Source organism: Lampetra fluviatilis, chromosome 59, assembly GCF_964198595.1.
Source record: "Lampetra fluviatilis chromosome 59, kcLamFluv1.1, whole genome shotgun sequence".
NCBI lineage: Eukaryota > Metazoa > Chordata > Hyperoartia > Petromyzontiformes > Petromyzontidae > Lampetra > Lampetra fluviatilis.
The window spans coordinates 2,400,406-2,544,094 of NC_136333.1; the positions used below are offsets into that span (position 1 = coordinate 2,400,406).

The 143,689-nt window shown below is 52.9% G+C and overlaps 3 protein-coding genes, 2 long non-coding RNA genes and 1 pseudogene across 11 annotated transcripts; 1 reads left to right on the forward strand and 5 right to left on the reverse strand.

The window, feature by feature from the left end:
* Positions 1 to 2,080: 2,080 nt before the first annotated feature.
* On the reverse strand, positions 2,081 to 3,709 carry LOC144950783 (uncharacterized). Its single transcript, XR_013640403.1, has 3 exons — positions 3,643 to 3,709; positions 3,103 to 3,210; positions 2,081 to 2,129 (listed from the first exon to the last, which is right to left on the reverse strand). It is a non-coding gene; the product is annotated as an uncharacterized LOC144950783 (long non-coding RNA).
* A 1,470-nt stretch (positions 3,710 to 5,179) lies between these two features.
* Positions 5,180 to 5,887, reverse strand: LOC144950784 (uncharacterized). Its single transcript, XR_013640404.1, has 3 exons — positions 5,839 to 5,887; positions 5,398 to 5,500; positions 5,180 to 5,211 (listed from the first exon to the last, which is right to left on the reverse strand). It is a non-coding gene; the product is annotated as an uncharacterized LOC144950784 (long non-coding RNA).
* A 16,993-nt stretch (positions 5,888 to 22,880) lies between these two features.
* Positions 22,881 to 55,144, forward strand: LOC144950779 (endophilin-A3-like). 4 transcript variants are annotated; one of them, XM_078880865.1, is made up of 9 exons: positions 22,881 to 23,094; positions 33,652 to 33,720; positions 35,233 to 35,305; positions 40,754 to 40,897; positions 42,327 to 42,460; positions 45,087 to 45,245; positions 46,076 to 46,179; positions 50,317 to 50,552; positions 54,000 to 55,144. In XM_078880865.1, the coding sequence occupies exons 1-9, from the start codon at positions 23,050 to 23,052 to the stop codon at positions 54,194 to 54,196; spliced, it is 1,161 nt and encodes a 386-aa protein (XP_078736991.1). In that variant the 5' UTR covers positions 22,881 to 23,049; the 3' UTR covers positions 54,197 to 55,144. The 4 variants fall into 4 exon arrangements, with proteins under 4 accessions (XP_078736991.1, XP_078736992.1, XP_078736993.1 ...); XM_078880866.1 differs by lacking the exon at positions 22,881 to 23,094 and adding an exon at positions 23,915 to 23,966; XM_078880867.1 differs by lacking the exon at positions 22,881 to 23,094 and adding an exon at positions 24,243 to 24,831.
* Positions 55,145 to 78,998: 23,854 nt separating this feature from the next.
* Positions 78,999 to 90,074, reverse strand: GTF2A2 (general transcription factor IIA subunit 2). 2 transcript variants are annotated; one of them, XM_078880857.1, is made up of 4 exons: positions 89,765 to 90,074; positions 82,550 to 82,654; positions 81,167 to 81,287; positions 78,999 to 80,209 (listed from the first exon to the last, which is right to left on the reverse strand). In XM_078880857.1, exons 1-4 carry the CDS (start codon positions 89,834 to 89,836, stop codon positions 80,184 to 80,186), a joined length of 324 nt encoding a protein of 107 aa, XP_078736983.1. In that variant the 5' UTR covers positions 89,837 to 90,074; the 3' UTR covers positions 78,999 to 80,183. The 2 variants fall into 2 exon arrangements, with proteins under 2 accessions (XP_078736983.1, XP_078736982.1); XM_078880856.1 differs by having other exon boundaries at positions 81,161 to 81,287.
* A 7,247-nt stretch (positions 90,075 to 97,321) lies between these two features.
* BNIP2 (BCL2 interacting protein 2) lies at positions 97,322 to 121,319 on the reverse strand. 2 transcript variants are annotated; one of them, XM_078880858.1, is made up of 11 exons: positions 120,912 to 121,319; positions 111,330 to 111,554; positions 107,270 to 107,334; positions 106,406 to 106,630; positions 104,412 to 104,567; positions 103,901 to 104,003; positions 101,977 to 102,108; positions 101,174 to 101,260; positions 100,885 to 100,983; positions 99,673 to 99,711; positions 97,322 to 98,579 (listed from the first exon to the last, which is right to left on the reverse strand). In XM_078880858.1, the coding sequence occupies exons 1-11, from the start codon at positions 121,247 to 121,249 to the stop codon at positions 98,519 to 98,521; spliced, it is 1,530 nt and encodes a 509-aa protein (XP_078736984.1). In that variant the 5' UTR covers positions 121,250 to 121,319; the 3' UTR covers positions 97,322 to 98,518. The 2 variants fall into 2 exon arrangements, with proteins under 2 accessions (XP_078736984.1, XP_078736985.1); XM_078880859.1 differs by lacking the exon at positions 99,673 to 99,711.
* A 12,039-nt stretch (positions 121,320 to 133,358) lies between these two features.
* LOC144950692 (complexin-3-like) lies at positions 133,359 to 143,154 on the reverse strand (annotated as a pseudogene). Its single transcript, XR_013640393.1, has 4 exons — positions 142,939 to 143,154; positions 140,301 to 140,388; positions 137,654 to 137,806; positions 133,359 to 133,784 (listed from the first exon to the last, which is right to left on the reverse strand). The product of XR_013640393.1 is annotated as a complexin-3-like (transcript).
* Positions 143,155 to 143,689: the final 535 nt, after the last annotated feature.

The window sequence follows — 143,689 nt, forward strand, 5'->3', positions numbered from 1 at the left end:
GCGCTGTCCAACCAAGTTCCTACCTGCCCACTCCGAAGGAACGTGTTTTAAATTCATTATGAGCCCTTAAACAATCGTTCTTAGGGCACTATGCATGGAAAGGCGGAAAATAGTTTAACATCAACCGAGGGAAGAAGAGAAGTGAGAAAGACGTTTTGAAAATAACGAAAGAGAGAAAATCTAGATTTGAAGTTTTCGTGACTGCAGGGATCCATACTCTTTGGTTCTTTCGGTAAAGTCGAGATTTTGAACGTGACTTTACCGAAATAACCAAAGAGTAAAGAGAGAAAGCCATTTTAAACAGATTCGTTTCCTTAGTCGATATTTGAAGATGTGGAAGTGTCGCGGAAGTTTCTTGAGGTGCCGCAATGGCAAAGGCGTCGTCACCCCAAAGTGGCAAGCCTGGAGACCCGTGGTGACAGTGAGCATCGCACAATCCGACGATCTTAATGATCATGATGGAATAATACGACTGAAGGAGGTCACGAATGTCGGTCCATTTAAGGCCTTGAATATACGTATGAGTTTACAACGTTGGTTACCGTTGACGAAATGATACTAATATATAAACACCCAGCTCTGACATTCTGTGACTCTGTGATTAACGCAGCACGGATTGGTTGAAGTGCGTCACGTGACCGCGAACAAGCAGCCAACCAGAGGTGCGCCCCTCCCAAACATGTACGCCCCCGGATTGGTTGAAGTGCATCACGTGACCGCGAGTAAGAGACAGGTGAGTGAGAGTGAGGCAGAGCCGTGCTCTGTCCACTGCTGCCCTGAGGGACCCCCGTGCTCTCCACTGCTGCCCTGAGGGAGAGCCGCGCTATCTCCACTGCTGCCGTGAGGGAGCCAGACGCACTCTCTCCACTGCTGCCCTGAGGGAGAGCCGTGCTCTGTCCACTGCTGCCCTGAGGCAGAGCCGTGCTCAGTCTGCTGCTGCCCTGAGGGAGAGCCGCACTCTCTCCACTGCTGCCGTGAGGGAGCCAGACGCACTCTCTCCACTGCTGCCCTGAGGGAGAGCCGTGCTCTGTCCACTGCTGCCCTGAGGGAGAGCCGTGCTATCTCCACTGCTGCCCTGAGGCAGAGCCGTGCTCAGTCTGCTGCTGCCCTGAGGGAGAGCCGCACTCTCTCCACTGCTGCCCTGAGGCAGAGCCATGCTCTGTCCACTGCTGCCCTGGGGCAGAGCCACGCTCTCTCCGCTGCTGCCCTGAGGGAGAGCCGTGCTCCGTCCACTGCTGCCCTGAGGGAGTGCCGACAATACAGCCTCCTTCCCATAGGTGTGCAAAAACATCCTCAAAGTTAGTTTTTTGTGTGTGTGGAGAGACAGACATGGCAAGGAGGAATATTGTATGCTTCGTTAGATTGTATATGAACGAGCCTCATTGAATTTGTGCGAAGGAGAGAACCAATCTTTGAATCAGTTGAAGAGGACCGTCAACAGCAGCAGCAGTATCGTAATCAATCCACTGCTGGATGAAGGCCTCCGTAAGCCATCCTATGGCATAACCCTAATTGGCTGCCACTCTGTTCTGTTATTGGTCCCGGCCGGTGTTAAAGGGGCAGATCGTGAAACCAACTTGAATCACGGGACCGCCAACAGCACCCGCAACCTGACGTCAAACGGGACTCGAATTCCACGACGGTTTAGAGGTTCTGTGATATCCACTTTCTGCGGTCCGTTTTCCAACAAACATTTAAGAACCGAGTTTAATCGCTGCAGTTGGGCAGTCGAAACATGAATTTGAACTCAGGGTCTCGGCGGTGCCGGCTCAGCATCTCTGTTATTTAAAATGAATATGTTATGTTTCATATATACCAAGTGTTGTGCATTCATTGCAAAGTGTTCTGAGACTCCGCCAACCCTTGACCCCCCACCCCCCGCGTGGGACCTTGTCGATGTCGCAGAGGTTGATTCCGTAGGCGGGCGCCGAGGTGGGGCCCTCGTTCAGGAAGTTGAGGATGAAGAGGAGCAGCTGGGCCAGCTGGGCCAGGCCTTGGCTGGAGACGACCGCGCTCAGGGCCGCGAGCATGACCTCCTGCTCCTTCCGAGCCTGGTCGAGCACCTCGGCGCGGGTGAAGTGGAAGCGCAGGCAGCGCAGGCGCTCCGACAGGTGGCCCTCGTCCACGAGCTGAGGTCACACGGCCACAGAGATACACGCAGCACAACCACGGGGTCACAGAGGCACGCGGCACAACCACGGGGTCACACAGACACGCGCGGCACAACTACAGAGACACGAGCAGCACATACACAGGGACGCACACGCACGCCGCCACGAGGTCACACATACATGTAGCTCAGCACCCAGGCCTCTCAGGACCATGGGCCCCGGTGCCGTTGCACCGCCTGCGCACTCTCTGGCTACGCCACCGACTCGCCGCTTCTAAACTGGGCTCTGCGAAGAATCGCCGTGTCGCTGCGTCGATGTTTACTTCGGGTGTTGGTGGCTGGGCCTCTAGGCTTGCCCAGATGCCCGTCGATTGGTTGAGTGGCCACCCTCAGTCGTTTCCAATGGTGAGCGATAACGTCTGGCGCTGGGTGGCTTGGAGGTCAGAGACACTGAATCAGCACCAATGAAAAACTGGGTTAAAATCCAGGTTTCAATCGCCTGTCATTAAACCAGGTTCTCAAGTGTCGTGAGTTGATGGTCTCAGCCCGGTCACCAACGACTTCACAATACCCTGATCATGTGAAATTTACTTCTGCACTCAATTCTTTTGCAAATTCCAGCTCTGGACAATGATATATCTTAAGTCGACCGCCTTGCAATGAACATTCACTCTCGTACGGCGGCGGCGCTTTGGAAAGCGCTGCCCTCTGCTATCTGGACCAGAGGGTCACTTAAAGAAGGGGTCTCAGAGGTAGCTCTGTGATATCCGCTTCCCGCGAGCTGTGTTCCCTGTGACGCCACACAGGGTCACGCCGCTCTGCGCGTGTGTCATGAAAGGATACTTCCGTCTCGTGATAACGCGAAGCTGCTGGCGCAACCGAGATAAACTTGGGGGAAATTACCGAAAAACTATAAACATGCTGGTCTGTTGTTTTTGTTTAGTTTTTTTATCTGTGCAGGGAATGCGGGGTAAGGGGTGGGCGAGGGTTACCTGCAAATAGAAGAACTCCATCTTCTGCAGCGGAGCTCCGTTGCCCTGCTTATCTTGCAGCGCCTTCTTCTGCTTCTCTGTTACGCTCTGCAACTTCTCTATCAGGCCCTGCGAGAGCACAAAGCGACGCGCGCCATCATCACTCGGGCCACGCAGGCCATTACCCAGGCCACAACGCCGACACGGAAGGCCACACCAACAGATGAGGTCACACCAACAGATGAGGTCACACTAACACAACGACCACACCAGCTACACCAGTTCAGTCAGGATCGATATGTATGTTGAACTTATTTTCCACCGTACGTAGCCAACCGTGCTAATCGTAGCTGCGGCGGATGGACAACAAACTAAACACAGAAAGCAGTTCGAAAGAAATTAGTTTTCAATGTAGATTTAAAAGTGCATAGCTCTAGTGGCTTCCTAATATTCGAAGGAAGAGCGTTCCAGACGGCCAGAGATCACGACAACAAGCAGGTCAAACCGGCTCATATGATGCACCAGCAGACCACACCAACTCACCACCACCGCTCGGTTTACCTGAAAGTTTTTAATCCCGGAGAGGAAGGCCATGTCACCCGTCAGGATTGCTTTTATTAAATCGTTGTCCGACACCTTCACCGATTTTCTCAAGATTTCTGTGTGTATGGTGGTTCCAGAGCAGGGTGGGGGGGGGGATAGGGGGGTCAGGTAAGAAGACTCACTGAATCTCAACACTCGTTGTCAGTTTGAGTCTGGCAAAAACAAATTGCACTTTCTCCTACATTCTGTTAAAGCTTCATGAGGGAATCTTTGTCCTTGTATGGGAGATCATTCCATTGGGTTGAATCTTCAGATATTTGGGGATGTTTGGCCGATTACGTTCATGTTTGGTTTCACGGTGGACGAGACCGGAGCACCCAATAAAACACACATCAACTCAAACCATTTCCTGGGTAAGCTAATCTGGCATGGTGACTTACTGTAAGCTATTGTTCATGCAGCCTTACACAAGAGAGAGGGTTGTGGGGTTATGGGTCTGTGGGTGGCCGGGAGGTGGCACAGTCGTAACACTTGTGCCTCGCAGTAAAAATCGCCTGGGTTCGATTCCTATCTCAGGCAACTCTCTGTATGGAGTTTGTATTCTCTCCCCCTGTACTGCAATGGCTTTCCTCAGGGTTTTCCAGTTTCCTCCCATAGCTAAAAACCCCCCCATAAAACCAGATCCCCAGTCAGTTGAGGCGGGACCTCTTTCAGTCATTTTATTCCATCATGATCATTAAGATCCTCGGATTGTGCGTTGCTCACTGTCACCACGGGTCTCCAGGCTTCACACTTGGGGGTGACGACGCCTTTGCCATTGCGGCACCTAAAGGGACTTCCGCGACACTTACACATCTTCAAATCTCGACTAAGGAAACGAATCTTCTTAAAATGGCTTTTTCTCTTTACTCTTTGGTTCTTTTGGTAAAGTCACTTTCAAAATCTCGACTTTACCGAAATAACTAAAGAGTATGATCCCTGCAGTCACGAAATCTTCAAATCTAGATTTTCTCTCTTTAGTTATTTTCAAAACGTCTTTCTCACTTCTCTTCTTGCCTCGGTTGATGCTAAACTATTTCTGCCTTTCCATGCATAGCGATAGACTCCTCCTGAAATTTTAGCCAGCCCAGGACGATGTCGCTCGGCTGGCCTGCGAACGCCTGGGAATTCCCCATGAAGAGCTCGAGTCTTTAGCCAGGTAAAGGGACGTCTGGACCGCCCTACTCAACACGCTGCTGTCGCGACCCTCATCAGGACGAGCGTATTGATAAACGAACGAACGAAGAGATCCCCCAATGTTGAAAAATCAAACGACTACATTTGGATGACACACAGAGCAGGCGACTTCACCCCTTCCTGTTAAAACTTTGCAGGACCCTCCTGAAAACGAATCCCGATTCTCAGTGTGGCTTTTCCTGGGCAAGGCAAGCGGAAACAAATAATAATAACAGCGGCTTCTCTCACCGAGATTTTGTAATAATTGTGTGCTGAAGACGGATCCCTCACTGGGGCTTCCGGACGGAGATGGCAGTGGCGAAGATCCACTTGAGGATGGCTGGAATATGGGCACTCCCAGCGATGTCTTGGCTGCAACAACAGCAGCAGATTCCACGACACCATGAACCCGCGAGAAATTGCCCCGTGGCAATGTGAGCACGATTTGCGCGCAGAAAACCGTGACCGCGAGATCCCATGAACAGGTGACACAATGGCCTCGTCACAACGTTAACTGGTGACCTCCTGGCCCCTTGACTTCTAATCAACGGCTCTGACCTGCAAATGTCCGCAGGAGTCGGTCCTTGAGGTCGGAGTTTTCGAATTGTTTCTCGTTCGCGCTGCTCCATAGGCTCTCCTTCGTTATGTCACTAGGTACGATCTACATCAACACACACACAGCGATATATTAACACACACACCGATACATAAAACACACACACACACACCGATGCATCAACACACCATCAACGCACACCAATAAATCACTACACACACCAATATATCAACACACACAAATACATCAACACACACACACTGATGTATTAACACACAAACTCCAACACGTAAAAACGCGAACACACAAATACACATGACTGAACACCAAAGCATAACTGAATAACTGCACGAATGACGGACTAACTGCATGAATCGCCGAATAACTGAGTAATCGGATAACTGAACGGACGAGTGAATGAGCCCACACGTCGCGGGACTCACCGTCTTGCACCTCACTCGCTCCGTCGCCCCCTTCTTGTTGTACGGCTTCTTTTCCTTGAGCCATGGGGGCCTCGCGAGCGTCGGTGCCATCCCAGATATGAGGGCCGGCGGTGGCGGCGGTGGCGGCGGTGGTGGCGAGGGGTGCTGCCCGCTAGCGGAGGGCGTGTCAGGCTGCTGCACGATGACCGCGGGAACCTCGTCCTGACTGGAGGGCCCTGGCCGCTCGGAGGCCGCGATTGGGGGGCCAGGGAGACCCGTGTCCCGGGGTTCAGGGGCTGGGAAGGCCGCGATTGGGAGGCCGGGGAGACTCGTGTCCCGGGGTTCAGGGGCTGGGAAGGCCGCGATTGGGGGGCTGGGGAGACCCGTGTCCCGGGGCTCAGGGGCTGGGTGCTCATTGTGGGCCCCACCAGGTGTTTGACGAGGGCGACCTTGATTCTGGGAGGCGGAGGGGGGGGGGAGAAGTCACCAATGTCGCAATCGTTAAAACGTTCTTACGAGGAATGGAATGTTTGACAAGGCGAATACAACATGAATGAAATGTAATTTTTCACGCTTGTCAAAACTACGCGGACAAACATTGCGCTGACGATTCAAGTTTTCTGCAGCCTGAGAGGGGGGGGGGGGCGAAGAGAGCGAAACGTCTTGCCGCTCTTCTGATATGCAGTTGTGCAAGGGGCGTCGGTACCATCTCTGATCACGAGATGAGTTTCTGTCTGCTCAGCGCTCTGTTGGGATGACCACTGTGCATAACACAAACCTGTCAACCCCTTATCAGTGCCCCCTACCTTATTACAGACAAATTCAGACCTTATAGGTGACCCTGTGCCTCTTATAAAGCTCAACGTTCATCCTACAAAGTCCAATAACAAGGGAGAAAAACACACAAATAGACATTTTTTTTTGCCTGTCTGGCTGTATATGGAACTGAAAATTCAATTTCCCTGTACAAGAATACGGGTAAACCGAATGGTTTGACAGGTATGGCATAACAATACACACTCCTCACTAACAATGTGTGGCTTAAAAAAAAAAGACAGTATATAATGTGTTGAGTTTGGTTGTTATTATTTGAGGTTGTGCATCACTGCAGCAGCAGCAGCAGCGTCAATAACCAAACGATTTGCTTACAGACGCACCTTGGAATAAAACATTGTTTGACTCATTTAGACACATCCTCATATCAGGAAGCCATTGACGACGTCCATTGCTTCTACAACAACAACAAAAACCCGCGGGACCGGCTGGGCAAGGGCGGGTTTGGCGGGAGAGTTTTATTATTTTCACTTCCCTGTTGTTGCATTTTTAACAAATGTTTTATTATCACGCGGCAATGACGGCCGGGCGGTGATGTTCTTTACCAGATATGTAAACAATATTTAACAAATGCATAGCTGGAAACTCCTTATCAGTGCCCTACCTTATTACAGACCAACTCAGACCTTATTGGTCAGCCCGTGCCCCTTATACATATCAACGTTCATCCTACACAAAGTCCCATCACAAGGGAGAAACACAAACAAATAGATAAAAACTAAATTTTGCCCCGTATTGAAACGGCTGTACGCCGTATGGACTTGAAAACTCAATTTCCACCGTACAAGAATACGGAGTAAACCGCATGGGTTGTGAAGGGTGAGATAATATAAAAATAAACCCAGTCTCTTTACGACTGTCTGTGACCTCCGGGTGATTTTATGGCGAAGTTCAGGTAGGTTTCAAGATACAAACATAAGCATTGCTTAATCAAGTTCCCGTGCTGATGTGAATTCACCTTGGCGGTGAATTCACCTCAGAGTAAATGTACCTCATCTTCTTGGTTCTTTCGGTAAAGTCACGTAGAAGGGAAGTAATAAAATAATAAAAATAAAACATAATAAAACAATTCTCACGACGTTTCGGCCACAACGCAAGCAGCCGTCCTCAGGCGAAGAATGAGAACATTATCAAGCTAGGAGCTTATATAGGTGTAGCGAGGAGGAGCGCCTTAACAAAAGAATGTGCATATGAAGAGGAATTTAGCATACCAATGGACAATGCGTAGGGGGTGGGCGGAGGGGTTTCAAAGTCCCATTATGCCCATGCATTATGCAGGATCAACAGCACCACGGGGGGGCGCAAGGAACAGCGTTAATAAAGGACAGGAATGTTAGTGATATGTAGCTGCATTTACCAAACAACCACGTAGAAAACCGAAGTGAAAACTACATAAAAAAAAAAAACTAAAATATAAACTGATACTTACTATACTCTACAATAAGCTGAGTTACTAACAACAAATAATAAAATTACAATTCTACGTCGTAAGAAGTATATAATATACTTCCATCTAAACTTTATTCTCTTAGCATATACAGTACTATATACTGCCATAGATAAACCCAACATTAAATTATATACTGTATTGCTGTAAACCACCCTATACTTTATACATTTTAATATAACACTATGTATTATTCAACTCACCCTAATGTGTATCGAAATGGTTTATTACGTCCTTCCAATGATTGCTAAGCCTGAATCCATCTTCTCGGTTAAAATTGTCTCTGTGTTTGTATATGTGGATCGCCTCATGAACGAATCTCTCATGATAGCCAGATGGCTTGCAGAGAACCTCCGTCTTGGAGAAGTCAATGTCATGTGAGCCCACTGAGTTGTAACAGTGGTCTGCCACGGCTGAGGTGTTTGTCCTACCGTGTTTTAGATCAGCTTTATGTTCACGAATGCGGTCTGAGACGTGTCGTTTGGTTTCCCCAATGTAACTGCTACCACAGAGGCAACTTAGTTTGTAGACGCCAGGGTACTGTATGTCTGGAATCACATCTTTTACAGATGGTACCAGATCACGGATTTTATGTACTGTGTTGAATCGGACCTGGATCTTGTGTTTAATCAGGATTTTGGAGATCTTTTTTGTGACCCCAGCAATGTAGGGTAAGGTGATGGTCTTGAAAGGCTCCTCAACAGAAAAATACAAACTTTACCTCAGAGACATTTTTCTTTTACCCCGAAGTAAATTCACCACCGAGGAATTTTTACCTCCGAGTCAGTTCACCACAGGGAATTCACCTCGGAGAAAATTGACTTCAGATAAATTTTATCTCAGATAAACTTTACCCTCAGAGTCAATTCACCTCAGTAAAATTTACCTCGGAGTAACTTCGCCTCAAAGCAACTTTACCTCAGATACATTTTACCTCAGAGTCAATTCACCTCAGTAAAATCACGTCCGGAGTAAGTTTACTTCAGATAAACTTTACTTCGGAGAAACTTTACCTCAGAGTAATTTCACCTCAGTAAAATTTACCTCGGAGTAACTTCGCCTCAAAGCAACTTTACCTCAGATACATTTTACCTCAGAGTCAATCCACCTCAGTAAAATGACGTCCGGAGTAAGTTTACTTCAGATAAACCTTACTTCGGAGAAACTTTACCTCAGAGTAATTTCAACTCAGTAAAATTTACCTCGGAGTAACTTCGCCTCAAAGCAACTTTACCTCAAATACATTTTACCTCAGAGTCAATTCACCTCAGTAAAATCACGTCCTGAGTAAGTTTACTTCAGATAAACTTTACTTCGGAGAAATTTTACCTCAGTAAAATTTACCTCAGTAAAATCACGTCCGGAGTAAGTTTACTTCAGATAAACTTTACTTCAGAGTAATTTCACCTCAGTAAAATTTACCTCGGAGTAACTTCGCCTCAAAGTAACTTTACCTAGGAGAAACTTTACCTCAGAGTCAATTCACCTCAGTAAAATAATCTGCGGAGTAAGTTGACTTCACAGAAACTTTACCTCAGAGAAACTTTACCTCAGAATCAATTCACCTCAGACTAAAGGGTAACTTTACCTCAACATAATATCAACACAAATAACAAAAATCCCACCTCAGAGTAACTTTACCTCAGTTTCACAATGCCCACCCAAGTCCCCTAGGCATATTCGCAGATAAATATGTACACCTTGAGCACACCTGTACAGCCCATTGTTAATCCACTGCTGGATGAGGGCCTCCCCACTATGGGTAGATTGTAGTGGGGGGCTCTTTGACCATACTTCATCGCGCTGGTGTGGTGCGTGTTGGTGAAGGTGGGCGGCATAGACGCGAGGGCATAGAAAGTGCGGTACAACAATGGATTTGTAAACTTCCCGCCGCTGCCCACCACGTCGTTCTATAACCCCGCAGCAGCCTATAGCACCTGTTACGCATGGCGGTCGCCCATCCAAGCAACTATCCATGGTCAAATGCTGCTTTGCTTTCCCGACGCCATAAATTACAACCCAAGTACAGCAGTCAAGTCGGAGTGATAAGTTTCTGCTCAAAATTATCAATGAGATTGTTCATAGTCTCCTCTCTTCAAGGTCAGCAGTGGAAATTCCACATTCCTACGGCGAGGGCGAGGCATTCAAGAGGACAGCCACCGTTTGACTTCTCCCACGAAGCGTCACTCGCGATGACAGTGATAACGGCGTGGGGGAGGCCGGCATCCAGAAGTGGTTTGGCCACGGTTGATGAGGAGCACGTGCTTTCTGGGCGGGGAGAGTCTTAACTTTCCCGGGAGCGTCTTAGAATTGTAGTGACATGGCTGGATGTCACCATGCTGTGGGTGCAGTACCGGCCCTAGAGGGGCAAGGCGTGCGCTGAATATAGCGCTGGATGGCACCACGCGTTAAGTGCAGTGCCGACCCTACAGGACAGGGTGTGTGGGTGCCGACCGAAGGATAGGGTTGTGTGAGGCCATGGCAGTCTGATTGACCCAAGAGGACACGTGACCGGTTAAGTTTACAGAGGGGCCCCAAGAGGGAGCTAGGGGGGTCACGTGATTGGATCCAGATCCTTCCTGAGGTTTCTAGAAGGTGGGCGTGGCCAAGGGCGGAGCCGGCCACGCCACAGAGAATAAAAGCTGGGTCCCGGGTGGGACCAGGGTTGTTGTTCATCCTGGAAGAAACCCTTAATCTACGATCTCCGTTCAACGAGTCTCCAACACGTGGACCCGGGCCCAAGTCGTTGGTCACGGTCCGTAGTAGCAGTCACGTGGTAACTAGTGTAGTTAGCCGGGTAGTCACCATCTTAGGTTGTTATTCTGTTTAGGGGAAGTTACCCCGTGTGTTGTAACTGAATAAATGTGTTGCCTCCACAGTATACGTCTGTGGAGGCAACACATTACAGAATGATAGTTTTGAAAAGTTAAGTTTTTTTGTTTAATACCGATGATATGGTAAAAGTACGCGCGGTGACTCTACTCACGATCTCGCCGGCCAGTTGTTCCTGGGAGCGTCTTTGAATGAAAGTTTAAAAAAGATTAGTTTTAGTTTAATCCCGATGATACGGCAAAAAGTTCGCGCGGTGACACTACTCACGTTCTCGCCGGGAAGTGGTTCATAGCCGTCGCGCGTAGGGCAGGAGCACCACGAAGGGCAGCAGGAGCAGCAGTTGCCCATGACGTCCCTCGGACGAACCTCGCTCTCTCACTTCACTGCTGCATACACGGAGACAGAAACGGGGGGGGGGGGTGAATTCAGGGCCTCAGTGATGTTTTTTTCACAACAATATATTCATAAAAAAAAGATTTTGTATTTTTACTGGGTAAGACTCCCCCCCTCCCCCTCACTGAGCTGCTGTGTAAGAGCTCTTTATTGTTCAGAAGCGATCCGGCTATCGCAAATGATAGCTCAACGAAGTGGGCTTATCATCATCATCGTCACGCGGAAATTTTATAGCCGGAGCCCAAATACTTTAAACGCGTGCCCAAGTGAGCATTGATGCGGCCATTCTCATCTCCCGCCGTGCTGGTTGCAGCTCTAAACCAGTTCCGGAAAGTCCACGTTCCTATGGCGGGGGCGAGTCCATCCATTGGGCATGAAGTAGAACCTATTTTATCGACCCTCCCCGCACGATGTATGATAGGCTAAGTCAACCCCCACCCAACTAATTTGAACCATCAGGACGGCCAACCATTGAGTCTCCACCTATATACAGTAAATGTGTTAGTCCATCAGCCTGGTCCAGTGATTCTTCAACTTTCCTGCAGCGTTCCACCCCTTTGCTTCTCAATTGTTTAAGATGTTTATAATGTGAATGAAACAAAATTAAGTTGAACCTTACGTGCATGCACCTAAATTTCGATTTAAAGCTTTCGTGACTGCAGGGATTCATCTTCTTGGTTCTTTCGGTAAAGTGACGTAGAAGGGAAATAATAAAATAATAGAAATTAAACATAATAAAATTATTCTCACGACGTTTCGGCCACAACGCAAGCAGCCGTCCTCAGGTGAAGAACAGGTCTGTCGGAAAGACAGCGTCTGAATGAACACCACCAGGTCTTTCCGACAGACCTGTTCTTCACCTGAGGACGGCTGCTTGCGTTGTGGCCGAAACGTCGTGAGAATTATTTTATTATGTTTAATTTGTATTATTTAATTACTTACGTGCACCGTGCTTAATTTAGAGTTTTTTTCAATTATTTACCTTCTACAAACTGAAATCTGACCATGCCTCAAACCCCCGCAAAAGGGCATCTCGCACAACTCAGGAGGAGGAGGTGGTGATGCGTGCACCCCCCAGATTAAGAAGAAGAATCAGTGGCCCGGTAGCTTTCCACGCTGGTTTAAACCTTCCACTCGGGTCAGCGTGGAATGTCTGGGGACACCCGCTGGGCTGACGCTTCCAAGCACATTGCAACGTCGGTATGCTCACTGGGCAATAGTGTGCCGGATGTTAAATAAGTAACCACAAACCAATACTCATGTATGGTGCTGTACACACACTCATTGTGCTCCACGGCAAACACAAACACGCACACATAAGGAGTCCGTTGTTCCGGTGTAAACACGAGGGGAGAGGGAAGGATGCAATCAACTGCATGATCATTCACATCTCGTGATCGTGAAGAGGTGGCGGCGGCTTGGGAATTGATCGTGGCTGATGATTGCGTGGGGAGGCCTCCATCCAGCAGTGGAGTGACCGTGGCCGATGATTATGATGACGGTGACAATGGTGACGAATAAAAACCCCGAATCGCACGCGCACACACAGAGAGAGCCGGAGTGACCCATCGGGCAATCAATCACTGAGCGGCGTTCAGCGCGCACGCAAATTAGCAAAAATACACAGAAGAAGCATCTTTAACCACCGCGTTCATTACTTCGCAGACCACGACCACTTTCGTTCGCACAGACAGAGAGAGTGGGAGATGGAGAGAGATGAAGAGGGAGAGACTTTTTGACTTTTGAAACAACTTCTATTGCCGCCAGCAGCAACTGCACTGGAGGCGATTCCGATACGAAATACACAAAGTCACCAGCAAACAAGTGAAAACAAACGCTGTAAATCCACGCGCTGTGGCGCTAAATGCAGCGTGCACAACACTAAAGAAAAGCCACGTGGTGGTGGTGGTCATCGCGCACGCCACTTGTGACGAGTGAGCGCTTCAGAAGATGAACACGAGGGTGCCGTCCACGCTGGTCCAGAGAGAGTGGGAGATGGGGAGGTAGATGGAGAGAGAGAGAAATGGAGAGAGAGTTTCTCACCTGCAGAGCCCGACACCCAGGAGGACTTGCACGTGTGCCCGACTGCAAGGTGAATCGAGTCGCGCACCTCTCTCACTCACTCACACTTCACAGACAGGGCTGAAGTCAGCTGAGCGGCTCGTGACATCGCGTTGGGTGGAGGGGGAGGGAGGATGACGGGAGGGAGGATTGACGGGAGGGGTTCGTGAGAAGTGTGTAGGAGCGTGGGCGCAGTGGCGTAGTGTCGACATTATCAGCTCAGGGGGTGGTGACGTAATCGTCCAGGTGAGGCACCTACCGCGCGATTTGTCTCGCAAGGTCGCACCGAGAGATGATTCCATCTCGCGGCCTCCTCTTACCCCCCCCCCCCCAATGGCATCGTCAGTGCGCTCACGGCCTCGAACGTGTAACGCATGAAGTTGGTTGACGCTGTTGTTGAAAATTCACGATGTAACACGATTTTTGTCCTTGGGTAGTAAGTGTTATTTTCTAATTGCTCATGCCTCAAAAGTATAGTAAGTGGCTGTTATTATTCCTCCACAAACTTTGCTTTTGTGACCAGCACTTTACGTGAAGGAATGACACAAATGCACACCGCGTTTTCTCATTGACAATAGGTACATTAAAAAAAATCACTGTCCTGGTCACAAAAGCAAAGTTTGCGGGGAATAATAGCCGCTTTCTGTACTTTTGAGGCATAAGCAATTAGGAAATAACACTTACTACGCAGGAACATTTTTTTTTGTTACACAGTGAAGTATATCTCATTTGTAATTGTCAAAGGGGGGCCCAACTCGTAGCTTTAGCCACCAGGGGGGGAGGTGGAGGAGAGGAGTAGGGGGCACACAGAGAGTGGCCCACAAAGTCCCCTTAGCAGGATGGGGCACCGGGACATGATTTGAATCATAATTTTGGGGGAAGATGTGGACTGCCCCTGAAAACCCAGACCTGGTAGCAACAACAACATCATCATCAACGACATCCACAGCATCACGTGACGATCCTCTTCGGAGGAAGTTAAAAAGTAAAAAGCGCACCTTTTACTTTTAAGTTCCACAAAATATCGCGGAAATCCAAAAGACACGCAGCTGCGGCGAAACCGCCGCTGCTGCAGTTGTGCCGCGTACAAAAAAAACAAAAAAACCGAAATGATGAACGAAGCAAAGTGCGGACTACACCGAGCATCTTCTTGTTTCATCTTGTCGTAAAAAAATAAAAATTAACCTGTAAAAACAAAGTTTTTCAATATAAATCCTTTATATGCGTGGCATCGGTTTTATTTTTTTATTCATTTCTGTTTTTCTTGAGTAAGAGTTTCATTTTTATAGTGTGTTGACACACATCCAGAATAATTTTCTGTGTTTAGGAAAAATATATGATTGTGTTAGTGAAATTTTTTTTTTCCTAAAAAGTGGAAAATTTTGGAAAAATGTTTTCGCGAAAATTAATTTTCACGCACAACGAGTATGTGTGCAAAATGTCAGCTCGATTGGATCACGGGAAGTGGGTTAAAAAACGACCGAAAGATTTACACGGTCGTCAGCGCGCAAGCAAGCAAGTGAACATAATATAAAGGATTTAAAAAGAGAGTGGGAGAGCATCACGCGGAGCTGGTCGAAAAAAGAAAGGGAGAGAGAGAGGGGGAGAGAGAGAGACTTTTGACTTTTAAACAACTTTTATTGCCGCCAGCAGCAACAGCACTGGAGGCGATTTCGATATGAAACACACAAAGTCACCAGCAAACGAATGAAAACACACGCTACAAATCCACGCGCTGTAGCGCTAAAAGCACCGCGCACAACACTAAAGAAAAGTCACGTGGTGGTGGTTGTGGTGGTCATCGCGCACGCCACGGTGACGAGCGAGCGCTTCAGAAGGTGAACACGACGAGGGTGCCGTCCACGCTGGTACAGAGAGGGGCTTGCCCGGCTCCCCAGCGTTCGAAGAAGACGCGTTACACATCACCGACATGTATGTGGTACGCGTACTCCAGCCGGGAGGGAGAGAGAGAGAGAGGGGGGGGTACAACATTTATCTTTCTTTGTGTCACGCAAAGGAACTTTGTGAACAGCCTAAACGGTACCTGGGCGGTTCGTGATATTAAATGTAAGGGGTGGGGCTGAGAGAGAAGGGGGGGTGAAGGGGAATGATGCGTGGGAAGTTACGGGGGGAGGAGAGGGGGGGTATTTACCTGCATGCCGCGTGACTAAAGGAGTGGGTGGTGAGGGAAGGGGTGCGTGGGTAGTGGGTGGGGGGGGGTTAGGGAATTTACCTGCACGGCGCGTGACGTTTGGAGAGGGGGTGGGAAGGAGGGGGGTGGTGGGTGAGGTAAGGTGAGAAAGGAACTCACCTGCAGAGCGCGTGACACGAAAATCCACGCATCACCAACTAACCCCCGCCACACGGAAGCACAGCAGCATAGCACAACAACGTAATGCCCCTCTGCTGCCCACCCATCCATCTAGCACCCCCCCCCCCCCCACCTAGCCCCCCCCCCCCATCTTCAGCAGGAAGCCTATAACACTTAGCTTTGAAGCTGTCGTGACTGCAAGGATTCATACTCTTAGTTCTTTCGGTAAAGTCACGTAGGTAAAAAATGAAATTAAAATTAATAAAATAAAATAAAAATCACGACGTTTCGGAGGCAACACAAGTCTCCGTCATCAGGTGGGACCGTCACAGCCAGATTTGCCCAGGTGGGACCGTCACAGCCAGCAAATCTGGCTGTGACGGTCCCACCTGATGACGGAGACTTGTGTTGCCTCCGAAACGTCGTGATTTTTATTTTGTTTTATTAATTTTAATTTCATTTTTTACCTACGTGACTTTACCGAAAGAACTAAGAGTACCTATAACACCTGTTTCACACGGAGTAGTCGCACAATCCAAGCTCAATATCTTGCTCGGCTCGCGAATATCACAATTTTTATTTACATCGTAGGAGAAGGAATCCGATGAGCTAGGAAGCTCTTTTTTATTTTTACACGGACGCCCAGTAGGGGGCAACGGGGGTCAGAGCCTTTACCGCAACAACACGATACAACACACGCACGATAGGAGAGTGCAAAGTTCAGCAAGGGTGAACTAAAATCACAGACGCGCCGTTGATTCGAATCGCACATCTCGCAATCAAAGGCGGAGTTTGACTTCTATATTTGTGGAGGTGGTGGGCAGGGGTTCGCTTTCTCCCCTCACATTATGAATTTGGGGGGCAGGGTGCATATTATCAATTTTTAAATCTTACCTGTGTAATGACAGTAGAGTCAGCCTGCAGTGCGAATGGACTGGTGGCCACGGGAAGTAACGACAGGGGAGTCAGCCTGCAGTGTGAATGCACTAGTGGCCATGAGAGTTAATGACAGGGGAGTCAGCCTGCAGTGTGAATGCACTAGTGGCCACGGGAAGTAACGACAGGGGAGGCAGCCTGAAGTGCGAATGGACTGGTGGCCACGGGAGGTAACGACAGGGGAATCAGCCTGCAGTGCGAATGGACTGGTGGCCATGGGAGGTAATGACAGGGGAGTCAGTCTGCAGTGTGAATGCACTAGTGGCCACGGGAGGTAATGACAGGGGAGTCAGCCTGCACTACGAATGGACTAGTGGCCACGGGAGGTAATGACAGGGGAATCAGCCTGCAGTGCGAATGGACTGGTGGCCATGGGAGGTAATGACAGGGGAGTCAGTCTGCAGTGTGAATGCACTAGTGGCCACGGGAGGTAATGACAGGGGAGTCAGCCTGCACTACGAATGGACTAGTGGCCACGGGAGGTAATGACAGGGAAGTCAACCTGCAGTGCGAATGGACTAGTGGCCACGGAAGGTAATGACAGGGGAGTCAGCCTGCAGTGTGAATGCACTAGTGGCCATGAGAGGTAATGACAGGGGAGTCAGCCTGCAGTATGAATGCACTAGTGGCCACGGGAAGTAACGACAGGGGAGGCAGCCTGAAGTGCGAATGGACTGGTGGCCACGGGAGGTAACGACAGGGGAGTCAGCCTGCAGTGCGAATGGACTGGTGGCCATGGGAGGTAATGACATGGGAGTCAGCCTATATTGTGAATGCACTAGTGGCCACGGGAGGTAATGACAGGGGAGTCAGCCTGCAGTGCGAATGAACTAGTGGCCACGGGAGGTAATGACAGGGGAGTCAGCCTGCAGTGTGAATGCACTAGTGGCCAAGGGAGGTAATGACAGGGGAGTCAGCCTGTGGTGTGAGTGGACTCGTGGCTACGGGAATGATTGAGAATGGGAGCGTGTCCAGGTGACGGAAGAGGACGGTGGAGTCTGCTGGGGGAGCGAGTGTTCTAGAGTCGGTGAGAAGGTTCGAAAAGGGGGCGTGGCCTCGGTCCGTATGTAAAAGGGAGATGCACGGGAGACTTGGGGCTGTTGCAGTGGGGGTCTCCGCCTGTTCGAGTGAACGTGTCTCTCTACAATAAAGAAACCATCTCAAGACTAAGTGTGTCATTGCACCTGTAAATTACTGAAAATAAATTAACAAAGGTGTCCACTTCAGGCGGGGCGTTACTACCCCCCCCCCCTCCTCCCCACCATGCTCAGAATGACGCCTCCAGTACACGAGATGGATTTTGCTCCAGTCCAACTCCGCTCGCGTCACGGGCGTGGGGTGGGAGTTAACAGACTTCCGTGAAACTCAGTGCCAGTGGGGTTCATGGGGGAGCAAGGCGGCGGCGGAGGTGGTGGCTAGGGGGGTTGAGACGGGGTAAGATGTGATGAGGGGAAGTGTCGCGACTGTAGAACATGAAGTACCAGTGGCATCTACATCTGCAGAACATGAAGAACCAGTGGCATCTACATCTGCAGAACATGAAGAACCAGTGGCATCTACATCTGCAGAACGTGAAAAAACCAGTGACATCTACAATTACAGAACGTGAAGAACCAGTGGCATCTACATCTACAGAACGTGAAGAACCAGTGGCAACTACATCTACAGAACGTGAAGAACCAGTGGCATCTACATCTGCAGAACGTGAAGAACCAGTGGCATCTACATCTACAGAACGTGAAGATCCAGTGGCATCTACATCTACAGAACGTGAAGAACCAGTGTCATCTACATCTGCAGAACGTGAAGAACCAGTGGCATCTACATCTACAGAACGTGAAGAACCAGTGGCATCTACATCTGCAGAACGTGAAGAACCAGTGGCATCTACATCTGCAGAACGTGAAGAATCAGTGGCATCTACATCTGCAGAGCGTGAATAACCAGTGGCATCTACATCTGCAGAACGTGAAGGAACCAGTGGCATTTATATCTGCACAACGTGAATAACCAGTGGCATCTACATCTGCACAACGTGAATAACCAGTGGCATCTACAGAACGTGAAGAACCAGTGGCATCTACATCTGCAGAACGTAAAAAACCAGTGACATCTACATCTGCAGAATGTGAAGAACCAGTGGCATCTACATCTGCAGAGCGTGAAGAAACTGTGGCATCTACATCTCCAGAACGTGAAGAACCAGTGGCATCTACATCTACAGAACGTGAAGAACCAGTGGCATCTACATCTACAGAACGTAAAGAACCAGTGGCATCTACATCTGCAGAGCGTGAAGAACCAGTGGCATCTACATCTACAGAACGGGAAGAACCAGTGGCATCTACATCTGCAGAACGTGAAGAACCAGTGGCATCTACATCTGCAGAGCATGAAGAACCAGTAGCATCTGCATCTACAGAGCGTGAAGAACCAATGGCATCTACATCTGCAGAGCGTGAAGAACCAGTGGCATCTACATCTACAGAACAGGAAGAACCAGTGGCATCTACATCTGCAGAACGTGAAGAACCAGTGGCATCTACATCTGCAGAACGTAAAGAACCAGTGGCATCTTCATCTACAGAGCATAAAGAACCAGTGGCATCTACATCTACAGAACGGGAAGAACCAGTGGCATCTACATCTGTAGAACGTGAAGAACCAGTGGCATCTACATCTGCAGAGCGTAAATAACCAGTGGCATCAACATCTGCAGAACGTGAAGAACCAGTGGCATCTACATCTGCAGAGCGTGAATAACCAGTGTCATCTACATCTGCAGAGCGTGAAGAACCAGTGGCATCTACATCTGCAGAACGTGAAGAACCAGTGGCATCTACATCTGCAGAGCGTGAAGAACCAGTAGCATCTGCATCTACAGAGCGTAAAGAACCAGTGGCATCTACATCTGCAGAGCGTGAAGAACCAGTGGCATCTACATCTGCAGAACGGGAAGAACCAGTGGCATCTACATCTGCAGAACGTGAAGAACCAGTGGCATCTACATCTACAGAACGGGAAGAACCAGTGGCATCTACATCTGCAGAACGTGAAGAACCAGTGGCATCTACATCTGCAGAACGTAAAGAACCAGTGGCATCTACATCTACAGAGCATAAAGAACCAGTGGCATCTACATCTACAGAACGGGAAGAACCAGTGGCATCTACATCTGTAGAACGTGAAGAACCAGTGGCATCTACATCTGCAGAGCGTGAATAACCAGTGTCATCTACATCTGCAGAGCGTGAAGAACCAGTGGCATCTACATCTACAGAACATGAAGAATCAGTGGCATCCACATCTAGAGGAGACTATTCAACTTTGAAAGCCATTCCCCTTGTTTAGTGTAGATGCCGTACAACACCTTTGTAATTGTCAGGGGTAAAATTGGACGAACGACAGAATCGACTTACGAGCAGACGTCTGGAGCCTAACTCGTTCGTAAGTAGAGGAGTCCCCGTATTGTGGAGACTAAACTTTAAACTGCGATGCAATAATAGTTCAACACGAGGGCTTTCACGACCAATATCACCCATTATAGAGGTTTTTTTGGGGTTAGATCGCGTACATATGTAAATCCCGCCACCGCCCGCCACAATGACGTCACGCACCTAGGGGGGGGGGGGGGGGTCAGACATTTGTGACGATGTGTGACGAGGGGGGGGGGGTGAGAAATGTGACGTCACATCAAAATGCGCAACTTTAAATAAATATAGACAACACGTTCCACTTAATTAAATAGACTTTTTTTTAGAAATGTTTTCTCCTACAACATCAGAGTGCAGCGCCACATTAAATACGCACCACAATGACAATAGTTTAAAGCGATTTGAAGCATGTTTTATTTTTTTGGGGGGGGGGGGGGGCAGAGCTTTGTGACATAATATTTGAGGGGGGGTCTGACTTTTTGTGACGCCTTGTGACGAGGGGGGGGGTCAAACATCGTCCAAAATCGCGTGACGTCATTCATGGACGGCCCCTAAACAGAACGTGCCAATTCGCCACGAGTACAGCACACCGGTGCGTTGGAGAGGCAAGCCAGTAAATACAACTAGCTTCATCAGGCGACAACCAAATTTGTGATGTCCACCTGTTTCGTTCCTTATATAGAGGCGTAGATGTGGCGACCACGCTTCTGCGCTCTTGCGCAATGATGGAGGGGGGATTAATGAGTCAACGTATATTACCCATGTGCATTACGCGAGCACCTTTGATCTTGTCCTTCCTGTCCGTTGTGTGTATTAAAATAGCCGTGCCAACGGTAATCCCTATTGAAGTATGGTGGCCTGTATAGGCATGCATTTAAACAAAGTATTATTTGATGATTCGCTTCCACGCAGCACTAAGTCGGCAGCTATCCGAACGGTTAACATTATTTTTACTTCTTTAAATTTCTATAGATTCTCTAATTACTCTTGGCCAGTCGCAGCTAGTTTTGCACAGAAATTTAAACATTCAAAAAATCATATTCTTGGTTCTTTCGGTAAAGTCACGTAGAAGGGAAATACAAAAATAAAATAACAAAAATAAATGTTTTTATTATTATTATTTTATTATTTCCCTTCTACGTGACTTTACCGAAAGAACCAAGAATATGAATCCCTGCAGTCATGAAAGCTTTAAATCAAAATTATCAAAATCAATTGAGTGTCCTTGTTGGCACGCGTGTTCTGCTACTGCTGACAGTTGCATTTGGGATTAATATTTCTCTGATGTTCTTTTAGTCTCGTGCTGATCATTCGTCCTGTCTGCCCAACATAGCATTTGCCACAAGTGCAGTTAATCCTGTACACACCTTCTTTTGATAGTTTCGGTAATACATCTTTCGTACCAGATATAAATTTCTGTATTTTATGTACCGTGCCAAACCTTACTCGGATGTTTTGTTTTTCCAAACATCTGGCTTATTTATGAGTTATTCCCGCAATGCACACGGTATTTTGATCGTTTTAATTACTTGGGCAGTTTCAATGCTCGTGTTATTTGATTTGGGTTTGGCATTCAATGCCCTGTTGATTTCTGCATCATTGTAACCGTTCATTTGCAGCGCTTCTTCAACATGTCCCATACTAGTCCGTAAGAGGGCGCTACCACACTCACCACAAACACAACATGGCAACAACAAAGACCTCATTAACCCGATTCCCATTCGCGACGGAATCTTGACGACTATTTTTTTTAAAGATTGTGCCACATTCTGAGTCAACACCACTCGTTTCTACTACTCCCTTTGGCTGCTTACAAATCTCCACGTGATGGATCAGCCCACTTCGTTATCATTCGAATAGCTATACAGCTCAGTGTGGGGGGGGGGGGTTAGCTGGTAAAATAAAAATAAGTGAGTTAGGGGCCGTCCATAAATGACGTCACGCACCTAGGGGGCGGGGGGAGGGGTCAGACATTTGTGACGATGTGTGACGAGGAGGGGGGGGGAGAAATGTGACGTCACATCAAAATGCGCAACTTGAAATACATATAGACAACACGTTCTACTTAATTAACTCGACTTTTTTATAAATGTTTTCTCCTACAACATCAGAGTGCAGCGCCACATTAAATACGCACTACAATGACAATAGTTTAAAGCGATTTGGAGCGTGTTTTATTTTCAATAAATGACGTCACGCGATTTTGGACGATTTTAACCCCACCCCCCCAAGTCACATGGCGTCACAAAAAGTTGTAGGAGAAAACATTTATTAAAAAGTCGATTTAATTAAGTAGAACGTGTTGTCTATATTTATTTAAAGTTGCGCATTTTGATGTGACGTCACATTTCTCAACCCCCCCCCCCGCTCGTCACACATCGTTACAAATGTCTGACCCCGCCCTCCCCTCCCCTAGGTGCGTGACGTCATTTATGGACGGCCCCTCAGCCTGCCTACAAATCTCCACGTGGTGGGTTAGCCCACTTCGTTATCATTTACAATAGTCAGGTCGCTCTTGAACAATTTAAAAATAAGAGCTATACAGCTCAGTGGGGGGGGAGGGGGAAAGGCCTTATCTGCTAAAAATAAAAAATAACAGTGAGTTAGTAGAATTGGCTAGAAATCTGCGAAACCCAGAAAACCCAAATCCGATGCGAGCTTCTTTTGGGTTCAATCCCGCGAAAGCAGAGGGCGCGCGCGCGCGAGAGAGAGAGAACCGCGTGACGTCACACTTCCGTCACGTGACGCGGGGGAGGGGAGGGCAGCCCCCCCCCACCCCCGCGGAATCCCCGCCCCGCCCCCCTCCCCACTTTCTCGTGAGCACCATCACGGCCACACGCCACCACCACCATCACCTCATCATCCTCCTCCTCATCATCATCAGCATCATCAGCGCGGCCAATTAAGGAGTGGAGCCAATTAACTCGATCGTCACGGGCGATTGCAGGAACCCCCCGGGGGGTGGGGGTGGGGGGCACGTGACGATGTCTGTGGCGGGGCTGAGGAAGCAGTTCCACAAAGCGAGTCAGGTAACGGGGCTCGCCACCACCAGCACCACAACTACCACCACCAGCACAACCACCACCACTACCACCACCAGCACTACAACTACCACCACTACCACAACCACCACCAACACCACAAGCACAACTACCAACCACCACCACCAGCACAACTACCACCACTACCACCACCACAACCACCACAACTACCACCACCACAACTACCACCACCACAACTACCACCACCACAACCAACAACCACCACTACCACCACCAACAACAACCACCACCACAACTAGCACCACCACCACCACCACCAACCACTACCACCACCACCACAACTACCACCACTACCACAACCAACCACCACAACCACTACCACCACAGCTAGCACCACCACCAACAACCACCACCACAACCACCAACCACTACCACCACCAACCACTATCTTTAGACGTGACTTAACCGAAAGAACCAAATAATAATTCCTGCAGTCACGAAAGTTCTAAAATTAAGATTGAATCACTACCACCACCAACCATCACCAACAACCACTACCATAACCACCACCACCAACCACCACCACCACAACCACCACCACAACCACCACCACAGCCACTACCACCACCAACCACCACCACAACCACCACGACAACCACCACAACCATCAACAACCACCATCACAACCACTACCGCAACAACCACTACCACCACAACCGCCACCACAACTACCACCACCACCAACCACCACCACCACCATCAACAACAACCACCACCACCCTGCTCCTCCACCCTCCGTCCATACTTCACCACCGCCGCGCGCGGCGCCGCTCATCGTGGAGGGCGTTTGGTGCCAATCGACGCGACTCGCCGCTTTCATGTCACGGACGAACCACGACGTTTGTTGACACGGGGGGGGGGGGGGGGGACTGTGACGACAACAACAACAACAACACCAACAACAACAACACCACCACCACAGCGTGCATCGCCTCGTGACGGTGGTGGTGATGTTGGTGATGGTGGTGATGATGTTGGTGGTGGTGATGATGGTGCTGATGGTGATGATGGTGATAATATTGGTGGTGGTGATGATGTTGGTGATGATGATGGTGCTTATGATGATGGTGATGATGTTGGTGGTGGTGATGATGTTGGTGGTGGTGATGATGGTAATAATGTGGTGGTGATGATGGTGATGATGTTGGTGGTGGTGGTGATGATGGTGCTTATGATGATGGTGCTGATGGTGATGATGATGGTGGTGCTGATGATGATGATGGTGCTTATGATGATGGTGATGATGATGGTGCTGATGATGTTGGTTTGTGGAGGAGGCCGCGTGCCGACGTGGCGTCCGGGATAGTGGGCTCGGCCCTTGCTGATGACTGACGATCATTAACCGTGCTGCTGATGATGCTGATGATGGTGCTGCTGATGATGATGCTGGTGCTGATGATGGTGCTGATAATGATGATGCTGGTGCTGATGATGATGAAGCTGATAATGACAATGCTGCTAGTAGCTGCTGCTGATGATGATGTTGGTGCTGATGATGATGATAGAGCTGATAATGGCAATGCTGCCAGCTGCTGCTGCTGATGGTGCTGATGCTGATGATGGAGCTGATAATGGCAATGCTGCAAGCTGATGATGATGCTGATGATGATATTGGTCTGTGGGGCTCTCGTGTGACGTGGCGCCATGGAACAGAAACTGAGCTCAGCGCTTCAGAAAAGTTGATGATGATTAGCCTCGCTGATGGTGATTACGATGGTTCTGCCGATGATGCTTCTGCTGATGCTTCTGCTGATGATATTGACGTTGACGATGCTGCGTAAATGATTGCATTGGGTTCAATTCTGTTGGTGCTGTAATTATAACGGGACCGTGAGCTGGGCGCGACAGCTGATGATGCTTATGCTGATGATGATGCTGCTAATGATGCTGATGATGCTGCTGCGATGAGGGGACACACCGAGTTGGCGCGACAGCTGCTGATGATGCTGCGGATGATGATGCTGCTGATGCTGCTGATGATGCTGCTGCTGATGATGCTGCTGCTGATGCTTCTGCATCTGTGATTATAAGGGGACATGCAGACCGGGCGCGACAGCTGATGACGATGCTGCTGCTGATGCTGCTGATGCTGCTGATGCTGCTGCTGATGCTGCTGATGCTGCTGCTGATGATGTTGCTGATGCTGATGAGGCTGCTGCTGACGATACTGCTGCTGACGATGCTGCTGCTGCTGATGATGCTGCTGCTGATGATGCTGCTGATGCTTCTGCTGCTTTGATTAGGGACCCTGCAGACCGGGCGCGACAGCTGATGACGATGCTGCTCATTCTGTTGCTGATGATGATGCTGTTGCTGATGCTGCTGCTGATGGAGATAATGCCGTGATTGTAAGGCGACCCCGACAGCTGATGATGCTGATGCTGCTGATGATGATAATGCCGTGATTGTAAGGCGACCCCGACAGCTGATGATGCTGTTGCTGCTGATGCTGCTGTTGATGATACTCCCGCTGCTGCTGATGATAATGCCGTGATTGTAAGGCGACCCCGACAGCTGATGATGCTGCTGATGCTGCTGCTGATGCTGCTGCTGATGATGATAATGCCGTGATTGTAAGGCGACCCTGACAGCTGCCTGATGCTGCCCCGCCGCGGAATGAGTCGGGGAGGGGGGTCTGTGGGGAGCAGTTGTGGGGTGGGAGACGGCTCCCCGTGCCTCCTCTCCCATGCCTTGCTGCTCCCCTCACTCACTCAGGGCGTTGTTGTTGTTAAAGTTGTTATTATAGTTGTTGATGTTGTTACTCTTAGGTTTTTTCGGTAAAGTCACGTAGGTAAAAAATAATAATAGAAATAAAATAACAAATCACGACGTTTCGGAGGCAACACAAGCTTCCGTCTTCAGGTAGAATCGTCAGAGTACAATTGCTGTATCAAGTGTATCTATTATTTTAAATGATTTTGTATTATTATTTTTTTTACCTACGTGACTTTACCGAAAAAACCTAAGAGTATGAATTATTGCAGTCACGAAAGCTTCAAATCTAGAATAGTTGTTGTTGTTATAGTTGTTAAAGTTGTTGTTATAGTTGTTGATGTTGATTGTGGGGAGCGACTCGAGTTCGATTCACACTCACGGCCACCAACACCAGTGACGATTGTCTGACCCGGTCATGGGCCTCACCTAGGTCAACTCAGCGTCAAATGAGTACCCGGTGCGGTGTGTAAACATCGCCACTGGGGACACAAAGGCGGCCGGGCGTGGTGCTGGCCACCCACCCCCTCGTGTGCCGTGCCGGCCTTCATAGGTGCTCGCTAGTAGAGCTTGTCCCAACAGTCTGTCCGAGCTGTACGGGGGATCTTTGTCTTTGCTTTGTCTTTGTTGTTGTTGATACTAGTGGTGTCTGTCGGTGCTGTCGTTGGTTGTGGTGTGGGTCTTGGAGTTGGTGGTGCGGCACTGTTGGTGGGTTTCCCTGTTGGTTTTGTTGTGGTAGTGCTGTTGGTTGGAGACGTTACTATAATACTGGTAGGAACCCACTGGTTACACCAGCCCACAGGGGATTATTGTGTCCGTCCGTCGTGCAGGGAGGGGCTGGGTGGGGAGGGAGGGGCTGGGTGGGGAGGGTAGGGAGGGGATGGCTGGGGGGCTGGGTGGGGAGGGGAGGGGAGGGTGGGGCTGGGTGGGGAGGGGCTGGTCACCCCGTGGTGCCCTTATAAAACTCAACGTTTAACCTACTCACGCCGGCTTGTGCCCGCCCTCACAGTCGGCCATATTTGCGGAATACCCCACGCCGCCGTTTACCCTGGCCATTGACCGAGCAACCCAACGTTCCTACCAGCTCCCTCCGCAGGAATGTGTTTTAGCCTCTTAATTTGACCAGGAAAGCCTCACTTGAGTCTCCTCTAGCATGTACCTTGACGCAGCCTCAAATAGGAACCTGGACACAGTTCCCTAACACTAACACACCCACTAACCCTGCCCCCTAACACAGACCCTAACACAAATTTTAACCCCTAACACAGACCGTAACCCAAACACAGACCGTAACCCCTAACACACACCATAACCCCAAACACAATCCCTAACCCCCAACACACATCCTGATGCCAAACACAAACCGTAACCTTAACCACACTCACAGACCTTAACCTTAACCCATATCACAGACCCTAACCCCTAACACACACAATAACCCAAAACACAAACCCTAACTCTGAACACAGACACTAACCTCAAACACTGACCCTCTCCACCCAGCCACACCCCTCCCATTTTTGGATGCACGACGGACGGACGGCCACAATAATCCCCTGTGGGCTGGTGTAACCAGGTGGTTCCTACCAGTATCAGCTCATCTGTCGGCCAACGCGCTCTCTCTCAAGGCCACGTTTTAATGAACCAACTTTGCTGGTTTTGTTTACTCGTTAAGCTCGTGGCAGGAGTCGTCACCCCGCTGTGACCGCGCGAGACGGGGGTGGTTCGGTGGTTAATCACCGGAAGGGCGCTTGTGGGCAGCTCGCATGGTTCACAGCGGCCGTGCCAAGCACTGCTAACATTCCGAGTTCAAATCGACGTTTCAGCCACCCCCCCCCAACCGCGATGAAACCGGGTTGTCGCGTGCAACGAGTTGATGCTGTGAGCCCAGGCACCAATGGCTCGCATCGAGAGCCATAGACTCGCATAGAGACCAGAGACCCATAGACTCAGATAGACCCACATACAGTCACATACAGACCCATAGACTCACATAGATACTAGGGACCCATAGACTCACATAGACCCAAATAGAGTCACATACAGACCCATAGACTCACATAGAGACTAGGGACCCATAGACTCGCATAGAGACTCATAGACTCGCATAGAGACCCATAGACTCACATATAGACCCATAGACTCGCACAGAGACCCATAGACTCGCATAGAGATCAGAGACCCATAGACTCACATAGAGACCTATGGACTCGCATAGAGACCCATAGACTCACATAGAGACCCATAGACTCGCATAGAGACCCATAGACTCGCGTAGAGACTCACAGACTCACACAGAGACTCATAGACTCGCATAGAGACCCATATACTCACACAGAGACCCATAGACTCACACAGAGACCCATAGATTCACATAGAGACCTATGGACTCACATAGAGACCAACAGCTTAACATAGAGACCCATAGACTCACATATATACCCATAGACTCCAGATAGACCCATAGATTAGCACAGAGACCTATATACTTGCATACAGATTCATAGACTGATAGAGTGAGTTGTGAGTAATCGGGTTACGTGAGTTTAATGAGCAAAAAAAAAAATTTGCACCACACAAAGTTAGTTTTTTTCTTGGTTCGGGTAAAATTTGCATTCTTTACGAAATGTTAATAAGTCAGGTGACTGGCATGCGACCAATAATTTATTTAATCTAGCTGACGAAGTCTCGCTACGCCTGCCACGTGGCGGACCATCCCCTCCCCTACGCCAGATGATGCTGGTGATGCTGCAGCCGCCGATGCTGCAGTGTTTTATAAGCACAGTTAACGACTCAACACGCTCGTCGGTAACACTGCGCGCGCGGTCTTTAAATCATACATATATCCTAGGCGACGTTTCGGGCAATGGCCCTGCTTCACGTGTGTGCTATGAAGGGTAGGGGGGGGCATCATGGCCAAGCGTCTGAGGCGTATAGCGACGACTTCTGAGTGGTCACCAAGACGCAGCTGTAAGGGGGCTGTAGGGTAGCTTGGGGGGGAGTCGTTTGTCTGTGATGCCGTCTTCCAGAGGCCGTTCTCGAACACGCGGTGGTGCACTGCTTTCTGCGAGTGTTACACACGGGGCGAGGGGGGGGGTCACTGGGCTGGGAGGGGGCGGCTGGGGGATTGGGGGGTGGTGGGGGAGTGATCACTGGGCTGGTACCCTGTAAAGACATCAACAACATCAACAACAACATCAACAACAGGCTTATTCCCTTTCTGGCAAAAACACAAGGATGTGTTGAGATGTCCCAACACTAAGTAGGCACCTATTGCAAAGCATAATCCACACGTACTCGTGGCAAAATATACAAACAAACGTGCTCCGATTATAATATAATGTCGGCACTGTTTGGCCCACACCAGAGACGGCTGCCTTCTTCACGGCCTCGTCTCGCCACCGGTGGTCGACCAGAGAATCAGAAAGGCGATGCGATTTTCCGAGCATCAACAGCTCTGGCTTTGAGCGGCTATAGCTGCTGACCAGAGGTCGCAAACGGGGTTTGATTCCTTACCCGTACCCGGCCGCACCAGGGTCGCAAATGGGTACCCGTACCAGGCCGGGTATGGGTTCCCGTTCCCTACCCGTACCCGTACCTTACCCGAAATGAGTGACAAACGGTTACTCACCAGTGACTCACGGCCTACCCGTACCCGGCCGCACCAGGGTCGCAAACGGCTACCCGTACCCGTACCCGGCCGGGTACGGGTAGCCGGGTATCGGGTAGGGTACGGGTAGCCGGGTATCGGGTAGGGTACGGGTATCGGGTACCCGGTTGCGACCTCTGCTGCTGACCCAAACCCGAGCCCAATCCTAACCTTCATCTCGACCTGACCCGGGCACTCACCGTACCCCTAACCCCAAGCCTAACCCCGACGCTTATCCCGCATCCCACTGCCAACCCCCTCATGTTTCCATTGCAGCCCTGCCGCCCTAACCCCCGTGACCCGTGACCTTTGCCCATCGGCCGTGCCCCCTCTTGCCCCCCCCCCCTGTCCCCAGCTGCGATTGGTGGCAGCAGGGGGGGGAGGGGGGGGGTGTTTCCCTTTCGAGATGCAAATTTTTTTTTAAACAAAAATTTGTTCGTGGCCAGCGCCAGGTTCCTGCCGTTTTCTATCCGGTCAGCGCAACCTTTTGCTGCGCTTGCACAAGGAGGCCACGTTAGGGGGGGGGGCTGGTGGGGAGGGAGGGGGGCACCATCGCCTCACCCACTCCCACCACCGCCACCACAACCCACCCATACCCCCGTCGTCAAACCACAGGATTTTGCAGGAAGTCTCAAACAATAAACGCCCTGGGTCGCTCTCCCTGCTGATGCTGCTGCTGCTGCTCGCGTTGGCGTCATCGTGACCCCGACCCAGACGATGTCTTAGATTCGCTCGCTCTCAGCTCGGTTTGTTGATCATCTCCCCCCGTACCCCCCCCCCTCTTTCATCGAGAGCGCCATTGTTCAGGGAGCTCCGGGTCACTACTGCTGGCCGCGTGACTCCACAGCGGCCCCCTCTCCCCACGCGGGGAATGACCCCGCGTGGGGAGAGGGGTCTGCTGTGGAATGACCCGCGTGGCACGAGACGCACGCGCTCGCTTACTCGCTCGGGCACTCAACTCACTCACTCAGACACTCACTCACTCAGACACTCACTCAGACACTCACTCAGACACACACTCAGACACTCACTCAGACACTCACTCAGACACTCACTCAGACACTCACTCACTCAGACACTCACTCACTAGGGCTCTCAATTGCTCGGACACACACTCACTCAGACACACACTCACTCAGACACTCACTCACTTAGACACTCACTTACTCAGACACTCACTCACTAGGGCTCTCACTTGCTCGGACACACACTCACTCAGACACTCACTCACTCAGACACTCACTCACTCAGACACTCACTCACTAGGGCTCTCAATTGCTCGGACACACACTCACTCAGACACTCACTCACTCAGACACTCACTCACTCAGACACTCACTCACTCAGACACTCACTCACTCAGACACTCACTCACTAGGGCTCTCAATTGCTCGGACACACACTCACTCAGACACTCACTCACTCAGACACTCACTCACTTAGACACTCACTCACTCAGACACTCACTCACTCAGACACTCACTTACTCAGACACTCACTGACTAGGGCTCTCACTTGCTCGGACACACACTCACTCAGACACTCACTCACTCAGACACTCACTCACTCAGACACTCACTCACTCAGACACTCACTCACTCAGACACTCACTCACTAGGGCTCTCAATTGCTCGGACACACACTCACTCAGACACTCACTCACTCAGACACTCACTCACTCAGACACTCACTCACTCAGACACACACTCACTCAGATACTCACTCAGACACACACTCAGACACACACTCAGACTTTCACATACTCAGACACACACTCACTCAGACACACACTCAGACACTCACTCAGACACACTCAGACACTCACTCACTCACTCAGACACTCACTCAGACACTCACTCAGGCACTCACTCACTCAGACACACTCAGACACACACTCATTCAGACACTCACTCAGACACACACTCAGACTTTCACATACTCAGACACACACTCACTCAGACACTCACTCAGACACACACTCAGACACTCACTCAGACACTCACTCAGACACACTCAGACACTCACTCAGACACTCACTCAGACACTCACACACTCAGACACTCACTCACTCAGACACACACTCACTCAGACACTCACTCACTCAGACACTCACTCAGACACTCACATACTCAGACACACACTCACTCAGACACTCACTCAGACACTCACTCACTCAGACACTCACTCACTCAGACACTCACTCAGACACACACTCAGACACTCACTCAGACACTCACTCAGACGCACACTCAGACACACACTCATGCGACGTGTGGGAGGGGGGGGCCCTCTCGGCCTCTCTCTCCACCGATCGTTGTCCTCGTCTCTGTCGGCGCTGTGGCCCTCGTTTCCCGGGGAAACGGGGGTGGGGGCGGCAATGAATCGATGCCAGATGGAGAGGGTCTTGGCTAGCGGGAGTGTGCGCGCATCTGTTACACACGCGTGTGTGCGCTCGTGCACACCGCGTGTGTGCGCGCGCGTGCACGCGCACACGAGTCTCGGCTCAACTCGCCAGGGGCAAGACCCTGCCAGAGCCCGGGCCAATCCTCTTATGTGGTTTGCGTTGTGGCTATTGTCATCGTCACCGTGAATTATCATCGCCATCGTCATAATTTTGAATGATCGTAATTTTAATATTTGCAATTTGAATGATCGTAATTTTAATAATCGTCATTTGAATCATCGTAATTTTAATCATCGCAATTTTAATCATCATAATTTTAATCATCGTAATTTTTATCATCGCAATTTTAATCATCGTAATTTTAATCATCGCAATTTTAATCAGTGTAATTTTAATAATCGTAATTTTAATAACCGTAATTTGAATCTTCGTAATTTTAATCATCGCCTAAATTGAATAATCGTAATTATAATAATCGTAATTTTAATCATCGCAATATGAATAATCGTAATTTTAATAATCGTAATTTTAATCATCGCAATATGAATAATCGTAATTTTAATAATCGTAATTTTAATCATCGCAATATGAATAATCGTAATTTTAATCATCACAATACGCGCGGCTCCATTTGCGGTGACGGTGCAAACGTTCGCGCCGACGGGGGCTGACGATTCGGTGGTGGTGGTGGTGGCGGCGATTCGTTGTTGGTGGGGATGGCGAGGGTGGTGGCTCTGGCGGTGGTGATAACAGTGGTGGCAGAGGCGGTGGTGATTCGTCAGGGGGTGGGATGACACCGTGGGATAACACACGCATCGCCAAACCTCCCGAACAGCATAGGAGCTCGCAAACAGCACTCGCCCCAACAGTCTGTTGAAGGCTATACGGGGGACCTTTGTCTTTGTGTGAGTAGGGAACGATGGCGCAAGTTGTTAGTCGTGCACTGCGCTACGAACCCGGCGACCAAAGTTTCTCACAATGCTTCAAATCGCTTTAAGCCATCGTCATTGTAGTGCGTATTTAATGTGGCGCTGCACTCTGATGTTGTAAGGAGAAAACATGTATTAAAAAGTCTATTTAATTAAGTAGAACCTGTTGTCTATATTTATTTAAAGTTGCGCATTTTGATGTGACGTCACATTTCTCAAACCCCCCCCCCCCTCGTCACTAATGTCTGACCCCCCTCCCCAGGTGCGTGACGTCATTTATGGACGGCCCCTTAAGCCTTGAATGTGCATTTCCTATACTCGCTTAATGACCAAAATCGCTGAACGACAAGGTTTCGTGGAATCAATTACCGTCGTTAGGGGCCGTCCATAAATGACGTCACGCACCTGGGGGGGGGGGGTTGAGAAATGTGACGTCACATCAAAATGCGCAACTTTAAATAAATATAAACAACTAGTTAATTAAATAGACTTTGTAATAAATGTTTTCTCTTACAACATCAAGAGTGCAGCGCCACATTAAATACGCACTACAATGACAATAGTTTAAAGCGATTTGGAGCATGTTTTATTTTTTTTGGGGGGGGGCAGAGCTTTTTTGACGTCATATTTGAGGGGGGGGGGTCTGACTTTTTGTGACGCCGTGTGACGAAGGGGGAGAGGGGGGGGGTCAAAAATCGTCCAAAATCGCGTGACGTCATTTATGGACGGCCCCTTAAGCAGAGGGAGTACGACTGCTATGGGTTGCTTCTCGACAATCTGTTCAAGGCTACGCGGTGGCGGGGGGTCCTCTCTCTCTCTGTGCGCTGCAGTTTGTGAGCGAGAAGATGGGAGGAGCGGAGGGCACGAAGCTGGACGAGGAGTTCACCGAGATGGAGAAGGTACCTTGCCGTGAGTCGCTGCTGTCCACTCCCCCCCCCCCCCACGCGTTCCGTCCACCCCTACGCCGTCCACCCTCCACTCGTGCCATCCACCACCCCCACTCGTGTCGTCCAGCGGCGGTGGTGGTAGCGGTTGTGCCGGTGGTGGTGTCGGTGGCCAGTAGGAGGCACAGGTGGTGCATCTGCCAGTCATCTCGGTCAGTCAACCCATGGCACCTGCTGGGTCTGTCCCGTGACCTCCTCCTGCCGGCGGACGTTTTGACACTTCACGTGGCCTTCAAGTGCACATTGCCTGGCGCAAGCGCCGTGGTGACGTCACCGCCACTTAGTACCGAATGGCGGTTGTTGTTGTTGTTGGTGGTGGCCGGGTGATGGTTGCATGTACGTATGTTGGACTTATTTTGCACCGTACGTAGCCCACTGCTAATTGGAGGTGCGGGGGAAGGACAACAACCTAAACACAAAAAGTTAAAAAGAAATTAGTTTGCAATTTAGTATTGTGGTGTAATGTGTGGTAGTTTAGTGTATTGCAGTGTATAGTATAGTGTATACAGAAGTGTGCGTTGTGTAGTGTATAGTGTATTATATAGTAGTGTGTAGTGTATTATATAGTAGTGTATAGTGCGGTATGTATGTCGAACTTATTTTGCACCGTACGTAGCCAACCGCACTAATCGTAGAAGTGTGGGGGCAGGACAACAAACTAAACACAAAAAGCAGTTCGAAAGAAATTCGTTTTAAAAAACTATTTATTTTTTGAATCGCCTCTGTTGGTCCCGGCCGCGGTTAAAGGGGCGGTTCGTGAAACCGGCCTGAAGCACTGCCCGAGGGGCGTACATCCATCGTGGAGATGGAGCAGTGAAATCCTCTCCTGTGGCGGCCGCTAAGTGTATCGACTGTAGTGTCGCAGCACTGTGAGAGGTCTTTTCTCCAGCAGTGGGTTGACATCGATTTTAAGTTAAAGTAAAGTTTCAAGTCGCACCGCTGGAAACTAGTTTTTTTTGGGGGGGGCAGTGCTCGTGTCCATTCGTCTAAGGAAATTCCACATTCCTATGGCAGTGGATAGATAGAAACTTCGATCCGTGGAGACTACATGAAACTAGACTATTTCAACAAATTTTCTTAACCAGGTAAGGTCCACTGATCTGTATAGCTCTGTTTCAGAAGCGACTTGGCTATCACAAATGATAGCTCAACAAAGCGACTCATCACGTGAAAAATGTATAGCTGCCGAATATGATGAACGAACATCGATTCTAAATGTGGGGGGAAAAACCGGAGGACCCGGAGAAAATTCCACGCGACCACGGGGAGAGAGAGAGAGACACGCAAACTTCAAATATACAGCAGCAGGCGTCAGGGTCAGGATCGAACCCACGCGCTCCTGTATACCAGGCGAGGTAGTTAACATCTCGTATCCACCGCGGTGCCTCGAATGGTTGTGGCGGAGCGATGGTTTGGCATGAGACCTCGCGTCACGGATGTCGTGGTTTTGTGTGTGTGGGATTCCAGCAAGTGGATGTGCGCAACAAGGCGGTGGTGGAGCTCATCGCCAGGACGCAGGAGTACCTGCAGCCCAACCCAGGTGAGCGCGGCGAGCGTGGTGAGTGTGGTGAGTGGCGAGCATGTGGCGAATGTGGTGAGTCTGTGTCATGTGTGGGCGGCTACTGGTGCGTGCGCGTGTGTGTGTGCGTTGAACGCCAATGTGTGGTTTTGTGTGCGTATGTGGCTGTGTGCTGTGTGTGCGGGTGCGGCGAGCATGGTGATTTTGTGCAATGCATGGGCGGCTGTTGGTGCGTGTGTTCGTTCGTTCCGTTTCTCAGCCTGCTTGTCCTGGTGAGGGTCGTGGTGGCAGCATGTTGAGTAGGGCGGTCCACACCTCCCAGCGACGTAGTCCCGTCAGCGTGCCCTGGGCCGGCCCCGGAGTCTTTGCCCAGTGGGAAGTGCTGCCCGGTAGAGTTCCAGTGGGAGTCTTTCGGGGGGCATCCTTACCAGGTGCCCAAACCAACTCAACTGGCTCCTCTCAATCCGGAGGAGCAGCGGCTCGACTCTGAGGCTCTCCCGGATTATCAAGCTCCTCGCCCGATTACAGAGAGTGGTGAGCCCGGCAACACTCATTTGGAACCCTTGTACCCATGATCTCATCCTTTCGGTCGTTACCCAAAGCTCATGACCACAGGTGAGGGTGGGAATGTAGATCGACCTGACTGAGAGCTTTGTTCGAGAACTCAGCTCCCACGTCACTACCAGAGAACGGCAAAGCGCCTGCAACACTACGGAGGTCGCACCGATCTGCCGGCCGATTTCTCGCTCCCACTTACCATCACTCGCGAAAGAGACCCCAAAGAACTTAAACTCCTCCACTAAGGGCAGCTGTTCTGCCCTCACCTGGAGAGAAAAAAAATCACCATCCCCCGGGAGTGAACCATGACCTCAGATTTGGAGGTGCTCATCTTCATCCCAGCCGCTTCATACTCGGCATCAAACCGTTGAAGTGCATGCTGGAGATCACAGACTGACGAGGCAAAGAGGACAACGCCAACCCTTACTGAAAACATTCTGGGCCACGTCCCGTCGACGCCTCCTAAAACTTTTTGATTTAAAGCTTTCGTGACTGCAGGGATTCATCTTCTTGGTTCTTTCGGTAAAGTCACGTAGAAGGGAAATAATAAAGTAATAAAAATAAAACATAATAAATTACAATTCTCACGACGTTTCGGCCACAACGCAAGCAGCCGTCCTCAGGTGAAGAACAGGTCTGTCGGAAAGACAGCGTCTGAGAATTGTATTTTATTATGTTTTATTTTTATTATTTTATTATTTCCCTTCTACGTGACTTTACCGAAAGAACCAAGAAGATGCCTCCTAAAACGTCGGATGGTTTGCCAGAACATCTTTGAGGCTGCCCAATAGTCCCTCTCCATGGCCTTTCCAAACTCGTCCCATGCCCCCCCGGGGCTTTAGCTTCAGCGACTGCTGCAGCTGCCGCCCTCTTGGCAAGCCGGGAGGCCTTTTTTTCTGAGCATGGGTTTGGAAAGCCTCCTTTTTTCAACTTGTGACAGCTTCCCTCACCACCGGTGTCCACCAGCGGGTCCGAGAGTTGCCGCCATGACAGGCACCAGCTGCCGTTAGGCCACAGCTTTTCGTAGCTGCGTTCACAATCGAGGTCCCGAACATCGTCCACTCGGACTCAATGTCCACGACCTCCCCTGGAGTGCAGGAGAAGTTTTCTCGGAGGTTGAAGTTGAAATATTTCTGCGCTGGATCTTCCGCTAGACGTTCCCAGAAAGCCCACACGTTTCGCTTGGGCCTTCCACAGCTATCCGGTCGGTGCCCTAAGCGTCGGATGCAACTTTACCACCAGGTAGTGATCAGCTCTGCCCATCTCTTCACCCGCGTGTCCAGAACATACAGCCTTAGGTCCGATTACACAACTATAAAGTCAATCATTGACCTTTGTCCCAAGGTGCTCTGCTACCCAGTACCCCTTTGAGTATATTTGTGTGCGAACATTGTGTTTGTTATTGACATTCCATGACTAGCGCAGAATTCCAATAACATCTCACCGTTCAGGTTCAGATCGGGGGGGGGGGGGGCATTGCTCCCAATCACGCCTCCCCAGGTATCTCCATCGTTCCCCACGTGAACATTGAAGTCGCCCAGTAACACCGTGTAGTCGGTCGGCGGCACTCTGTCGAGCACTGCACCCACTGTCTCCAAGAAGGCCTGATAATCTGAACAGCTGTTTGATGCACAAGCACAGACAACAGTCAGAGTTTTCCTTTCGGAGACCCGAAGTCTCATCGAGGTGACCCGCTCATCCACTGGGACACACTCCAACCGACCGGCACCCAGCCGAGGGGCTTGTGAGCATCCCCACACGGGGCCTCTCACCAGGGGTTACTCCAGGATAGGAGAAGATAGACCACCCCCGACCGAGAAGTTTGATATCCAGTGTCAACGCTGTGTGTGGAGGTGACACCGACTCTATAAAGTCGGTACCTTTCCACCTCTTACACCATCTCTGGCTCCTTCCCCCCTCCCCCAGTGACGTGACATTCCACGTCCCAACAGATAGTGTCTATAGCCGTGGAGCAGGCCGTCTGAGACCATCCCTTTCCCTGCCGTACTGGCATCGCACACCCGCCCCTCTCCCTTCGTCCTGCGGATGGTGGGGCCCACACCGACCGGGTTACGTGGCGGGGTCACCCGCCTCACCGGGTGTTTGCCGGCGGACACCACTGCCAGGCTTGGCTCCAGGGGTGTGTCGCGGTATCCCTTGTCTGGGCGAGCTTCTCTGATTTTTGGATTTTTTTTATTATTCATCAGGGGCTTTTTTTTGGTACCGTTTTTTTTTGTCTGGAAGCTCCCCGCAGACCTGTTCGCCAAGGGAGACACTCTACGAAGAGTACAACACTCCAGGCGATGTAGCTCTGTGGGTCATTGGAACGCCCGCGTGTGTGTGTTGTATGGCAATGTGTGGTTTTGTGTGCGTATGTGGTTGTGTGCGGTATGCGTGGTTCTGTGGTTCTGTGTGTTTTGTGGGTTCTGTCTTTGTGAGCTGTGTGTGTGGTTCTGTGTGTGGTTCTGTGTGTGTGGTTCTGTGTGTGTGGTTCTGTGTGTGTGGTTCTTTGTGCGTGGTTCTGTGTGTTTTGTGGGTTCTGTCTTTGTGAGCTGTGTGTGTGGTTCTGTGTGTGTGGTTCTGTGTGTGTGGTTCTGTGTGCGTGGTTCTGTGTGTGTGGTTCTGTGTGTGTGGTTCTTTGTGCGTGGTTCTGTGTGTTTTGTGGGTTCTGTCTTTGTGAGCTGTGTGTGTGGTTCTGTGTGTGTGGTTCTGTGTGCGTGGTTCTTTGTGCGTGGTTCTGTGTTTTGTGGGTTCTGTCTTTGTGAGCTGTGTGTGTGTGGTTCTGTGTGTGTGGTTCTGTGTGTGTAGTTCTGTGTGTGTAGTTCTGTGTGTGTGATTCTGTCTTTGTGAGCTGTGTGTGTGGTTCTGTGTGTGTGGTTCTGTGTGCGTGATTCTTTGTGCGTGGTTCTGTGTTTTGTGGGTTCTGTCTTTGTGAGCTGTGTGCGTGGTTCTGCGTGTTTTGTGGGTTCTGTCTTTGTGAGCTGTGTGTGTGTGGTTCTGTGTGTGTGGTTCTGTGTGTGCAGTTCTGTGTGTGTAGTTCTGTGTGTGTGATTCTGTCTTTGTGAGCTGTGTGTGTGGTTCTGTGTGTGTGGTTCTGTGTGCGTGGTTCTGTGTGTGTGGTTCTGTGTGTGTGGTTCTTTGTGCGTGGTTCTGTGTGTGTGATTCTGTCTTTGTGAGCTGTGTGTGTGGTTCTGTGTGTGTGGTTCTTTGTGCGTGGTTGTGTTTTGTGGGTTGTCTTTGTGAGCTGTGTGTGTGGTTCTGTGTGTGTGGTTCTGTGTGCGTGGTTCTGTGTGTTTTTGGGTTCTGTCTTTGTGAGCTGTGTGTGTGTGGTTCTGTGTGGAGCGGTGATGTGGCGGTTAGCGCGCTGCGCTACGAACCCGGTGGCCCGAGTTCGATTCCCGCTCACGGCCACCAACACCAGTGACAATTAATTGTATGAACCGGGTCCTTGGCCTTCCCTAATACGACTCCTCAGCCTCAAATGAGTACCTGGTGTGGTGTGTAAACATCGCCACTGGGAAGACAAAGACGGCCGGGCATGGTGCTGGCCACCCACCCCCTCGTGTGCCGTGCCGGCCTTCATAGGTGCTCGCTAACAGCACTTGCCCCAAAAGTCTGTTAAGGCTACACGAGGGATCTTTGTCTTTGTGGTTCTGCGTGCGTGGTTTTGTGTAGGTATGTGGTTGTTAGATTTTAGTGGTGATTCAATTGAATGTGGGGGGGTTACCAGCCCCTCGCACCTGTCGAGAGCCACCAGGGGCCACCGTGGTGGCTGCAAGTCAGAGGTCGCAAACGGGTTTTGATTCCTTACCCGTACCCGGCCAGGTACGGGTACCCGTTCCCTACCCTACCCGAAATGAGTGACAAACGGTTACTCACCAGTGACTCACGGCCTACCCGTACCTGTACCCGGCCGCACCAGGGTCGCAAACGGCTGCCCGTACCCGGCCGGGTATCGGGTAGGGTACGGGTATCGGGTACCCGGTTGCGATCTCTGCTGCAAGTGCCATGAGGGGGAATTGCCGATTGAAATGAGCCTATTTCTAGATTTGAAGCCTTCGTGACTGCAATGATTCATATTCTTAGGTTTTTTCGTGACTTTACCGAAAAAACCTAAGAATATGAAATGAGCCTCTCCCCCGTGGCATTGCTCACCGCAGCACTACCGTCCGGCACCACCGAGGAGTTACTTGGCAGGCTTTGGTGGTACATGTTATGTCGTTTATTGTGCAAATTCGGTCACAGTTCCTATGATCACTGTTACATTGCTTTTATGGCTTTATTTTGGTGATTTCCAAAAGTTTTTTGGTTTGGCCATGTTTTGTTTGTTGTAGTACGGAGTTAGACTGATAGCCTTAATCTAAGTTGTCTTGTGGTGGTTGTTGTTGTTTGACTTGCATCCCACTGGGATTTTTGCACAGTGTTAGTGTACGGTGCTTTTTTCTGGAATTTTTGCTGTTTTTTTTCTGGATTTTCATTTTGCACATAGTCACTTAGTTACTTTAAGATGTTTTCTTGCTCATGTTTTAGTTTTTTGTTTGTTGCGGTTGCACCCGATTCAAGAGCCGAATGGCTCACAGGGCTATACCAAATAAATGAACTTGAACAGTAGGGGGGCACAGGTGGTGCATCGGCCAGTCATCTCAGCCAGTCGACCCACGGCACCCGGGTCTGTCGCTTGACCTCCAGCCAGCAGGCGTTTGCTACTTCACATGGCCTAAAAGTGCACATAGCCTGGCACAAGCGCCGTAGCGACGTCACCTTCACTTAGTGGCGTATGGCGGTTGTTGTTGTTGTATGCGGTTGTGTGCTGCTGTGTGTGGTTCTGTGTGGGCAAGCGGTTACCTGCTGCTGCTACTGCTGCTGCTGTTTGTGCCCTGCTGACGCCCCGATGGCCCCCTTCCCCCCCAGCATCTCGAGCCAAACTGGGGATGCTCAACACGATGTCCAAGATCCGCGGGCAGGTGAAGACGACCGGCTACCCCCAGCCCGAGGGCGTGCTGGGAGATGCGATGCTGCGCTTCGGCAACGAGATGGGCGATGAGTCACAATTCGGTCGGTAGCCTCACCCCCGTGCACCTTCTCGCTCGCCACCGCTCACCGTTCAACTCTCAACACTCACCTCACACCGCTCATCGCTCGCCGCTCACCGCTCAACTCTCACCACTCACCACTCACCTCTCGCCGCTCACCTCTCAACTCTCACCTCACACCGCTCACCGCTCAACTCTCACCGCTCAACTCTCACCGCTCACCTCACACCTCACACCGCTCAACTCTCAACACTCAACTCTCACCGCTAACCGCTCACCGCTCAACTCTCAACACTCAACTCTCACCACTCACCGCTCACCGCTCAACTCTCAACACTCAACACTCACCTCACACCGCTCACCGCTCACCTCACATCGCTCGCCGCTCACCGCTCAACTCTCACCACTCACCACTCACCTCTCGCCGCTCACCTCTCAACTCTCACCTCACACCGCTTACCGCTTAACTCTCACCGCTCAACTCTCACCGCTCACCTCACACCTCACACCGCTCAACTCTCAACACTCAACTCTCACCGCTCACCGCTCACCTCACACCGCTCACCGCTCAACTCTCAACACTCAACTCTCACCACTCACCGCTCACCGCTCAACTCTCAACACTCACCTCACACCGCTCACCGCTCAACTCTCACCGCTCACCTCACACCTCACACCGCTCAACTCTCAACACTCAACTCTCACCACTCACCACTCAACTCTCACCTCACACCGCTCACCACTCGCCTCTCAAGACTCACCTCACACCTCTCACTACTCACCGCTCACCACTCACCTCTCACCTCACACCGCTCACCGCTCAACTCTCACCGCTCACCTCACACCGCTCATCGCTCGCCGCTCACCGCTCAACTCTCACCACTCACCACTCACCTCTCGCCGCTCACCTCTCAACTCTCACCTCACACCGCTTACCGCTTAACTCTCACCGCTCAACTCTCACCGCTCACCTCACACCTCACACCGCTCAACTCTCAACTCTCACCGCTCACCACTCACCTCACACCGCTCACCGCTCAACTCTCAACACTCAACTCTCACCACTCACCGCTCACCGCTCAACTCTCAACACTCAACACTCACCTCACACCGCTCACCTCTCACCACTCACCTCTCACCTCACACCGCCCACCTCTCACCTCTCACCACTGACCCCTCACCACTGACCCCTCACCGCTCACCGCTCCACTCTCGCCGCTCACCTCTCACCGCTCACCTCTCACCGCTGACCTCTCACCTCTCACCGCTCACCTCACCCGTGCCCAGGGTGGTGAACGAGCCGTGTGTGCGCTGTGCCTCCCACCCCCCTCCCACCCCCCTCCCACCCCCCTCCCACCCCCCTCCCACCCCCCTCCCACCCCCCTCCCACCCCCCTCCCACCCCCCTCCCCCCGCCATCTCCTCCTTCCCCCCCCACCGCCACCGCCGCAGGCCAGGCGCTCGTGGACGTGGGCGAGTCCCTGAAGCAGCTGTCGGAGGCCAAGGATGCGCTGGACATCAGCGTCAAGCAGAACTTCATTGACCCCCTGCAGAGCCTGCAGGACAAGGAGCTCCGTGAGATCGGGGTGAGTGCCGGAGCGGGGTGGGGGCTAGCAGTGGGTGGGGGGGGGGCTAGCAGTGGGGGGGGGGGGGGCTAGCAGTGGGGGGGGCTAGCAGTTGGGGGGGGGGCTAGCAGTGGGGGGGGGGGGGGGTCAGGTAAGAAGCCTCATTGAATCTTGACTTAAAGCTTTCGTGACTGCAGGAATTCATATTCTTTGGGTCTTTCGGTAAAGCCACGTAGGTAGGTTGAGGAGACGACCGCTTGTGTTGTGATCGAAACATCGTAGTGTTTTTACACGCTTTTATTTAACTCACTCTGTCTGTTGTCGTATCCCCAAATCTTGTAACTCAATTTTAACCCACTTCCCAATGTGGTATCGATTGCAAACTTGGTATACGTATGTCATACTGGTGACAATACTATATTCTATCATTGATAATAAAAAAATATTTTTTTAAGCAATATTTTTTATATCTTATGTTTCGGCTTGGGTCTAATTGTCCACGCTCAACTCACGTTGGCTGTAAATCACCACGGTTTCTTACGTTATGGCAAGCCTCGGGGCCACTTCCTGGAGTCGTGGAGTTCTGCCATTACTCGTATGGTACATTTCATTAAAGCGTGTTTAAAAAAAGTATTTTTCAATATTACTTATTTATTATTTTCTTTCAACCTATCTCAGTGGCTTTACCGAAAGCCCCAAAGAGTCTCAAAGCCTCTTCGTCAACGATTTTGTTTTTGTGTCTTTCACGACAATATTTGGCCTGCAAAAAAATTATCCGTCAAGACGCGCAACACCTTGGTAAACGGATGATATCTTGCCATGCTGCTGCTGGCTGCTGTTGGATTTTTGTTGTTGGCAGTGGCGTTGCACCAGGTGTTAAACGTGTTATATAGGAAGGGCCATTTCCCGCCATTTCCCCCACGGAATCATCCTCCATGCAAATTCACGGGGGAGCGCGCGCACTGGACATTTTCACGATTTAGACGACGACCAGCGAAAGACGAGGGCAGAGGGAGGCCTGCGGATGAGACAAGATTGAGGTTGATGTTGTGTGACCCCGGTAGGAACTCGAGAGACCAGGACAGGAGCCTCATTGATAATTGTTTTTTTTTTTACCCTTTTATCTGGCAACAAAACTGACATCTTTTTTACAAGGAGTCATGTTTGCATATACCACAATACCTGCAGCCATAATGCAAACAAAACACATAACTCTGATAATATATGCACTGTCCTTAAAGTTGATTGATCCACACCCGAGACAGCTTTCCTTAGAGCCTAGTCTCATATGGGTTGGACCAGATGACGCCAAAAGGCGCACAACTCAAAGACAATGCACCATCAGAGTATGAGAGCTCGGGGTAAACATTTACACCATTGGAACCTGATTTGCCAGTAAAAAATATGATAATTGGTTTTTTACCCTTCTATCTGGCAGCAAGAGTGACCTGGGAGGTGCTGTCAGTAGCATGGGGCGACGATTACGACTGCTGCTGCTGCTGCGGCTGCGTAGAAAACCAATTGAGTAAATTTAAGAACTAGAATTTTGGTGTCCTGCTTTATTCCAGCTCCTGCGGAGGGCTTCTAAACGCTTCACGCCTTGCCTGTCGCCCCCCACTGATTTCCTCTTCTCCCCCCCCCTCCCCTAATGTCTGTGGGTGTGTAGACATTTATGCCTGTTAGATCAACTTTTTACCCCCATATCTCGGGATGGGGGGGGGTCCACTTTCTATAACTTTTTGATTCAGATCTTCTGAAAGGCTCTCACTGTTTAGTTGACGGACAAACGAAACGCCGGGCTTTTATAATGAGAAGATTTGGCAAATTTGGACCTCGACGCCGACGGCACGCAACGGTACCGACCCTTGCGAGCGGCGTCGCGGGAACGTCAACGTCCCTCCGTGACGGCGCGCGGCGCGCACTCGGGTCCCCGCGGTTCGTGCTCGCGCGTGCGCGCGTACCGCGGCCATTAACCAGGGCGGCCGTCCAAATTCGAAGAGCGAACCTCCGCAACGAGCGGCGAACTGCCGGGGCCCCGGTGTCGAATCACGGTCTCGGCGGAGGATGGGACAGGACCTGGGGGGCCTGGACGTTAGCCCTGGCTGGCGCCCCCCATCTTGACGTGGGTTGTGTGTACGTGTGTGTGTGTACGTACGTGTGTGTGTACGTACGTGTGTGTGTACGTGGGTCTGCCCCGTGACCTCCTGCCAGCGGGCGTTCGACAATTCACGTGGCCTCAAGGTGCACATGGCCTGGCACAAGCGTCGTGGTGACGTCACCGCCACTTAGTGGCGAATGGCGGTTGTTGTGTGTTGTGTGTACGTGTGTGTGGGGGAGCGGTGGTGGTAGCGGTTAGCGCTACGCTGCGCTAAGAACCCTGCGACCCGCGTTCGATTCCCGCTCACGACCAACACCGGTGACGATTATTTGAACCGGCCTCCTCTATGGCGACTCAGCCTCAAATGATTACCTGGTGTGTAAACATCGCCACTAGGGAGACAAAGGCAGCCAGGCGCGGCGCTTGCCACCCACCCCCCTCGTGTGCCGTACCGGCCTTCATAAGCTCTACTCGCTAACAGCACTTGCCCCAACAGTCTGTTGAGGCTATACGGGGGATCTTTGCCTTTGTGTCGCCTACCCTCCGCAGCACCACCTGAAGAAGCTGGAGGGCCGGCGCCTCGACTTTGACTACAAGAAGAAGCGGCAGGGCAAGGTGGCCGACGACGAGATCCGCCAGGCGGCCGAAAAGTTTGACGAGTCTCGCGACGTCACCGCTACAAGCATGAGCAACCTCCTGGAGAGCGAAGTACGGGGGGGGGGGGGGGGGGGCTGGGGGGGGGGGGGCAGTCGAGGCGGGGAGGGGGGAGGGTGCGAGGGCATGTGGTGGTGGCAGGGAGAGAGAGAGATCTTGCTGGAGGCTAAGATCTTTCACGATTACGGCACGTGGCCCGCATTTCGAGGCAATGTCAGAGACAGGTGGGCCCGTAGGCTCGCACGGAGATCCATGGTCTGACATAGAGACCCACAGGCTCGCACAGAGATCCATGGACCGACAGAGACCTACAGGCTCGCACAGAGATCCACAGACTCGCACAGAGACCCACAGACTCGCACAGAGACCCACTGGCTCACACAGAGATCCATGGACTTACATAGAGACCCACAGGTTCGCACAGAGATCCATGGACCAACATAGAGACCCACAGACTTGCACAGAGACCCACAGGCTCGCACAGAGACCCACAGGCTCACACAGTGATCCATGGCCTGACATAGAGAACCTCAGGCTCAAAGAGTGGGTCTTTGTGTAAGTCTTTGTGTCCCTGCGTGAGTGTGGTTCTCTGTGCAAGTCTGTGGGTCTCTACTCTTTGGTTCTTTCGGTAAAGTCACGTAGGTATAAAATAAAATAAATCACGACGTTTCGGGTGCAACACAAGCGTCCGTCATCAGGTGGGACAACCACAGCAAGAAACACTTGCTGAAGTGGGCGGGTCTCTTTGTGGGTCTCTTTGAGAGGCTCACGGCTCTCCGCGATGGGTGGAGAAGCGACGAGAGGGACGGCGCGCAGGAGGGTACGAGAGGGATGTGGGTCGCGGCGGCGAGTGGGAGCGACGCTGGCGCTGTTGTGCATCGCAGGTGGAGCAGGTGTCGCAGCTGGAGGCGCTGGTGGAGGCGCAGCTCGAGTACCACCGGCAGGTGGTGGACATCCTGGACGACCTGCAGAGCACGCTGCAGGACAGGTCAGCGCCCCCCCACCACCACCCACCCCACCCCCCCCCACCCCTCCCCCACGACGAAACGCCGACCCACACGCACGCCGTGTCGACCCACACGGTTTACCCCGTAGTCTTGTGCAGGGAAATTAAGTTTTCAGGTCCACACGGCATACGGACGTTTCAAAACGGGCAAAACATTTCTTCGTGTCTATTTGTTTGTGCTTCTCCCTTGTGATGGGACTTTGTGGAGGATGAACGTTGAGATTTATGAGGGGCACTACGGCGTGACCAATAAGGTCTGAGTTGGTCTGTAATAAGGTAGGGCACTGATAAGGGGTTCACAGATATGCGCACAAAGCAACACAATGCGCTCTCCTGCAGCCCGACATCTTTGATTCGTAATCCGCTATTTTGCGCGCACGCACGCGTGTTCGGTTCCGCGCGACAACCCGGCCAAGTGTCGTGTGTTGAAATTCGTCGGCGCGTGTCGTGAAGGGTACTGCAAGTTTTAAAGTTTTCGACTTGCAGTACCCGTCATTCGTCGGGCTGTATGTGTGTTGAACCTCTTTCGCGCCACCATACGTAGGCAACCATGCTAATCGGAGGTGCGGTCTTGAGCAGTGTTGAGTCTATGGGCATTGTTGAGTCTATGGGCAGTGTTGAGTCTATGGGCAGTGTTGAGTCTATGGGTAGTGTTGAGTCTATGGGCAGTGTTGAGTCTATGGGCAGTGTTGAGTCTATGGGCAGTGTTGAGTCTATGGGCAGTGTTGAGTCTATGGGCAGTGTTGAGTCTATGGGTAGTGTTGAGTCTATGGGCAGTGTTGAGTCTATGGGCAGTGTTGAGTCTATGGGCAGTGTTGAGTCTATGGGCAGTGTTGAGTCTATGGGTAGTGTTGAGTCTATGGGCAGTGTTGAGTCTATGGGCAGTGTTGAGTCTATGGGCAGTGTTGAGTTTATGGGCAGTGTTGAGTCTATGGGCAGTGTTGAGTCTATGGGCAGTGTTGAGTCTATGGGCAGTGTTGAGTCTATGGGTAGTGTTGAGTCTATGGGCAGTGTTGAGTCTATGGGTAGTGTTGAGTCTATGGGCAGTGTTGAGTCTATGGGCAGTGTTGAGTCTATGGGCAGTGTTGAGTCTATGGGCAGTGTTGAGTCTATGGGTAGTGTTGAGTCTATGGGCAGTGTTAGTCTTTGGGCAGTGTTAGTCTATGGGCAGTGTTGAGTCTTTGGGCAGTGTTAGTCTATGGACAGTGTTAGTCTATGGGTAGTGTTAGTCTATGGGCAGTGTGAGTCTATGGGCAGTGTTGAGTCTTTGGGCAGTGTTAGTCTATGGGCAGTGTTAGACTATGGGTAGTGTTAGTCTATGGGCAGTGTGAGTCTATGGGCAGTGTTGAGTCTATGGGCAGTGTTGAGTCTATGGGCAGTGTTAGTCTATGGGCAGTGTTGAGTCTATGGGCAGTGTTAGTCTATGGGCAGTGTTGAGTCTATGGGCAGTGTTAGTCTATGGGCAGTGTTAGTCTATGGGCAGTGTTGAGTCTTTGGGCAGTGTTGAGTCTTTGGGCAGTGTTGAGTCTATGGGCAGTGTTTGTCTATGGGCAGTGTTAGTCTATGGTCAGTGTTGAGTCTATGGGCAGTGTTGAGTCTATGGGCAGTGTTAGTCTTTGGGCAGTGTTAGTCTATGGGCAATGTTGAGTCTATGGGCAGTGTTAGTCTATGGGCAGTGTTAGTCTATGGTCAGTGTTGAGTCTATGGGCAATGTTGAGTCTATGGGCAGTGTTAGTCTTTGGGCAGTGTTAGTCTATGGGCAATGTTAGTCTATGGGCAGTGTTAGTCTATGGGTAGTTTTGGGTCTATGGGCAGTGTTAATCTATGGGCAGTGTTAGTCTATGGGCAGTGTTAATCTATGGGCAGTGTTAGTCTATGGGCAGTGTTGAGTCTATGGGCAGTGTTAATCTATGGGCAGTGTTAGTCTATGGGCAGTGTTAGTCTATGGGCAGTGTTGAGTCTATGGGCAGTGTTGAGTCCATGGGCAGTGTTAGTCTATGGGCAGTGTTGAGTCTATGGGCAGTGTTAGTATATGGGCAGTGTTGAGTATATGGGCAGTGTTGAGTCTATGGGCAGTGTTGAGTCTATGGGCAGTGTTGAGTCTATGGGCAGTGTTGAGTCTATGGGCAGTGTTGAGTCTATGGGCAGTGTTGGTCTATGGGCAGTGTTGAGTCTATGGGCAGTGTTGAGTCTATGGGCAGTGTTGAGTCTATGGGCAGTGTTGAGTCTATGGGCAGTGTTGAGTCTATGGGCAGTGTTGAGTCTATGGGCAGTGTTGAGTCTATGGGTAGTGTTGAGTCTATGGGCAGTGTTAGTCTATGGGCAGTGTTGAGTCTATGGGCAGTTTGTTTGTTAAACTTATTTGGCACCGTACGTAGCCAACTGTGCTCATCGGACCTGTATTGTCTTCCAGTTAGCGAACAAATACATTGTAAGGTCCCGCTCATCACACACGAAATATTTCTCTGAAATTAACCACAATGCCTCGCTGATCTCGCCAAGGGGCGTAAACTATCCTGACGCGAACTCTGCTCATCCTCGCAGCAGCAGCAGTGGCTATTGGCTGGGCCATCGAACAAAGGCGGTGGTCGCTTCTGCGGCCGTCTGGAACGCCCTTCCCTTCCGATATGAGGAAGCCACTCGGAGCTGCAATGCACTTTTAAATCATCATCATCTAGATCGACAAACTCATTTCTGTAGAAGTGCTTTTTGTTGTGTTTCGTGTTGTTGTCCTTTCCTTTCACACCACCGATTTAGCACGGCTGGCTACGTACGGTGCGAAAGAAGTTCAACATAGATATGTAACGACGACTTGACACACTTCTCTTTAGATGGCACTTTACTGAAGACACGGTCACTTGACATCAGGCGGAGACCAACATTGCAACAGCCCCGAGTCTCCCACGCCCCCCTTCTAGATCATTCTCGCTGACTCTGGACGCTCGCTCCACCGGCAGACTCCACCGTCCTCTTCTGTCACCTGGCCACGCTCCCTTCTTGATCATTCCCCTAGCCACCAGTCCCTTCGCACTCACTACTGACTCCCCTGTCATTGCCTCCCATAGCCACCAGTCCCTTCGCACTCACTATTGATACCCCTGTCATTCCCTCCTGTAGCCACCAGTCCATTCACACTGCAGGCTGACTCCCCTGTCATTACCCCTCGTGGCCACTAGTCCACTCGCACTGCAGACTGACTCCCCTGTCATTACCTCCCGCGGCCACTAGTCCATTCACACTGCAGGCTGACTCCCCTGTCATTACCTCCCGTGGCCCCTAATACATTCACACTGCAGGCTGACTCCCCTGTCATTACCTTTTGTGGCCACTAGTCCATTCACACTGCAGGCTGACTCCCCTGTCATTACCTCCCGTGGCCACCAGTCCACTCACACTGCAGGCTGACTCCGTTGTCATTACCTCCCATGGCCACTAGTCCATTCACACTGTAGGCCGACTCCCCTGTCATTACCTCCCATGGCCACTAGTCCATTTGCACTGCAGGCTGACTCCCCTGTCATTACCTCCCATGACCACTAGTCCACTCACAGCGCATGTAGCCTCTACTGTAATTACACATACGTACGTACAGTACACTGGCGGGGGCTGGGGGGTGGTGGGGGTATCCACGAGAGCTCCGGTCGGGTGACCGGTTCCTTAAACAAACTCACCGGGGTTTTTGGGCCGGCATTAAGCACAGGTCAATTGGATTCTACGATACGTGCACACACTCGCACACACAGACCAAGATCACAACCGCCGCTTGTGGAAGTGCTGCTAATGCGAGCACCAACTGCGGCGGCATGCACAGCGCGAACGGGGCTGGTGCAGTCGGCGCTACGCTCGGCTGCGTTTGTCTCCCCGGTGCCGGTGTTTGCTGCACGCTGCACCGGATGCTCTTGTTAAGGCTGAGCCAACCTAGAGGGAGAGGCGCAGGACCGGTTCGGGTGATAATCGCCGCCGATGTTAGCCACGGTCGGGAAATGGAACCCGTGGTTGCTGGGTTCTTGGCTGCAAACATTGGCCGGTCACCCCCCCCCACCCTTGTGCCGGGTGTGGGGAGCGGGGCGGGGTTCGTCACCATCACCCTCACTGCCCTCACCCCCCCCCCCCCGGCAGGGTGGTGTCGGCGTCAGCGCGCCCGCGCCAGCGTCGAGAGTTCAAGCTGCAGCCCGTGATGACCTTCGACGGCCCTGACGAGACCGAGGAGCCCGTGGGGACCCCCATCTACACGCCGACCGCGTTGACGGCGACGACGACGACGACCGCGGTGACGGAGGCGCCGGCGGCGGCGGCAGAGGAGGAGGAGGCGGCGCCGGCCGCCACGTCCCCGTCGCCCGGGCACAAGACGGCCGGTAGGATGACGACGATGACGGTGGGCCATCGGCACGCAGGTCGCGTGCCGCGGCTGGCATGGACGTGGTTGCTGGTGGTGGTGGTGCTGGTGGTGCTGGTGGTGGTGCTGGTGGTGGTTGCTGCTGGTGCTGGTGGTGGTTGCTGGTGGTGGTGGTGGGTACTGGTGGTGATGCTCACGCCGCTTCACCGCAAGCGGCGCCTGGGTTCGATTCCTGACTCGGGTGCAGAGTGTGAGAGTGTGAGAGTGAGATAGATAGTGAGTGAGTGGCGTTTGTGTGTTCTGCCTCTGCTCTGCAGAGTGTGAGTGAGTGAGATAGTGAGTGAGTGAGATAGTGAGTGGAGTTTGTGTGTTCACCCCTGCTCTGCAGTGAGTGAGTGAGTGAGATAGTGAGCGAGTGGAGTTTGTGTGTTCACCCCTGCTCTGCAGTGAGTGAATGAGTGAGATAGTGAGTGAGTGAGTGAGATAGTGAGTGGAGTTTGTGTGTTCTCCCCTGCTCTGCAGAGTGTGAGTGAGTGAGATAGTGAGTGAGATAGTGAGTGAGTGAGATAGTGAGTGAGGTAGTGAGTGAGATAGTGAGCGAGTGAGTGAGTGAGATATTGAGTGAGATAGTGAGATAGCGAGTGTGTGAGATAGTGAGTGAGTGGAGTTTGTGTGTTCTCCCCTGCTCTGCAGAGTGTGAGTGAGATAGTGAGTGAGATAGTGAGTGAGATAGTGAGCGAGATAGTGAGTGAGTCAGATAGTGAGTGAGTGAGATAGTGAGGTAGTGAGTGAGATAGTGAGTGAGTGGAGTTTGTGTGTTCTCCCCTGTTCTGCAGTGTGAGTGAGTGAGATAGTGAGTGAGTGAGATAGTGAGTGAGATAGTGAGCGAGATAGTGAGCGAGATAGTGAGTGAGATAGTGAGCGAGCGAGATAGTGAGCGAGCGAGATAGTGAGCGAGCGAGATAGTGAGCGAGCGAGATAGTGAGCGAGCGAGATAGTGAGCGAGCGAGATAGTGAGCGAGATAGTGAGCGAGATAGTGAGTGAGATAGTGAGTGAGTGAGTGAGCGAGTGGAGTTTGTTCTCCCCACGTTCCGCATGGGTTTCCTCCGGGTTGTCTGGTTTCCTGCCGTAGCTAAAAATGTACAATGTACAGTAACCGGTCTTGCGCAACACTTTCCCATGATGAAAATCTCCCTGCAAATTTATATAAACTATTAAACTATTTTGTATTTTACCAGGTAAGGCCCACTGAGCTCAGCAACTCATTTCCAGAAGCGGCCTGGCCAACACAAATGATAGCTCAATGAAGTGGCCTATCATCACGTGGACATTTATAGCAGCCAAACACTCTGAACGCGCGTTGATCATAAATGTGGAGGGGAAAAAACCGGAGGACCCGGAGAAAACTCCGTGGTGGAGAGAGAGAGACACGCAAATTCCAAAGATTTTAGCGTCGGGGTCAGGATCGTACCCACGGCCTCCTGCATACCAGGCGAGGTAGTTAACATCTCCTGGCCACCGTGATGATGATGAGAGAGAGACACACACAAACTCCAAATATACAGCAGCAGGCGTCAGGGTCGGGATTGAACCAACGGCCTCCTCCATACCAGGCGAGGTAGTTAACATCTCCTAGCCACCGTGATGATGATGAGAGAGAGACACACACAAACTCCAAATATACAGCAGCAGGCGTCAGGGTCGGGATTGAACCAACGGCCTCCTCCATACCAGGCGAGGTAGTTAACATCTCCTAGCCACCGTGATGATGATGAGAGCGAGACACACACAAACTCCAAATATACAGCAGCAGGCGTCAGGGTTGGGATTGAACCCACGGCCTCCTGTACACCAGGCGAGGTAGTTAACATCTCCTAGCCACCGTGATGATGAGAGAGACACGCAAACTCCAAATATACAGCAGGCGTCAGGGTCGGTATCGTACCCACGACCTCCTGTAGACCAGGTGAGGTAGTTAACATCTCCTAGCCACCGTGATGATGATGAGAGAGAGACACGCAAACTACAAATATACAGCAGCAGGCGTCAGGGTCGGGATTGAACCCACGACCTCCTGCATACCAGGCGAGGTAGTCATCTCCTAACCACCGTGATGATGATGAGAGAGACACACAAACTCCAAATATACAGCAGCAGGCGTCAGGGTCGGGATCGTACCCACGGCCTCCTGTACACCAGGCGAGGTAGTTAACATCTCCTAGCCACCGTGGCGCCCCGAATCACTCCATTTGGGATCACACATCAGCAGCAGCACCACCGCCATCACCCCACAACTACTCAAAACCAAACATTGATAGGACACCCTCCTGAAATAGAGGCCTCGGAGACTCGGTGAGGCTACCCTGGGTAAAGAAATGTAACGATGATAAAAAAAAAACAGAGATTGTAATCGATGTCATGATTGCAATTACAATCACTACTGTAATCAGTATGGCCAGCATCACCATCATAATTTTTCGTCATCTTCCGGTGTCGTTACAGAGATACTTCTGGTTTGACTTGGCCCCATACTCGCTCATGCAGCAACAATCAGAATCAGAATCTGTATTCATCCTGGAAGAATCCGATGAGCTGTAAAGCTCTTTTTCACAGATGTCCACGAAACATTTCGTGTATGTTTTCGTGTTGAGCTCTTTTTTCGCCGTACGTAGCCAGCCTTGCTAATCGGAGGTTCGGTTGGAAGGACAACTAACTTAACACAAAACAAATCACTTCTAGAGAAATTCGTTTGTCAAGCCACACGATTTCAAAGTGCAGCAACAGCTCCCGGTGGTTTCCTCATATCGCTAAGGAAGAGCGTTCCAGACGGCCGCAGAAGCGCATCTGAAAGCGCCGCGCGATGATGCGGCGACCACCGCCTTTGTTCGATGGCCCAGCCAAAAGCCGCTGCTGCTGCAAGGGTGACCACCGGAGTTGTGATCTGGGGTCTTTTCGAGTTGTAACCGAGACCTGGTAACCGGTGCACAGCTCCCAGTGGCTTCCTAATCTCGGAAGGGAGAGCGTTCCAGACGGCTGCAGACACGCGTCTGAGTGAACGATGTGTGAAAGTGAACGATGGAGTGAGTGAGAGTGATCGCTGGCGTGGGAGTGAACGATGGATTGAGAGTGAACGATGGCGTGAGTGAACAATAGAGTGAGAGTGAACGATGCAGTGAGCGTGAACGATGATTGTGAGTGAACGATGCAGTGAGAGTGAACGATGATTGTGAGTGAACGATGCAGTGAGAGTGAATGCTGGCGTGGGAGTGAACGATGAGAGTGAGGGTGAACGATGGCGTGAGTGAACGATGAGAGTGAGAGTGAACGATGAGAGTGAGTGAACGATGCAGTGAGCGTGAACAATGATTGTGAGTGAACGATGGAGTGAGAGTGAATGACGGGCAAGTCTCTCACCCCCCCCCCACGCTCTCCTGCTACCCCCCCTGCCCCCCCCCCCCCGCGTAGCCCCCCCAGAGGGGCCGTGCTGCAGGGCGCTGTACGACTTTGACGCGGAGAACGAGGGCGAGCTGGCGTTCCGCGAGGGCGACGTCGTCTCCCTCGTGTCGCAGGTGGACGACAACTGGTTCGAGGGCGCCATCGACGGGCGCCCGGGATTCTTCCCGGTCAACTACGTCGAGGTGCTGGTGCCGCTGGCGCCCTGAGGGCCGCCGTGCGGGCACCGGCAGAGGTGGTGGGGGTGGTGGCAGAGGTTGCAAACGGGTTTTGATTCCTTACCCGTACCCGGCCGCACCAGGGTCACAAACGGCTACCCGTACCCGGCCGGGTACGGGTAGCCGTTCCCTACCCGAAATGAGTGACAAACGGTGACTCACCAGTGACTCACGGACCACCCGTACCCGTACCCGGCCGCACCAGGGTCGCAAACGGGCACCTGTTACCGGCCGGGTACGGGTAGCCGGGTATCGGGTAGGGTACGGGTATCGGGTACCCGGTTGCGACCTCTGGGTGGTGGTGGTGGGGGGGGGGCTGTGGGACTGCTGCCACCGCCGGTGATTCAATTAATGAAATCGAATTTCGAGGTTCGTTTTTTCGTTCTTAAATTCATTCCCGATTATTTTCATTCCCAGCGTCGTGGCGATTGCACGGCGCCGCCAGCAGCGGCGGCGGTGGTGACGGTGGTCGTGGCGGTGGCCGCTGCCGCCGCCTTCAGGGGTCACCCGCGCGAAACCGATTGCCTCTGCGGGCGGTGCGCCACGGGTCAGAGGGGGTGGGGGGGGCGGTCCCCGTCGACGACGCTCGTGCACGAGAGTTGGTCGAGCGCGGCCGCCGTCACGTGATCCACCGCGCGCCCCAACTCCTCACGTGGTGTTGGCGGTGGTCGTGGCGGTGGCGGTGGTGCATCTCTCTGCGGGGAGCGGCAGCGTGGCGCTGCGCTACAAACCGGGCGGGCCGAGTTCGACTCCCGCTCACGGTCGGGGAGTATTACCTGAATCGGTCCTGGGCCTCCTCTAGGTCGATTCGGCCTCAAATGAGTACCCGGTGCGGTGCGTAAACATCGCCACTGGGGAGACAAAGGCGGCCGGGCGTGGTGCTTGCCACCCCTCCTCGTATGCCATGCCGGCCTTCACGGGGGATCTTTGTCTTTGGTGCGTCTCTTTGGGGGGGAATGGGGGTGGGAAACTGGGTCATGGGATAAGGGGATAGTTGATTAGGGGGCGGGAGGGGGGGGGCTAACGTCTGCGCTGGATCGCAGAACCCACCTCAGGGGGGCGGGGAACTCCCTGCTAGGGGGAGTGGGGGGGGGGGGCTGGGGGTGGGAGGGGGAGTGGGGGGGGCTGGGCGTGGGAAGGGGAAATGGGGGGGGGCTGGGAGGGGGGCTGGGAGTGGGGGGGGGCTGGGGGTGGGAGGGGGAGTGGGGTGGGGGCTGGGGACTGGGAGGGGGGGCTGGGGGCGGGAGGGGGGGCTGGGGGCGGGAGGGGGGGCTGGGGGTGCTGGGTTTGCTCCGCGTCGCGTGTGGCCCACGCCTCAGGTCGCCGTGTGGGTACGGGGAGGGCGACAACACGACGGGGGGGGCTTGTTGGGGGGGGGTTATTGGGGGGGGGGCTAACGGGAGGGGTTCTATCGAGGTCCCCCACGCTCCCCTTCTCCCCTGTGGGCCTTGGTGCCTCTCGATTGTTGGTGGGGGGGTAAGGGGGTGATTGGAGGAGGGGGGAAAGGGGGTGATTGGAGGGGGGGGTAAGGGGGTGGATTGGAGGGGGGGGGGGTAAGGGGGTGATTGGAGGAGGGGGTGAGGGGGTGATTGGAGGGGGGGGGTAAGGAGGTGATTGGAGGGGGGGGGGGGGTAAGGGGGTGATTGGAGGAGGGTGGTAAGGGAGTGATTGGAGGGGGGGGGTAAGGGGGTGATTGGAGGAGGGGGGTAAGGGGGTGATTGCAGGGGGGGGGGTGAGGGGGTGATTGGAGGAGGGGGGTAAGGGGGTGATTGGAGGAGGGGGGAAAGGGGGTGATTGGAGGGGGGGGGGTAAGGGGGTGATTGGAGGGGGGGGGGAGAGGGGGTGATTGGAGGGGGGGGGGGTAAGGGGGTGATTGGAGGAGGGGGTGAGGGGGTGATTGGAGGGGGGGGGGTAAGGAGGTGATTGGAGGGGGAGGGGGGGGTCCCCCTAGCGGTCTGCACAGTGAGCCATGAATCACAATCCCCGCGTTTCACCGGTCGAGTCAGCGAGGCCTTCGGACACTCATGGGGCCATGCGTTGGGCCAAGGTCCCTGCGCGGTTGGGGGGGGGGGGGGCGAGAGGGGTTTGCGGGGGGGGGGGGTTTGCGGGGGGGGGGGTTTGCGGGGGGGGGGGGTTGCGGGGGGGGGGGTTTGCGGGGGGGGGGCTTGGGGGAATGGGCTCCACCCCCGCCCCCCACCCCCGCGTAGGAGCTGGAACAAAAATTGACCTTTGGTTGACGCCGGCGTTCGCGACGTGGGGAGGAGGTTGGTCGCCCAGGGTGAGCACGTGACACGGCTGCGTCATTAGCAATGCAGACACACGGGGGCGCTCTCGCCCAGCCCGGGGGTGGGGGGGATGGGAGGCGAAGGGTTTGGTGGGTCGCCAAGTGATTGGCGCACCCCTCGAGTTCGTCCTCCACGCGGCGATCGTCGGCCACTCAGTACGGTTACGTGGCGTGTACACGTGGCACCTATACACACACACACGCGTGCGCTAGCAAGTAGGATTATTAGCCTATGACCGGGGTTGAACCGGGACGTGGTGTGCTCAGTGGGTGGGTGGGTGGAGGGGGGCATCAGTGCCATGTTCGCCCCCCCCACCACCATCCCCTGCAACACCCACGCGCTGTCAAGTTCTTCCTTTGTAACTTTTACGCAACAAACATCTCTCGCATTTATTACGCGCGCGTCGGCGTGTTCTTTTTTACGAACACGAAACCAAAATTATTTTGTTGTCCTCGTCGTCTTTGCTGCCGCGCGCTGTGTTCGTTGTCGCGGTGGGGGGGGGGGGGTCCCATGACCACTTTAAACGTTAGGAGTGGGGGGGGGGTATGGGAGGGGAGCGGTGGTGCAGCGGTTAGCGCGCTGCGCGACAAAACCGGCGACTCGGGTGCAATTTCCCCGCCCGCGGCCAACACCGGCGACGATTATCTGAATCAGTCCTGGGTCTCCCCTAGGTCGACTCGGCCTCAAATGAGTAACCTGGTGCGATGTGAGCATCGCCACGAGGGAGACAAAGGCGGCCGGGCGCGGTGTTTGGCCACCCTCCCCCTCGTGTGCCGTGCCGGCACCTTCATAGGTGCTCGCTAACAGCACTTGCCCCAAAAGTCTGTTAAGGCTACATGGGGGATATTTGTTGTTTGGGAGGGCGGGTGGTCACGCTAAATCACGACCTATCGAGTCAGGTCATGGGAGGGGGTGGGTTTGGTGGGGGGGGGGCTCCAGGTGTCTTGTATCGCACCCACAGAACAAGTCTCGTGTACCCGCCTTGTCGTTCTCGGGTTTGTAACGGGGGGGGGGGGGGGGGGGCGCGTGGAGACGGTTTTTACACCCCCACCTATGTTCGGTTCTGCAAAACAACGACCGTGAAGCTGACCATGAGCTGTGTTTGCGTGTCTGTATCTCACACCCCTTGCAACCACCCCACCGCTTTTCTCGAGTAGAGACTCGGACGAATCTCAACCGATACTATTCATAAAGTGTTGGGTTCGAGATGGCGTATAGGTTACCGTGTCGTCGAAAAACCCAGTCGGGTTTCGTCACGTGAACGAAGCGTCAATTGGTTTACACAGGTGTTGGAGTAGACCCACAGCATTTACAATGTGGAGTCTTGCGACGTTTCGCTGGCGATTCTGACCCGCTGAATCTTCAGGTTGATTGGTGGAATTGTCTTCCCCTTTTCTGGTCTTGAGTAAGGCGAGCTCAGTCCTTAGAGTGTTGAGGAAGGCGACGTTCGGCCTATTTATTTGTCACGAGCGTTTTGGCTTTCGTGCGGCCACGAACCGAGAGAAAACCCCAACACGCACGAGACAATAACGTCAGCGCGCTCTGCAGAGATGGACCCAAGTCCCCCCCCCCCCTCCTGACCATCTCACTTAAAATGATGGGTCACCAAGCACTCTTTTATGCCCCCACTGAGCGGTACGCATCTCCATGGTGGTGGGGGTGGCAGGGGCCGTAGTCAATGGGAATTCCACATTTCCTAATGAAATGAATAAGAACGCCACAAACACCCACTAACACTGATTTTATAGCCACGGCGTAGTTTCTCAAAATAGTTCACTGGGTCACTGGTAGTCGGGCGACTGCTATTGGCGAGTGTTACTGGTAGGAACCTCCTGGTTACACCAGCCCACAGGGGATTATTGTGTCCGTCGTGCAGGGAGGGGCTGGGTTGGGAGGGTGGGGAGGGGCTGGGTGGGGCTGGTCACCCCGTGGTGCCCTTATAAAACTCAACGTTTAACCTACTCACGCCGGCTTGTGCCTGCCCTCAGTCGTCCATATTTGCGGAATACACCACGCCGCCGTTGACCCTGGCCATTGACCGAGCAACCCAACGTTCCTACCAGCTCCCTCCGCAGGAATGTGTTATACTGGGGGATGTGGAACTATTTGACAATCGCACCAACCCAGACAGACCTGGCTTAAATTTAAGCCCAGCTTATTACAGAAACCAGGTGGTGGGTTCCGACGTTCCGGGCATCGACCCTAGACGAGCAAAGTTAGCGCTGCTTAACCGAGGAATTAAAATATTTAATCTTAATACTTTATTTTTATTTTACCAGGTATAGGCGCTCCCAAGCTATGTAGCTCTTTTACAGAAGCGACCTGGCCACATGACAGCTCAACAAAGTGGCTCGTCATGTGGACATATATAGCAGCCAAATTACTCTAAACGCGTGATGTTGATTCTAAGTAGGAGGGGGGCAAAAAAAAGGACCCGTGAGAAAAAAACCCAACGCGACCAAAAGGCACGCAAACTCCAAATATACAGCAGACGCCAGGATTGAACCCACGACCACCTGCATACCAGGCGAGGTAGTTAACATCTCCACGCCACCCCCGAGATGTTAGCCCAGAGCCGCGTTGTAACGACGGGTGGGGTGGGAGAAGTTTAAAACTTCGCCCGCGGGCAGCGTTCCCGTCCATGCGATTTTTTTTTTTTGCGCCACTACCGCGGGTTTGCAAATCCTCGCACCGCACGACGGCGCGACCTTGGCCAAGAACTCGCCCGCAGACGTCCAGAACGTGCGGTGGATTGGAGCACGCCACCTCGGGAGAACACGCACGCGAAAGAGCGGGTACGAGAGCACGTACAACCACAGCACGTACAACCACAACCTTTTTACTCCCAAAATTATTTTTTATTTGATCAATACCCACATCGGCTACGGATTGAGAATCTCACTACAACACTTCAACAAAACAATCAAACCACACCAACCCCTTTAGCGAAAACAAATCAGAGTAAAACCCCTCCCCCCCTCCCTTATTGCTGGTCGTAAAAACCAAACGCAACCCTCCCTCCTCGATGCGATTGGGGGCAGTCGCCCGGAGGGGTGGTCGAGTGGCAATGATGGAGAGGGGGGGGTCCACTTAAGGGGTACAATTACAAAGGAGATTTAACATCCGAGGGAGGGGGGGTACTTTAGGGGGATGGTCACACTGGGGACGGGGCAGAAGCTGGGGCCTAACCACGGGTGAGAGCTGGCTCGAGGGATGACATCCTTCTGCGGTCCATGTGGCCTCACGCGGACGGACTCCCTGGCTCTTGTGCATGTCCAAGTCAAACACGACGATCAAACTCGAGACCGCTCAACCGCAGAAGAATTCAGCCACTTGCCGCGATATTTTTTTTGTAACTCTTCACCTTAACAAAAAGACCCCAGGTTTGGTCTTCTACCCCCCCCCCAGCACTGCAAAATTTTAGGGGACTTAAAACTTTAAAACTTCAAAAAACGACGTTAAAAACTAATACCCACCCACCCCACCCTCGTAAATCGGAGACAAATCCACGACGCTGCTGGTGCAACAAAAAAGGTCGCCTTGCTGCGATGGGCGTCTGGTGTCAATTGGACGATCCGATTACAAGGGGGCTATAACTTCTTAACTTACAGGGGGGAAAGGGGGAGACTTAACACCCAACGGGGATCTAACAGAACTTCACGCTGGGAATAAGAGGCAGAAGATAGGGCTTCCACGGGGGGAGCTGGCTCTCATTGATGGACCTGGATCTTGTGCAGTCCATCTGATCTCATCGATGTATCTAGCCGTTGGTGCAGTCCATCCGGATCTCATCGAGGGACCTGGATCTTGTACAGTCCCCATCTGGATCTCAGCGATGGACTTCGTACAGTCCATCTGAATCTCACCGATGTACCTGGCCGTTGGTGCAGTCCATATGGATATCGTTGATGGACCTGGATCTCGTGGAGTCCACTTCAACATGACGAGCAAACTTGGAGGCCGCTCGAGCACCCCCACCTGCCGATTTACTTAACTTCAAGGGCCCAAATGTAGTCTACCAAATCCTCACAGCGCCACACAATCACAGACTTGAGAATCGTATTATAAACTTTTCAAAAACGACATTAAAAACTAAACCCACCACCCCCATCCTCGCAAATCAGATGAAAACCCAACGACGCCGCTAGTTTAAAAAAAAACGCCTCGTGATGGAATTGGGCGCATGCGCCAGGGGTCTGGTTTCAATAGGCAACCCGATTACAAGGAGGCTTTAGCTTCTTAACTTACAGGGAGGGCGAGGGGGGACGGGAGACATGACGGAATGTCACACTGGGGAGGAGGAGAGGCAGAAGATGGGGCTTCCACGGGGGGAGCTGGATCTCACCGATGGACCTGGCTTATGCAGTCCATTTAGATATCTGATGGACCTGGATCTTGGTGCAGTCCAATTCAACAAGATGAGCACACTTGAGACCGCTCGACCCCCCCCCCCCCACCTGCCGATTTAATTACTCATTCAAGGGCCCAAAGTTTATCTACCAAACCTCCACCCCACCCCGCCTCTCCACGGTTTACAGACTTGAGAATTGGATTAAAACTTATAAAATTACGTTTAAAACGAAAACCCACCACCACACCATAAAAAAAGAATCGGATAAAACCCAATGTTGGTAGTTCTTAAAAACGGGAACCCAGCCCCGCAACGCGATTGGGCTGCAAGCGACTGGGTTGTTCTTCAATGGATCATCCGATTTAAAAAAAAGGAGCCTTAACGTACAGGGAAAGGGGGGACCTAACACCCAAGGTGGATCTACGGGAATGTCACTCAAGGGGACTTCATTTCTGGGGAATGTTACGGGGGGGGGGGGGGGGAGGATACAGCAGTGCACGGTGGGGCCTGGCACTTGGATGACTGGGCCCGTCTCGAAAAAATAAAGGGGCCTATGCTCCCAAGACGGTTTTCTCCATCATCAATGACCAGATGCCACCCACCGCGTCCCCGCCCAGCTTCCTCTGGGAGTCTAGGAGATCAGCTCCAGCACCTCCTCGACGTGGGCCTGGCACACCGAGCACCGCGGGTTCTCCTGGCGCGCCAAACTGGCCGCGCAGCTGGCGCAGAACATCTCGTGGCCGCATGGCACCAGCGTGGCCGCCAGAGAGTCCTCATTGTCGTCGCAAATCTGGCACTCGCGCGCCACCCATCGGGGCAGCAGCCGCCCCACGCGGAATTCCTCCACCTCGCATTCCTCCACCGCTGCCTGCGCCTCCGCCTCCACCACATAGCGCTGCTGCATGAACGACCACGGAATGACCGACTCGAAGGTGATCCAGTGGAGCGTCGGATCGTGGCGCTGCAGCACACGAAGCCGTCGGGAGCCCTCCTGGGACCACCAAGGGTCAGACGGGCATTCGACCTGTGGGTTCCACAGTTGTTGCACAGTCAAGGTGGACTCGAAGGCCAGCTGCGGCGGGGCGACGAGGGTATTGCCCTCCATATCCTCGATCTCCTTCAGCAGCGGTTGTTTCTGCTGTTGCTGCTGCAGTGGCTGTTGCTGCATGTTCTCACCGCCGCCGCCACTGTGGTTGTCATCGTCGTCATAGGCCACTTTGTTCCTCTTGTCCAAGTAACACGTGGCCTCCACCTGGATGAGGTTCTGGGCTCGGACCACATCGTTAGTCAGGCCCATGACGAAAAACACCGGTAAGTCGTTGCGGTTCGGTGAAAGGATGTGGGTGCCGGTGAGGCGCTGGATGCGTTGCATCCTGGCGCCGCGTGACCCTACCACGTGGGCAACGGATTCGTGTGGCACCGCCACCGCCACCACCACAGTGCCGCCAGACTGCACCGCACAGGGAGAGGATGCGGCGGCCGATGGCGGCGTCGCCGCTGCCGCCGGCTCGGTCACCCAACGGATCACCTTCTCCCAGTTGGTAATGCACGCCCAATCGCCAAAATTCGCCCAGGGGCTCATTGCCGCCCAGTCAGCCACCGCCGCACTCCGCCGGGCCGCCGCCGCCCGCCTGGCAGCCGCCGCCGCCCGCCTGGCCTCCACCGCCCACGTGCTCTCCACGGCCCGCACGGACCCCATGCCCCCCACGGCCCCCATCATCTGCTGCTCGGCCCCCATTATCATCAGTATCTGCTGGACGGTCCCCATCAGTATCTGCTGGACGGTCCCCATCAGCGTCTGCTGGACGGCCCCCATCATCGTCTGCTGCTCTGCCCCCATCATCGTCTGCTGCTCAGCACCCATCATCATCTGCTGGACGGCCCCCATCATCATCTGCTGCTGCTCGGCCCCCAACATCATCTGCTGCTGCTCGTCCCCCATCTGCATTGCCCATATCTGCTGCATGGGCCCCACCTGGTCAGCCCCCATCTGCATGGCCCCCACCTGGTCAGCCCCCACCTGGTCAGCCCCCACCTGGTCAGCCCCCACCTGGTCAGCCCCCACCTGGTCAGCCCCCACCTGGTCAGCCCCCACCTGGTCAGCCCCCACCTGGTCAGCCCCCACCTGCGTGGCCCCCACCTGCGTGGCCCCCACCTGCGTGGCCCCCACCTGCGTGGCCCCCACCTGCGTGGCCCCCACCTGCGTGGCCCCCACCTGCGTGGCCCCCACCTGCGTGGCCCCCACCTGCGTGGCCCCCACCTGCGTGGCCCCCACCTGCGTGGCCCCCACCTGCGTGGCCCCCACCTGCGTGGCCCCCACCTGCGTGGCCCCCACCTGCGTGGCCCCCACCTGCGTGGCCCCCACCTGCGTGGCCCCCACCTGCGTGGCCCCCACCTGCGTGGCCCCCACCTGCGTGGCCCCCACCTGCGTGGCCCCCACCTGCGTGGCCCCCACCTGCGTGGCCCCCACCTGCGTGGCCCCCACCTGCGTGGCCCCCACCTGCGTGGCCCCCACCTGCGTGGCCCCCATCTGGCCGGCCCCCATCTGGCCGGCCCCCATCTGCATGGCCCCCATCTGCATGGCCCCCATCTGCATGGCCCCCATCTGCATGGCCCCCATCTGCATGGCCCCCATCTGGCCGGCCCCCATCTGGCTGGCCCCCATCTGCATGGCCCCCATCTGCATGGCCCCCATCTGCATGGCCCCCATCTGCATGGCCCCCATCTGCATGGCCCCCATCTGCATGGCCCCCATCTGCATGGCCCCCATCTGCATGGCCCCCATCTGCATGGCCCCCATCTGGTTGGCCCCCATCTGCATGGCTCCCATCTGGTTGGCCCCCATCTGCATGGCTCCCATCTGGTTGGCCCCCATCTGCATGGCTCCCATCTGGTTGACCCCCATCTGCATGGCCCCCATCTGGTTGACCCCCATCTGGTTGGCCCCCATCTGCATGGCCCCCACCCGCTTTGTCGCCACGGCCCCCACCCGGTTTGTCCCCACGACCCCCACCCGGTTTGTCCCCACCCAATTGGTCCCCATCTGCTCTTCCTCCATGGACACCATCTGGCCGGCCACCAACATCCGGCCGCTCTCCCTCTCGGCCCCCACCTCCCGCAAGGCCAGCACCACCATCGAGGGGCCCTCCTCTTGGCCCGCGCGGCCCCGAGCACGGCGTTCCACCACGGCCTCCATCTGGTCCCACACGGACTCCACGCCCCGGCAGCGGCCGGTCACCACGAACACAGACTCGATTCTGCTGGTCGGCGTGCCGATGTAGGTGTTGGTGCGATCGCACAGGGCCTGAATATTGATGCCTGTGAGCAGGGGGAGGGCAACCGTGGGGGGATTGTCACTACTACACCAGCAGCATCCCACCGTTACCATGACCACCACCTTGTCAGTCACCATGACAACTCACCCATCAATAACTGTGACGGTTACCCGCCCCGCCCACCATCATTACCCAACACCACGACACATCAGTCGCCAGTGACGTCACTACAGTCATTCATCGTTGGCTACACCCCCGCAGTGGCTCGTGACGACAAGCCCGCGACAACCCTCCCACTCCGCTCCTCTACATACGAAGGCATTTCATCGGCCAATGGATTAGTTTGTGCATGGGAGGCAATCGGAACACGGGGGGTGGGGGGGGCGGGTTGGAAATGCTACGCGTGCGAGGGGGAAAACACTCCATCCCGTACAGGATGGGACAGATGGAGACCGCACTTTGCTGCTGCTGTAACCGCCTTGGCCTGGCCGAGCCAGCGGGTTTGTCTCCTCCATGACGGGGTAATGGAGGAAGTCTTCTTGGTTCTTTCAATAAAGTCACGTAGAAGGGAAATAATAAAATAATAAAAATAAAACAATAAAATAAAATTCTCACGACGTTTCGGACACAACGCAAGCAGCCATCCTCAGGTGAAGAACAGGGCTGTCGGAAAGACAGCGTCCTAATGAACACCACCAAGCTTGGCAGCGTATATTTAAGCTGGGTTAGAGGAGGAGAGCGCCTTGACAAAGGACTTTACATACAGGAATTTAGCATATTTATGGAAAATGCAGATATGGGATTAGTCACTACTTGTGGAATGTGTAGGAGGTGGGGAGGTCTCAAAGTCATATTATGCTCGTGTATTATGTAGGATTAGTAGTCATAAAGGGAGGAAGTAGGATTAGCAGTAATAGAGGGTGGGAAATTTTAATAGTAAGGAGCTGCAGCAGCCAAACCAGCACGTAAAAAAATCTAAAATATAAACTACATCCAATATCATCAATATACTCTCCAATAAGCCGAGCTACTAACAGCAAGTTATACATTACACTATGTAGCAAAAAAATATAATATGCCTCCAGCTAAAGTTTTTTCTTACACCACACGGATATACCCCGTACTATACACTGCCATAGACAAACCCAACATTAAATTATACACTGCGTTACTATACACCACCCTATACCTTAGACCAGACATAGGAAAAGCACGGCCCGCGGGGCGTATACGGCCCGTTGGGCTTTTTAATCCGGCCCGCCGAACTTGTCCAAATATTATTATTAAATGTTATCTTCCACCTGTAATGCCCCCATTTCCCCATTAGATGGCACACTGTGTAATTCAACAAAACAAACAAAACTTAACTCAGAGTTCTCTCCGAATTTCACGAGTCCGTTCTAGACCCCACAGTTTTTTTTATAGAGTTTTAAGCACAGAAAACATAAATAAAGTTTGAAAAATCATTAATTATACAAACTTTTCAATAATTTCTTTCTTCACTTCGATTAAAATTTTCTTTAAAAACTTCTTCTCACCAACATTACCACTCATTACCACTTTCTCCAAAGGCAAGTTTGTAAAAGAATACATGGTACAGACAGCAGACATCTTGTGTCCGGAGATCAAAAGCAAATTTGAAAAAGTCAGCTTATCACACAGGACTGTGACTCGCCGTGTGGAACTGATTGATAAAAATATAGCCAGTCAATTAAACAAAAAGTCTGATTCCTTTGAATTATATTCACTAGCACTGGATGAAAGTACGGACGTAAAATACACTGCTCAGCTCCTCATTTTTATCCGAGGCATTGACGACAGTTTTGCGATAACAGGAGTTTTTGATCATGGAGTCCCTGAAAGGAACAATGCGGGGAGAGGACTTATATAACCAGGTATCTGCTGTCATCGAAAGAACGATGCTACCTCGGAGTAAACTTGTCAATGTTACAACGGATGGATCGCCAAATTTAACTGGAAAAAATGTTGGGCTGCTGAAAAGAATCCAGGATAAAGTGAAAGAGGGAAAACCCTGTCCAGGATCTTATTTTCCTTCACTGCATCATCCATCAGGAATCCCTGTGTAAATCTGTATTGCAGCTTAATCATGTCGTGAATCCAGTCGTAACACTTGTGAACGTTATACGAGCAAGGGGACTTCAGCACCGTCGTTTATTACGTTCCTGGAGGAAACTGATGCGGATCATCAGGACTTGCTGTACCACTCTCGTGTCCGCTGGTTAAGTTTGGGGAAAGTGTTACAATGCGTGTGGGAGCTGAAAGAGGACATCGCATTTTTGGAGTTGATGGGGAAATCTGACGAATTCCCTGAGCCAAGCGACAAGAACTGGCTTAGTGACTTTGCGTTTGCTGTGGACATATTTTCACACATAAATGAGCCGAATGTGAAACTGCAGGGGAAAGATCAGTTTGTTTACGACATGTACAAACATGTGCAAGCCTTCAAATCCAAGCTCACTTTGTTCTCCGGACAAATTGCGAACAAATCTTTCGCTCATTTCCCCACACTTGCCATGCAGGAAGAGGCACCGCGAAACGCAAAAAAATACAGCAAATCGCTTGAGGACCTGCACGGAGAATTCTGCCGTAGGTTCTCTGATTTCGAAAACATTGAACAGTCACTTCAGCTGGTGTCCTGTCCCCTGTCACAAGACCCTGAAACAGCACCACAGGAGCTGCAGTTGGAACTGATAGATCTTCAGTCTGACTCCGTCCTAAAGGAGAAGTTCAACTCTGTTAAACCGAATGACTTTTATGCTTCACTTAACAGAGCCACGTTTACAAACCTCCGGAGGACTGCACAGAAGATACTGACTTTGTTTGGCTCGACTTGTGTGAGCAGACAATCAGCGTCATGAACGCCAACAAAGCCCGTCACATATCAAAGTTAACGGAACAGCACCTGAGATCTATCCTGAGAATTGCCACAACCAAAATAACTCCAGACTTGGATGCACTGGCAAAAATGGGAGATCAACAACACTCATCTTCTTGGTTCTTTCGGTAAAGTCACGTAGAAGGGAAGTAAGACCTGTTCTCCACCTGAAGACAGCTGCTTGCGTTGTGGCCGAAACGTCGTGAGAATTATTTTGTTATGTTTTATTTTTATTACTTTATTACTTCCCTTCTACGTGACTTTACCGAAAGAACCAAGAAGATGAATCCCTGCAATCACGAAAGCTTTAAATCGAAAATCAACAACACTGTTCCCACTGAAACTGATGATCTGTTGCTGCAGCGAGGTTGGAGCCAAATCTCCATCACACAGCCTGCGTGGCTGCTCTAACCTGTTAATGTAGATAATAAAGAAGTTCAAGTGAGGTAATTGGTTTGGGCGCAGGCCTTAGATGTTTTCATGATGTTTCATCAGTCACGTTACGACATGTTTTTGTATTGTTCATGTTCGTGCAATTTGTTACATTTCCTTGCAAATAAATGCTTTGCTACCTGTTAAATGCCAAATCCTTTCATATAATGATTTTTACATGTCAATTATAGAAGTTCACACAAACACTCCATCCATCTGTTCCTGGCCCGGCCCCTCTGTCAAATTTTAGAACCCATTGTGGCCCGCGAGTGAAAAAGTTTGCCCACCCCTGCCTTAAGACTATACATTGTAATAAAAACTAAAATATAAACATCAATATACTCTCCAATAAGCTGAGCTACTAACAGCAAGTCATAAATTACACTTCTATGTCGCAAAAAATATAATATGCCTCCAGCTAAGCTTTTTTAAAATCCTTTATATTAAGTTCGCTTGCTTGCTTAGGACCGTGCAAATTTTTCGGTCGTTTTTTAACCAACTTCCCGTGATCCAATCGAGCTGATATTTTCCACAGACTCGTTGTGCGTGACAATTAATGTTCGTGAAATTTTTTTTCCAAAATTTGACACTTTTTGGGACAAAAATATAATATTTAATTACTAATTGCTTAATGGTGCAATGCAATCATCTGACCCATAGGTGGCAGCCATCTCAAGCCAGAGGACGAGTGGACTCTAGCCGCCACGCATATAAAGGATTTATAGTGAAAAACTTTGTTTTTACGGGTTATACTTATTATTGTTGATTTTTTATTATTTTATTATTTCCCTTCTACGTGACTTTACCGAAAGAACCAAGACGATGAATCCCTGCAGTCACAAAAGCTTTAAATCGAAATTTAATGGAGGAAGCTTCACAGCAACATCTTTATAGGCTCCACCAACCCCTCGCTGCTGATTTTAGTTGCAGACTACAGTAAGAACCGCTGGTCACGACCATAATTCGTTCCATAACTTTGGTCGCAACCCGATTTGGTCGTGACTCGAACCTAAGTTCCCCATTGGATTGTATGTAAATACGATTAATCCGTTCCAGACTCCTACGAACTGTATATAAATTTAGTTTTTTCAATATTTGTAAGCACAAAAATTGTAAATTATGTCATAGAATTCACAGTGTAATAGCAAACTAAATTAATCGTTCAACAAGATGATTGTTTCGTCTGATACATCACTCGGTCGATTCTGAGAGAGAATATTCGTATGAGCAATTCATGTTTCTATTGAAAGTTAACAGTAATATTTGGGTACAGTATTGTTTTTGTAAGCATTCACCGCAATATCGTATGAATGTTTACTTCACCGCATCACTTCGATTTCAATTTTCTTTAAAACCTTCTTCTCACCAACATTACCACTTGATCAGAGGCCATGGCTAATTGCAAAATCAATGCAAAAATACACAAAATACTGCCCAGAATCCACAGCGAATGAGTGCACGCTTACAAAAAATGGCGCGGAAGGGTAAATCGGCCGTGGCCATGTTTGATCGCCACCCCAGTTTGTGTTCTTGACCAAATTCAAACAATGTTTGAATTTTTTTTTAGTCGGAACCCACGGGGGGGGGGGGGGGGGGGGTGGCGGGAAGTTCTGGAAATTAATGGAGCGTTAAGTCCAGCCCGGGGTGGGGGAATTGAGAATCTCACTACAACACTTAAAAAACAAATCAAAACCACGCCAACCCCTTTAAATCAGAGTAGAACCACCTTCTTGCTGGTCGTAGAAAATCAAATACCTCTCCTCCTCGGGAGGGGGGGGGGGATAGGCCAGAGCCTCACCTCGATGTCCCATGATCTCGGCCACGTGTTCTGGGGGCACGAAGATGCGGATCTCGTACAGCCTGCCACGTGCCGGGCCCCCCACGCCCCCCGCGGCGATGTCCACCTCCTCCTCCTCCTGCCACCAAGCGGACAGCTCGCCGTGGCCAAGCGTGCTCAGCTGCCTCAGTAGACTCCGCCGGCCCCAACGCGGAGACGGAGGAGGAAAATGAGGAGGAAGATGGGGAGGAGGAAGATGGGGAGGCGGAGGAAAATGGGGAGGCGTTGGCAGTAGCGGCGGCCACTCTCGACGGGAGCTGGGCCCGCTGCCCCCTCCTCCTCCTCGTCCCGACCCCGCGACGGTGTCCTCTCCCCATGTGGCATGGACCCCCCAGGACGCAGAGCCCCGAGCCGCGGGCCCCCACCGAGGCGAGTGGCCAGAGTTGGACATGGGCGCTCCGGCATTTGCGTGCGCCCACGCGCGCGCGCACACACAGACAGACGTGGGCCACGTGCACGCAGGTAGACGAGCGTGTGTGCAGGCGAGTACGCAGATGAGTGTGTGTGTGTATCTCGTGTGTGTGTGTGTACCTGGTGTGTGTGTACCTAGTGTGTGTGTACCTAGTGTGTGTGTACCTAGTGTGTGTGTACCTGGTATGTGTATACCCCTACCTACCTACCCACCCTCCCACCCGTCTTCCCGGTCACTAAATCCCTACAAATGGCCGCGCCCACCTCTCTGGGGTGGCTTTATAGCCCCCCCCACACCCCCCCCCCACGCCCCCCCCCCACACCCCCCCCCCCACACCCCCCCCACACCCCCCCTAATGCCCCGCGCTGATTGGTCGGAGCGCACGCGCGACGTCGCGAGCCGTCATGGCGGGCACTCGAAACGAGGCGAGCCACGTGGTCGCGCGCCACGTGGTCGCGCTCCCCCAATCGACTCGAGTGGCGATAATTGGATCGATCAATTAATTAGCTATTTAGTTAAATAGTACGCCGGCACGTTTGTAGGTTGTCTCGTTAAGACAAAGATGCCCCCTTCCCCCCCCTACCCGTGGAGTCGTAACAGACGAAACTCTCTGGTTCGTTTGGTGAAGTCACGTGGGTAGAGAATAAAATAGATGACGTTTCGGGCTCAACACAAGCGTCCTTCATCAGGTGGGCAAGCACGGTCTGCTGCTGTTTGTGTTGTTGTGGTGTTGGTTGTGGTGTTGTGGTGTTGGTTGTGTTGTTTGTGTTGTGGTGTTGGGGTGTTGTGGTGTTGTTTGTATTGTGGTGTTGTATTGTTGTTTGTGTTGTGGTGTTGTATTGTTTGTGTTGCGGCATTGTATTGTTTGTGTTGTGGCGTTGTGTTGTATTGTATTGTTTGTGTTGTGGCTTTGTGTTGTGGTGTTGTATTGTTTGTGGCGTGGTGTTGTATTGTTTGTGGCGTGGTGTTGTATTGTATTGTTTGTGTTGTGGCGTGGTGTTGTATTGTTTGTGTTGTGGCGTTGTGTTGTATTGTTTGTGTTGTGGAATTGTATTGTTTGTGTTGTGGTATTGTATTGTTTGTGTTGTGGTATTGTATTGTTTGTGTTGTGGCGTGGTATTGTATTGTTTGTGTTGTGGCGTGGTGTTGTATTGTTTGTGTTGTGGCGTGGTGTTGTTTTGTTTGTGGCGTGGTGTTGTTTTGTATTGTTTGTGTTGTGGCGTGGTGTTGTTTTGTGTTGTGGCGTGGAGTTGTATTGTTTGTGTTGTATTGTGTTGTGGCGTGGTGTTGTATTGTTTGTGTTTCGGCATTGTATTGTTTGTGTTGTGGCGTGGTGTTGTATTGTTTGTGTTGTGGCGTTGTATTGTTTGTGGCGTGGTGTTGTATTGTATTGTTTGTGTTGTGATGTTGTATTGTTTGTTGCGGTATTGTATTGTTTGTGTCGTGGCGTTGTGTTGTATTGTTTGTGTTGTGGCGTTGCGTTGTATTGTATTGTTTGTGTTGTGGCGTGGTGTTGTATTGTTTGCGTTGCGTTGTTTGTGTTGCGGCGTTGTGTTGTATTGTTTGTTGTGGCGTGGTGCTGTATTGTTTGTGTTGTGGCGTGGTGCTGTATTGTTTGTGCGTTGTATTGTGTTGCGGCGTTGCGTTGTTTGTGTTGCGTTGTATTGTTTGTGTTGCGGCGTTGCGTTGTATTGTTTGCGTTGTATTGTTTGTGTTGTTGCGTTGCATTCTAGATTTGAAGCTTTTGTGACTGCAAAGATTCATACTCTTAGTTCTTTCGGTTGTGTTGGATTGGATTGTTTGTGTTGTGGCGTTGTACTGGATTGTATTGTTTGTGTTGTGGGGTTGGATTGGATTGGATTGTTTGTGTTGTGGCGTTGTGTTGGGTTGGATTGGATTGTTTGTGTTGCGGCGTTGTGTTGGATTGTTTGTGTTGCGGCGTTGTGTTGGATTGGATTGTTTGTGTTGCGGCGTTGTATTGCATTGGATTGTTTGTGTTGTGGCGTTGTGTTGTATTGGATTGGTTGTGTTGCGGCTTTGTGTTGTGTTGGATTGTTTGTGTTGCGGCGTTGTGTTGGGTTGGATTGTTTGTGTTGTGTTGGATTGGATTGTTTGTGTTGTGGCGTTGTGTTGGATTGGATTGTTTGTGTTGTGGCGTTGTGTTGGATTGTTTGTGTTGCGGCGTTGTGTTGGATTGGATTGTTTGTGTTGCGGCGTTGTGTTGGATTGGATTGTTTGTGTTGTGGCGTTGTGTTGGATTGGATTGTTTGTGTTGTGTCGTTGTGTTGGATTGGATTGCATTGTATTGTTTGCGTTGCATTGTATTATTTGTGTTGCGTTGGATTGGATTGTTTGTGTTGCGGCGTTGCGTTGTACTGCATTGGATTGTTTGTGTTATGGCGCTGTGTTGTGTTGGATTGGTTGTGTAGCGGCATTGTGTTGGATTGTTTGTGTTGCGGCGTTGTGTTGGATTGGATTGTTTGTGTTGTGGCGTGTCGTTTTGTGTTGTGTTGGTTGCGTCGCGTCTCGCAGCGTTGGTTGCGTCGCGTCTGCGTCTGTCTTGTGTCTTCTTTCTTGTGGGTAAATTTCGATTTAATGCTTTCGTGACTGCAGGGATTCATCTTCTTGGTTCTTTCGGTAAAGTCACGTAGAAGGGAAATAATAAAATAATAATTATAAAACATAATAAAATACAATTCTCACGACGTTTTGGCCACAACGCAAGCGGTCCGTCCTCCGGTGAAGAACAGGTCTGTCGGAAAGACAGCGTCTGAATGAGCACCACCAAGCTTGGCAGTGTATATTTAAGCTGGGTTGGAGGGGGAAGGGCGACTTGACAAAATAATGTGCATATCAATAGGAATTTAGCACATTTTTGGGAAATGCAGATATGGGATTAGTCACTACTTGTGGAATGCGTAGGTGGGGGGGGGGGGGTTCAAAGTCATTATGCCCGTGCATTATGTAGGATTAGCAGCATCAAAGGGAGGGAGTAAGGTTAGCAGTAATAAAGGTGTAATGCGAGCGTAAATGGGCAGATCGGATGTGACGATCCGAGAGGGAGGAGTCAGGGTCACGTGGGGGAGAAGTTATAGCGGAGAGACAGGAAGACATCAGGGGGCAGTCGAGGGAGTGAAGAGGGGAGACCACGTTGGGTGGTCGCCGTGCCTCAGCCTTGTGGCTGAGGGGCTCATGACGGCGCCAGCCAGCGGAGTGGAGGAGAGTTCGGGAATAGAGAGAGAGTGAGGCCACGCAGGGCGGAGAGTGGAGAGTGGCGAGATCACCACACGGTGAGACTCGGCACCGTCGGCCAGCGGTGACCGAGCACGGAGGAACGGGGAGCAGCGGTGGAGCTGCAGTGAGAGCAGCCGGGGGACTGCACAAGGGAACCTGTAGCGGAGCTGTATCGGAGTGGAGAAAGGCTACGGGAGCGACGGCAGCTGTCGAGCTGCCAAGCGGGGAGGCTCTGAGCGAGGGCCGTGTGGGACAAGTGTAAAGAACCCAATAAAGGACAACGGAGACAGAGACAGTGAAAGAGTAATTTATTACACTGGTGTAAGAAGTGAAACGGCATGTCAAAACAGCTCATAAGAAAGAATATTCCTGCACCATCACCTGCTACATCATCCGACGACGACGACGACCTTCCTCAGGCGGTGGACCTGCCTGCGATGGAGGAGAAGATCCATGCGGGAACGAGTACGGGTCCGGGAGTACAAGATGTCGCCGCGTCGGTGGGCCCGTCCGTGCCGGAGGACGCGGACTTACGATGGAGCCAGATGGCGGCGCAGCTGGAGACCTTGAAAATCGTGCTGGCGCAACTGTGAGCTCGTCACGCCGAGGACGGCGTCGGGGAGGCCCGGTGGTGATCCGCAGGTCTCCGCCTTGCCTGTGCTGCCAGCGCCATCTGCCACGCGGCACGAAGACGCCATCTTGGGCGTGGCAGGGGAGAAACGGCGGGAAGCCGCCATCTTGTCTTCACCGCGGCGGGAAGACGCCGCCATCTTCAACATCGCGGCGGAGAGGCGGCCTTGCGCTGCCATCTGGAGGTGCCGCGGGGTGAGCAGCCTGCTGTGAGCTGCTGTTTTACGAGGAGGAGCTGCGAGGAGAGGACGCCGACGCTGCAGCTGCTGGGGCGGGAGCTCTCCCGTCCTGGCTCGGGTGCGAGACAACGGAGCAGTCAAGTCATCGTTCGAGTTCTGCGAGGCGTCTCAAGTTACCACCCTGCCGTCCTCTGCTCGCTGCAGCCCCGGGCGAGTCGTAAACGATATGCACCCGGCCCTAACACACACCTCACCCATCTAGCGTGTGCCGGGGGGCGATTGTTCTCATGTCTCGAGCGTGCGGAGTGCGGTTCGGGCTGTGTGTATGTGTGTGTGTTGACAATGGACGCGCTATCTGCTTGTTGCTGAGTGTCAAATAGTGTGTGTGCGCTGCGGCGTGGAGTTATTATCTTGATGGCGAAGTTAATTATTAACTCGGGAGCGTCGGGTATCCTGCGCTGTACCATCTCGTGGGTTACCGTGTGCGACGGGCTTAATTGAAAAATATTTTTTTTGGTGTATTGTGCTGCAGGGTGCCGTGTGCGATGTGGTTGTTTGCAAGAGAGAGAATATTTGTGTTGTTGCTGCAAAGTTACGACAGGATTACTGGTGTGTTGGTTGCCTGCAGATCTGCTTGCTATTGTGCTTAAATGTACGCGTGTGATCGCGATATGCTGACTGCATGTGCTGTTTACACTTCTGTATGGTTACGGGGTGCGATGCATTGGTTGACTATTGGGGTTGGGATTGTTATTAATTGTGCGTACCTGTTTGGAAATTGGTAACAAATTCGAGGGGGACCCAAAAATTTGGTTGTATGGGTGTTTATGCACACGAGATTGCGTGTATATTTATAGGTAATTGCGCTTTTTGAGAGAGAGGGCGCGCGGTGAGGGCCCGCGATGAGGGTGCGCGATGACGCTGTTGTGGGTGGCTCAGATGTTAAGGGTGATGGGGCCGTAAATTGGCGCCAAGTGGCGTCGCTCATTCGGTTGATTGCATGCAGCCAGGGGTTTCTTTGCGAGTTGGTGTGTGTAAGCAATGTGTTTTGGTAAAATATTGGTTAAAATTTCCCCGATATGACTGCTGTGCGCAGCAAGCTGGGGCTGTGCGTCTATCATTGGTGGGGTTGTTACAACGTGACGGGGGATGCGTCTTGTGACCCCCAGCAAAGGGCAGCTGGGGTGCACGCACGGGGAAAACTGGCGACGTGTTCGCACGTTGGGCCGCCATTTTGCGCGCACGCGGGGTATTGCGACGATGCGCTTTGCGCAAGGGGCGCCATTTTGAGTGCGCGCGAGATATTGCGAGAACGCGCTTGGCGAAGGGGGCCGCCATTTTGAGCGCGGGGGAAAAACCTCGGTGGGGCAAATATTCCATCTGTTTATGCCTGCCATTGTTGATTGGGTGATGCACGAGTTGTGGTCACATCGGCCTATGGCTGATGGCTGACCTGACAGCCCGGAGGCGAAACCTCCGTGGTATGTCTCAAACTAATGGGCCGTGTGCTCATATGGCTCGGGGAGTCATGGTTCAGTTGTGCGGTGGCAGACTGAACCTGGTGTGCCGGGGGCTCACGGGATTTGGAGTAGAGGTTTTGTTACGTGCCAGCGAACGGGGTGACCTGGCTAGCATGGAGCAGGGATTCTCTATGCGGGTCCTCCAGCGGGAAGGGCCGCGGACTTGTTCCGCTCTGGGTTAGGACGTTATTGAATCTATAAGAGAACATTGCCCCGTGGGGGGGGTCGTTGGTGTCTGGCCTTGCCGAGGGATTAATCTTCCCTTGGCTATAAAGCGTCAGACTATAAGATGCTGGTGTGTGTCCATCGCTGATGGGATAGTAAGGGAGGAGCATGGCCGAGTTGCTGCTCATCCCCAAAATTGCACTAGCCGAGAGTATGATCAGTGGATGTTGCTGTCGTTTGACGACCACGGTGAGGGTTAGGGCGAGTTAAATGTTACCGCTGGGGAGCGTGGCTCTCTCCACGCGAGGGTGTGCGACTGGGGGCTTTGCTGAGAGTGACCGTGGGTACATGCTGTGTACGTGCGATGTCTGTGCTGGTCCTCAAGGCAGGACTGCTGGTGGGCAAGAGCAGGAAATTTGTTTTTGTTGTTGTTGTTGTCACGTGTCAATAATATTGTTGTTAAAATGTAAATACTGGGACATCCATCGCTTCTATTTGGGTATTTATGGGGGTTTTCTTAAGCGGGCCGGATTCACATCATCTCCACTACCCGGGGGCCGGGTGGCTGTCGTGTACGACATGCGGATGTGCGTTGTTGTGCTGTGCCTCAGGGGATTGGATTCTCCTTCTCGTCACAGATCTTCGGCGCCTGCCACACTGGGTGTTACCTGGTGTGCTAACTGGATGAGGACTTAAAGGAGCAATTGAGCGCCCGTTCGTCATTCCTGCTCTGCCACTTGCTCTTTGATGTTGGACTTGAGCCGAGCGGATGGAACAGCAATATGGACACGCTCTAAGACACCACATTCCTGGGTTGTGCGCGTCGGCCATTCTTGCGTGTCGGTTGCCGTTGTTGTGCATTGTGCCATTCTTATTCTTGTTGTTGTTGCGCGGAGGACAGGCCGGTGTTCTGTTCCGGTTCCTGATCCCTCCCCTTTCGTTACTTGTTGTTGTTGTTATAATCTCCGTTGTGTCTAGGGGACTCCTGATTGTGATGCCTTCGCTCGCATTATTTTGTTCTGTTTCAGCCGAGGACGGCTGCAATTTTCTGCCCCACTGCCGATACCCTACCACTAACCTAATCATTACCACTGTCTCTATCACCATCATGGACCCTACCACTACCATTAACCCTATCCTTATCACTGACCTTATCACTACCACTGACACTAGCACTGCCAACACATTCATCTGCAGAGGGAGCTGGTAGGAACGTTGGGTTGCTCGGTCAATGGCCTGCAGGGTCAACGGCGGCGTGGTGTATTCCGCAAATATGCCCGACTGTGAGGGCGGGCACAAGCCGGTGTGAGTAGGTTAAACGTTGAGTTTTATAAGGGCACCACGGGGTGACCAAGCCCCACCCCTCCCATTTTTGGATGCACGACGGACGGACAGAATAATCCCCTGTGGGCTGGTGTAACCAGGAGGTTCCTACCAGTATTAACTCTACCACGAACCCGATCACCGCCACTTACCGTATCACTCATTCTATCATTACCACCGACCCGATCACTACCGTTTATTTTTTTTGCTACGGCAGGACACTTGAGAACCCAGAGGAAACTCGTAAAGAAGAGCCCCAGGGGAGAGAGAATGCAAACTTGCGCGAAGAACATCGAACTCAAGACAGGAATCGAACCCAGGACCTATGTTGCTTCGAGGCGCCGTTGCTGCCACCGCTTTGCCAAAGAGTTGGTTCAACGCGCATCTAGTTGCCAGCAGACAATCTGACAAGGCGCAGCAAACGACATCGGCCGTGGCACCTAGATTGTCAACTGCGGTGCATGTTACGTGGAACTTCTTTCGCACCGTACGCAAAACCAACCGTGGCTAATCGGAGGTGCAGGGGAAGGACAAGAAACTAAACACAAAGCAGTTTTAAGAAAGGAGTTTGTCAATCTAAATGATTTCAAAGTGCATAGCTCCAGCTTCTTAATATTGGAAGAGCGTTCCAGACGGCCGCAGAAGCGCATCTGAGAAAGCGCGCGATGCGGTGACTGACTTTAGTCGATGGCGAGCAATGAAAAGCCGCCGCGGCGAGGTCGAATGGCTTGCGCTCCGTTTCCCATCCAGTCGGCCGTTGATGCGGGTTCCACAACGCGCCAATTCCCATCTCGGGATCTCTTCGAGTTGTAACCGAGATCTGGTAACCGGTGTAGAACTTCAGCGCGGTTGTGTACTGCAGTGTTGATCATCGGCCCAGTGCCGACTGAGAAACGCGTCTGGATTTGGTGGTTGGTGGGCAACCCTAGCGCTGGCTTGAGAAGTCGGGATTATCGGCACAAGGCACCTACCACTAGAATAACAAGGTACCCATCTTATACTGGTAGGAACCTCCTGGTTACACTAGCCCACAGGAGATCATTGTGTCCGTCCGTCGTGCAGGGAGGGGCTGGGTGGGGAGGGACTGGGTGGGGAGTGGCAGGGGTGGGGCTGGGTGGGGAGGGGCTGGTTACCCCGTGGTGCCCTTATAAAACTCAACTTTTAACCTACTCACGCCGGCTTGTGCCCGCCCTCAGTCGGGTATATTTGCGAAATACTGTACACCACACCGCCGTTGACCCTGCAGGCCATTGACCGAGCAACCCAATGTTCCTACCAGCTCCCTCTGCAGGAATGTGTTATATGTTCACCAAAGATCGCCCGTGTAGCCTTAACAGACCGTTTGGGCAAGTACTGCTAGCGAGCAGCAGCTACAAAGGCCGGCACGGCACACCAACGGGTGCGTGGTCGGCACCACGACCCGGCCACCTTAGTCTCTCGAGTGGCGATGTTTTACGACACACCACACCAGGTACTCATTTGAGGGCGAGTCGACCTAGGGAAAGGTCCAGGACCAGGTCAGATAATCGTCATCGGTGTTGCTGGCCACGGGCGGGAATTGAACTCGCTCGTTCATCGAACATGGCGACGTCCTCACGGCTGTGCGCACTGCAAGGCCACGTGAAGTGCCGAGCGCTCGCCGGCCAGGTTATTGAACAGATCCAGGTGCCATGGGACGACCGACTGAGATGAGTGGCCGATGCACCACCTGTGTACCCTACTGTGCCAACTTGCTGTGTTTTAGCCGACCGGCACTCCACTCGTTGTTGTGGCTCCTCTGCCCGCTGTTGTCGCTGGAGGGTGACTGCCTCCAAATGCCCAGTAGCAGCAGCGTCCTTTACAAGCCTCCTAAGGCCGATCTTGACACCGCTGGTACCAGTCATCGGCAGGTCCACTCAGCTCCACATCCTCCTGTACCACATCACTCCATCTCTTCTCTAGCCCGTGCCCTGCCCATTTAGCCCCCTCTAACAAAAGCTGTTTAAGGCATGCAGTGGCTGGGCATGCGGGCTACACGACTCGGCCAACACAGCCTTGCCTGGCGGAGGAGCTCGCCGATGGGACTTTACCCAAGCTTTTAAAGGATTCGTGAGCTCCTCACACAATCCAGCCTGGTTAAACCCATGATGGATCGTAGGCAGGCCAGCCACCACTGTGTCAGAAGATGTGGCGTGGCCAAATTGGATTCCCGGAACATCGTTCATCTCGGACTGTGCCGGCTGTAAAATGAAATCACCGACCACCAGCAACAATAGAAAACCAAAGAAAATCCTTTATTAAAAAAAAATTCGAAGGTTGCACCGTTGGTAACGTGCGCGGGGCTCTCTCGTCAAAACTGAGACAAATAAATTACACTGAACATAAAGAGAGACGCCAGAGGGAACAAAACAATTCAATTTAAAATGTTAACTATTTTTATGCAAAGGGTGACAGTGTGGGTGGTGGTTGTGGGGGGGGGGTGCAACTTAAGCCTGGAACAGAAAAGTTGGGGCAGGGTAGGGGCGATTTTTAAGGAGATTCACTTGATGGGGATGGGAGTCATGGGGTCTGGGAGGATTATGGGAGCTGGGAGAATGATGGCAGCTGGGAGGATGATGGGAGAGTTGTGGGGTAGTGACCGGAGAGGCACAGCATCGAACGAGGAGACGGGAGTGAATTGAGTGGATGTGCTGGAATGATTTTGCAAATTAAAATCCATTCCTCGGACTCGAGATGTACAACGTCTTCACAATGTCACGTGCCGCAACGATTGCACCGAATTATTATTTGACAGTCCGAAATCAAGGTGCCAAGAGCCAATTCTCTTTTACGGGGATATATTTATAGTCCGGGTTTCGCACCATCAGAGAGGGCGGCTTGCTGCAACCACCACCATCATCATCATCACCACCACCACGACAACAACCCTGCATCTTCAACCGTGAGTGCAGAGCGGGTGACTCGGCTGTGGTGGTGGAGGTGTTGGTGGGTCACGCAGGGTGGAAGTGGGAGAGGCGAAACACGACCAGCAGCGTAGGCGCAGAGTGGGGCCAGCAGATCACGTCCATATACGCTGGGCTGGTGGAGGGAGTGGTGGGATGGATGGTGAGGGAGTGGGTGAGTGGACGGTGTGTATTGGGTGCTGGTGGAGAGCGAGGGAGTGATTGAGTGGACGGTGTGTATCGGGTGCTGGTGGAGGGCGAGGGAGTGGTGGGATGGATGGTGAGGGAGTGGGCGAGTGGACTGCGTGTATCGGGGGCTGGTGGAGGACGAGGGAGTGGTGGGATGGATGGTGAGGGAGTGGGTGAGTGAACAGTGTGTATCAGGTGCTGGTGGAGGGAGTGGTGGGATGGATGGTGAGGGAGTGGGTGTGTATCGGAGGCTGGTGGACGGTGAGCGAGCGAGCCGCCGCTGCTCCGACGAGGCTCCACTCCGCCACCGCTCCTCCTCCTCGTCCTCCTCACTCCGCAGACGTCGAGCCCGAGGCTGTGACCAACGAGAGGAGACACAGGGGAGGGGGCCCGCATGTCACGGCGAGCACTAGCGGGGAGCGGGCCACTGAGAAAGAGAGAGAGAGAGAGGGGGAGCGCGGTGGCTCAAAGGCCGAGCGCTGCCAAGTCGGCACCGGCTGCGATTAAAAAGGGTTCTCAAGCGTCACGAATTGACTGATGGTCTCGGACGGTCACCGAACGATTCACCGAACGATTCACCGAACGATTCACCGAACGATTCACCGAACGATTCACCGAACGATTCACCGAACGATTCACCGAACGATTCACCGAACGATTCACCGACACACTCATTGTGGGCTCTCGTAGAAACCCACGCGCACTCGCAGAGCTGCGATTAGACCGGGTGCCCCCCCCCCCCACCCCTCCCCCCCCCACTCAAGTGTAGCGGAGTTGACCATCTCAGTCGGGTAACCAAAAAAACTCGCGTAAAATTTGACGTGCGTGCAGGACAGAGCGAGTGTGGCGAGGAGGGGTGGGTGTAGCGGTTAGCGCTACGCTATGAACCCGGCAAACCGGGTGCGATTTCCCCGCCCGCGTCCAACACCAGTGACGATTATCTGAACGGGTCCTGGGTCTCCCCTAGGTCCACTCAGCCTCAAATGATTACCTGGTGTGGTGTAAACATCGCCACTCGGGAGACAAAGGCAGTCGGGCGTGGTGCTTGCCGCCCACCCTCTTGTGCGCCGTGCCGGCCTTCATAGGTGCCACTCGCTAACAGCACTTGCCCCGATAGTCTGTTGAGGCTATATGGGGATCTTTGTCTTTTTGTGGCGAGTGCATGATGAAATGAGTGTGATGAGCGCTTGGTGAGGTGAGCGAGCGGCGAGCGATGAGGTGAGCGCGTGGCGAGCGGTGAGGCGAGGTGAGCGGGTGGCGAGGTGAGTGCGTGGTGAGTGTGAGCCCATGGTGTCTGGGCGCTCACTCTTGCCATCGCAGGCCACGATCTTCACTTTGTCGACCTTGACGAGGTCGGTGACTTCGCGGAACTCCACGTCGTTGAGCACGAAGGTCCACACGTTGTCACAGAACCGGTACGTGTTCAGAGAGCCCTGCACACGCGGGAAGGGGGGGGGGACACACACGGTGCCGGGGACACGGGCAGGGGCACGCAGGGAGAGATTGGCATGGGGACATTGTGGAGACACGGAGGGGGGGGGGGGTAACAAGGAAATAAATAATTAGGCAAGTAAAGACCCCAATTAAAATCAATGCGTCACACCTCCCATTAGCACGGTTGGCTACGTATGGTGCGAAAGAAGTTCAACATGCAAGTGCTGAATTGCGTGCGTAGGAATACATTTAGGAAGAGGGTACGAGTCGAGGGGGCTAAACGGCAGAGCATGGGCGAGAGAACACGTGGGCTGATGTGATACAAGATGCAGAGCTGATCAGACTGCAGAAACAACGGAAAGCGGAGGAGCGATGCTCGCAACGTCGAGCGGAGCGCTGGGCGGCTAGAAACGCAGTACAGTGGGTGGCACACGTGGCACGCATCTGCCAGTCATCTCAGTCAACACCTGGGTCTGTCCCCATGACTTCCTGCCAGCAGCGAGCCTTACACGCTTCTAGCCTGGCACAAGCTGTTGTGTCTCTGTACATTTGTGAGTGTCTGTGTATGTGTGCGTGCCTCCGTCAGTCATCTCAGTCAATCCATATCACGGAGTCTGTCCTGTGACCTGCCAGTGAGCCTTTAAAACCTCACACAACGGCCTCAAAGTGCACCGAGCCTGGCACGAGTTCCGTATTGACATCACCGCCACATAGCGGCGAAGGATGGTTGAGCGTGTGTGTGCGTGGAGCGGTAGTGTAGTGGTTAGCGCGTAGCGCTACCAACCCAACACCAGTGACGGTTTATTTGAACCGGTCCTGGGCCTCCCCTAGGTCAACTCAGCCTCAAATGAGTACCTGGTGCGGTGTGTAAACATCGCCACTTGGGAGACAAAGGCGGTCGGGCTTGGAGCTGGCCACCCACCCCCTCGTGTACCGTTCTGGCCTTCATTAGGTGCTCGCTAACAGCACTTGCCCCTACAGTCTATTGAGGCTATATTGGGGGATCTTAAGTTTTTGTTTGTGCAGGTGTGTTTGTGTACGAGTGTGCAAATCGGCCAGTTATCTCAGTCAGTCAACCCATGGCACCACCTGGGTCCGTCCCATGACCTCCTGCCAGCGGGCGTTCGACACTTCACGTGGCTTTAACGTGCAGATATAGCCTGGCACAAGCGTCGTGGCGACATCGCCGCCACTTAGGTGGCGAATGGCGGTTGTTGTGGAGTGCGAGTGTGTGAGCGCGAGCGCGCAAAGCCAGGCTTACGCGGAAGCTGATGCGGTTGCGCACGCGCTGTGCCAGCGCCGCGTTGATCGCCTTGTCGAACTGCAGCAGCACCTGCAGCGCCAGCTGAGGACTCATCTGCTGGGACTGGACACCCACACACAACCACCACCACAAACCCTCGTGAGCCACATCGCACACGCGGCGGCAATCGGCGGCGCGCTCACAAAAGGAGGGTGAGGAAGTGGCATCTTTACCAGCCCGCACGTACACATCCCCGAGGGAGGGGGGGTGCTTCAGACCTGGGCTCTATAGTAATTAATTTCGTTGTTGCGATCACTTTTTGTTTGTCATGGGACCAGAATGAAAGTAGGGAAACGAACAAGAAGAAGAGGTTTGTCCCCTTTCCGGCAATAAAAAACAGGAGTCGTTAGGATGTTCAAACACCAAATTAGAAACCTTTTGCAGGGAATCAAGTCCGCATTGACCACGCACGCTTGTGGTGAACGTGCAACAAACGCTCTGATACTGGTAGGAACCTCCTGGTTACACCAGCCCACAGGGGATTATTGTGTCCGTCCATCATGCAGTGAGGGGCTGGGTGGGGAGGGTGGGAGGGGTGGGGCTGGGTGGGGAGGGGCTGGTCACCCCGTGGTGCCCTTATAAAACTCAACGTTTAACCTACTCACGCCGGCTTGTGCCCGCCCTCACAGTCGGCCATATTTACGGAATACACCACGCCGCCGTTGACCCTGCAGGCCATTGACCGAGCAACCCAACGTTCCTACCAGCTCCCTCCGCAGGAATGTGTTTATGGTGAAAAACTACTCGTCTTGATAAATTCAAGGAGAACATGGGAGCGTACTCAGAGGAGCAAGGCGAGCACTTCCACCAAGATAGATTGGACTTTGAACGCCGCTACCAAGGACAGTGTAACGAGAACATGATGGGAGAAAACATTTGGGGGCTGATTCATGAAAGTTATTTACAGTATAATCGTCAATCTCGAAAAACTACTCCCTTCTAAATATTTCGTAGTAATTTTTTAATTACTTTAGTATAAATACATGTTAATTTTGATTCATGTGTGAACGAAAAGACACAAATTTACCCGTTTTCTCATTGAAAATAGGTAAATTTCAAATTATCACTGTCCTGGTCACAAAAGCAAAGTCTGCGGGGAATAATAGACATTTTCTATACTTAGGCATAAGCAATTAACACTTACTACCCAGGAACAACAATAGTGTTACATAGTGTAACAAACGCATTGTCTTTGAAACTGATTGGCCTACGCCAGAGATAGCCAATTATTATTGCTACTAAGTATTGTAATTACAATGACATAGGCACCGTTTGTTAGTTGATATGACCATACTTTGGTTTTAGTCGGTAAAGTCACGTAGGTAAAAATAAGATTATTTTTTTTACCTATGTAACTTTACCAAATAAAACCAAAGAGTATGGATTCTTGCAGTCACGAAAAACTTCTAATTTAGAATTGATATGACCCATTACGTCACGATGTTCATTCCGAGTCCACCATGACACGATTAAATGACATTGACCGCAGGCATTTCGGTCTTGCCTCCTGCCGGTCCCCAGAGCCGGAGACTCGGTTATTAAAAAACAACTCGCACTCGCCAACAACAACACCGCCGCCGCCTTAAAATACCAAAAGATAACGTCAGCGATCATACGGCAACATACACGGGGCTTACGTTGGGGATGCGTTCCCGAAAACGTGTGACAACAGATATCGAAACGTCCGTCGAAGCGATATTTGCAGGGGAGTAGTGGGCGATGGATAACGAGAAAGGACATCGCAGATACCGCCAGCGACGCAAGTGTGTAGCCGAGACGACGCAAATCAGGCAGCGGTGTTCATAAAGCGACGGCGCATTTGCGAAACGACATCAAGGGGGGGGGGGGGGGAAGATGTGAATTGCGTTTTTATTTTATCTACGAGGCGCTGTTGACGATGCGGGATGGATTTCTTCGCACCGTACGTAGCCACCCGCGCTAATCGGGAGGTGCCCCGCACTAAACGTAAAAATAAGTTCTAAAGAAATTAGTTCGTCAATCTCGACGACAAATTACAAGTGCAGTCCCCAGAGGCTTACTAATATCGGAAGGAAGAGCGTTCCAGACAGCCACCGGAAAGCGCCACGCGATGATTTGTTTACCATCTTGACGAGTGCGAGTTCTATGAATTGTGCACCACTGCCAAAGCAGCACATGTATTTGTTTAATTGCAAAGATACTCCGCTAAGGCCGAGCCGAGGGAGGCTTCAGGCTATCCCCCCCCTCCACCAAAATTCTTCTTTTGCCACCGAACCTTAGCCACGGTTGAGAATCGAGCCCAGGTAACGCTCACGACAATGTATACACGGCGACTAAAGTAAGACCATGTGAACAGAAAACTCCTTTTCACACCACACACACTCGCACGCATCAACCAAAATACTTTAACGGCCGGGACCTGCTGTGCCCACAGGTGCAGATTAATAGCAGCGATCAGAGATACGAGTCTGAACACCAAGCGCACAAGTCTTGCTATAACACCCTGTCCTAACCCCTGAAACCAAACCCCCCAACTCGACCAAGCGTGCCCTTTAACCATAACAGCTAAACCCTACTACCTAAACTATAACCCCAACCTATTACACCCTACTAAGCACGAAACAGCATAGCGGCAAGAAAAATTCTGCACATAGAACTGGCACTATTTGGACACGTGTGTAGGATGGACAACAAGAAAATGTAAAGTGTGTTGTCGTTCAGAAAAATGTAATGAACTGGAAAGAGAGGAAGACCTAACAGAGAATGGGCTTTACGACATCGTGCCAAAAAGATGTGGCCACTACTACTTGAGCCATATTGGCACAAGGCAGAGGGGAAAGTAGAAACAACAAATGACGAAATGTGCAGTGGACATAACCACTACGGTGGGATCGTGATGATGATGCACTACACTGTACACTACCATACACTATACACTACACTACTATTATGTGTACTACTTGAGACATATTGGCACAAGGCAGCGGGAAGTGGAAACAACAAAATACGAAACGTGCAGTGGACATCTACTGCGGTGGGATATCTGCCCATGGATCGTGATGATGCACTACACTATACTATACACTAGCATACACTATACACTAAACTACACACTACCATACACTATACTATACACTACAGAACTATGATGTGGCCAATACCACTTGAGCCATATTGGCATGGATCGTGATGATGATGATGTACTACACCGTACACTACCGTACACTACACTATACATTACCATACACTACACTATACACTACCATACACTATACTACTATACACTACAGAACTATGATGTGACCACTTTATTTGACCCATATTGGCATGGATCGTGATGATGATGCACTACACTGTACACTACCATACACTACATTATACACTACCATACACTCCACTACTATGATGTGCACCACTTGAGACATATTGGCACTACAAGGCAGCGGAAAGTGGAAACAACAAATGACGACATGTGCAGTGGACACACCGACTGCGGTGGGATATTTGCCCAGGGATCGTGAGGATGAAGCTGTAAACCCTAGGCCCAAACCCGGGCAGGGGTCGCAAACCTGCGGCTCCAGAGAAGCGTGCGGTGGCTGTTCAAGGCCCTCTGCTTCGTGACGACGACGTTATTTATCGAGCGACGCCGTCTCCGTATTTCGCCGCGGTGCATCGCGGCTGTGATCTTGAAATTATTGGAGGGGGTTGTTTTTAATTTTCTGAATGCGAACAAAAAATGTGGCTCGTCTCGTTATTTTGATCGCCAACCCTCTGCCCCACACCATAGCACGGTTTGGCTACGTAGAACGCGAAAGAAGTTCAACATACATACGTTAGCCCACCCCCAAAGTCATAATCCTAACCCACCTCAATTGCACGTGTTTACCCAAGAAAGCATCACGGAGTCTGCCGACTATTTTCCCAAGAGTCCTGCCAAGTGTTGTGCAGTCGGTGGACGACGCTTGCAATGTTACGGTACAGCGACTCATCGACTTGCAAACATTCTACTTACGAACTTTCAGAGATACGAACAAACCTGTCCATAGGTCCCGTTGCCCCGTTCGGACCGTGAAGAACCAGTGGCATCTACATCTACAGGAGATTATACAACTTTTAAGGCCGTTCCCCGTGTTTAGTGTACATGCCGTAACGTGTTTGTATTCGACAGGAGTAAACTTGGACTCATGAACAAACTAGACTTGTGAACAAAAGTCTGCAACCAGACTCGTTTGTAAGTAGAGGAGTCTCTGTAATCAATCGGATAACCCCAACCCCTCAACATAACCCTTTGAAAATTTAGCAAAGAATGCTGGTTTTTTGAGGTGGTGGGGGCGGGGCATTTTCGCCGATAAGACCCTCAGCAGTACGAGAGGCCACCATACATTTGAAACCATTGGGGGTTTGACAGCTGCACAATGATGATGGGGGGGGGGTGTTTTCACTCTTTGTTGTCGCGGGCCCACACTAAAGGCCACCCAGGGGCCGCCAGTGGCCCGCGGGCCTCGTACAATGAAGAACGCTGCGCTGTACTAAACTATATTATTATTTTATCGCTCTTCTTTTCAGAAGCGATTCTGGCCATCGCAAATGGCAGCTCAACCAAGTGGCTGTATCGTCATCACGTGGACATTGATGGCAGCAGCAGCAGCCAAATCATCTACAGCAGCGTTCTTCGCCAATTTTCAGAGGGGGGGGGGGGGCATTTTCGCCGATAGGACCTCAGAAGTGCGAGGGGCCATTGAAACCATTGGGGGTTTGACAGCAGCACGATGATGATGGGGGGGGAGGGGTGTTTTAACTATTTGTGTGTTGGGGTGGGGGGGTCACACGTCAGGGGCCGCGCTTAACGCCACCAGGGCCCCCCCGCCAGTCGCCCACTGTGGCCTCGCTCGCGACGAAGGATGCCGCTTCAACCGAACCCGGGGGGGGGGGGGTAGTAAGAAGTTCGACAACCAAAATAACCCCCCCCCACTCCCTCCTCCTCGTCAATGTTTCATGAGCCGCACTGCAACGTCAACAACGTCACGTAGCGGCAGCCCTTAAAGATCCGCATGCAGCTCCAGGACTGCAGGTTGTGCCACCCCCAACCCCCCCACGGGTCCTAACCCCATGCAGCCGCAATCCCATTCTACTCCAAGCCTTGTTAGTCCTTCGTGGAAACGGCACCGATCCCCTCCCCACCCCCACCGTCATCCTCCTCCATCAGCCGGATCGTTCAAGTAGCTGTCAACCCCTTATCAGTGCCTCCCACATTATTACAGACCAAGTCAGACCGTATCGGTCAACCCCGTGGTGCCCTTATGAATGTCAACGTTCATCCTACACAAAGTTCGATCACAAGGGAGAAACACAAACACATGGGCATTTGTTTTAACTCAATTTCTCTGCACAAGAATACGGGGTAAACCGTACGGCTTCACAGGTATGCCACAATACACTACTACTCTTTGGTTCTTTCGGTAAAGTCACGTATAAAGAGAAAATAATAAATTAAAATACTAGCATACGACGTTTCGATTGCAACACAAGCAATCATCATCAGGTTTAAATGAAATAGAAACACAAATCTAGTATACTTAGAAATGTAATGTAATACAACAGTCGGATAACATAACAGCCAACACCCTACCTGGTTGATTACGTTCTTCCTGAGAATGCTAAATTTGAGAGAGATAAAACACCGAAAATAAAACAGAAAACACACTACACTATGGGAACCTCATTTGCCAGTAAAAATATAATTGGTTTTTTACCCTTCTATCTGGCAACAAAACTGACACCTTTTTACAAGGAGTCATGTTTGCATAGACCGCAATACCTGCAGTCATAATACAAACAAAAGACATAACTCTGATAATGTGCACTGTCCTTGAAGTCGTGCGCCTTTTGGCGTCATCTGGTCCAACACCATGTGAGACTAGGCTCTAAGGAAAGCTGTCTCGGGTGTGGACCAATCAACTTCAAGGACAGTGCACATTATCAGAGTTATGTTCTTTTGTTTGTATTATGACTGCAGGTATTGCGGTCTATGCAAACATGACTCCTTGTAAAAAGGTGTCAGTTTTGTTACCAGATAGAAGGGTAAAAAAACAATTATCAGAAAACACACTATACACTACTATAAACTACTACACACCCGTCAACCACTTATCAGTGCCCTATCTTATTACAGCCCAACTCAGACCTTATTGGTTCACCCGGTGCCCCTTTTAAATCCTAACGTTCGTCCTACACAAAGTACCATCACAAGGGAGAAACACAAATAGACAAAAACAAATGATTCGTCCGTATTGAAACGGCTGTACGCCATGTAGACCTGAAACCTCGATTTCCCTGTACAAGAATATGTCCTAACGGGTTTGGATTGTGACAGCCGTGTGTTTGTATACCAACATCGGCATAGACTTTATTTTTTTTTTAAATAGACGTTCGCTTCCTTGAGCATGATTTAAAAAAAAATTTCGTAAGATCAGTTTAACATAATAAAGGTTTTTGGGTTAGATACATTCATAAATAACGCGATCTAACCCAAAAACATTTATTACTTCATAAGATCACCACACCAAGCCCCGTGTGGTCTCTAAACTCCAACCACGACGACTTGTCCATCTCAAACGGAAGGGCTCCACATGAAATACTTCAGACTGTGTGTTAGTTAACACCATGGGCATTGAATCTCCCCCCCCCCAACAGCCTAACGAGTAGCAGCATCTACAAACTCCGGCACGGCACACGAGCGGGCGGGGTGGCCAGCCCCCACGCCCGGCCGCCTTTGTCTCCCCAGCGGCGATGTCTGCTCCACACCGGGTAACTCACTTGAGGCCGAGTCGACCTAGAGGGCGAGGCTCAGAACCCACCTCGGATCGTGTCTAGCCCGGGGCGTCGGCGGCCGCGAGCGGGGCCCCCCCATCACCACCACAACTCACGACCACGACACCGTTGAAACCACCGATAATCAAACAACACAAACAACAACAGCACAAACAACAACAACACAAACAACAGCAGCGGCCACACGTCTCGAGTGTTACGCGAACTCCACTCGCCGCTCCTCGGGCCTACGTCTCCGCGCGGAGCCTCGGCCTCGCCTAGCGCCCGCCGCCGCCGCCGCTTAGGGTCCCCGCCACTCGAGCGCGCTCGGAGGGGGGGGAGGTCGCCTCTCTCTCTCTCGCACGCGGCGGACGTCGCCTTCACCTGGATGAGCTCGTCCAGGCTCTCCTGGAGGCTGTTTCCCAGCGTCGTGTTCCTGTACAGCTGGTAGGCCATGGCGGAGTTGTGGGGGTGAGGAGACGGAGCCCTCACGGGTAGGGGAGGGGTAGGAGCGAGCGGTGAGGATGAGTGGTGATGAGCGGTGAGGGTGAGCGTGAGTGGTGAGGCTACAGTGGTGGCGTGAGACCCGCGGTGAGTTGAGAGCGGTGAGTTGAGAGCGGTGAGCTGAGCGGTGGCGTAAAACCAGCGGAGCGGCTATGGCGTGAACGGAGCGCGTCTGGGAATCGCCGTCACCTTCGCCTCCTCCTTATATAGGCGGACGGCGCTACGGCGCCCGGCGAGGGACACTGGGCGAAGACAAAAAACGCGATTTTTTAAATAAAACAACTTGAAACGCGATCACATTCAGATGCGTTTCAGTTTAACCCCAACTCAGCTCTGCCCCGCCCCCCCCGCCAAAAATAAACATGCTTCTAATCGCTTTAAACTATTGTTATTGTAGTGCGTATTTAATGTGGCGCTGCACTCTGATGTTGTAGGAGAAAACATTTATTAAATTTTTTTATTAAGTAGAACGTGTCACCTATATTTATTTAAAGTTGCGCATTTTGATGTGACGTCACATTTATCAACCCCCCCCCCTAGGTGCGTGACGTCATTTATGGACGACTCATTATGATTACTGTGGCGATTCTGCCTGCAACGTGAACCCGTTGAACCCAAGTTCGATTCCCGCTCACGGCCGCCAACACGAGTGACAATTTATCGGAACTGGTCCTGGGCCACCCCTAGGTTGACTCAGACTCAAATTAGTACAGTCACCGGTGCGGTTTGTAGTAAACATCGCCACTGGGGAGACAAAGGCGGCCGAGCGTGGTCCTGGCCACCCACCCCCTCGTGTGCCGTGCCGGCCTTGATAGGTGCTCGCTAACAGCACTTGCCCCGACAGTCTGTTTAGGCTATACGGGGGATCTTTGTCTTTGGAGATTGCATGGAGGCACAGGCGGTGAATCTGTCAGTCATCTCAGTCAACCCGTGGCACCTGGGTGTCTGTCCCGTGACCTCCTGCACCTAGCCTGGCACCGTAGGAGGCACAGGCGGTGCATCTGTCAGTCATCTCAGTCAACCCGTGGCACCTGGGTGTCTGTCCCGTGACCTCCTGCACCTAGCCTGGCACCGTAGGAGGCACAGGCGGTGCATCTGTCAGTCATCTCAGTCAACCCGTGGCACCTGGGTGTCTGTCCCGTGACCTCCTGCACCTAGCCTGGCACCGTAGGAGGCACAGGCGGTGCATCTGTCAGTCATCTCAGTCAACCCGTGGCACCTGGGTGTCTGTCCCGTGACCTCCTGCACCTAGCCTGGCACCGTAGGGGGCACAGGCGGTGCATGTCAGTCATCTGTGAAAATTCCGTCAGTTCCTATGATTGCTTTTTCATTGCTTTCATGGCTTTATTTTGGTGATTTCTAAAAGTGTATTGGTTTAGCCATGTTTGTTTGTTGTAGTACAGAGTTAGACTAAGTTGTGTTATGGTTGTTGTTGTTGTTTGACTTGCATCCCACTGGGATTTTTGCACACAGCGTTGGTGTGCGGTGTTTTTTTCTGCAATATGTTGCTGTCTTTTCTTGGATTTTCTGTTTGCACTTAGTCACATATTCACTTTAAGATTTTTTTTGTTCATGTTTTTGTTTTTTGTTTGTTGCGGTTGCACCCGATTCAAGAGCCGAATGGCTCACAGGGCTATACCTAATAAATGAACTTGAACTTGAATCTCAGTCAACTCGTGGCACCTGGCCTGTCCCGTGACCTCCTGCACCTAGCCTGGCACCGTAGGAGGCACAGGCGGTGCATCCGCCAGTCATCTCAGTCAACCCGTGGCACCCGGCCTGTCCCGTGACCTCCTGCACCTAGCCTGGCACAAGCGCCGTTGTAGCGTCACCGCCGCACACACTTGCCGGCGGAACGCAATCCACCGCGTTAAACGGGGACTTGCCGTGTTCGCCTCGTCGCCCACCGCTCCCCCCGTCTCCCGAGTTTGCGTTTGTACCCACGCGCGTGCTCGTCCTATGGTGGGGAAGAGGGGGCGAGGGGGGTGATCGACGCCATGACAGGACACAGGCAGACACGCGTAGACGAAAGGCTGCAGGCAGCAAATTCGCGTTTTAATAACAGCCGCGGCTCGTCCTCCATCAGCGAACTCCAATTCTCAGCACAACCGCGCGCCCAAGCCCCCCCTCCCCCCCCCCCCGACACTTCACACCCAGAGGCAAGGTTACACGCAGAGCAGAGGTCGCAAACGGATTTTGATTCCTTACCCGTACCCGTACCCGGCCGCACCAGGTCGCAATCAGGTACCCGTACCCTACCCGATACCCGACTACCCGAACCCGACCGGGCATCGGGTAGGGTACGGGTACCCGATTGCGACCTCTGGGATGAAGCCATGTTGCAGGCGCGGGTGGGTTGATTCTAGGAACTTGAATTGTGAGAAGAGACAAGACGTTGGGAAATGAGTGACAAACGGTTACTCACCAGTGACTCACGGCCTACGCGTACCCGTACCCGGCCGCACCAGGGTCGCAAACGGGTACCCGTACCCGGCCGGGTACGGGTAGCCGGGTATCGGGTAGGGTTCGGGTACCCGATTGCGACCTCTGACGCAGAGTGCAAATCAACAACAACAACACCACCACCACCAATGTAACACTGCCTCGTGAGAGAAAACATACGACTGCGCGAATTACGGTACATTTGAACACTCACCACCCAGTCAACCACACGCCAACGTTTGCCTAACGTTGACCCAATGTTGGCCTCAACATTGGCCCCAACATTGGCCCCACGTTGACCTCACGTTGGCCCCATGTTGGCCCCAACTCCGACCCCAACATTTGGCCCAAAGTTCCACATGCTACTGGCCACCACGAGCATGGAGGGGGGAAATTAAAGAAAACCAACCGGCAGCCTTTTATTGATCAAGCGAGAAGGGATTTACCACAGCAAAGGAGATGGAAGTCACCGTCTGTCCGGCTCTCTTTTTATGGTTGTCATCCACTGCTGGATGACAGCCATGTCTTGTCGGTCACGGGGGAGGGGAGGGGTATGGGGGGGTGTCTTTGACCATACTTCACCACACCAGTCAGTACAGGCTGGCGAAGGCTTGCAAGGCCACTTAGCACCAGTTCAGAATCCACTCGCCGCTGATGATAGCCCGATATCGAACTCGGGTCAACCCTTTTGACGGGTCCATCAAATCGCCAATTTACGCGGCCCGGCTATCTGCTGAGCCACCGCTACCACCCAGGCCCAGCCCAGGGATGTACAAACAGAATCCTTAGGTTATTTCGGTAAAGTCACGTAGGTAAAGAAGTTAAAATTAAAATTAATGAAAGTAAAATAAAAAATAAAATTTAAATCACGACGTTTAGGAGGCAACACAAGCTTCTGCCTTGTGTTGCCTCCGAAACGTCGTGATTTTTATTTTTATTTAATTTTTATTTTACTTTTATTCATTTTAATTTTTTACCTACTTAACTTTACCGAAAAAACCTAAGAATATGAATCCTTGCAGTCACGAAAGCTTCAAATCTAGAATATATAAAAATACTCCGGAGGGGAAATCACGAGCGCATTGCAGACGCGGCGTGGCCGTGAGCGCTGCTACCGGCGGTGGCTATGAGATGTTGACAACCTCGCCTGGTATGCAGGAGGTCGTGAGTTCGATCTCGACCCTGACGATGCCTACTGCTGTATATTTGGAGTTTGTGTGTCTCTCATCATCACGGTGGCTAGGAGATGTTGACTACCTCGCCTGGTCTACAGGAGGTCGTGGGTTCGATCTCGACCCTGACGATGCCTACTGCTGTATATTTGGAGTTTGCGGTGTCTCTCTCTCTCATCATGATCACGGTGGCTAGGGGATGTTGACAACCTCGCCTTGTATGCAGGAGGTCGTGGGTTCGATGCCGACCCTGACGATGCCTACTGCTGTATATTTGGAGTTTGCGGTGTCTCTCTGTCCTCCCCCCCCCCACCGTGGTCACGCGGATTTTTCTCCGGGTCCTCCGGTTTTTCCCCCACCAAACATTTCGAATCAACGTCACGCGTTTAAGAGTATTGTATTTGTCTGCGGCTGCTGCTGCTGCTGTCAATTTCCACGTGATGACAATGACGACGAGAAGCCACGCTTTGTTGAGACGCCATCATTTGTGATAGCCGAGTCACTTCAGAGAAAAAAAGAAGAGCTAAATAAACAGCCCAGCGGGGCCTTCGCAAGGTCAAATAAAATTGAAATTTAAGTCTTGACTTAGAGCTTTCGTGGCTGTAGGAATACATATTCTATTGGTCCTTCGGTGTAGGGATCGAAACGTCCTGATATTTTTTCGCATTATTTTTCTATCTACGTGGCTTTACCGAAAGACCCATAGAATATTTAAATTAAAGTGTTTACATTGTAAATCGTGGGCCCCCCCCCCCCCCATTGGCCGCGCAAAATCGGGCCACCACCGCTCGCCCCCCCCCCGAGCTCCGTTCCCGCTCACGGACACCGCCAAACAGCGGTGTCGATTTGCTGAAACACCTTCTTGGGCCAACACCCCCCACCCCCCTCGGTCGACCCGGCCTCAAATGAGTGTCTGACTGTCTGGCCGGGACTCAAAGCTTTCGTGACTGCAGGAATTCATCTTCTTAGAGTCTTTCGGTAAATTCACGTAGATAGGTTCGAATAATATAACAAAATAAAATAACAAAATAAAATAACAAAATAAAATAACCAAAAAACAACGACGTTTCGACCGCAACATAAGCGATCGTGGTCAAAAACAACTTCGTAGTTTTTTGGTTATTTTCTTTTAACCCATCTACGTGAATTTACCGAAAGACCCAAATAATATGAGTGACGTCTGTTAAAAGATTGCCACCAGGGAGACAAAGGCGGCGCGCGGGCGTGATTGCTGGCCACCCACTCCGTCATATGCCGCGTGCCACTGCTCGCGAACAGCACTTGCCCCTACAGTCTAAGGCTACACGGGGGATCTTTGTCTTTGTTGTCTCCGTTGGGCCCGATTGGAAGTTAAGCGGTAAACCTATAAACTTGCACACAAACCCTACGTTTAAATAGCCACTACAGTGTCGTAATGGTTATCACACTTAACTAGTAGCTTGGATGAGTTGAGTTCAATCAATTCAAGAATCTTTAAAACAGGTGTGGAAATGAGCCCTAGTTGATTGGAGTTTTCCGACTTTTAAAGTCAATTTCACGTCGTTTTAGGATTTGTTTCCCTCTTCCCCAGTATCGATTGACACATTCACTCATCAATTCATGAACTTGTCAAAACGTCACCGCACGGACAACGGTGACGATGTCAGCTTATGCCACGTGCCCCCCATCCTCCCCCCCACACTATGGGGCAGGTTCGGGGAAAGGCGTCATGATGAAAAGCCGGGTGGCACGGCTGGAATGAGAGTGGCCGCCACGCGGGATCCGGGTGGTGTGGCCGAAACGTCGGACCTGGGTGGTGTGGTCGAAACGAGGGACCTGGGAACACGCCCTTGCCAGCCCGCATCGAGTTTAAGAGTCCTTCAGCAACCAACCAACGTTTCCCTCTCTCTCTACAATTTATTTAAAACATTTTATTTTTATTTAAGGAAAGTGCTTGAATAATAAAAGCGAACGGACGAGCTTCGCGAGACGTCGTTCCCGCAACGGCGATTCACATCCGCGGCGCGCACACACTCGGGGGTCGGGGGAGCGATTCGCGACAAAGCAAAGCAAAGTTGGCGAGCGCGACTCGAGCTCCCGGCGAAGAACGTGGAGTGGGCGGAGAGAGAGAGAGAGAGAGAGGTGGGGGCGGGGGGTCACGAGTCGCACAATGGCTCGACGTTCAAACTTCACAGCAACATCGTCGTCGTTGTTATTAAAACATCGTCATCTAAGTTGAAAGCTCATTTCTCTGACTGCCGAGTGTGTTTAGGTTGGCGTCCTTACCCCCCCCACCTCCCCACGACACTCATCCACGTCGAGTGCATCTCCGATTAGCACGGTTGGCTACGTACGGTGCAAAACAAGTTCTACACACACACACGTTCCCCGTCGTCCAGGGGGATGCACAATACCAGTACGCGCTACACGCGGACGATTAATATTTAAAATAACTTAATTTACATTCCTTTGTCAACCCATTTATTTAACGTTCGGCGACTAAAAATCGCGATGCATCTGGATAATGGAATAATTTCTAAATGTAACACGGGTGAACGTTTTATAAGACGCGGGAGGAGGAAATCAAGAGCACCCGGGGGAAAACCTACGCGTGCGAGGGGGAAACGCTAGATCCCGTACACACGGAAACGGGTGGAGTCCACGTTTTTGCTGTAACCGCCTTCGCCTGGCAAAGTCAGGGGGTGGGGGGGGGGGTACGGCTCCTCCTCAAACCCCCACCTCACAGGAAAGGAGGGAGTGTGGAACAGATGGAGATTAGTCCACACACTCTGCCATAACCTCCCGGCAGAGCCAGGTGGCACGGCTCCCTCTCGACGCCCACCCACGGCGGAGTAAGGGAGTTTCACAACAACATCGGTGTGCGTGTGGTGATCCACCGACACATTTCGCCGATGCCTCCACAACAGTGCTTGACTACCCGAGGCCACGTGCAGAGTGGCCACCGCCGCCACCACCGGCAGGCTAAAATTAATGTTAAGGTGCTATAGGGATGATGAAGGTGATGATGATGATGGTCAGAGTGACTCTTGTCTGTGCAGAGTGCAATCGTCTCCCGCCCCCCAATCACGATGCAGACCTCTCACTCCCTCCCTCCCCACTCCCCCCCCTCGGTGAAAATCCTCGGCCGCAAGTCCCCAAATCGACCACAAAGGGGCCGGGGGGGGGGGGGGCTCAATATCCACCGTCGGTCGCGGGCCCCGTTTGCCAATCCACTGCTGGATGAGCGGCCTCTGCCCAGCCCGTGCCGCCGCCGCCGGCCGGTTCCTGGAGCAGAACTTCGCCACGCTGCTCAGCGCGGTTCGCTCCAAGTTCCCCGCGACGCGGCACAACGGTATGTGGCTGCGGCCGCGCTGCCGAAACCGCTGACGACGGGAGCCTCCCCCCCCCCCCCTTTCGCTGCCCAAGGGCCATCGTCCAGGCTCACGGCCGGCGAGATCGCCATCACCCCCCCCCCCCCCCCCGGTGCACTTTCGTTGCGAGGGTTTCAAGGGAGTCCAACCGCCGCCACTTGCCGATGACCAGAAACGAACCCCACGCGGCGAGACTTGGCCTCCGCCGCGGGAATGTGGAATTTCCACCGCTAGCCGCCGGGCGAGGGGCTGTGATCAGGAGGGGGAGTGCTGCCCCCCCCGCCGCCGCCCCCGCCGCAGCGTTGACCTTCTGACCTTTGTGCTTTAACCCCCCCGACTGGGTTCAGTGGGGGGGGGGGAAGGGGTCATGGTTTTGGTCAAACGCACAGACGCCCCGAACCCTGCGGATCTCCCTACCCAAAGCCGCCCCCACCCCCTCCCCCACCCCCCCGAAAATCTGCCCCCCACCCCAACCCCACAGACAGCGTGGGAACCAGTGGTAAACCTGCTGACACACGCACACGCGCGCACACGCGCTCACACTCGCCGTGCGATTATTGCCGAGGGTGCGGACCCCCTGACCCCTGACCCCCCCCCCCCACGTGATTGTCTTACGGAGCCCAGCAGCGGCTCGGCTCCCGCCGCTGTCCGGTGGAAGGTGGAGAGGGCTCGGACGCGATCCACCCCGCGGGTACTTGCCACGCGGAGAGAGTCGCCCCGAGCCGAGAGAGTCACCCCGTGGGGAGCTCTCCTCCTGTGCCGTGTGGCTTGAGTATTCCTCTCTCGATGGAATGTGTGTTAGTGTGTCTCAGTGTGTCAGTGTGTGTGCGTCTCAGTGTGTCAGTGTGTGTGTGTGTGTCAGTGTGTCTCTGTGTGTGTGTCTCTGTGTGTGTGTGTGTGTCTCTCTGTGTGTCTGTGTGTGTCTCTGTGTGTCTGTGTGTGTCTATGCGTGTGTGTGTCTGTGCGTGTGTGTGTCTCTGTGCGTGTGTGCGTCTCTGTGCGTGTGTGCGTGTCTCTCTGTGCGTGTGTGTGTGCGTGTGTCAGTGTCTCTGTGTGTGTCAGTGTTTCTGTGTGTGTCAGTGTTTCTGTGTGTGTCAGTGTTTCTGTGTGTGTCAGTGTCTCTGTGTGTGTCAGTGTCTCTGTGTGTGTCAGTGTTTCTGTGTGTGTCAGTGTACGTGTCTTTATTTGTATCTGTGTGTGTGTTTACGTGCACCAGCACCAGTGACGATTATGTGAACCGGTCCTGGGCCTCCCCTAGGTCAACTCAGCTGCAAACGAGAACCTGGTGTGCGGTGTGTAAACAGCACTACTGGGGAGACAAAGGCGGCCGGGCGTGGTGCTGGCCACCCATCCCCTCGTGTGCAGTGCTGGCCTTCATAGGTGCTGCTCGCTAACAGCACTTGCTCCAACAGTCTGTTAATGTTATACGGGGGATCTTTGTCTTAGCGTGTTGGTATCTGTGTGTGTGTGCGTTTATGTATGCGTGTCTGTGTGCATGTGCGTGCACATAGCCTGGCACAAGCGCCGCGGTGACGTCACTGCCACTTAGTGGTGAATGGCGGTTGTTGTTGTTGTGTGTGTTGTTTGAGTATGTGTGTATGTGTCTTTGTTCATGTGCGTGTGTTCATGTGCGTGTGTGTTCATGTGCGTGCGCGTCCATGTGCGCGTGTCTATGTGTACCACGGGGTGTTGTCAGATTCGTGCTGTCTTCTTTGCATGTCCAATTCCTCCCTGGAGCAGACAGACAGACACACAGACACACACGCATGCAAAGACAAAGGTCCCCCATGTAGCCTGTACAGACTTTTGGGACAAGTGCTGTGAGCAAGCACGTATCAAGGTAGCCAGGAGGGTGGGTGACCGGCACCTCCGATTGGCGTGGCTGGCTTTGTATGGTGCAAAAGAGGTTCAACATCTATATATAAAGCTGGACACACCAAACTATAAATGCACCTTTGCTGTTTTTTTCCTGGATGTTTCTGTTGCGTGTAGTCACTTTAAGATGTTTCTTGTTCACGTTTTTGTTTTGTCAGCCGGGTTCGTGGCACAGCGCTAACCACGACACCACCGCTCCCCACTCACAAGACGCACACATACACAAAGACAAAGATCCCCCGTATAGCCCGATTAGACTGCTGGGGCAAGTGCTGTTAGGGAGTACCACCTATGAAGGCCGGAACGGCACACGAGGGGGTTGGTGGCAAGCACCACGCCCGGCTGCCTTTGTCTCCCTCTAGGGTGATGTTTACTACACATCGTACCGGGCACTCATTTTAAGCCGAGTTGACCACACCAAATATGCGCGCACACACACACACGTGGACTATTTACTAACTATTTAAACTATACTATGTTTTATTTTACCAGGTAAGGCCCACAACCTCCTGTATACCAGGCGAGGTAGTTAACATCTCGTAGCCACCGTGATGATGATGAGAGAGAGAGAGACACGCAAACTCCAAATATACAGCAGCAGGCGTCAGGGTCGGGATCGAACTCACGACCTCCTGCATACCAGGCGAGGTAGTTAACATCTCATAGCCACCATGGCATCGAAATAGCCCCCCCAAACCAGTTGCCGATGTCTGCGCGGATCGCATCATCATCATCATCATCGCTGCAGCTGCAGTGATACATTGGCTGCGCGGATCGCATCATCATCACTGCGGCTGCTGCTGCAGTGATGCATTGGCCGTGTTTGCCCATCGCGTGGCAGGCTGTGCGAATTGGGGGTCACGTCGGGCGGAGGAGGGGCGCACGACACGGCACGCGACTCGGCGCGGGGCCACGGCCGCCGCCACCGGCTCGCGACGCGACGACCTACCGAGCCTCGGCCGCGGCGAGCAGCAGCTCCTCGTCCACTCTGAGAGCACGGAGGAGGTGGAGGGAGGGAGAGAGGGAGAGAGGGGGAAGGGGAGGGAGAAAGGGGAGGGGAAGGAGAGAGGGAGAAAGGGGAGGGGGAGGGAGGAGAGGGGGAGGGAGAAAGGGGAGGGGGAGGGAGAAAGGGGAGGGGAGGGAGGAGGGAGGAGAGAAGGAAAAAGGGGAGGGGGAGGAAGGAGAGGGGGAAAAGGAGAAGAGGGGGAAAGGGAGGACGGGGAGGGGAAGGGAGGGAGGGAGGAGAGAGGGAGAAAGGGGAGGGGAAGGGAGGGGGAGGGAGGAGAGGGGGAGGGAGAAAGGGGGAGGAGAAGAGAGGGAGGAGGGAGGGAGGAAGAGGAGGGAGGGAGGGAGGAGGGGGATGGGGAGGAGAGACAGGAGGAGGGAGGAGAGAGGGGGAGGGAGGAAGGGGGGGGAGAAGCAGGGAGGAGGGGGAAGGAGGAGGAGGGAGGAGGAGGTTCGAGGAGGAGACGCAGACGGTGAAGGGAGAGAGGTACAGAGAGAGAGAGAGCGAGAGAGTAACAGCAATCAGCAGGGAGAGACAGACCGAGAGAGACGAAGAGAGACAGAGAGAGCAGGGGTCCATCGAGTCGGGGGGTAAACCGTTTGCGAAATCGTGCAGGAGGTCAGAGCAGGGAAGGCCGACACGTGGATCGCAGTCCACGGGCGTGCACGTGTGTGCGTGTCTGTGCGTGCATGTGTGTACGTGTCCGTGCGTGTCCGTGCGTGTCCGTGCGTGTCCGTGCGTGTCCGTGCGTGTCCGTGCGTGTCCGTGCGTGTCCGTGCGTGTCCGTGCGTGCCCGTGCGTGCCCGTGCCGTGCGTGTGTGGGTGTCTGTCCGTGTCCGTGCGTGTCCGTGCGTGTCTGTCCCTGCGTGCGTGTTTGTCCCTGCGTGCGTGTCCGTGTGTGCGTGTCCGTGCCCGTGCGTGTCCGTGCGTGTCCGTGCGTGTCCCCGTCTCTGTGAATGCGTGGGTGTCTGTCCCTGCGTGCGTGTCCGTGTGTCTGTCCGTGTGTCCGTGCCCGTGTCTGTGCCCGTGTCCGTGCGTGTCCCCGTGCCCGTGCGTGCGTGGGTGTCTGTCCGTCCGCGTCTGTCCGTGTGTACGTGTCCATCCGCGTCTGTCCGTGTGTCCGTGCCCATGCCCGTGTGCGTGCAAGCGCCTCACTGCTGGATGCAGTCCGGGATGGAGACGTGCTCCATGGGGATGACCTCCGCCAGCTCCGCCAGCGAGTGCACGTAGCGGACCTTGCGGCTGAACTTGGAGCTGCGCGCACACAAAGCCAAAGGTCCCTCTCCCGTGTAGCCCACACCGACTGCTGGGGGGCAAGTGCCGGAAAACGGCCGCGTGCCGACCTCGACCGTGACCTCGACCGTGACCTCGACCGTGACCTCGACCGTGACCTCGACCGTGACCTCGACCGTGACCTCGACCGTGACCTCGACCGTGACCTCACCTGATGAAGGGCCTCGTCAACGCCAGCAGGGTCCTCACAAAGAACGACGGGTGGACGATGACCAGCGCCTTGAGGTTCTTCCGCAGCCTGGGGTGGTGGGGGTGGCACAGGAGGGGGGGGGGGGCGGTTGGTGGTGTCAGGGGGAGCGGCACCCCACGCATCCCTCCTCGCATCCTCATTGTCATCGATGTCGTCATCTCCCGTGGCCTCTCGTGGCCTCCCACCATCGCCGTCATCTCCGAGCGTCCACGGCCGAGCAGGGAGCGCCTCCCTCGTTCACCGCTCGCCGCCGCCGCCGCCGCCACCCGCGGTTGGAACCCCGCGGGGCCGGCCCCGGTCAACGCCCGTGAAGCGCGGCACGCGGCTCGGGGTGGGCCGGCGTTCGCGCAGCAGTAGATAGAACACGGCTGCTACTGCCCATGCTGCTCACCCACTCTGCCCACGTTACCCACATTACCCACGCTGCCCACGTTACCCACGTTACCCACGCTGCCCACGCTGCCCACGTTACCCACATTACCCACGTTACCCACATTACCCACGCTGCCCACATTACCTACGCTACCCACATTACCCACGCTACCCACATTACCCACATTACCCACGCTGCCCACATTACCCACATTACCCACATTACCCACGCTGCCCACATTACCTACGCTACCCACGTTACCCACGCTACCCACATTACCCACGCTACCCACGCTACCCACATTACCCACATTACCCACATTACCCACGCTGCCCGCGCTGCCCGCGCCGCCCGCACCGCCCCGCACCGCCCCGCACCGCCCCGAGCTCACCTGCGGTCGATCATGGTGTAGCAGCGCTTGAGCCAGCCCAGGCCCGGCGTGCGCCGCCGCGGCGTGGCGCCGTTGAGGTAGACGATCATGTAGTCCTCGGCCACCAGGCGGTCCAGCGTGCTCACCATGTACCTGCGCAGACATGGCCCCACCACGCGTCCACCACGACCTTCACCCCCCCCCCCCCCCGCGGACTTCGCACCGCCCACGAGTGAAGGCCGGCACCGGCGCACGGGGGCCGTAGCCAGAACCGCCGCCCCCCCCGCCCCGGCCACGCTTGATGCCGGCGTCGATGTCGGAGCGGGAGGATTCCAACTCGAGTTGCCTCGTTCCCGTGAACGCGCAGCGACGACGAAGACAACGGCCCCCCCCCACCCCCCCCCCGCCCCCCCCCCCGCACTCCGCCCCACCCCCCCCACGCTCCAGTTTCAGCAGCAGCATCTCCAACTGGGCATCGATCAGCCTCCCATTATATCTGTACGAAATGGAAATTCCCCCGGTACAGCTATTGAAGGCTTCACGAACTACGTGGTCAAAATAGATGTTAAATAATGTGGGAGCCAGAGGACATCCCTGTGCACCCCAAGGTGTACAGAGAATGGCTCTGACTCCCGGCCACGTAGTTTTACCCGGGCCCGCTCACCATCATGAAGGTCCTTAATGATCATGAGAGGAGGGTCAGGGACTCCGAAAGCACGAAGAACAACCCAGAGCCCAGGCCAATGATGGTATCATAGGCCTTGACCAGGTCAATAAAAGCAGAGATGTAGGTCTTGTTGGAATTCTCTACATCTCTGCTGTAGCAGACGGACAGAAAATATGGCATCCGTGCAGGACCGCCCTTTCCTGAAACCGCATTGGGCCTCCGCAAGCCTCTCCTCAGCGTGCCTAGCAAGGCGATGTTGAATCATCCTTGCCAGGACCTTTCCCGGCACACTGAGGAGATGCCCCTGTAGTTGTTACAGTCTGTGCGGTCCCCGTTCTTAAAGAGGGGGACCACCAGGGCATCCTTCCAGTCCTGCGGAACCCGTTCAGTGGTCCAGACTATTGTTATGATGTCATGTAGGGCAGTCCGTGCACAAACGCCACCCTCCCTCAGAATTTCGCTTGGGAGATCATCTCTGCCCGGTGCCTTTCCTGGTCTCAGGCTCTGGACCTCACAGAAATGTTCAGCAAATCTGCAAACCTGTTCCTGGGGGTCGGAGATTGGACCACCGTTTTTTACCATAATGATGATAATAGGTGTGGCGCTGCATGTAACTTTTTTGATGGAGTTAAACAGGGATTTGTGATCGCGGGCCACAGAAGTAGACTCCATCTCCTCAGCAACCCGCGACCACCACCCATCCTTGCAGCGCCTCACGGCTCTCCGAACCTCCGAGGGAAGGCTGCGGTAAGCCTCCTCATTCTCTGACGTGGGATGCTGTAGCCGATGAGAGTGGGCCTGTCGCTTTTTCTCAACTAACCTGAACACCTCCTCTGTCAGCCAGGGTCTCTGGGGAGGTCTGGACTGCGTACCCAAAGCAGCCATTGCAGCTGCATGAGTCGCAATCCTAAACCTCGCCCATTTGCCCTCGACATCAGGAGGAGTGGGGGACGATGCCAACCCCAGCTGCAAGCGATGATGAAATTCTCGCTTGCAACTTCCATCAGCTAGCTGAGACCAGGCCACCTTAGGTTGGAATGGGGTCCTGGGTGTACACCCACCACCGGAGTGGAAGAATGGCAGGTGCATCTTACAGATGACAAGTCTATGGTCAGAGGGCAGATCAGCTCCACGGTAGGTCCTGGTGTCAAGGACATGGGCTCGCATCCGCTGGTCCGTCACTACGTAGTCCAGCAGATGAGACACACACAGAGACAAAGACACACACAGAGACACACAGAGACACACAGAGACACGTGTGCTCGTGCCCGTGCTCACAGGAAGAGGTTCTCCATGATGTAAGCGTACTCCGGGTCCTTCCCGTCTGGCAGGTAACACGCAGCGAACACGATGATCGCATTCAGCCCATCGCCGTAGTAGCCTGGAGCACACACGCGCATCACACACACAAGCAGTGCTGTGTGAGTGTTGTGATGCATCCTGTGTGAGTGCTGTGACACGTGCTTTGACACGTGGTGTGACACGTGCTGTGCGAGTGGTGACACGTGGTGTGACACGTGCTGTGCGAGTGGTGACACGTGGTGTGACACGTGCTGTGCGAGTGGTGACACGTGGTGTGACACGTGCTGTGCGAGTGGTGACACGTGGTGTGACACGTGCTGTGCGAGTGGTGACACGTGGTGTGACACGTGCTGTGCGAGTGGTGACACGTGGTGTGACACGTGCTGTGCGAGTGGTGACACGTCGTGTGACACGTGCTGTGAGTGTGACACGTGGTGTGACACGTGCTGTGAGTGTGACACGTGCTCCGCCGCCGTGCCACCCGCACCCCCGTGTGACAGCACGCGCTTGTACGGCTCGACGGCGCGCAGGTCCACGCGGTGCTCCGTCTCTCCCAGCAGCACGCGGCGCCAGCCCAGCGCGTCCTCCCGCTCCTCCACCCCGCTCAGCTCCGGCAGCGGCGCCCTCCGCAGCGGCGTGTCGTCTAGCGGGGAGACGCGCGGGCGGGGGGCACAACAACAACAACAACCGTCATTCGCCACTAAGTGGCGGTGACGTCACCACGATGCTTGTGCCAGGGCCATGTGCACTTTGAGGCCACGTGAAGTGTCGAACGTCCGCTGGCAGGAGGTCACGGGGCAGACCCAGCAGGTGCCACGGGTCGACTGACTGAGATGACCGAGATGACTGGCTGATGCACCACCTGTGCCCCCCTACTGTGCCAACTTGCTGTGCTTTAGCCACCCGGCGCTCCGCTCGTTGTTGTGAGCATCGCTCCTCCGCCCTCCGTTGTTGTTGGAGGGCGACTGCCTCCAACTGCCCAGTAGCGTCCTTCACGAGCCTCCTCCACAGAGGCCGATGTTGACACTGCTGGTACCAGTCATCGGCAAGTCCACTCAGCTCCACGTCCTCCTGTATACCACATCACTCCATCTCTTCTCTAGCCTGTGTCGCGCCCGTTTAGCCCCCTCAATACGGCCGAACAAAAGCTGTTTGGGCATGCGTTGATTGGGCATGCGGGCTACATGACCCAGCCAACGCAGCTTTGCCTGCCGGAGGAGCTCACCGATTGGACTTTGCCCAGATCTTTCAAGGATTTGTGAGCTCCTCACACAATCCAGCCTGGTTAACCCAGGATGGATCGTAGGCAGGCCAGCCTAAATGTTTCTAACCGGCGAAGATGTTCCATTAGGGGGGTTCACGTTTCGCAAGCGTAGAGAAGGGAGGGAATGACCGTGGCCGAGAAGACCTGAAGCTTCGTGCGGAGCGACAGACCAGGTAGCTTCCACACAGCGTTACGCAACCGATGAAAAGATATTGCCGCTCGACTGCCCCATCGCCAATTGGGAGTTGTGGGGGTGAAGTGTCCGATGGTACTAAATACCCAGGCAGGTGCTTAGTTTTGGTGGGGCTGATGGTAAGGCCCCACCTCTTAGTGGCACACTCCAGTTTCAGCAGCAGCGTCTCCAACTCCTCCTCTGAGTGAGCAAAAATTACCAGATCATCGGCATACATAACATGGTTGAGCAATCGGGAGCCATCCCTTGACAGCACCCGGGCCATTGATCAGCCTCCCATTGTATCTGTACCAGATGGAAATTCCTCCGGTACAGCTACTGAAGGCTTCACGAACTACGTGGTCGAAATAGATGTTAAATAATGTTACAGCCAGAGGACATCCCTGTCGCACCCCAAGGTGAACAGGGAATGGCTCCGACTCCCGGCCACGTAGTTTTACCCGGGCCCGCTCACCATCATGAAGGTCCTTAATGATTGTGAGCAGCAGGTCAGGGACTCCAAAAGCATGAAGTACAACCCAGAGCCCAGGCCTAGTGATGGTATCATAGGCCTTGACCAGGTCAATAAAGCAGAGATGTAGGTCTTGTTGGAATTCCCTACACCTCTGCTGTAGCAAACGGACATAAAATGTCATCTGTGCAGGACCGCCCTTTCATGAAACTGCATTGGGGCTCCGCAAGCCTCTCCTCAGCGTGCCTAGCAAGGTGATGTTGAATAATCCTTGCCAGGACCTTTCCTGGCCCACTGAGGAGTTGTTACAGTCTGTGCGGTCTCCCTTCTTAAAGATGGCGACCACCAGGGCATCTTTCTGGGGACACACGCGGGTGGGGACACGTGAGCGGGGACACGGAATAGGGCCTTCAATACTCTCATGGATGAAGACGGGAGATGAGAGGGTTGGGGGGTTGGCATATGGGGGGGGGGGGGTATGGGGGGGGTGGAGGATGCGAGAAGGTGTGGGGGGGGGTATGAGGGGGGGGGGAGTGTGACTTGGACAGAGTGCCCCGCCCCTCCCCCGCTCACCCTCCCACTCGAGCTCCCCCGTGGGTCCCGTGGCGTCGAGCGACTCGGCATCGTCCGGCGTCTCCAGCGCGTCCACGTCGATGTCCGGGGTGTCGCCCTCCAGGTCGTCGTCGTCGTCATCGTCGTCGTCGTCAGCGCGGTCCAGCGAGAGGCTGATGTCCGGAGCCGTCAGCTTCCGTCTGGACGAACGCGGAGCGGAGGAGAGCGGCAGCGACGACGGCACGGCTGGGCGCACGCAGTCGTCACACCACAGCGTCATCAGCATCATCAATATCAGCACCAGTATTATCAACATCCTCAGCACCATCCTCATCATCCTCAACACCATCAGCATCACAACGATCGACTGAGCGGCACGGACGGCCGTCTCCATGGTCACGGATCGTGGCCGTGAGTGCACTACACACGTACACTCCACACGCACCGCACGCACCGCACGCTCCACACGCTCCACACGCACCGCACGCACGCTCCACACACTCCACACGCACACTCCACACGCACGCTCCACACGCACGCTCCACACGCACGCACCGCATGCACACTCCACACGCTCCACACGCTCCACACACTCCACACGCACGCTCCACACGCACGCTCCACACGCACGCTCCACACGCACGCTCCACACGCACGCTCCACACGCACGCTCCACACGCACCACACGCACGCTCCACACGCACACTCCACACGCACGCTCCACACGCACCACACGCATGCTCCACACGCACACTCCACACGCTCCACACGCACCGCACTCTCCACACGCACCGCACGCTCCACACGCTCCACACGCTCCACACGCACGCTCCACACGCACGCTCCACACGCACGCTCCACACGCACGCTCCACTGGCTCCGTACCGGGTCTCCCCTCCTCCTGGACCTCGAGGGCGCCGTGTGGCTCCGGGCCCAGCAGGCCGATGGGGCTGCACGCGGCACACAGACAAAGGTCCCTCATGTAGCCTTCTTCAGACTGGTGGGGCAAGTGCTGTTAGCGAGTAGCACCTGCTCCAAAGGCGGGCACGGGCTGCTGTAGTTTCACAGTTGGGAGCGACGTTGCTCTATGGTCTCGCCTAGGGGCACCCCCAGCGGCAGCTGTCCCTGCGCATTCACCAGAATCGGAATATTTATCTGTGGGAAAATCCGATGAGCTACGATGCACTCTTTCACAAGTTCCAACAACAAACAATACAACAAAAACGATAGGAGTGCAAGTATAGGAACGGTAAGTACATCCAATTCTAGATTTGAAGCTTTCGTGACTGCAAGGATTCATATTCTTTTTCCGGTAAAGTCACGTAGGTAAAAAATTGAAATTAATAAAAGTAAAATAAAATAAAAATTACGACGTTTTGGAGGCAACACAAGCTTCCGTCTTTAGGTGGAACCGTCACAGCACGATAGCTGCATCAAGTAAGAGAAATTCCAAGAAAAGTAAGTACATCACCTGAAAAGAAACTAAACATTTTTTTTATTTTACCAGGGTGAAGCCCGTCGAGCTATATAGCTCTTTATCAAAAGGCGACCTGCACAAACGCGAGCTCAACGAAGCGTCTCATCAGGAGGCGACGCAAGATGGAAACGTCTTACGACGTACGAATGCCGCGCGCTCGCGACAAACCTCGGTTACCGAGAGCCGCGCGTTTAGAAAAACGTAGCAACTTGCTTGCAACCACCGCCGCTCTGAGTGCGACCAGATCGCTCGCCATCGTGAACCCCCGCGGTTGGGGGGGGGCGAGCGACCGGCTCGGAGCGTCCGCTGTGTCTGCGCGCCGGTGTCTCAAGCGGCGAGACGGAGAGATGGATACACCCAGACCCAGGGCTGCGATACACACGTGGCGACACGGCCATTGTGAAACCTGGCACGGCCATCACGAGCTGAGACAGAGAGAGACACAGAGATACACCCAGACCTAGGGCTGACACGCCAGTGGTTACACGGCCATTGTGAAAGCTGGCACAGCCATCACGAGCCGAGCCAGACAGAGAGAGACGCAGAGATACACCCAGACCTAGGGCTGACACGCCAGTGGTTACACGGCCATTGTGAAACCTGGCACGGCCATCACGAGCCCCGCTGAGACAGAGAGAGACACAGAGAGACACCCAGACCTACGGCTGTAATCCACAGGTGGTGACACGGCCATTGCGAACCCTACGGGGCGAGACCCGCCCAGCCACCGTGGCTTGCGTTCGTTCACAGGCGAACTCTCGCACCGCCCGTCTGCTGCGCCGCATGGAAGTCTCCAGGCTACAATCATCGGCGCCAGATTGAGCAGCAGCAGCAGCCACATTTGCCGATGCGATTCGTAGCTTTGATCCTCACCCCCCGCCCGTGTACTTATCGACAGTTCAACGTTAATGTGCCAGTTATATCGAGGGACCACTACTGTTGTGTGGTTGTCGTCTTGGTGTGGTCGTGGACTGTTGTTTTTGTTGTTACCTGCCTTGCCCAAGCTTCATAAATCTGACATATGCAATTGCATTTTTGTATTTGTAGGGGTGTCAGGGGAAGGATTCCCACCAATAGGAGGGTTAGTGGGAGGGGTAATCGATGAGATATAAGGGGAGAACGGGGGCGGGAAGAGGGGGGCCTTTGGCGGGAACGAGATTGGGACGGCTGGGGACAGGTGTGAATGGGAGAAAAGGATTAAGAGACGAAACCCCTGCAATCTTGTGTCGGCTCTCCTTTACATATTTATATGTCGCGACTTGTTTAACTTTAGCTCTTGTTGGCACTCCTATCGTTGTTTTTGTTGTTGTCATTTATTGTTGTGTAACTTGCCGACAAAGAGCTTCATAGCCCATCGGATTCCACCTTCTGCGGTCTCAAAGATTCTGATGAACGCACAGAGCGCTGCCACTGGGGGTGCTCCTGGGCTAGACCACACAGCAATAATCAATACCACTACTGCAGAAGAGGTCCTGCCATGCTTTTTTTAATCGCAAGTAGGTGCGGTGGGGACAGAGGGCGGGAGCTGCCGATGCTGCTCTGCGATTCTCCGTTGGAGTTAATTTCAGGTCATCTATTCACCAATGCGGATGCTCTGGCCAGTAGCAGTTCCACTGGGTGTGTGGGTTTAGCTATTGGGGGGAGGGGGGTGGAACAAGAGAAGCGGGAGAAGGACACCCACATAGAAACAGGGGGGAAGAGAGAGAGAGAACACACAAACTCCACTCTGAGAGAAAGGGGCCCCTGGGCTGAACTTAGATATTTCCCGGGGGTCGGGGATTATTGGCGTAAGGCACTACCACTAGAGTACCCAAGGAACGCCTATCCACAATAATAATAATTCTATATTATGTGTCCCTGCGTTGGGGTGTTGGCGGCGGTGGCTATGCGCTGCACGTGGCTGCCTGTAATCCAGCAGCGCTGTGGAGGCAGCGGCGAGGTGTTGGTGGATCACCACAAAGATGTTGCTCCCTTAGCCTCGTGAGCGTCTAGGAGGAGCTGTACCGCTGGCTCGCCGTGAGAAGGCGGTACTGGCCGGTGCGGACCCCACCCGTTCCATCATGAGGGATAGAGCGTTTCCCCCTCGCACGTGCGGTGTTTTTTTTTTTTCCCGGGTGCGCCGCTTCCTTCTCCCACGTGGTATAAACACTCATCGATTGGCCAATAACCACCTTGAGATATGAAGAACAACAGAGCTTGGGTAACTGTTCGCTGCGGCTCGCAGCGTGCCTGCCTTCCCACTCCTCGTCTGCGGTTTCTATTCCTGGCCCCTCGGAGTTGTCCTCTCTCTTTCCTCTCTCCGAGTCGTCCTCTCTCTCTCCGAGTCGTCCTCTCTCTCTCTCTCTCCGAGTCGTCCTCTCTCTCTCCGAGTCGTCCTCTCTCTCCGAGTCGTCCTCTCTCTCTCCGAGTCGTCCTCTCTCTCTCCGAGTCGTCCTCTCTCTCTCCGAGTCGTCCTCTCTCTCTCCGAGTCGTCCTCGCTCTCTCCGAGTCGTCCTCTCTCTCTCCGAGTCGTCCTCTCTCTCTCCGAGTCGTGAGTCGTCCTCTCTCTCTCCGAGTCGTGAGTCGTCCTCTCTCTCTCCGAGTCGTGAGTCGTCCTCTCTCTCTCTGAGTCGTCCTCTCTCTCTCCGAGTCGTCCTCTCTCTCTCCGAGTCGTCCTCTCTCTCTCCGAGTCGTCCTCTCTCTCTCCGAGTCGTGAGTCGTCCTCTCTCTCTCTGAGTCGTCCTCTCTCTCTCTGAGTCGTCCTCTCTCTCTCCGAGTCGTCCTCTCTCTCTCCGAGTCGTCCTCTCTCTCTCCGAGTCGTCCTCTCTCTCTCCGAGTCGTCCTCTCTCTCTCCGAGTCGTCCTCTCTCTCTCCGAGTCGTCCTCTCTCTCTCCGAGTCGTCCTCTCTCTCTCCGAGTCGTCCTCTCTCTCTCCGAGTCGTCCTCTCTCTCTCCGAGTCGTCCTCTCTCTCTCCGAGTCGTCCTCTCTCTCTCCGAGTCGTCCTCTCTCTCTCCGAGTCGTCCTCTCTCTCTCCGAGTCGTCCTCTCTCTCTCTCAGAGTCGTCCTCTCTCTCTCAGAGTCGTCCTCTCTCTCTCAGAGTCGTCCTCTCTCTCTCAGAGTCGTCCTCTCTCTCTCAGAGTCGTCCTCTCTCTCTCAGAGTCGTCCTCTCTCTCTCAGAGTCGTCCTCTCTCTCTCAGAGTCGTCCTCTCTCTCTCAGAGTCGTCCTCTCTCCAAGAGGGCGATGAGCGAACACCGTTTGGCGTGCCACAAGTCAAAATTATGATGATAATGATTATAATATAATTACAATCCCACGAGCAGGTTGACATCGCGAGGTACAGGCGGCGGTGGCGGCTAGACGGGCACGGTGAGCCACCGTCTCCCTCCCCCCAGAGGACAGCGTTCCGGACTGCTCCGTCCGAGACTGGGGGTTTCACAGATGCGACTGCGAGATGACCCTGCACGTGTGGCGTTCTGTTGTAGCTGTACCTGGGGAAGTCTTCGTCTTGCCACTCCTCCTCCAGGTTCAAGCTCTCCACTCCGCGGTGAGAGCGCACGGCACGCTCTCCCCCGGCTTGGCGCTCCCCCAAACCACGACCCTCCTCCTCCTCCTCCTCCAGGGTGCGACTCTCTCCCAGGTGCAGACTGTCCACCCCGACGCCTCGGCGACTCTCCTCCTCCAGGGTGCGACTTTCTCCCGGCATGTCGGGGTCGCTGCAGGGAATAAAATTAACCCGTAAAAACAAAGTTTTTCACTATAAATCCTTTATATGCGTGGCGGCTAGAGTCCTCTCGTCCTCTGGCTTGAGATGGCTGCCACCTATGGGTCAGATGATTGCATTGCACCATTAAGAAATTGGTAATTAAATATTGAAAAAATTTCCCTAAAAAGTGTAAAATTTTGGAAAAAAATTTTCACGAAAATAAATTGTCACGCACAACGAGTCTGTGTGCAAAATGTCAGCTCGATTGGATCACGGGAAGTGGGTTAAAAAACGACCGAAAGATTTGCACGGTCGTAAGCGCGCAAGCAAGCAAGTTAACTTAATATAAAGGATTTAAAAAACGAACGAGGTCCCGATTGATAATTGTTTTTTTACCCTTTTATCTGGCAACAAAACTGACACCTTTTTTACAAGGAGTCATGTTTGCATAGACCACAATACTTGCATAGACCACAATACTTGCATTATGACTGCAGGTATTGTGGTCTATGCAAACATGACTCCTTGTAAAAAAAAGTGTCATTTTTGTTGCCAGATAAAAGGGTAAAAAAACAATTATCATATTTTTTACTGGCAAATGAGGTTCCAACGGTGAGGTCCCGATTGTTGTGTGCGTCAAGAAAATAAAAAAAACGTGGACACATGGAATCTAGTCATACTTTCCCCACACGCGTTTTGTAGTTCTGGCGCTAGTGTGAATTGCTTTAATAAACGTGTGCTAACCCGCTACTATAGATGCATCTACCTCAACCGGCTCAAGCCTCCCTGACTTCCGTGTGGCCAAACCCACTCAGAATCCCTCCCCTTCTCATCTAGAAATCTCTCATCTTAAAATCGCACCTCCGATTAGCACGTTTGGCTACATACGGTGCGAAAAAAGTTCAACATAGATACGTATTTCGATTTAAAGCTTTCGTGACTGCAGGGATTCATCTTCTTGGTTCTTTCGGTAAAGTCACGTAGACTTATCCCATATCTGTAGTGACTAATCCCATATCTGCATTTCCCATAAATATGCTAAATTCCTTTGTCAAGGCGCTCTTCCCCCTCCAACCCAGCTTAAATATACGCTGCCAAGCCTGGTGGTGTTCATTCAGACGCGGTCTTCCCGACAGACCTCTTCTTCACCTGAGGACGGCTGCTTGCGTTGTGGCCGAAACGTCGTGAGAATAATTTTATTATGTTTTATTTTTATTATTTTATTATTTCCCTTCTACGTGACTTTACCGAAAGAACCAAGAAGATCGATACGTATGGCTGAAGACTCCCCCCCCCCTGTACGTCACGTGACTTGAGTGGCCACCCCCACCATGAAACCCCTGCCCACTCTCAGTCACTGTCAGCTGTGAAAACAGTGGGCGCCACGGTGGCTAGGAGATGTTAACCAGCTCGCCTGGTATGCAGGAGGTCGTGGGTTCAATCCCAACCCTGACGCCTGTTGTATATTTGGAGTTTGTGGTGTCTCTAATCATCATCATCATTGTGGCTAGGAGATGTTAACTACCTCGCCTGGTTTGCAGGAGGTCGTGGGTTCAATCCCAACCCTGACGCCTGTTGTATATGTGGAGTATGCATGTCTCTCTCCCCGGGTCCTCTGTGTTTTTCCCTCCACATTTAGATTCATTGTGAAGCGTTTAGAGTATTTGGCTGCGATGAATTTCCACGTGGTGATAAAAGCCACTTCGTTGAGCTATGATTTGTGGCCAAATCGCTTCTGAAAAACAGTTATACAGCAGCTCAGTGGGCCTTACCTGGGTGAAATAAAAAAGGAGCTTAGTTTTAATAGTTCATTTACTTTTCGATTTAAAGCTTTCGTGACTGCAGGGATTCATCTTCTTGGTTCTTTCGGTAAAGTCACGTAGAAGGGAAATAAAAAAATAATAAAAATAGAAATAATAAAATAAGAATGCTTTATAATAAATAATAAAACTAAAACATAATAAAATAAGCATATTTTATTATGTTGTAATTGTATTCTTTTATTATTTCCCTTCTACGTGACTTTACCGAAAGAACCAAGAAGATGAGTTCATTTACTTTTCGTGATTTGCGATAGTTTTAGTTTAGACGCTGCTCCTCCTCCGTCGAGGCCCACGAACAGCCTCTCCTCATCCCTCCTGACCCCCGTGCTCCCGTTTCTCCGTTCCTTCCCCATCCTTTTCCCTCGAATTTCCCGTTCCATCGGTTCCCTCTCCTCTCCGTATCCCGCTCCCGTCCCCCTTTGTCACCGACTCCATCGCTCCCTTCCCCTCCCGTCGCCGGGCCTTGCACGGGTGGCTCGGCCAAGTCACTCTTGGCGTCAGAAACGCGGACGTCACCGAGAGGAAGCGGAGGCACTAAGTATGCACCCACGTGGAGTTTACATCGAGGGGCAGCAAGGGAGAGCTCACACGGATTAGAGCGCACGCTACAGGCTCGGGACATCAAAGACAAAGATGCCCCCCATAGAGCCTCAACAAGCTAGCCGTCCGCCTGATAATGCTCGTTGCTATTACTGGCGAAACGTCGTACTTGAACGGTAAACATCGTGGGTTTGCTCTCCAACACACCGGTGTGCTGTGCCAGTAACGAATTGCGTGGCTGCTCCAGGACAACATGGTGGTCTTGGCGAGATGACATCACAAAGCACGCGTACAGCGACAGACACAGCGAGATGACATCACCAAGCACGCGTACAGCGACAAACACAGCGAGATGATGTCACAAAGCACGCATGCAGCGACGGTAATGGCGAGATGACGTCACAAAGCACGCCTACAGCGACAGACACAGCGAGATGATGTCACAAAGCACACGTACAGGGACAAACACAGCGAGATGATGTCACAAAGCACGCATGCAGCAACGGGAACGGCGAGATGACGTCACAGAGCACACGCGTGCAGCGACGGGCACGGCGAGATGACGTCACAAATGACGCCAGGCGACGTCACCGATCTGCTGCGACCGAGAACGATTGTCTAGAAGGGTGCTTTATACATTTACATTATCATTATTATTATGATCATCAGCTTTGGCCAAAATCGATTAACTACTAGGCGATGGGGTGATTATATATATATTTTTTTATTGCCGAGTACGAAGGATTAAATCGGCGCTCGCGAATAGCACGTGGTGGTGGTGGTGGTCACGGGACCAAGGGTGTGGCCACCCCAGCTGTGACGTCAGAGAGATGGTGACGTCACCTTTCTCGCCCTCTCTCTCTCGAGCAGCCAGGGAAAGCGAGAGCTCCGCGTGTGTTTGCAAGTTACCAGGGGTGTTACCAGGGGCGTTACCAGGGGCGTTACCATGCACTTAGTGGGCGCGTCTGTGTGTGTGTCACCGTCTGTGTGTGTGTGCGCGTGTGTCACCGTCTGTGTGTGTGTGTGCGTGTGTGTCACCGTCTGTGTGTGTGTGCGTGTGTGTCACCGTCTGTATGTGTGTGTGTGTGCGTGTGTGTCACCGTCTGTATATGTGTGCGTGTGTCACCGTACATCACCATGTGTGTGTGTGAGCGTGTGTGCATGTGTGACCGCGTGTGTATATAAACTGTGTGTGTAACCGTGTGTGTGTGTAGCAGTGTGTGTGTGTAGCCGTGTGTGTGTGTGTGTAGCCGTGTGTGTGTGTGTGTCCGTGTGTGTGTGTGTCCGTGTGTGTGTGTGACCGTGTGTGTGTGTGACCGTGTGTGTGTGTGCGTGTAACCGTGTTTGTGTGTAAACCACGTGCGTAACCGTGTGTGTGTAACCTTGTGCGTGTGACCGTGTTTGTGTGTTTGTGTGTAAACCGCGTGCGTGTTGGTGTAAACGCACCCGAGCTCTGAACCCGGCGACCCGAGTTAGATTCCCTCTCACGACCCATCACAGTGACAGCACCAACACGTGAGCCGCTAACCCCGTGCGGTGTGGGGCAAACACCGACACCGGGGAGACAAAGGCGGCCGGGCGTCGTGCTGGCCACCCACCCCCTCGTGTGACGTACCGGCCTTCATTGGGTGCCACTCGCAGACAGCGCAGCACTTGCCCCAACAGCTACACGGGGGAGCTTTGTCTTTGGCATCGCCCCCCGCCGCTGTTATTTTTGTCCAGGAGGCTGTTCCCAGCCTCCCCTCTCATCATTGCCCCCCCAAGACGCCTCGCCACAGCGTCACGTGACTGGCACGACCCCCCCCCCCACCAACCCCCCCCCAACCCCCCCCCCACCAACCCCCCCCCCCCCACCAACCCCCCCCCCCCACCAACCCCCCCCCCCCCCCGAGCCTAAACAACTGCGTGCCATGAAAAAGAGTCCATGGCCCGAAACGTCGCCTATATGATCGCTGTGCCACGATGGGCAATTGGCCGTCACACGCACACACACGCAGCCTGTCACAACCATTCTGTCATACAGACAAAGATCCCCCGTATATACATTAACAGACTGCCAGGCAAGTGCACTGTGGCACACGAGGGGGTGGTGGGGCCATAGACCGCGCCCGGCCGCCTTTGTCTCCCCAGCGGCGATGGTTGTACACATCGCACCGGGCGCTCGACCGAGGCTCAGGAGGCCCAGGACCGGTTGAGGGCATCGTTGTTGGTGGCCGCGAGCGGGGGAATCGAACCTCAGCCCACGTGGTACCCACAAAGGTTACCAATCATCTGGCTTGTTGGGTTCGTGGGAGGTGGGAGCCATGGGGTGTAGTGAGAGAGAGAGTGGTGAGACAGTGTTGGTGAGTGAGAGTGGTGGTGAGTGAGAGAAGAGAATGGTGGTGAGTGAGTGAGAGAGTGTTGGTGAGTGAGTCAGAGAGAGAGTGGTGGTGAGTGAGAGAGAGAGTGGTGGTGAGTGAGAGAGAGAGTGGTGGTGAGTGAGAGAGTGGTGGTGAGTGAGAGAGAGAGTGGTGGTGAGTGAGAGAGAGAGTGGTGGTGAGTGAGAGAGTGGTGGTGAGTGAGAGAGTGATGGTGAGCGAGAGAAGAGTGGTGGTGAGTGGTGGTGAGCGAGAGAAGAGAGGGTGGTGGTGGTGAGTGAGAGAGAGAGAGTGGTGGTGAGCAGAGAGAGAGAGAGAGAGTTGGTGAGCAGCGAGAGAGAGAGAGTTGGTGAGTGAGAGTGAGTGTTGGCGAGTAAGAGAGAGTGGTGATGGTGAGTGAGAGAATGGTGGTGAGTGAGAGAGTGTTGGTGAATGAGAGAGAGTGGTGGTGAGTGAGAGAGAGAGTGGTGGTGAGTGAGAGAGAGTTGGTGAGCGAGCGAGAGAGAGTTGGTGAGTGGGAGAGTGTTGGTGAGAGAGAGAGTTGGTGAGTGAGAGTATGGTAGTGAGAGTATGGTAGTGAGAGTATGGTAGTGAGAGTATGGTAGTGGTGGTGCGGTGGGAATCTTGCGAGGCGACATTCCCCGCTCTCACCACGCGCAGGAACTCTTCCACCCGGGGCGCGGAGAGAGACGGGGAGAGACACGGGGAGAGATGAAGAGAGACACGGGGAGAGAGACGGAGAGACGGGGAGAGTTGGAGAGAGAGAGACGGGGAAAGAGACGGAAAAAAAGAGATGGAGAGAGACGGGGAAAGACACGGGGAGATACGGAGAGACAGATGAAGAGAGACGGAAAGACACGGGTAGAGATGAGAGAGAGGAGAGAGACGGGGAGAGAGACACGGGGAGAGACACGAGAGTTGGAGAGAGACGGGGGGAGAGACGGGGGGAGAGACACGGGGAGAGACACGAGAGTTGGAGAGAGACGGGGGGAGAGATGGGGGGAGAGACACGGCGAGAGACACGGGGAGAGAGACACGGGGAGAGACAGAGGGGCGGGGTGGGGGAGTCCAACTCATGTGAGGAGGCGCAGTGTCAATCCTTGCCAAACCGTCCCTACAAAGACAAAGACCCCCCGTATAGCCTTCGCCAGACGACTATTGGGGCAAGTGCTGTTTGCGTGTGGCAGCAGCAGCAGCACCTGGGAACGGCACACGGGGGGGGGGATGGGTTGCCAGCACCGCGCCCGACCGCCTTTGTCTCCCCGTTGCTGATGTTTTACACACACCTCACCGGATACTCTTTTGAGGCAGAGTCCACCTAGGGGAGGCCCAGCACCGGTTCGGTTCTGATCAGCCACCGTGTTTAATCGGTGGCGAGCCAGAATCGGGAGCTCAGCGCCGATAATTAAATCGCCGCTGCCACCACTCACAAATAAAACCACATCGGCACAAAGGGAGACAAAGGCGGCCGGGCGTGGTTTGCTGCCCACCCCACCCCCCACCTGCACCATTCGGGGCAATGGTTTTTTTGCGGGAGCGCATAGAAGTACGGTACAACGGGCGGGTGGTTTTTGTTGCTGTGTTTTCGTTCTTCCTCTGCGCTCGCCACGTAACCTATAGCAGCCGCCCCTCTGCGTGTGGCAACTGGGCCCATGGACGTCACGTTGCACGGCACGCTGTGCAAACGACGCAGCCAAGCGTTACACACAAACACACAAAGGTCCCCCGTGTAGCCTTCAACAGACTGCGGGGGCAAGTGCCGTTCGTGAGGAGCACCCATCACCGTGGCATCGTCGGGGTCAGGATCGAAACCACGGCCTCCTGTGCACCGCGCGAGGTAGTCAACATCTCAACACGGAGCTGAGATTCCCCAAGAGCCTGGCTCACACACAGCGAATCCACGACCTCCTGTGCACCGGGCGAGGTAGTCAACATCTCACCACGCATCTGAGATTCCCCAAGAGCCTGGCTCACACACAGCGAATCCACGACCTCCTGTGCACCGGGCGAGGTAGTCAACATCTCACCACGCATCTGAGATTCTCCAAGCGCCTGGCTTACACACAGCGAGGTCACGACCTCCTGTACACCGGGTGAGGTAGTCAACATCTCACCAGTGTCAACATCATCTATCTCGTTCTCACACGAACACAGACAAAGGTCCCCCGTGTAGCCTTCAACAGACTGCTGGGCAAGTGCTGTCCGCGAGTATCACCTATAAAGTCCGCGAGGTGGGATGGGGGGGGGGTCAACACCACACCCGGCCACCTTTGTCTCCCCAATTGCCGATGATGTTGACAGGAGTGGCGGGTGTTACGTATCGTGGCCGTGTTAACCCGACGGCGATAGGGAGTGGCAGGCAGCATCGTACCCTGCCAGTGGTGGGCCTCCCCTAGGTCGACTCGGCCTCAAATGCGTAGCCGGTGCTACGTGTAAACATTGCCCACTGGAAGGGAGACCAAGGCGGACCTGGAGGTCGTTCCCCGACATCGTGAGAGAGCGGCTTGCGATGTGTAAACAAACAAACAACAACAACAAAACCCCCATCACCGCTGGGGAGAGACAAAGGCGGCCGGGCGTGGTGCTGGCCACCCACCCACCCACCCCTGACGTGTTGCAGTTCCGGCCCTCGCTGACGGCAACTTGCCCCGACAGTCTACGCAGGATATACGGGTGATCTTTGCCTGTGCGCGTGTGTCTGCGTGTGTGTGTGTGCGTGTGTGTGTCTGCGTGTGTGTGTGTGTGCGTGTGTGTGTCTAGGTGTCTGTGTGTGTCTGTGTGTGTCTAGGTGTCTAGGTGTCTGTGTGTCTAGGTGTCTGTGTGTGTCTAGGTGTCTGTGTGTGTATCTGTGTGTGTGTGTGTGTCTGTGTGTGTCTGTGTGTGTGTCTGCGTGTGTGTGTCTGCGTGTGTGTGTCTGCGTGTGTGTGTCTGCGTGTGTGTCTGCGTGTGTGTGTCTGCGTGCGTGTGTCTGCGTGCGTGTGTCTGCGTGCGTGTGTCTGCGTGTGTGTGCGTCTGCGTGTGTGTGTGTATTGGGAAGCGGTAGTGGTAGTGGTTAGCGCTACGCTGCGCTACGCACCCAGCGACCCAAGTTCGATTCCCGCTCACAGCCAACACCAACAGTGACGATTATCTGAACCGCTCCTGGGCCTCCCCTAGGTCGACTCAGCCTCAAATGAGAACCCGATTCGATGTGTAAACATCGCCACTAGGGGAGACAAAGGCGGCCGGGCGTGGTGCTGGCCACCCACCCCCTCGTGTACCGTTCCGGCCTTCATAGGTGCTACTCGCTAACAGCACTTGCCCTTACAGTCTGTTAAGGCTATACGGGGGATCTTTGATCTTTGTACTGTACACGTGAAGGGTGTTGCCTGTTCGCCTGTCAATGTGAGATGCTGTCCGCGGGGAGCGGTGGCGCAGTGGTTAGCGCTGCACCGCGACAAACAGAATCCCGTCTAGGTCGACTCAGCCTCAAGCGAGTAACCGGTGTGTGTGTGTGTTTAACATCGGCACCGGGGAACACAAGAGAGTCGAATGGGTCGTGGCGGGTCAGCCACACCAAGCCCCATGCGAGTGCTCTGACCGGCCCTCATCAGCTGGCTGTGGTTGCTGCTGATCGATCTGTTCGAGGCGACATGGGGGAGATGTTTGTCAGCTGTTGTTGGTGGTGGTGGTTGTGGTGGTGGTTGTGGTGGTGGTTGTGGTGGTGGTTGTGGTGGTGGTGGCCGTGCGTGGGAATCGAACTCGGGTCGCTGGGTTCGGAGCGCAGCGCTCACACCGCAAGCACACCACACTAACGCTCACCACACCACCACTCACCATACCACGCTCACCACACACCACTCACCACACCACCACTCACCACACCACATCACCAACGCTCAACACCACCACTCACCACACCACACTCACCCACACCACCACTAACCACACCACCACTCACCACACAACACACCAACGCTCCCCACACCAACGCTCCCCACACCACCACTCACCACACACCACGCCACACTCACCACACCACCACTCACCACCACCCCACCACCACTCACCACTCACCACACCACCCTCACACCATCACTCACCACCAATGCTCACCACACCACCACAACACCACCACCACCACACCACCACTCACCACACCACCACACCACCACACACCACACACCACACCACCACTCACCACACCACCACTCACCACACCACCACTCACCACACCACCACTCACCACACCACCCCTCACCACACCACCACCGCTCACCACACCACTCACCACTCACCACACCACCACACACCACACTAACCACACCACCACACACCACACTAACCACACCACCACACACCACCCCTCACCACACCACCACCCCTCACCACACCACCACCCCTCACCACACCACCACACTCACCACACCACCACACTCACCACACCACCACTCAACACACCAACGCTCCCCACATCCAACACAACCACTCACCACACCACCACTCACCACACCACCACTCACCACACCACCACTCACCACACCACCACTCACCACACCACCACTCACCACCAATGCTCACCACACCACCACTCACCACCAATGCTCACCACACCACACTCACCACACCACACCACACCACTCACCACACCACCACCCCACCACTCACCAAAGTCGAGGAGGCTGCGCATCTTTTCCCACCGCCGCTGTCGATGCCTCGCCAGCATCGCCGTCGTCCCTTCCATCATCGCCATCATCGCCCTCTTCGTCGTCATCGTCCTCCTCGTCATCATCGGCAACTTCATCATCGTCCGCATCATCACCATCACTACCATCATCATCACCATCACTACCATCATCATCACCATCACTACCACCATCACCATCTTCAGCGTGAACGCCATCGGCCTGCGACTGGCGAGTTTCGATCGCAGCTCTCCCCACGTCGCTCTCCTCCTCCTCCTGCTGCTCCTGCTGCTCATACTCATCATCCTTCGCGGGATCCATCGCTGGGCGACGTTTGCACCACCACCACCACCAACAACACCACCACCACCAACAACACCACCACCACCAACAACACCACCACCAACAACACCACCACCAACAACACCACCACCACCACTATACCAACAACACCACCACTACCACCACTACACCAACAACACCACTACAACACCACCACCAACACTACACCACCACCACCAATAACACCACCACCACCACTACACCAACAACACCACCACTACACCAACAACACCACCACTACACCAACAACACCACCACTACACCAACAACACCACCACTACACCAACAACACCACCACCACCACTACACCAACAACACCACCACACCACCACTACACCAACAACACCACTACAACACCACCACCAACACTACACCACCACCACCAATAACACCACCACCACCACTACACCAACAACACCACCACTACACCAACAACACCACCACTACACCAACAACACCACCACTACACCAACAACACCACCACTACACCAACAACACCACCACTACCACCACTACACCAACAACACCACTACAACACCACCACCAACACTACACCACCACCACCAATAACACCACCACCAACACCACTACACCACCACCAACACTACCATTACTCAACAACAACACCACTACACCACCACTACTCAACAACAGCAGCAGCGCTAACAGCTGCAGGCACAAGGCTATTCTGGTCCGCCGAGCCGGTAACGACTCGCCCTGCTGCTGCTCCTCCTCCTGTCGCTGCTGCTGTTCCTGCTGATGCTGTTACTGCTGCTGATGCTGATACTGCTACTGCTGCTGTTGATGCTGATATTGCTGTTACTGCTGCTGCTGTCGATGATGCTGCTGCTGTCGATGATGCTGCTACTGCTGCTGTTGATGCTGATATTGCCGTTACTGCTGCTGCTGTTACTGCTGCTGCTACTACTGATACTGCTGTTACTGCTACTGCTGCTACTACTGATACTGCTGTTACTGCTGCTGCTGCTGCTGCCGAGTAAAGGCGATCGCTGTTACGGCGGCCGGCTCACGGATCGACGGAGGCAGCGGCAGACGGAGAGAGACACACACCGCCTGCGCTGCTGCTGCTGCTGCTGCGGTGGTTGTAGCGGTGGTGGCGGTGGTCGTTGTGCGGGTTGCAAGCAGCGAGCAGCGCGCATCAGAGACGAGGCGAGGAGACGAGGCGAGGAGGGGAGACGAGGCGAGGCAGGCGCTGCGGTTGCATCGCCCAACAGCGGCAGCCGCGGTGGTTTAAAGCCTTCGAGTACCTGACAGACCGGTTGAGTTACACAGAGGGCGTGAGAGGGGGATGAGCGAGAGAGTGAGAGTGTGTGTGAGTGTGTGTGTGAGAGAGTGAGTGTGTGAGTGTGTGTGTGAGAGTGTGAGAGAGAGTGTGAGAGAGTGTGTGTGAGTGTGTGTGAGAGACGGTGTGTGTGAGAATGTGTGAGTGTGAGAGAGAGTGTGTGTGAGAGAGAGTGTGTGTGAGAGAGTGCGTGTGTGAGAGTGTAAGAGAGAGTGTGTGTGTGTGTGTGGGAGTGTGAGAGAGAGTGTGTGTGAGTGTGTGTGAGAGACGGTGTGTGTGAGAATGTGTGAGTGTGAGAGAGAGTGTGTGTGAGAGAGAGTGTGTGTGTGAGAGTGTGTGTGTGAGAGTGTAAGAGAGAGTGTGTGTGTGTGTGGGAGTGTGAGAGAGAGTGTGTGTGAGAGTGTGAGAGAGTGTGTGTGAGTGTGTGTGAGAGACGGTGTGTGTGAGAATGTGTGAGTGTGAGAGAGAGTGTGTGTGTGAGAGTGTGAGAGTGTGTGTGTGTGTGAGAGTGTGAGAGAGAGTGTGTGTGTGAGAGAGAGTGTGTTTATGAGTGTGTGTGTGAGAGTGTGAAAAAGTGTGTGTGTGAGTGTGAGAGTGTGTGTAAGTGTGAGTGAGTGTGTGTGTGCGAGAGAGTGTGTGTGAGTGTGAGAGTGTGTGTGTGAGAGTGTAAGAGAGAGTGTGTGTGTGTGTGTGTGGGAGTGTGAGAGAGAGTGTTTGTGTGTGAGAGAGAGTGTGTGTGAGAGTGTGAGAGAGTGTGTGTGTAAGAGAGAGAGTGTGTGTGAGAGTGTGAGAGAGTGTGAATGTGTGTGAGAGTGTGAGAGAGAGTGTGTGTGAGAGAGTGTGTGTGAGAGAGTGTGTGTGAGTGTGTGTGTGTGAGAGTGTGTGTGTGAGAGTGTGAGAGAGGGTGTGTGTGAGAGTGTGAGAGAGTGTGTGTGTGTGTGTGAGAGTGTGACTGAGAGTCTGTGTGTGTGTGAGAGTGTGTGTGCGAGAGAGTGTGACTGAGAGTGTGTGTGAGAGCGTGTATGTGTGTGAGAGTGTGTGAGAGTATGTGTGAGAGTGTGATAGAGTGTGTGTGTGTGTGTGAGGGTGTGTGAGTGTGTGTGAGACTGTGTGAGAGAGTGTGAGAGTGTGTGAGAGTGTGAGAGAGGGTGCGAAACGTGGACCCCCCTAATGGCCGGTTAGAAACATTTAGGCTGGCCTGCCTACGATCCATCCTGGGTTTAACCAGGCTGGATTGTGTGAGGAGCTCACAAATCCTTGAAAGATCTGGGCAAGGTCCCATCGATGAGCTCCTCCGGCGGGCAAGGCTGCGTTGGCTGGGTCATGTAGCCCGCATGCCCAGCCACCGCATGCCTAAACAGCTTTTGTTCGGCCGGATCGAGGGGGCTAAACGGGCGCGGCACGGGCTAGAGAAGAGATGGAGTGATGTGGTACAGGAGGACGTGGAGCTGAGTGGACTTGCCGATGACTGGTACCAGCGGTGTCAAGATCGGCCTCAGTGGAGGAGGTTCGTGAAGGAAGCTACTGGGCAGTTGGAGGCAGTCGCCCTCCAAAAACAACAGAGGGTGGAGGAGCGACGCTCACAACAACGAGCTGAGTGCCGGGTGGCTAAAGCACAGGAGGGGGCACAGGTGGTGCATCAGCCAGTCATTTCGATCATCTCAGTCATTCGACCTGTGGCACCTGCTGGGTCTGCCCCGTGACCTCCTGCCAGCGGGCGTTCGACACTTCACGTGGTCTCAAGGTGCACATGGCCTGGCACAGGCGTCGTGGTGACGTCACCGCCACTTAGTGGCGAATGGCGGTTTTTGTTGTTGTGTGACCGTGTGTGTGTGAGAGAGTGTGTGCGCGTAGGATGATCCGACTCGATTCTGAGCCTCGCCTAGGTCCACTCGGCCTCAAATAAGTACCTGGTGCGGTGCGTGGTAAACATCGCCACTGGGGAGACAAAGGCGGCCGGGTGCGGTGCTAACCAACCACCTCCTCGTGCGCCGTACCGGCCTTCAGAGGTGCTCCTTAACAGCACTTGCCCCAAGGCTACACGGGGGATCTTTGTCTTTGCGAGAGAGAGATCTGGACCCATTCCCATCGTTGCCTGGGTCACGTGGCCCGCATGCCCAGCCACCACGTGCCCCAGCGGCCTCGGTTTGGCCGCATAGAGAAGGGGGGTGGTGGGGGGGTGGTGGGATAGAGGTGGGGGGGGTGGAGGGGTGGTGGTGGTGGAGGGGTGGTGGGGAGTGGTGGTGGTGGGGGATGGTAGTGGTGGGGTGGTAGTGGTGGTGGAGGGGGCGTGGTGGGGGGTAGTTGTGGTGGGGGGTAGTTGTGGTGGGGGGTAGTTGTGGTGAGGGGTAGTTGTGGGGTGGGTAATGGTGGGGGGTAGTTGTGGGGTGGGTAATGGTGGGGGGGAGTGGTGGTGTGGTGGGGGGGGGGCGGTGGGGGGTAGTTGTGGGGTGGGTGGAGGGGGTGGTGGGGGGGGGTAGTTGTGGTGGGGGGTAGTTGTGGTGGGGGGTAGTTGTGGGATGGGTGGCTGGTGGGGGGGGGTAGTTGTAGTGGGGGGTTGTTGTGGTGGGGGGTAGTTGTGGGGTAGTTGTGGTGGGGTGGCTGGATTCAAGAACATTCCACCCCTTCATTGTTTCACCAACTCCCGCGCCGGGAGCCGGAGTCGAACCATCGACTGCCACCTCTGCACCTCCGTGGCAGAATGTCCGAAACTCGAACCCACGGGACAGATGTCCGTGGCACGTTCCCTGTCTTTAGAGGCAACACGGTTTATTAAATCCTTTATATTAAGTTCACTTGCTTGCTTGCTTGCGCGCTTACGACCGTGCAAATCTTTCGGTCGTTTTTTAACCCACTTCCCGTGATCCAATCGAGCTGACATTTTGCACACAGACTCGTTGTGCGTGACAATTTATTTTCGTGAAAAATTTTTTTTCCAAAATTTTACACTTTTGAGGCAAATTTTGTTTTTATATTTAATTACCAATTGCTTAATGGTGGCAGGCAATAATCTGACCCATAGGTGGCAGCCATCTCAAGCCAGAGGACGAGAGGACTCTAGCCGCCACGCATATAAATGATTTATAGTGAAAAACTTTGTTTTTACGGGTTAATTTTTTTTTATAAACTTCAAACAAGACTCCCCTTAACCCCCACTATCTATGGAGGAACATCCTCCGGCCTAGCGTGCCCTCACACCGTGTTAAGCTGGCCCTCAGACCTCCGGCTGTCTGTGCCCTGGGGGAGGCTAACTGACCCGACCCAGCCAAGGTGCGGGTCTCGACCACTGGTCCACGCTCGGCCCCGGCCCTTACAAGGACGTCGAGTCCCGGGGTCCCGAGGTCCCCGGGTCCCGGGGTCCCGGGGTCGTAGCCTAGCCTGTCTTCGGTTCTTCGTCTTCAGAGCACTGCCCCGAGCTGTCCCCAGAGGTGCCCCTTTTATACTCCGCTCGGGGGCTCTCCGCCCCCGGTCACGCCCCCTTTCTGGAACCTTCCAGGGGGCTCTGGAAGAACCCCCCAACCCCTCATCCGGGGTATGGGGTGGGGGGAGATGCCGGCCCCTCAACGGTCCGGCTCCCTCTGTCTTTCCCCGGCTCAGGGTGGCACCCCCTATGTGCCTGTGCCCGCAACTGCAGGTAAGTAGACACCGGGAGGTGTGTGTTGTGTATTTCCGACGCTACACGTGACCTCGACCAACGTAGAGCCAGAGGAAGTCTGCCGCTGTCCCCATCCCCGAATCTAACGCCAGACCCAGAAGAACTGATGCTGCTGCGGCGTTGTTGAATAACGCGCACGTGCAGAATAAACTCTGGCTCCTCTTCCTCCTCCAGGCCTTGAGATGCATCTTCTTCCTCCTCGAAGGCACTGGTGGAGCCATAAACTCACTCACCATATTCACTCACTCGCCACTGGTGGAACCATCAACTCACTCACCATATTCACTCACTCACCACTGGTGGAACCACCAACTCACTCACCAAATTTATTCACTCACCACTGGTGGAGCCACCAACTCACTCACCAAATTCACTCACTCACCACTGGTGGAGCCACCAACTCACTCACCAAATTCACTCACTCACCACTGGTGGAGCCACCAATTCACTCACCAAATTCACTCACTCACCACTGATGGAACCACCAACTCACTCACCAAATTAACTCACTCACCACTGGTGGAACCACCAACTCACTCACCATATTCACTCACTCGCCACTGGTGGAACCATCATCTCACTCACCAAATTCACTCACTCACCACTGGTGGAACCATCAACTCACTCACCATATTCACTCACTCACCACTGGTGGAACCATCAACTCACTCACCAAATTCACTCACTCACCACTGGTCGAACCATCAACTCACTCACCAAATTCACTCACTCACCACTGGTGGAGCCACCAACTCACTCACCATATTCACTCACTCACCACGGGTGGAGCCACCAACTCACTCACCAAATTCACTCACTCACCACTGGTGGAGCCACCAACTCACTCACCAAATTCACTCACTCACCACTGGTGGAGCCACCAACTCACTCACCAAATTCACTCACTCACCACTGGTGGAACCACCAACTCACTCACCAAATTCACTCACTCACCACTGGTGGAACCACCAACTCACTCACCATATTCACTCACTCACCACTGGTGGAGCCACCAACTCACTCACCAAATTCACTCACTCACCACTGGTGGAACCACCAACTCACTCACCAAATTCACTCACTCACCACTGGTGGAGCCACCAACTCACTCACCATATTCACTCACTCGCCACTGGTGGAACCATCATCTCACTCACTAAATTCACTCACCACTGGTGGAGCCACCAACTCACTCACCATATTCACTCACTCGCCACTGGTGGAACCATCATCTCACTCACCATATTCACTCACTCACCACTGGTGGAGCCACCAACTCACTCACCATATTCACTCACTCACCACTGGTGGAGCCACCAACTCACTCACCAAATTCACTCACCACTGGTGGAGCCACCAACTCACTCACCAAATTCACTCACTCACCACTGGTGGAACCACCAACTCACTCACCGAATTCACTCACTCACCACTGGTGGTAACCACCAACTCACTCACCATATTCACTCACTCGCCACTGGTGGAACCACCAACTCACTCACCAAATTCACTCACTCACCACTGGTGGAGCCACCAACTCACTCACCATATTCACTCACTCACCACTGGTGGAACCACCAACTCACTCACCATATTCACTCACTCACCACTGGTGGAACCACCAACTCACTCACCAAATTCACTCACTCACCACTGGTGGAACCACCAACTCACTCACCATATTCACTCATTCACCACTGGTGGAACCATCATCTCACTCACCATATTCACTCATTCACCACTGGTGGAACCATCAACTCACTCACCAAATTCACTCACTCGCCACTGGTGGAGCCACCAACTCACTCACCATATTCACTCACTCGCCACTGGTGGAACCACCAACTCACCATATTCACTCATTCACCACTGGCGGAACCACCAACTCACTCACCAAATTCACTCACTCGCCACTGGCGGAACCACCAACTCACTCACCATATTCACTCACTCACCACTGGTGGAACCATCAACTCACTCACCATATTCACTCACTCGCCACTGGTGGAGCCACCAACTCACTCACCATATTCACTCATTCACCACTGGTGGAACCACCAACTCACTCACCATATTCACTCACTCGCCACTGGTGGAACCACCAACTCACTCACCATATTCACTCACTCGCCACTGGTGGAGCCACCAACTCACTCACCAAATTCACTCACTCACCACTGGTGGAACCACCAACTCACTCACCATATTCACTCATTCACCACTGGTGGAACCACCAACTCACTCACCAAATTCACTCACTCACCACTGGTGGAACCATCAACTCACTCACCAAATTCCCTCACTCGCCACTGGTGGAACCACCAACTCACTCACCAAATTCACTCACTCACCACTGGTGGAACCACCAACTCACCATATTCACTCATTCACCACTGGCGGAACCATCAACTCTCTCACCATATTCACTCACTCGCCACTGGTGGAACCATCAACTCACCTAATTCATTCACTCGCCACTGGTCGAACCAACAACTCATTCACCTAATTCACTCACTCGCCACTGGTGGAACCATCAACTCACTCACCAAATTCACTTACTCACCACTGGTGGAACCATCAACTCACTCACCAAATTCACTCACTCGCCACTGGTGGAACCACCAACTCACTCACCATATTCACTCACTCACCACTGGTGGAACCATCAACTCACCAAATTCACTCACTCGCCACTGGTCGAACCACCAACTCACTCACTCGCCAATTAACTCACTCGCCACTGGTGGAACCATCAACTCACTCACTAATTCACTCACTCATCAATTTATTCACCACTGCTGGAACCACCAACTCACTCACCAATGTATTCACTAACCACGGGTTGAACCACCAACTCACCAATTCACTAATTCGCCAAATTCACTCTCTCGCCACTGGTGGAGCCATCAACTCACTCACTCACCAACTCACTCACTCGCCAATTCACTCACTCGCCAATTCACTAATCCTGCATAATGCACGGGCATGAGTAGTACTAATCACATACCTGCATTTCCCATAAATATGCTAAATGCCTCTTGATATGCATATTCTTTTGTCAAGGCGCTCTTTTCCCCCCTTCCAACCCAGCTTATATATATGCTCCAAGCACGTGTGCTGTTTCATTCAGACGCTGTCGCCTCGACAGACCTGGTTTTCACCTGAGGACGGCTGCTTGCGTTGTGGCCGAAACGTCGTGAGAATTGTTTTATTATGTTTTATTTTTATTATTTTATTACTTCCCTTCTACGTGACTTTACCGAAAGAACCAAGAAGATGAATCCCCGCAGTCACGAAAGCTTTAAATCGAAAGGAAACAACAGAGTTCATAGAAAGCGTGTAAAAAGATCGTTTAAAATGTGTTTGTTTATTTTTTATGATATAATATAGTATTGTCTTCAGTATGACATAAGTATACCAAGTTTGCAGTCGATACCACATTGGAAAGTGTATTAAAATTGAGTTACAAGATTTGAGGATACAACAACAGACAGAGTGAGTTCATAGAAAGCGTGTAAAAAGATAGTTTTAAAAAAAAAGTGCATTTTTTATGATAGAATATGGTTTTGTAATCAGTATGAAATAAGTTTACCAAGTTTGCAGTCGATACCACATTGGGAATTGGGTAAAAATTTAGTTACAAGATTTGAAGATACAACAACAGACAGAGTGAGTTCATAGAAAGCCTGTTTAAAGATAGTTTTTTTTTTATAGAACATGTTATTGTCATCAGTATGCCATCAGTATACCTAGTTTGCAGTCGATACCACATTGGGAAGTGGGTTCAAATCGAGTTACAAGCTTTAAGGATACAACAACAGACAGAGTGAGTTCATAGAAATCGTGTAAAAAGATAGTTTTTTTTTTTAAATAGAACATGTTATTGTCATCAGTATGCCATCAGTATACCAAGTGTGCAGTCGATACCACATTGGGAAGTGGGTTAAAATTGAGTTACAAGCTTTGAGGCTACGACAACAACAACAACATCGACAACACCAGACAGAGTGAGTTAAATAAAATCGTGGAATAAAAAACACCGATCCGACACCGTGGGGTCATTGGGTACCTCTCTGCAGCCCAGAGGTCGCAAACGAGTTTTGATTCCTTACCCGTACCCGGCCGCACCAGGGTCGCAAACGGGTACCCGTACCCGGCCGTACCCGTACCCTACCCGTACCCGGCCGGGTGCGGGTAGGGTACGGGTATCGGATACCTGATTGCGACCTCTGGGATGAAGCCATGTTGCAGGCGCGGGTGGGTTGATTCTAGGAACTTGAATTGTGAGAAGAGACAAGACGTTGGGAAATGAGTGACAAACGGTGACTCACCAGTGACTCACGGCCTACCCGTACCCGGCCGCACCAGGGTCGCAAACGGGTACCCGTACCCGGCCGGGTACGGGTAGCTGGGTATCGGGTAGGGTACGGGTATCGGGTACCCGGTTGCGAACTCTACTGCAGCCGTGATGCCAACAATGCCCATCGGTGGGGCATCCACACGGGGGGAACAACAGCGTCACGCGAAGAGGGGGGTGGTGGGGTGGGGGTGAGGAGGGGTGAGTGGCACAGGTTGTGACACAGACGAGAGAGGGTTTTCGCGGTTCGAATCCGGAAGGGCGACCCCGGTTAATACCGCGGCGGATGTCCTGTTTCCGTACGTGCGTGCGCTAAGTGTGTGTGTGTCACTGCGTGTGTGTTTCACTGTGTATCACTGTGTGTCACTCTGTGTGTCAGCGTGTGTGTCACTGCGTGTATGTGTGTCAGTGTGTGTGTTTCACTGTGTGTGTGTCACTCTGTGTGTGTCACCAGCGGGCGTTCGACACTTCACGTGGCCTCAAGGTGCACCTGGCCTGGCACAAGCGTCGTGGTGACGTCACCACCACTTAGTGGCGAATGGCGGTTGTTGTTGTTGTGTGTCACTGCGTGTGTGTGTCAGTGTGTGTGTCACTCTGTGTCACTCTGTGTGTCAGCGTGTGTGTGTGTGTCACTGTGTGTGTGTCACTCTGTGTCAGTGTGTGTGTGTCACTCTGTGTGTGTCAGTGTGTGTCACTCCGTGTCAGTGTGTGTGTGTCACTCTGTGTGTGTCAGTGTGTGTCACTCTGTGTCAGTGTGTGTGTGTCACTCTGTGTGTGTGCCAATGCGCTAGTGTAGTGGTTAACGCGCTGCGCTACAAACCTGGCGACCCGCGTTCGATTGCTACTCACGGCCAACATCAGTGACGATTATCTGAACCGGTTCTGGACCTCCCCTAGGTCGACTCAGCCTCAAATGAGTACCTGGTGCGGTGTGTAAAAACAACACCATCGGGAGACAAAGGCGGCCGGGCGTGGTGTTGGCCACCCACCCCCTCGTGTGCCGTGCCGGCCTTCATTGGTGCTCGCTAACAGCACTTGCCCCGACAGTCTGTTAAGACTACACGGGGGATCTTTGTCTTGGTGTGTAGGTGTCTCAAGTTCCTGAGACTCCGGGGGTCATGCGGGAGATGTTAACTACCTCGCCCGGTAGGTAGTGTTAGTCTATGGGTAGTGTTGAGTCTATGGGTAATGTTAAGTCTATGGGTATTGTTGAGTCTATGGGCAGTGTTGAGTCTATGGGTAGTGTTGAGTCTATGGGTAGTGTTGAGTCTATGGGTAATGTTAAGTCTATGGGTAGTGTTGAGTCTATGGGCAGTGTTGAGTCTATGGGTAGTGTTGAGTCTATGGGCAGTGTTGAGTCTATGGGCAGTGTTGAGTCTATGGGAAGTGTTGAGTCTATGGGCAGTGTTGAGTCTATGGGTAGTGTTGAGTCTATGGGTAGTGTTGAGTCTATGGGTAGTGTTGAGTCTATGGGCAGTGTTGAGTCTATGGGTAGTGTTGAGTCTATGGGCAGTGTTGAGTCTATGGGTAGTGTTGAGTCTATGGGCAGTGTTGAGTCTATGGGTAGTGTTGAGTCTATGGGCAGTGTTGAGTCTATGGGCAGTGTTGAGTCTATGGGAAGTGTTGAGTCTATGGGCAGTGTTGAGTCTATGGGTAGTGTTGAGTCTATGGGTAGTGTTGAGTCTATGGGTAGTGTTGAGTCTATGGGCAGTGTTGAGTCTATGGGTAGTGTTGAGTCTATGGGTAGTGTTGAGTCTATGGGCAGTGTTGAGTCTATGGGTAGTGTTGAGTCTATAGGCAGTATTGAGTCTATGGGCAGTGTTGAGTCTATGGGCAGTGTTGAGTCTATGGGTAGTGTTGAGTCTATGGGTAGTGTTGAGTCTATGGGCAGTGTTGAGTCTATGGGTAGTGTTGAGTCTATGGGTAGTGTTGAGTCTATGGGCAGTGTTGAGTCTATGGGTAGTGTTGAGTCTATGGGCAGTGTTGAGTCTATGGGCAGTGTTGAGTCTATGGGCAGTGTTGAGTCTATGGGTAGTGTTGAGTCTATGGGTAGTGTTAGTCTATGGGCAGTGTTGAGTCTATGGGCAGTGTTGAGTCTATGGGTAGTGTTAGTCTATGGGCAGTGTTGAGTCTATGGGTAGTGTTAGTCTATGGGCAGTGTTGAGTCTATGGGCAGTGTTGGGTCTAAGGGTATGTTGACCTTTTGTCGCACCGTACGTAGCCAGTCGCGCTAATCTGACAACAAACTAAAGACAAAAAGCAGTTCTAAAGAAATGAGTTTTCAATCTCCTCGATTATTTACAAGTGCATCATAGCTGCCCAGTGGGCTTCCTAACATGGCGGCATCTGTTAGGAGCCGTCCCAGAGAGAACCACGGGGGGCGGGGGGGTGGGATCACGGATCGCCTCTCGATCCATCCTCGAGTCGAGCCGCAGTCGAGACGGTCGTGGTGGTGGTGGAGGAGGAGGAGGAACGGAGGTTCAGCCCAGGATGCTTCGGAGTTGAAGGTCGCGTTGCAAGCTGATCCAGAATGAAGCAGGGGTCACTCTGGGGTCACCCAGGACGTGACCCAGGACATTACACAGGTGTGACCAAGGGTTGACTAAGGGGTCACGCAGGGGTCATGCAGGGGTCACTCAGGGGTCACCCAGGGGTCACCCAGGTGTGACCAAGGGTTGACTAAGGGGTCACCCAGGGGTCACCCAGGACATTACACAAGTGTGACCAAGGGTTGACTAAGGGGTCACCCAGGGGTCACGCAGGGGTCACCCAGGACATGACACAGGTGTGACCAAGGGTTGACTAAGGGGTCACCCAGGAGGTCACCCAGGAGGTGACCCAGGAAGTGACTCTGGAGGTGAGCCAGGGGTGAGCCACGGGTGACCAAGAGGTTTTCAGTTTTTCAGTTCCATGTATTTGGTATAGCCCTGTGAGCCATGCGGCTCTTGACTCGGGTGCAACCGCGACAAACTAAAACATGAACAAGGAGTGACCAGCGGGTCACCCAGGGGCGACAAAGAGGGGTGATACCCCCCCCCCTCTCCTACCCCCTAAGGTGAGCCCCAGGTGCGAGCCCCGGGGGTTCGATCGCCCCTCCGGGTGAGACCCACGGCGCTCACATGACGCTGCACTTTTGCTCGGCCGCCTGTCGCACCCCGTGGAGGGTTTCCTGGGCCTTCTCTCGGAGAGACTCCACCCCCTGCGGAGACACGGAGAGACAACATCAGCACGCCCCCTCATTAGCATACTCACGCCCCCTCACTGCTATAACCACACCCCTCATTACACTAACCACGCCCCCTCATTAGCATAATCGCGCCCCCTCATTGCTATAACCACACCCCTCATTACACTAACCACGCCCCCTCATTAGCATACTCACGCCCCCTCACTGCTATAACCACACCCCTCATTACACTAACCACGCCCCCTCACTGCTATAACCACACCCCTCATTACACTAACCACGCCCACTCATTAGCATAATCGCGCCCCCTCATTGCTATAACCACACCCCTCATTACACTAACCATGCCCCCTCATTAGCATAACCACGCCCCCTCACTGCTATAACCACACTCCTCATTACACTAACCACGCCCCCTCATTAGCATACTCACGCCCCCTCACTGCTATAACCACACCCCTCATTACACTAACCACGCCCCCTCATTAGCATACTCACGCCCCCTCACTGCTATAACCACACCCCTCATTACACTAACCACGCCCCCTCATTAGCATAACCACGCCCCACTCACTGCTATAACCACACCCCTCATTACAACAACCACGCCCCCTCATTAGCATAACCACGCCCTCCTCACTGATATAACCACGCCCACCTCATTACACTAACCACGCCCTCTCATTAGCATAATCACGCCCTCCGCACTGCTAATAACCACACTCCTCATTACACTAACCACGCCCGCCATTGGCATAATCACGCCCCTCACTGCTATAACCACACCCCTCATTACACTAACCACGCCCCCTCATTAGCATAATCACGCCCCCTCACTGCTATAACCACGCCCCCCGTTACACTAACCATGCTCCTCTTATTCTTTGGGTCTTTCGGTGAAGTCACGTAGAGAGGTTCAAAGAAAATAACAAAACGCCACGACGTTTCGATCGCAACACAAACGGCCGCCATCAGGAGAAGGGGGTTCTCGCCTCTAAAGTCAAACTGTTCACAAAGGTTTCCAATTGGCGTAGCCCAAGTGACGTCAGCATGGGCGGGGCAGCTCATGTTAATGTAGTGGGTGGGGCAGCTGATGTTAATGTGGTGGGTGGGGCAGCTGATGTTAATGTGGTGGGTGGGGCAGCTGATGTTAATGTGGTGGTGGGTGGGGCAGCTGATGTTAATGTGGTGGTGGGTGGGGCAGCTGATGTTAATGTGGTGGGCGGGGCAGCTGATGTTAATGTGGTGGGCGGGGCAGCTGATGTTAATGTGGTGGTGGGTGGGGCAGCTGATGTTAATGTGGTGGTGGGCGGGGCAGCTGATGTTAATGTGGTGGGCGGGGCAGCTGATGTTAATGTGAGTGGTGGGTGGGGCAGCTGATGTTAATGTGGTGGGTGGGGCAGCTGATGTTAATGTGGTGGGCGGGGCAGCTGATGTTAATGTGAGTGGTGGGTGGGGCAGCTGATGTTAATGTGGTGGGTGGGGCAGCTGATGTTAATGTGAGTGGTGGGTGGGGCAGCTGATGTTAATGTGGTGGTGGGCGGGGCAGCTGATGTTAATGTGAGTGGTGGGTGGGGCAGCTGATGTTAATGTGGTGGTGGGTGGGACAGCTGATGTTAATGTGGTGGGTGGGGCAGCTGATGTTAATGTGATTGGTGGGCGGCGACCGTCACGGTGGTGGGTTTCCACCAATCAAGGGGCTGCCAGGTAAAAATTGTGAGAGATTAGCATGTTAATGTGAGAGATTAGCGTGTTAATGTGAGAGATTAGCATGTTAATGTGAGATCGGCGAGCCGAAAATACCAACTAACATCGGAAGGTGGTAGGATGGGAACATCACAGCGAGTTGTGACTTAATAAAGTGGCTTATCACATGGAAATATATTTAGCGGCCAAATATCTAAACGCGTGATGTTGATTCGAAATGCGGAGGGGAAAAACCGGAGGACCGGGAGAAAAATTCACACTACCGGAGGGAGAGAGACACGCAAACTCCAAATATACAGCAGCAGGCGTCAGGGCAGTGGCGGCTCCTGCAAAATCTCTCAGGGGGGGCAAATGCCTGGATGATTGATAAGGATAAGGTCCACCCATGCAATGGATAAATTAACAGCTTAAGCATGTAAAGGCAACTTCACTTCTTTAATATTAATGAAAAATAAAGTGACTCTTACAATACATCTTGTTTGTTTCTATACTCACTATTAAAACAAACCACTCAGGTTTATTTTATTAAAGATTCCACTAGGTGGCGACAAATTATATTGTTGGATGAAACGAGCCCTCCCGGAACCCATAGAGAATGCATTGCAGCGCCCCCGTTCGAAAAAAACCATCTTTGAATGTAAGTCTATGGGGCCACTCGGGGCGATTCTCAGCTGGAGGGAAATCGCCCAAAAAGAGGCGGTACTCCACAGAACGTAGCATAACGCTGATTGGACTATATCTAGCAGCACAGTGACGGCTAGCGTGACTCTGTGGTTGAATGACATTGGTGGTGCGTCGCCCAATCGCCCTAATGAAGAAACCGCCCCTGCGTCAGGGTCGGAATCGACCCCACGACTTCCTGTGTACCAGGCGAGGTAAAGCTTTCGTGACTGCAGGGATTCATCTTCTTGGTTCTTTCGGTAAAGTCACGTAGAAGGGAAGTAATAAAATTATAAAAATAAAACAATAAAATAATTCTCACAACGTTTCGGCCACAACGCAAGCAGCCGTCCTCAGGTGAAGACCAGGTCTGTCGGGGAGACAGCGTCTGAATGAAACACCACCACGCTTGGAGCGTATATTTAAGCTGGGTTGGAAGGGGGGAAGGGCGCCTTGACAAAATAATTTACATATCAAGAGGAATTTAGCATATTTATGGGAAATGCAGGTATGTGATTAGTACTACTTGTGAAATGCGTAGGAAGTGTTCGGGGGGTTTAAAAGTCATATTATGCCCGTGCATTATGCAGGATTAGCAGCATCAAAGGGAGGGGATAGGGGTAGCATACTAATCACATACCTGCATTTCCCATAAATATGCTAAATTTCTCTTGATATGCAAATTATTTTGTCAAGGCGCCCTTCCCCCCTTCCAACCCAGCTTAAATATACGCTCCAGGCGTGGTGGTGTTTCATTCAGACGCTGTCTCCCCGACAGACCTGGTCTTCACCTTCCCTTCTACGTGACTTTACCGAAAGAACCAAGAAGACAGGCGAGGTAGTTAACATCTCCCCACTGTGGTGCCCATCGCCACTGGGGAGACAAAGACGGCCGCGTGCGGGGGGGGGCTAGTTGGTACTGGCCACCCAACCACCACTGCCCATAGACTCAGTGACGACCTTCATAGGCGATGCTACTCGCTAAACAGCACTTGGCCCCAACAGTCTGTTAAAGTATATTCGTGGTTCTTTCGGTAAAGTCACGTAGATAGAAAATAGAAATAAAAAATAATAAAATAAAATAAATATTAAAAATTATTAATTTAAAAAAATTAAAGCAAAAAACCCACGACGTTTTTTTTATTTTATTATTGATATTTAATTTTTCTTCTTGGTTCTTTCGGTAAAGTCACGTAGAAGGGAAATAATGAAATAATAATAATAAAACAATAAAATTATTATGTTTTATTTCAATTTTTATTATTTTATTACTTCCCTTCTACGTGACTTTACCGAAAGAACCAAGATGAATCCCTGCAGTCACGAAAGCTTTAAATCGAAAAATATATTTTATTTATTATTTTTTTTCTATCTACGCGACTTTACTGAAAGAACCACGAATATGAATTCCTGCGGTCACGAAAGTGTTAAGTCAATAGTCTGTTAAAGGCTACACCCCGGGGGGGGAGGGGGGATGTTCGTCTTTGGTGTGCTGCCTGGTTGCCGGAGAGGACCGGGATAGGCAGCGAGTTTAGCAGCGACGCCTCCTCCACCTGCTGCTGCTGCTGCTCCTGCTGCTGCTGCTCGGACCGAACCATCTTGGCGAGATCCGGGGGGAGTTCCACCGCCCCCCCCGCGAGCTGCACTTTGGCAGCGTCCTGTTCGCTCTGTGGAGGCTCCCCGCGCGGGATGGGTGATGGGCGAGGGAGAGAGAGGAGAGGGAGCGGTGGCGCAGCGGTTAGCGCCGCGCTGCGATACGGGATCGGGGAGGAGGAATCCGATGAGCTGTCGGAATGTCACAACAATCAACAATAGAAAAAAACACGACAGGAGCGCAGAGTCTAGGAAAGGTCAGCAAATCACTTAGACAAAATAAAATATACAAATAAAATTAAAACAATGTTCTAAATTTCGATTTAAAGCTTTCGTGACTGCAGGGATTCATCTTCTTGGTTCTTTCGGTAAAGTCACGTAGAAGGGAAATAATAAAATAATAAAAATAAAACATGATAAAATAATATTAAGTAATATAATAATAATATAATATATTCTTTAATTATGTTTTATTGTTATTATTTTATTATTTCCCTTCTACGTGACTTTACCGAAAGAACCAAGAAAATGTTCTAAATGCCCCTGAGTTATTAGCTCATTCTTCAGAAGCGACCTGGCAAATCACAAACTAAACTAATAAGCGATAAATTTTATTTTATCTTAGCAGGTCTTTTTCAAGAGCGACCTGCCTTTCACAATCTAAACTACTAACTACGAACTAATTTTATTTTTTTACCAGGTAACGCCCCACTGAGATATGTCGCGAAGTGGGCCTATCATCATCACGTGGACGTTCATAGCAGCCAAAACACATTCCTGCTGCGGAGGGAGCTGGTAGGAACGTTGAGTTGCTCGGTCAATGGCCAGGGTCAACGGCGGCGTGGTGTATTCCACAAGCCGGCGTGAGTAGGTTAATCGTTGAGTTTTATAAGGGCACCACGGGGTGACCAGCCCCTCCCCACCCAGCCCCACCCCTCCCACCCCCCACCCAGCTCCACCCTCCCCACCCAGCCCCTCTCCACCCTCCCCAGCCAGCCCCTCCCCACCCTCCCCACCCAGCCCCTCCCCACCCAGCCCCTCCCCACCCAGCCCCTCCCCACCCAGCCCCACCCTCCACACCCAGCCCCTCCCCACTCAGCCCCTCCCCACCCTCCACACCCAGCCCCTCCCCACCCTCCCCTCCCCACCAAGCTCCTCCCTGCACGACGGACGGACGGACACAATAATCCCCTGTGGGCTGGTGTAACCAGGAGGTTCGTACCAGTATAATCTAAAGGCATGCTTCGAAATGTGGAGGGATAGCTCCTAGAGAGAGAGGACGACTCAGAGGCACCAGCAGCTGATAAAAGCACACACGATGAGTGAGAAGGTAGCAGCAGCAGCAGCAGCTGCAGCAGCAGCAGCAGCAGCCACGCGGCGCTGATGAGGAGTCGGCACTAGCAACGATCGCCCTCCAAGCTCTGCTGTCCTCTATATATATCAAGGTGTTATCGGGCCAATCAGTGGCGAGCGTTTACGCACGCGGGAGGAGCAACACGGAGAACACCCAACGCGCGCGTGCGTGCGAGGGGGAAACACTCGATCCCGTACAGGTGAAACAAGATTGAGTTCACAGCTTTGGTGTTAGCGCCCCCCGGCAGGGCCACGGTAGGAAGGGAGTGTCGCTGCATCTTCTGTGCGTGTGGATCACAGCGAGCCAGGCACACAAAGCAGTTCTAGAGAAATTCGTTTTTCAAATCTGCATTTAAAAGTGCACGTGTAAATTTACAGCAGCCAAATCCTCCAACCACCACCACCATCATCATTAATTGTGTTGTGCCGGGTGGTGGAGGGGTGTACGACACAAACGTAGATATGAGTGTCGCTCGGGGCAGGGGGTCCGAGTGGGTGCTGGGGGAGGGGGGAGACGGAGCCCCCCTCCCCCGTGCCGGATTAAGCTAGTGAGGGGTCTGCTGCGTACCTTATGAAGGGGCCCTAAAATGTTTTAAAAATAAATATGAAAACACAAATTCTTTACTTGCGTAGTAAAGTCATTGTATTTTTTCATTTGCTATACAGCCAGATAATAGACAAATCGCTAACCTTAAACACCCAGTCGTTCGTAAAAGTTGAAGGCGGTATAGTACTATAGTAATAGAGCAAGTGCAGAATCACTGAACCGGAATTGATAGCTTGAAAGCGTTTAGCGCGAGGCCCTTGAAAGTGCGGGGCCCGTAGCATTTCATACTTTTGCTGCTAGTAGAATCCGGCACTGGGAGCTGAAATGCAACTTTAAATCATCTCGATGCACAAACGCATTTAATTAGAACTGCTATTCGTATTCTTGTTTCTTTCGGTAAAGTCGCGTAGAAGGGAAATAATAAAATAATTTTTTTTTTAAACAATACAATTCTCACGACGTTTCGACCGCAACACAAGCAATCATCATCAGGTGTGAAATCCACAGCAATAATTATTGTTTTAAAATGTTATTGTTTTAAATCAAAATGTAACTGCTATTCGTGTTCAGTTTGTTGTCCTTCCCCCCACCCACCCACCCACCCACCCCCGCACCTCCTATTAGCACGGTTTGCTACGTACGGTACGAAAGAAGTCTAGCGCACTCACCTTGGGCAGGCGGTACTTCTCTCTGAAGTGGGTCCGCACCGTGGCTCGCTCGGCCTTCTTCTGCGCGAAGTGCGCGTCACGTTCCATCCTGGCCACGCCCACATGGTGTGGGGGGAGGGCGGGGTCACGCGGGGGAGGGGTCACGCGTAGGGGGGGGGGGATCACGCGGGGAGGGGGGTCACATGGGGGGTCACACGGGGGAGGGGGTCACGCTTAGGGTGGGGGGGGGGATCACGCGGGTGGGGGGGGGTCACATGGGGGGCGGTCACGGGGGAGGGCAGTCACGTCAGAGGGGGGGGGGGGGGGGTCACGCGTGGGGGGGGGTCACGCGGGGGGGGGGTCACGCGGGGGGGGAGGGTTACTCAGGAGAGTGTCACGCGGGAGGGGTCACGTGGGTGGTGGGGCACGCGGGGGGGGGGGGTCATGCGGGGGGGGGGGGTCATGCGGGGGGCGGGTAACACCAGAAGGGGGGGGGGGTTACAGCAGGGGAGGGGTCACGCGGGGGGGGGGAGGGGTCACGCGGGGGGGGGGAGGGGTCACGCGGGGGGGGGGGGTCACGTCGATGGCGACGATTAGAAAGATGCGTGCAGAGCATTTTGCTGCTGCTGCTCCCAATGTCCACGTGATGTTGTCAGCTCAGCCGGGCCCCCCCTGATCAAATACAAACATGTGATAGTTCATAGGTCACGCGGGTGGGGTCAAAGACTGATAACCCCCCCCCCCCCCATGTAGCCTTCCACAGACTGTGCTGTTAGCTAATGGCACCTTTACACACCGCACCAGCTACTCATTTGAGGCCGAGTCGACCTAGGGGAGGCCCAGGACCGAGTCAGGTAAGGGGCCGTGCATAAGTGACGTCACGCGATTTTTGACCCCCCCCCAAAACCATATTTACATTTTGAAAAGAAAACATGCTTCAAATCGCTTTAAACTATTGTCATTGTAGTGCGTATTTAATGTGGCGCTGCACTCTGATGTTGTAGGAGAAAACATTTATTAAAAAGGTGGCGTTGCAAAGCTGAAATTTAGCATAAAATTCACTTGAAAATATTCTAAAATTGCAGATGGTCAGAATATGATATAGAAATTCTCTTATAATTATTAAATATTAAAAGTAATTCTAACTATATGAAAAATACTTGAAACTTTGTAGTAGAATGAAGCAAAACGGAGAGTACAATTATAACAGTCGCATATTCATTCCGCAGAATGAAAAGCCCTAGAAGAATTATTAAAATAAAAATGTTTAATAACAATCATTCAAAAATTTTACAAAATGTATGCTTCTCCATTCTCACATGGAGAAGCAAAATGCTCCTTTAAATGTAAATAATCAAATAGTTAATAATGCAAATTTATCAAAATTAGTGTTGTTTAACAATTCTACTTAATTATGTAGAACGTGTTGTTTATATTTAAAGTTGCGCATTTTGATGTGACGTCACATTTCTCACCCCCCCCCCCCCTCGTCACACATCGTCACAAATGTCTGACCCCCCCCCCCTAGGTGCGTGACGTCATTTATGGACGGCCCCTTATCCGTCAATGGGTGTTGGTGGCCGTGAGCGTGAATGGAACTCAGATCGCCTTGTTCGTACCACGTGCGATCACGACTCCACCACCATCACCACCATCACCACCACCACCATCACCACCATCACCACCACCATCACCACCATCACCACCATCACCACCACCACCACCATCACCACCACCACCACCACCATCACCACCACCACCACCATCACCATCACCACCACCACCATCACCACCATCACCACCATCACCACCACCACCACCATCACCACCACCATCACCACCATCACCACCATCATCACCATCACCACCACCACCACCACCACCACCACCATCACCATCACCACCACCACCACCATCACCACCACCACCATCACCACCACCACCATCACCATCACCACCACCACCACCATCACCACCACCATCACCACCATCACCACCATCACCACCACCATCACCACCACCATCACCACCATCACCACCACCATCACCACCATCACCACCACCATCACCACCACCATCACCACCATCACCACCATCACCACCACCATCACCACCATCACCATCACCACCATCACCACCATCACCACCACCATCACCACCATCACCATCACCACCATCACCACCATCACCACCATCACCACCACCATCACCATCACCACCATCACCACCATCACCACCACCATCACCACCATCACCACCATCACCATCACCACCACCACCACCATCACCACCATCACCACCATCACCACCACCATCACCACCATCACCATCACCACCATCACCATCACCACCACCACCATCACCACCATCACCACCACCACCATCACCATCACCACCACCACCACCATCACCACCACCATCACCACCACTATCACCATCACCACCACCATCACCACCACCATCACCACCATGACCATCACCACCACCATCACCACCGCCATCACCATCACCACGTATGGCCAACCTCCTGACTCCTCCCCACACCTCCCCACACCTCCCCATCACCTCCCCACACCTCCCCACCACCTCCCCACCACCTCCCCACCACCTCCCCACCACCTCCCCATCACCTCCCCACACCTCCCCACACGTCACTCACTTCTCCTCCAGCAGCTGCTTCCGGTACTCCTCGAACTCGTCCCGCGTCATCCCCCCGCCCCCCCCCACCCGCGTCGCCCCCCCCCTTGTCCCCGCCCCCCTCCCCCCCGCCCGTGAGCCCCCCAGCGAGACTCTTCAGCGGGCCCCCCACCATCGACTTCACCACGAAGGAGGCCATGGAGGTCGAGAGGAGCGTTTCTTCAAGAGGCTCCTTCAAGACGCTGGCTCCTTCAAGACGCGTGGTTCAAGACGCGTGGTTCAAGACGCGTGGTTCAAGACGCTGGCTCCTTCAAGACGCGTGGTTCAAGACGCGTGGTTCAAGACGCGTGGTTCAAGACGCTGGCTCCTTCAAGACGCGTGGTTCAAGACGCGTGGTTCAAGACGCTGGCTCCTTCAAGACGCGTGGTTCAAGACGCGTGGTTCAAGACGCGTGGTTCAAGACGCTGGCTCCTTCAAGACGCGTGGTTCAAGACGCGTGGTTCAAGACGCGTGGTTCAAGACGCTGGCTCCTTCAAGACGCGTGGTTCAAGACGCGTGGTTCAAGACGCTGGCTCCTTCAAGACGCGTGGTTCAAGACGGTGGTTTCTCTGTCGTCCGGCGACAATCCTTGGGAGCTCCGTCTCAGGGCAGCCACGTGGCAGCATCAGCAGTGAAGAGTGTTTTGATCGGCAGTGAAGAGTGTTTTGACCGGCAGTGAAGAGTGTTTTGATAAGGCTATTGCTAAAGCAATGGCTGATGGGTTTGATTGCAAT

Coding starts and splice junctions, on each gene's coding strand:
- LOC144950779 (XM_078880865.1), top strand. CDS start 23,050: ATGTCTGTGGCGGGGCTGAGGAAGCAGTTCCACAAAGCGAGTCAG. Junction 33,721..35,232: donor AGTTCACCGAGATGGAGAAG/GTACCTTGCCGT, acceptor GTGGGATTCCAG/CAAGTGGATGTGCGCAACAA. Junction 50,553..53,999: donor GCCCGGGCACAAGACGGCCG/GTAGGATGACGA, acceptor CCCCCCGCGTAG/CCCCCCCAGAGGGGCCGTGC.
- GTF2A2 (XM_078880856.1), bottom strand. CDS start 89,836: ATGGCCTACCAGCTGTACAGGAACACGACGCTGGGAAACAGCCTCCAG. Junction 82,655..89,764: donor GCCTGGACGAGCTCATCCAG/GTGAAGGCGACG, acceptor GTGGGTGTCCAG/TCCCAGCAGATGAGTCCTCA. Junction 81,288..82,549: donor GCAACCGCATCAGCTTCCGC/GTAAGCCTGGCT, acceptor CCGCGTGTGCAG/GGCTCTCTGAACACGTACCG.
- BNIP2 (XM_078880858.1), bottom strand. CDS start 121,249: ATGGATCCCGCGAAGGATGATGAGTATGAGCAGCAGGAGCAGCAGGAG. Junction 106,631..107,269: donor CCAGGAGGAGGGGAGACCCG/GTACGGAGCCAG, acceptor GCGTGCGCCCAG/CCGTGCCGTCGTCGCTGCCG. Junction 102,109..103,900: donor ATCATGGAGAACCTCTTCCT/GTGAGCACGGGC, acceptor ATGTCTGCGCAG/GTACATGGTGAGCACGCTGG.